Below are 113133 nucleotides of genomic sequence, written 5' to 3'. Positions count from 1 at the left end.
CCACTGCCATATAATACTCCATTGCTCACTGTCACCCCATTCATCGAACTCTGAATCCTAAAATTTACAAAAAATATATGCAAAAGTCAAACCAGCAAATGAATGGATTATAAAATCCCAATTTCTTACCCATTGTGTCCATTTCTGATACACCATAAAACTAACACAACAATTAAGAGATGACAAAGTACTATACACTTGAACCTCTTTAATCTGGCAACTCTGGGAAACAGGATGTGTTGGATTAAAGAATTCTCCAGGCCTGGGAGGATGCTGTGAGTTTTGGGAATGAGTGGGATGGGGGTGGCGTGTTTACCTGGCACCCCAGTCCCAGGAGCATGAGTGACTTTGTGCCTCCCACTGCTCCCAGGCGCCAGCCATTGCTACTATGGGAATGGTGGGGGAAAAACCATGGGAGAAGAGCATCACTGTGCTGCCTTTTCCCCAGACTGGGAGGAGGAGGAAGCAGCAGCATGCAGAGCCCTTTCCTCCTTCCCACAGCCAGGGTTCGTACCAAGGAGACCCAGTGTGTGGTGGTTCAAGTGTATATATATGTTAACCTACTCGGGGGAAAAAAAACTTTCAAGTTGTACCAGCATATACCTCAACCTGCAACAGAACAGAATAAACATAATTCACATCAGGCCTAGCCTTCCATTTCTAGCCACAAAAATATTCTCTTCCTCAACCAGTTTTATCACAGCACAGGAATATTGAATGTTTTAACCTACACCTGCATTTTTGTCAATATCTGCACTCTGCATAACGTGTAAAAATCAGTTGCATACATTTTAAAACATTGTGCAATTACAGAACAAAACAAAGGGGAAAGTTCAGCATGAGTGAATGATGTAAACCAAGTGGGAGGATGTGAAAATATGGAAGATGAAGAACTCACTAGGATCTCCTATCAAATAATTCCTAGGCTTTTAATATCTTGAAATTGCAATATTTTGGTGTTTTTCTTTTTATATTTAGATTTTTTTTTTAAAGTAAAGAATGGATTTTTGGGTGTGGGGAATGTAGTTCAGCTACATACTACTGAAAATGCTCTCAATTTTAAGTCTTTAATGCAGATTTTCTGTTTGAGAATATTTTATTATAAAGTATAAATCCATGAAAATAATGAACATGTGCAGTGTGTTAAGTATAGAAATGTATAGTAAAGATTTTGACAGAGATGTATAACAACACTGGAACATAAAATACTTCTGTACACTACAACTTTCTTTTAATGGAGAGCTATTAAAATTGAAAAGTCTATATTTTCATCGTTGGAAGAGGACGACAAATTGATGTGCAGATGGGAGAATCACAGGCACCTTGAACTATATCTTTTATGATGTAGCTGGTTATAGCTTTAAACTCATCTGGACCCATATGCTGTCTTATTAAACTTGTATTGCGAATCTACACTTTGACCTTTGCTGCCCACTTCATATATTAGTGGTGAGTGAGCAGTTAAATGATAGTGCCAGCTGCTCTGATTGCATTTTAACATTATTGCTCATTGCTGTTTGCTAGAGTTATATATAACAAGAACTCTGTGGGACTTCTCCAGCTGAAGACAAGTCTGCAAAATTCAGTAGCTTCTCTTACATGGTACGGTTTCACTGCCGAAATCCTGAGCTAGCTCTTTTAATTTTCTCTGTAGAAGAGTATCTTTGGATGGAAGTGACAAAGGGTCAAATTCTGCTCACTCTGAAAGCAATAATAAGACTTTCCCATTGTTTTCAGTTGGGTCAGGATTCAAAGTATTATGACTAATAAATATTGTTTTCACAATCATAGTAAGTATTCAGCCCACATGTTCTCTTTTTCAACGATGGCAAACCCCCCCCCCCCGCCCCGTGAACTATGTTTCTAAGCAATGAATGATAATGTGAGAATTCTGCTTCTGATGCCTGTACTGCACATCATAAATCAATGGTCAGGACAGGAGTCTTCATGGCCATCATTGCAATAATTAGACTTGAGGAAACGGTTGATGTCTGTCCCAGATGATAATCAGAAAATGGGTGGAATTTTTCTGAGAGAGTTTGATTATGCAGAAACATCCCATCTTTGTTTCCAGAAAAGAATCAGGAATTGCTCGAACTGCTGCAGCCAATGTTCTTGCCGTTTTCAGGTACATAATTCCAGATCTGGTGATATTGCAAATACTGAAGTTGTTCAATGTTGGAAGTATATGAATAGACACACAGATGACTAGAATCTGAACCTTGGGTGATGATTGAAGTGAAGAACCAAATTCCCTACAAAACACAGGGTCAAAATGGAAGGGAGCTAAAAGAATGAATGGCCAAGGACCTAGAAATCAAGTGGGATTTTGAGTTATAGGGGGGAAAAAAGAAGCAAGATGAGTGTACTACAAAAAATCCACCTGTTCTTTTAAGTTCAGAATACATATGATTTATGTTAATTGCCTTCTGCATTTATTGAAGATTTCAGTAATCGAGCTGACTTTTGGTAGAAGTCTCTGTCTTTCTTAAAGTAATATACTGTGCTCCTTGTCTCAGATTATAACTGGAGGTAGCAGCATTTAAGGATATTCTTTCAAAACTTACTTTTTTGCTTATGTGAAAATTTTTCATTTTTCTCTTTGATGGTTTCTTAATACAAAATAATGTATTCCTCCTCCTTCCTAGCACAAGAGTGCCTGGGTGGGTGGCATTTTTACCTGCCACTGAGAGGAGCTTAAGAGGGCAGAGTTACATTTCTAGTTTGGTGGTACGTCAGCCCTTGCAGGAGGCTAAGTTGAGCAGAAGTTGCCTATGCAACCTTAATTTTGCTCTTTCAGCACTGGCCCAATAAGAATACATACAGTTTGCCATAAATTTAAGCACTGAGACTCACTTAGGTACCTTTCTGTTATTGACTTCATTGCTTGTATCTGCACTGGCATAAATGTCTACACAGTACTGAATACATTTCCAAAGTTCCGTCCCTGCAGGCCTTAGCCTGATTGTAAAATCTGGGACAGATTTTATGGAAGCAGGTTGCTCAAAAGTCTGGTTGCATCAGTTTGCATTATATACTTTTTTGAAAGACATTTGCAGAACCCAGCAAAGGCTTGTTCTTAACTCATGAATAGCTGAACTGACATGGTAGTAGTTGATTTAACTGCAATTAAAACAACTCTTCTTCCCACCCCCAACCCTCCCTACCAAGGTGTTCACGGAGCTGGAAGAATAGTAGAGTTGGTCTCCTGCCTATAGGACATAATAGGTTAAATGGGCCCTAATGTTATATTGGTTACACGTGCACTCTTTCTTTACCATTTTAAGAGGAATCCAGGCATGAGAGGTATTGTGGAAAGTCTGTAGTAAAACAGGAAAGAAGAAATAGCTGCAGGGATTCCTGTTTCCCATCTTCTATTAATACACATGTTCCTTGTTCAGTGATAGAAGTGACATTTTTTGTTATTCCTTACCACTCTTACATGGCACAGTGTCAGAAGCTGACTGAATTGGAATCACATAAATAAAAAGATGATCCAAAAATTCAGCTCTTCACAAGCCTTTCAGTTTGGTGAGCTAGAATTCTGAACTCAACTCATTGTGTAACAGCCGCAAAGTATACATCAAGTCATTAGTTCATGCAACAAGGAATGAAGTTGGAGCCTGGAGATATTGATATTAATCATATTGTCTTCATTGATAAAGGAGAAGAACAGCCATGAAATCATTCTTAAAGCGCATCATCAGCCCTTTGATGCTTAAAAGAACGCAATACTCAGACGGATGCCCTTTTTATTGTGCAAAGGTCCAGAGACTGCATGGAAACCTTAAACAAGCATAAGATCACATCAAGGATTGTCCATTGGTTGGAATTTTAAACAAGGAGACTTCAAAACAATTAGTCATGTCTGATTTCATGCTGGAATAGGCCATAGAATTGACAGTGTGAGTTAGGAAAAGTGCAATTTAGTAACAAGAATACCATTGAAGCATGATGCAGGAAGTAGTAAAGAAAAATGTCCATAAGGAAGAGAAGTACAATAAAAATGCTACTTAGAAACAGTGAATCCCTGAAACAGGGCAGGTGTAATGAAGAGCACATCCACATGAATTATACTTTGTCAGCAGAAGCAAGTGCATGAAAGGTAAGAGAAAAGGACATTGGGATCATGTCAGTTCAAGTAGAAGGATGAGGATGATAGGCCAAACAGGGATGAATAGTGCTTGTTTCCAGGCATCAGTGTCCAAACACACCTTTCCTGTACAGGACTTGAATGTTAAATTTAAAATTGATACAGGTGTTGAGGAATGACACTGGTTCCTAAAGAGACTTTTTAGGTAACGTACTCGAGTCCTAAATTGGAATGGCTCTAGGTACTGCTCAATTGATTCCATGCATAGGAAAGATGGTTGGGTTAATTCAAAGTCCATACTATGTACAAAGGCAAGGAGGAATGTGTCTGACACTTCGGTCATTAATGTGGCCACTGCAAGTAACCTTCTAGACTGAACTACAATCACTGTGGTGGGCCTCATGAAGCACAAAGGAGAAATTGGAACTATGGTGAAAAATACCCTGGTTAAAGGATAACCACTGTGGATTGTACTATAAAGGGGTCTTTCTGTGTGTTGAATGTGATCTGGAGGGTTAATCTGAATTCTTCCTACCGTGCAGGAGGGACTGAGACAAAAATAGTATACTGTAAGCACGGATAGTGATGTGCTTTATGGGGGTCTGTCAGTGTCAAAGAAAAAAAAATGTTGACTCCTGAAGGTGATAGAAGCTATGCAACAAAAATAAATATAGAAAAATATGTGAAATAAAATCCCACTATAGTTCAAACTGCATATGATTGATAAAGAGGGCTGGGGTGCAGATCCAGAGGAAGTTATAGCTATAGTTGAAATAGCATGAGCTAAAAATATATTTGAAATGATGAAATTTCTTCATTCTCTGGTAAATTTTTTGGAGCACATTATACAAAAGCCCAGTCTCCTTCAGAACTATTTCAAGCAGAATCTGTGTGGATACTGGGGGAAAGCACAAGAACATTTTGTGGGACTAAATAATCTATTGACCACATCCCTAGAACAGGCCTTTGATGATGTTTCCAATTCTACAGCCGTTTCAACAGATGCCAGCAGCCAGAGAGTTGGCGTTCTACTCTGGTTTCAGAGAGATGTTTAGAAGTGTATAGCATGTTGTTCCAGGAAGCTTTCTGATGCCAAGATCAAGTACACACGGCTAGAATTATTGACAGGTCTATGAGCATGAGAGAGATTCACCAAATGTTTGCAAGGTTTTGATAGCTTCAGGATCGTGACAGAAAACAAATTACTTGTTCTATTAATAAGCAATAATTTTGATACAAGTGTCCTTAGATGGCTAAGGCTGCTCATGCAATTTATGAATTTGAAGCCTATTTGTGAATATGCACCAGGGATGGCCTGAGGGGTGGCTGAGACCTTAATGAGGTGCCTTATTAATCATCCATATTCTCTGGAAACTTGAGATAATTTAGGGGCATCTACCTGTCTTTCTGTATCTCCTACTAGCCCCAATGTATGAGTTAGGACTGATTAAAATACCCACTAATGTTGATGCACAACCGCAAACAAACTATCAATGACTTTAAGAGAGAGCTGGACCAGCTATTTAATGGGATTCCATGTCCAGCCTGTGATTTTTATGCAGAAATTCTAATTACCTATGGAAATCTCATTACAGTCCTGCATTCCTTGCAGAATAGCATCATTAGAGGCACAAAAACCGCCTTGCAAAAATTGGGTGTGAACCTGATTGTCTGTGCACTAACACAGCGTAGAGCAGGACTTAAAATACAAGGGGGAATCCTTCAAATCTTGCCAGATGACCAGAGAAATAACTCAAAGGTCTTCTCATAACTACCACTTTGCCAGCTAGATCTTGGAAAAAGATAGCACCCAAAGTCACCAGAGAGCAAGTGTGAAAAATTGGGATGGTGGGAGGGATGGGGTGGAATAGGCCCTTGTATAAGACAAAGCCCCAAATATTGGGACTTACCCTAATAAAAGTGGGACAACTGATCCCCCTAATAGCACTAGGCCTGTGGGAAGTAAGAGACATGCTTTTCTGGCACTGACATTTTTCTAGGTGTATAGAAATCATGCTTCTTAGTGCAGCCACAGGTCAACAGGGCATGGAAAAGTTATAAATGGTATCATCTCACATTTTGACATTCTGGAAGAAATAGCCCCTGACTATGGGCCACAATTTGCCAGCTCTGAATACCACACTTCTTGGATGTGGTATGATTTCAGGCATATTTTTTCCAGTGCCCCACTGCCTTGTGGGTTATCCTGGGAAGGAGCAAGGCTAAGGGAGTAAACTCTGACAGAAAATCCAGAGGGGAGTCCTAAGGCGGTTCTGTGCCAACTTCTGGCATTGACCCGGCAACTCCTGCAGCTGAGCTGGTACCAGACGTAGAGGTCATCCTCTCCTTTAGACTATATCAGTAAAGCCAAGAGGGGAACGCTGGTGTCTGGGCAGCTCAGGGTCCCAAAAAATTGCCCAGGCTCATGCCTGGAGAGGTACTCCAGCATCGCTTAACAGCGTTGAACCAACACGGGAGGTAATGGATACCAGTTATAAGCTCTTGCTCGACTGGCATAGAGAACGAGCGCCAGGGGTTGCCTTCAACGGTGGGATTGCCCACAGAAAGCACAGTAAGGACCTGCCGGGCACCCATTACACATGCAACAGATGCAGCAAGGACTGTCACTCTCGTGTGGGCCTTCACAGTCACAGTCGATGCTGTAAATGATGATCCCAAATGGAACTACGAAGGTCGCGATCCATAGTCTATGTAGGCTGAAGGATGCTACTACTACTTTTTCCAGTCGTCACCACCTATAGGGGAAGAGGATGAGCAGCTCAGTTTGCCAAGACAATTCTAAAATATTGTCTTGATTGAACCATAGAGCAACACACCCTTTCCCCAACATGTGTCACAGGAATAGCCCAGCTCATTTGTCTACGGGTTGAAAATTCAGAACAATTATGCTACTTCCAGAGAGAAATCTTCATCATGAGTGGCCCTACATTATAATGTGAGGCTGATAAGGCAACTCCAGCAATTCTGCCCCTTTTTAACCATCTGAACATACCTCGAAGCATAAAACCAGGGGATCCAACCCTGATCCCAATCTGATAAAGAAAAATATGTACACCATCAGCTGTTACTGCCAAATATAAGTTCATACTCGTAACCTAACCAATCACTCAGTACCACTACACAGGTTGAACCTCTCTAGTCTGTCACCCTTGGGCTTTAACTGATATTGAACCAGGGAATATGCCAAACCACAGGAGGTCAATATTATCTAGCAGCTTTACCATCACTTCCACTGTTTACTGGGCTCTTAGAAGACATTTAGTGGTAAATTAGAGCTAAATAACAGCACAGAACACTGAGGCCACATCTATACTAGCAAGTTCTTTAGAAATACTTTTCCAAAGAAGGGGCTCTTTCAAAATATCCAGCAGAGTGTCTACACACACAAAACGTTCTTTCCAAATTAAATCGAAAGAAAGAGGTGCTCCTTTCGAAAGCGCTGTTCCACACCCATTTCAGGATAAGCACCTTTTTTCGAAAGCTTCTTTTGAAAGAAAATGTGTGTAGATGCTCTGCAGCGCCCCCCACCCCTTTTTTTCCCCTGAAAGAGCAATCTTCATGGCACCTGATTTTTTTGATCTCTGGCCTGTTCTTTTGAAAGGGGGGAGGGCGCTGTGTGGATGCTTTCTTTTGAAAGAGCAGCTTCCTCTTTTGAGCTGCTTTTTTGTGTATGGATGTATTCTTTTGAAAGAAGTTCTTTCAGAAGAGATCTTCTGGAAGGACTTCTTTGGAGATATCGCTGTAGTGTAGGCATAATCTGAGAGCCAGGATTGGTGGCTGTAAATCAGCTTTATGAAATTATTGGAAACTTGGCCACACTTATGATTATTGGGCATCTGGGTAACTAAAATCATGATGGAACCTGCATGTTGGCGGATCAGAGAGTGCTGGACTAGAGAGGTTCAAACTGTACTGCTTTCGGGTTTTGATTTTTTTCTTATGTAATTATTCCTCTCCTTTGTTTTATGGAAAGGAGCTGCTAACCATGAGACTATACTTGACCCAAAATAGCACTTGTCAATAAAAGATACTATTTTCACCAGCTCATGTTTCTGGAGTAATCTGCATGTTGAATAACACGTGATTTTAATGGTGGTGGTAGAAGTTTTGACCTCAGTTGCTTGTTGCTGTGGTCCCTGAAGTGTCTCATGCAAATGAAAGCGACATGCAGAAATGGCTACTTATGTCCCAATCCTGACAGTTCAGAGTGGACTAATGTATAAAAAAAATACACCGCAAAAGCAAAACCCCAAAGTCTTTATCTGGTTTTATTCAATCCTTACTCATGCAAAGCATGTTTTGTCTGCAATAGGTGTTTTGACTTCAACATGGAAGAAGAATTTCAGATTTAGGGCAAACACATTTTAAAATACATTAATAAATAATAATAATTGTGAATGAGTTAAAACCCCCCAAGTGCAGAACATAAAACTAAAATAGCCTGTTCTCAAAGGAAGCCTGTTGTCATCCTGACAGATTAACAATACAGTTGAAAAAAATTTACTTTAGTGGAGCAACATTGATTTACACTAGCTGTGAATCTCTTCCATTGCTGTGGATAAGCTTAGTTCTCTGCTGATTGAAATTCATGGGAGTTTTAACATCTGCTTAATTGTGAACAGGATCGGTTCCTATATTTTCTATAGCTGGAGAGGAAGAGCTTTCACGCGGGATCCTTTATCCTAGAATGCGAAGAAGAAGAGGGTGTGCTCCAGCAATAAGAGGAAAGCTCTTGCCTCAGGTACACGTTTGTAGCATCGAGGGATTTTTGAACCCTGAGAATTTGTGCAGGAATCAGTTTGTGACTTTCATGCCAACATGCTTAAAGTAGGTCCTGAGATGTCTGTCTATGGGTATGCAGATATTATTAGAATTTTACTATGTGATCCAGGTATTTTAGGTATTTATTCTTTTTTTTTTAACTACATGTTCTGCATCGCCTGGGAGCCAAGCGCCAAATAAGGCAGGCAAACTCCATACACACAAATGGAAAGGTTTCAATAGCATTGGGAAACACATGCAAACTCTCAGAATAGAATTCCACCGCCCTTCTCCCCTTACTAGAGTTGTGTTTCATTTTGGAAAAGTGGGCACGTAGGGTTAATTTTCAAAGCATTGCCAGAGAGCTACCCCTAACCCGCTTCCCACTTTCCTTGCAGAGTAGGCTTTGGATGTGTAACTAGTTTGAAACCTCATATGGCATGATTATAAGTAGTGTGACATACCACAGAACAGCCCCAAACACTCTTGTTTGCAAAAGTGATACTACAATATTTGGACCACTGTTGAAAATTGTAGCTTACTCTGAGGCTATCCCTGTAAATAAAAGAGTAATTTTTAATAGATATCTCAAATGAAATGATGCAAGAGAACGAGGTAGCTAGCCCAAGACATTGATCACCTAGATGTGTTTCCAGATTATTTTCGGCTACCTTAGTATGTTTCTATAGATGTGCTCTACCAGATTCAGTAAAATCACAGAGGGCTCCTTTGAACGTTGCCCTATCTTGGTGTGCAATTGGACTTTGCATAGTTTATCCTCTTTGCTCAAAGGCTGCTTCTACACATTCTGCTTCCCATCAGAGGTGGCATGGTAATGAGGCAATTTGAAGCAGGCTAATGAGGCACTAAAATGCAGATTCAGCACCTCATTAACATAATGGCAGCTGCATGAATTTCAAAGTGCAGACTTCAAATTGCAGATTGATAGTGTCGATGGGGGCAGCTTTGAAATAAGTGCCCCACTTCAGCATTCCATTACCCCGGTCTAGTTCTGTGGGCATAAGAGAATGTCGAAGTGGGGCGCTTATTTCAAAGCTGCCCACATCTACATTGCCAATCTGCAATTCAAAGTCTGCAGTTTGAAATTCATGCGGCTGCCATTATGCTCAGGAGGTGCTGAATACACACATTAGCGCCTCATTAGCCTGCTTCAAATTGCCTCATTACCATGTCCCCTCTGACCGGAGGTGGCATACATAAAAGCAGCCTTAGCGTCCTGTATACTAATGATTTCAGTATATAGTTAAATTATTTCCATATCTTATATGAAAAATGAATATATTTGACCATATTGTACACACATTCTTGACATCATTTGCTATTAAGGGATGGTAAATATTATTTAATAGTTCTCAATGAATGGCAGAAATTTTATGATAAATCTATATTATATTCATGGTACAATTCAAATACAACATAGTCCTAATTGTATCTTCCCCCCGCCATATCTGTTTTCTCTATTTTGTATCGTTTTAGTATTAATCAATTATAACAAGTGCTTTGCACTTTTGAGTTATACCTTCTGTCTGTGCTCAGTGTGCTTTACAAATGTTCAAGCAGTCTTTTGAGGGAGGAGAGGGATTGTTGCCCCCTTTGGATAGGTAAGAAAACTGAGGTGCAGAGAGCTTGTGACCACCCTGAAAAGGTGGAAAAAGTACCCAAAAAGTTATCTGAGTAAAAGAGCAGCTGCTTTTACTTCTGGATGCTTGAGTCCAATGTAGATATGACATGTGTGCATACTTTTACTCAAGTAGTTTTCCAGATGGACACTGGTGACTTGTACTTAAGTACCCCCCACCCCCTGAAAGCAGCCGTACTTTTACTCAAGTAACTTTTTTGGGTACTGTTTCCACCTCTGCCTGCCCAAGGGCTCACACGAGGTCTGTGGCAGAGATGAAAACAGAGCTCTGGACTCTTTGATGCCCAGCATACATATGGATGCAGCAGGCTGTGGACAACGTTTATTTTTTTCCTGTCCACTTCATCGTATAATTTCAGAGCAGTGCCACCTTTGCCCTCCCAGGGCTGCCAGATACTGGGTTAAAGCCTTGCTTAAGTCAGAGGCTGCTCTAAGTCTCACTGGTTGGATACAACCCCTAAAGGGCTTCTTTGCCAGGTGGGGATTGTCAAAGAACAGCAACACTCAGGTTCTTGCATTGGCTTTCTCCTGACATGCCTCCTACATTGCAGGAAGGGGGACAAGGTGGTACAGATCCAGCTCTGTGTTGTCTGAGTATCATGCCCTTCTCTCCCGACAACTGGGGGAAGGCTAATTTGCACAAAGGGGCCTTTACCTGGGTCAAGAACTGTCTCAATGTGTGTGACAGAACCATGCATACAAGCATAGGCTTTGCAGCTTGTATACATTGCCATGCAACAGAATAGACCATTTGTAGGTATGCGGCTGATTCACTATTCGTACTGCACACGAACAAGATAATCGCTCCCTTGCTGGATTACAGTGAAATGATATAAAAAGTAATATTATAAGTGTAATACACATGTAGTATAAGTAATAAGAACTTGAACCCTGTCTAGAGATTTAAAATAAGCAACCAGTTTATTTGATAAGCCACCAGTGCCCTTTACAACTTAACTCTAAGTAGTGCCTGCAGCCTTTCTTCCTGCCCGGCTCTCCTCTCCTCGTCTTTTCCCCAAGAGGAGAATTGACAGCTGTGTTCTCCAACGGGGTGTGTCTTGGATGCCAAGTTCCGGGATATCGTTCTCACAGTGGCATTTGGGATCCATGTTAGGCTTTTTGGCATTGTCTCTTGGCAGCTGTGAGCCTGCTTGTGAAGTTGTGTCAGGTCAGACTGCTTTGTGTTCAGCTGGGCCGCTTGTTGATGTGATGCTCTTTTCCCTACCAACTGTGATTACTTCCTAATACGGTATAGCCGATCCACAAGACTCTGATCCACACGGAAGGATCCAAATCACCATATGTTTTTCACCTTAGATCTGTGCTATGCCTTTAATCTTACTTCAGACGAATAAATTCCATTGCAGCTGTCTTAGCTCACTTTTTGGTACAAGATTCTGCCTTAAAGAGATACTTCAGGAGATTCTGCAACTCAAACAGGTATTGTTCAGAAATTTTCTGCATCCCAAGATCATTTCACTGTTGACCCAATACACAATTAAAAATAGATAAATGACTCTTGCCAGGAGTTGGCAACACATTTTATTAATCCTGCTGTCTGCCACCCCTCGTTCCCCCACTCCCTCAAAAAAACCAAACAAAAACCAAACAAACAAACCCAAAACTCACCAATCCCTTCTGCTCCAGATACATGCCCAAATAAGGCAAATGCTCAGTTAAATTAAAGGAACTTTCATCTTTCACAGAACCTCATCAACCAAGGCTTTGATTAACTGTAGGAGGAAGAGAGTATCTGAGTCTGACACCCTCTGCTAAAAATGTCCTGCCATCTCCACAAGGGTTTCACCATGGAGGGCTAAGAACATTTCAGCCAGTCACAGCCATGACAATGGAAGGAAGTGCTGTTTATTCGTGACTCTAAAAACTGTTGCAATGATGTCTCCGTTCAGATCTGCTCACTTGTGATCTGCCACACTGTTATGGACAGTATCTCATTTAGCCAAACATAAATTAGGAACCTTTTGTAAATGTGTATATATAAATGGGATATATGTGTCCTCATATGTTTTGAGTCTCCTCTCTCATCAATAACAACACACATTTACCTGTGTCAATTTGTTGTAAGTTAGCTGAGAACTGAGATAGCTAAAGGTATGGAAGCACACAAATGTGTCAGAATAAGGGGAATTCATCAAGCTATATTTGAAATTATACTATTGCAGATTTCTGAGGAAGTGTTTGTAAAGAAAACCTTAGAATAGACTTAGACAATATATTATAGAGGAACATGCCTGCAGATAAATATAGAGAGCGTCATGTGAAGAGGTTATAGTCCATAGACCGAAACCAGCTTTAAGTAATTATGTAGTGATATTAATTACTGTCTCCCCAGCCAGAACTCACGGGGAGAAAAGGCGTACACACAAGGAATCAATGCACCTGATAATTTGCCTACAGAATACAAACATATACCCAGATAGCCTAACATTATAATCACCGCAGCCCTCCTAACTTCAATGGAAGTGTTGAGTGCTCAGCTGCTCTTAAATTTGTTGCTAGATTTCACCTTGAAGGATCTCGGAGCATGTCTGTGTTCAGATACACTGATTAGGAATCATTTTACTACTATGATGACATGTTTTTGATCAAGGAGTTTGAGACAATTTCTAGTAAGAGTGCTGTTAGTCACACAAGCAGTCTTACACTCGACTTTTATATCTCTTCCTAAATAGCCTCACATGATAAATGGCACTGAACTTAAATTTAGGGCAGGGTTTCCCAAACTTTATATAGTTGGAACCTTTTTTTTCAGTACCCCTTTTTGCAGCCCAAAAATATAAATGCATATAAAAAATGAAAAATTAATACATTTTCACTGTTTATTATTTATTCACAATAATAACTGTACATAATAATATAAATCTTGTTATAAAATACTTAAATGCCTAACTTATTGCCTTAATTATGTGGGAAAATATGAAATGTACCAAATTAATATGATTATGAGTGATAATTTGTATATTTTCTAAGGACTAGTAATTTTTTTTCAAAGGACCAGTACTGGGACATGGAACACACTTTGGGAAGTACTGGTTTAGGGTATATCTGCAGAGTGGTGTTACTCTGAAAGAAGGTATTTCAGAAGAGACATTCTGGAATAGTTTATTTTGAAATAACGCTGCTACGCACAAAATGCGTTTTGAAATAGTGCTGAGCTATTCTGAAACACAACATCTAGGCTAGGTCTACACTAGCACACTATGTTGAAGTAGCCTATTTTGACATAAGAACATCGAAATAGGCTACTTCGATGCATATCATCTACACATCCTCCGGGGCTGGTGCCATTGATGTTCAATGTGGAAGTAGCGATGGAGAACATTGAAAGGAGCCTCCCTGGAAGGAAATGTGGAGTGTCCACACACACAAGCACTCCCCTTTGAAATAAGGGGCCAGCAAAGCCCCAAGCCGCTACCTTAAAGGGCCCCTCCCAGACACACTTGCCCTGCACAGCATTAGATCCATAGAGCCAACAACCAGTTGCAGACCCCGTGCAAACAGCATGGACCCCCAGCTGCAGCAGCAGCAGCAGCCAGAAGCCCTGGGCTAAGGGCTGCTGCACACGGTGACCATAGAGCCCCGCAGGGGCTGGACAGAGCGTCTCTCAACCCCTCAGCTGATGGCCGCCACAGAGGACCCTCCTATTTCGAAGTAGCAGGACGCGGATTGTCTACACACACCCTACTTTGATGTTCAACGTCGAAGTAGGGCGCTATTCCCATCTTCGGATGGGAATAGCGATTTCAATGTCTTGCTGCCTAACGTCGATTTCAACGTCAAAATAGCACACGGCGCGTGTAGACGCGACGGGTGCTATTTCAACATTGTGCTGGCTACTTTGAAGTAGCCGGCTAGTGTAGATGCACCCCTACACAAACACAGTCTATTTTGAAATAGAGCCACTGGGCACACTGTGGCTTATTTCAAAATAGGCTCTATTTCCTGTCTACACAGCCCCTATTTCAAAATGGCTGTTTTGAAATAGGCACTATTCCTCACGCAATGTATAGATGCTAGGATAGTTATTTCACAACAGCTTTGCTGTGCAGACATACCCTTACCTACAGTAACTCAGAATAATGAAGGTCTGCTTTAATTTGAGCTGTTTGGTTTCAGAGAATGTCGATTTTGTGAAAGCTGATACTTAACAGACATATTGTAGTCATCTAACTGATAGGTCTAACATATCACCCAACAACGTAACACAGTGGGCTTTTTCAGTATCATAAATAGGCAGATAATGAAACTGTTTCTCTAGAATATTAAGGTGGCATTAAACTAGCTATAATATTACATATTATAAGTCTAGCTATGGTATTACAGTTTGAAAAAAATTATAACGTTCAGAAAATTAATTCCTCTTTGAAGTCCTTGTGAATTCTTTTGAATATATTCTATCCAGAGAAGCAACCATGGGTGATGATTGTTGATAAATCATTCTGAAATTGCTGCTAGTGTAAGAACTTTTTCATATCTTTTTTGCCTTAAAAATCTGAACAGAACATTCTATTATTAAGAGGAAAATTTGTATTTATAATAGAAAAAAATTAAGCTGTGAAAACCAAATCAAGTTAGGTATTCGGCACATGAATTACTGCAAAATAGTGAAGACAGGAAGTAGAGTAATGCTCAGTATTTGTAACACTTTTCATTATTAAAGTCCTTTTATAAACCTCTACAAATGAATCCTCCTGGCACGTCAGTAGTATGACGGTAGGTGCTATCCCCCATTTACAGAAGAGTAAAATTTACAGATGAGCAAAATTACAGAGTTCTGCCTAAGGCTGCTGCAAGGGTCTGTGTCATTGCTAGGCTTAGAACACAGCAATCCACAGCTTTCAGTTGTGTGCCTAGAGAGATGCCTCTCATTCTCTGCCCTCCTGTCTTGCCTATGGAATAGCATGTGGATTTATGTTCCTTGCATCTGTCCCATGTCAAAACTGCCTGATGCGCACTTTCAGATTATTGCCATATGACCAATAAGTGTGAGAAGGATGCGAGCTCGACTCAGTAGTGTCTAGCACTGTCATAGTCACTGGAAGTATTTTCCGCAGGAATGGTAATTCGAGAGAGCCACATCACCTCTTGGTGAGTGGAAGATGGTACATGAACAAACACACCATCCATTTTTCCTAGAGGGTTGCAGAAAAGCTCACTATAGTTAGGTGCACTTCAATCCCTCCATTACCACTGTGAAATTCTTTCCCTGGCACAATTCCACTCGAGAGAATTCAGTGTCAACAGCCATCTTGTTACCTGGAGCTTCTACAATTCAGGGCCACAGGTGAAGAATTAGAACCTGACTTTTCAGCTTTTCTGTCCAAGATTGGTCCTCATTTCCCCAGTGACAGTCACACTATAAACAGTCACTACTTTGAGCACCCTTGCCCACATAGAAGTAATGGTCCTAATTACAACAGCTCTGTTCCCTTTTTGCAGCATTAATCTTCTTAGCACCAAATAATATTATTTCTTCCTGTCTCTTGCACAGTGCTTTTCACATGTGCATTGCAAAGGAGATCAGTATTCTTGTCCCTTTCTTATAGTTAGGAAAATGGAGGCATGGTGTAGCTAAAGTACAGATGTCTAAAGGTATTTAAATATCACTGCGTTCAGTTTTACGATGCCTAATGGATTTAGAAGCCTAAATCTTAATTTCAAAATAGATTTAGCTACTAAAAAAGCCAATTGTTAGATGATGGGATTTAGGTTCCTATGTGTCGCAATCCTCTTGAAAATTAGATTTAGGCTGCTAAATCAGTTGGGCATTGCAATGTTGAGTAAAGTGATGTTTAAATAGCTTTAAACATAAGGGTCAGGGTCAGACTTGCCTAAAGTCACACAGCTGGCCAGTGGCAGAGATAGAAATAGATCTCAGGTCTTCTGAGACCCAGTGCAGTGCAATCCCAGTGTTATGACAGATAATTTAAAAGCAAAATATTATAGCGAACTACCTTTACTGGAGAAAAATGATGCATTTGGAAAGTTCATTTGAATCTTGTGAGACAAGCCAGCATGGTCAATTTTCTCTCTGTCTTGGAATACCAGTATTAGGTATTTGTTTCTGATTTTGTCAGGTCTCATGCAGATCTACCTTTTGGGGATGGAAAATGCCACCACATTGAGAAAGCTTCTCTTCAGTTTTTAGGGAACCCATGGCTGTGTCTACACTAGCAAGTTCTTTTGAAAGATTTTTCGAAAGAAGGGGGCTCTTTCAAAAGATCCCTTGGAGCGTCTACACACAAAAAGTGTTCTTTCAAAAGTAAATGGAAAGAATGCTGTACTCCTTTCAAAATCACTCTTCCTTTCCTGTTTCAGGAAGAGTGCTCCCGTTAGAACGCTTCTTTCAAAAGAAAACATACGTAGATACTCTGCAGGCTCTTATTTAGGAAGAGCAGTCCTCATGGGGCCTGATTTTTCGACCCCATGACCATTATTTTGAAACAGTGGGGGAAGTGTGCATGTTCTCTTTTGAAAGAGCAGCTCACACTTTTGATCTGCTTTTGTGTGTGTGTACGCTCTATTTTGAAAGAAGTGTTTTCAGAAGAGATCTTCCAGAAGGACTTTTTTCGAAATACTGTTGTAGTGCAGATGTAGCCCGTAAAGGAATATCTACACACCAGCCTTATTTTGAAATGAGTTGTTCTGGAATAGCTTATTCCAAATGACATCACTGCACACAGAAATGCATTTTGAAATAGCGCTTAGCACATAGCTATTTCAAACTACAGGATACCAATTTTGAAATAAGTCACCCACTATTTTGAAATTATTTCAAAATAGAAGTTGTGTTGCGTAGACATTAGAATAGTTATTTTGAAATAACAGCTGTTATTTTGAAGTAACTTTAATGTGTAGACCTACACTTACTTTATAAGATAGTCCTGAAATTAATGGGTGACTGGGGGCCTGCTGCTGCCTGACTGCACTGAAAAGGGGTCTGCTACGGTAAAGATTGTTGTGGTGTTAAAACTTTCTCCACCCACTACCTGGGAGCAGAAATGGAGGGAAAAAGAAAAATCTGTAGGCCTCCCTTCTGAACATGTGTTTGACGAAGACAGAGTAAAGACTTAAGATAAAAGATGGAGGAGAGCCATGTGTGGCAAAGGCGAGACTGAGAGAATGAAATATCCCAGGAATAAAACGGGCCCAGATTCTAAGGAAAAAGGAGAGATTATTCACTTCTTTTGTGTGTGCCTGACCTGGAGGAGGTCAGAGCCCTTCAGGGGAAGGCTCGCCTTCCAGTTTGGCAAACACTGCCTGGTGATTACTCACAGATAAGTGATGCATTCCTTTGGTGCTGCTCAGGGATGATCCCCCAACTTGAACTTAGAAGAAAAGTGTGTGTGTGTGTGTGTGTATGTGTGTGTGTTGGGAATGAAGGGTGGTGACGCCATGACCGAAATGCACTGTATTAGTAAAATGCATAATGGGTGCACATCATGATTTATGGCAGATTCTGCAAACCCCAACCCTCAGTGAATACCTCTCATTCACACCAGTAGTTCCACTGAATTCTATAGGGCTTTTTGCATGTGTGAGTGCTAGTTTTGCAGCAATCAGCGTTGCCATTTCTGGCCCCAGAGAACTGACACTGCTTTTGGCATATAGTGCTCACAGCAGCAAATCCGGTTCTGAATGTCTTGCAGGAAAACAAGCCTTGCATTTGTCAGTACAGATTTAATTAGCGGTTTCCCCAGTTCTCGCAGGGAGGGCAGTGGATTAAGCCATTGGAAGATTACTATGCATGGACATAAACATCAAGAAACAGTTTCACACAGTTGCTCTTGGCAGACCGTTACATGGCTTATAATCAATGTTTCATGGTTCTTATTTTCAATCAGTGGAAGTCCACAAGTCTCGTCAATTAAAGCAAATATGGGAAAAAAAAATTCCCAGGGATGGACTAATATACAGCTGTGCAGGATTCTGCGCTGCCAGTGCTCCCAGCTGTTGATCACTGGAGTATTTACTCCACAATAATGCTGTAAGGATAATATAAAAACTAAACATGTCCCAATAGTTCACATAACAGGCAGTAGTTCAGCAAAGCTTTTAAGCAGCTGCTTATATTTTAGTACATTGAAATCCATCCTTATTCAGCAAATCACTTATGGACATGGTTAAGTACTTTACTGAACTGGGTCTATAAAGCTTTTGTGATGGGGATTTCTGGAGCAGCAGGAAGAAAGTGAACCTGATTAAGCACTACTTAGCATCTTGTTGTCATTTATTACTGTGCAAAGTGGATGTAAAAGGATGTATTAGAATGGTAGCCTTTGCGCACAATGTCAGTGATTATAGCAGGTAGAAAATAGGGTATCTGTTGTCGCAATTCATGACTGTAGCTATTTGCTTGCGATTGTGGAAGAATGGTGGGCCAAATTTGGATCAGTGTGAAAGGTTGCCATTTCTGAATTTGACCCAAACATAATCCAGGCAAAAATATACATCAAGGAATCTGGAAGAAAATATTTTTTTTATTTATGCACATATAAGTATTTATGACAAAGTTTGTCGTAATGAAATACGTGATGGTAAAATGAATGACGGATTGTTGATAATCATGACAGTACGTAGCATTGTGTAAGTCCGACAACAGCTTCTGAAAAGCTAAGATACGGTCAGTATTACGCAGGTACTTGCCGAGCACCAGAGACTGCTTCTTTTATAATACTGAGTCTTTATTATGAGCAGTGGGATAGCTGCACTTTGGCTATCTTCCCTGTAGTATAGAACTGACAACATTACCATTTGCAAACACAGGCTTCACTCAAGTGGCACTAAAAAGAGAAGAGGTGGGGCAAGCAGAGCTTTAAAAAGGAATGGGGAGTCATTCCAAGTTTGTATATAAAGAGAAACTATGTTTTAAGAGGCATACTACCTACAGAGATCTACCCACAAACTCATTAACGGTCTGTAGTGGGCAACTTGTCAGCTTTTCTGTTTTTAAGATTTATTCTACAGCTTTGCTTGGTGTACAGAAATTTGCTGTGATCTTCATGAGCTTTGCTTTTAAGCTGAGTTGAATTTGTGGCAAGGGTGTCAGGCATTTCATACTTGGCTTAGAAAAAAAATAAGGAAGAAAGGAGAGTGTGAGAGAGAGAAAAAAGCACTGAGTGTGTGGAAGAAACCTCACCGGAGTTTCCTCAAAGGTTGTAACAGGGACTGGCGTGACAAGGAAAGCAAGATGGGGAATAAACCTGTGGGACTGTGAGAAGATGTCCCATTGCACAGTACAGGCTATGGTAGAAAGACTCTGGGAATACACATGGTTCTCTTGCTCTGGATATGAATGAGTCCAATGAAGTTGCTTTCTACTGACTGTTCAGAAAGCAGAAGATTATGTTTCTCGTACTTGCTGTTTTTTTGTCAGTGGTTTTCAAAATTGGTTTTGTTAGCCTCTCAGCTTTGCAACACTGGGACTGTCCCAGGGGATACCGATTGGGAAATGAAAACTCCACTTGTATAGGTAAGTAACTGATATTTACTTTAGATCATACACATGTTAAGGGAAGTGACATTTTTATCCTTTTGCCTGCACTTCATGTGCTTTTGGCTTTTATATAATGTATATGTGTTACTATGATTGGCTTGGTAAATCAACCTTTACATATGTTTGCTTCCTGCAACTAACAGGACTGCTATTCTTTAATTTTTGTACCAAAGCTAACCAATGACAATACAGCTACCTGAAAGTAATCTGCAAGAGAAAGATTAATATGATAATAGAGATCTGAACTGCCGCCAGTTACCCTGTTCTGTTTCTATGTGTCTCTACATTGTATTTATATATATAAACTCATATATATAAACATATATTTTGTCCATATATGTATTATGCTCAGTGTGTGTGTGTGTGTATGTCTCTTTATCATAACATGATACTAACTAGGTTCTTGAATCATGTAGCATGAGATGTAACATACAGCTAGACGTATGCTAGATAATTTTAAAAACGTTCTGTATATATATATATATATATAATATATATATAAACATTCTGTATACATATATATATATACAGAAAATTTCTAAAATCACCTAACATACGTCTAGCTGTATGTTAAATCTCATGCTACATGATTCAAGAACCTAGTTAGTATCACGCTATGATAAAAAGAGTAAAATGGGTGTCTTAGTAATATTAGTTTCAATTGCAGTGCTTTGGAATTGTTTGTCAAATGCAGATTTATGAGTTGAGAGGCTTTCCCCTTTCAGCCTGAAGTTGAGGACAGAACTTTATGATTGTGGAAAGACAGAGCCAATTGGGCTATGTGGCAAGGGAGGGAGGAAAAATGCAGGACATTTTCTCAGAGAGAGCCTTAATATTAGAAGCTAAGTCTTTTCCGTGGTTTTTCTAGTGCATCAGAAGCTCTGACTCGGTTTTTGACAGGATTCCAGTGATTTAGTAGCAGGTGCCTCTTGGTATATTCTGCCAAGAAATGGCAACTTGTAAGCAGAGAAGAAAAGCATGCATGCTAAATGTCTTACTGTTGAGAAAGAGGGCATAAATGTACAAAGTCTACAAATTATAGCCTTACCTGAAGGGTCTTCAGCGACTCAGGTGTGTCTCATCATTCTTTTGGGAATTCATTATAATGTCTAAATGCATTGTCAGGGCTCTATTGTATCCTCAAAGGAGAACAATCCCATTGAACTGAAAGAGGTTTCTTGGGTATAATTTAGAGCAGACTTTGGCCCAGGAAGGACCACTGAAGTTTAAAAGGCTATGAAGATGATTTTTTTCTTGTAGTTGACTCAGCTACATCTTTATTTTGCACTTCCCATTCTTTGTAAAGGTGAGAAATGCTTTGATATCTCCTCTTTTCTTCAGAGAATGAGAGATATACCTATCTCATAGAGCTGGAAGGGACCTTCAGAGGTCATGTAGTCCACTCCCCTGCCCTCACAGCAGAACCTATCACCATCCCTGACAGTTTTTTTTTTTAAAAAATATTTGCCCCACATTGCAAAATGGTCCCCTTAAGAATCATACTCACAACCCTGGGTTTGGGAAGCCAATGCTCAAACCACTGAGCTATCCCTCCTGCTGTACCAATCTCTTTGTTGTGCTATATTTGGAGAAATTTCTTTTTTGAACACCTTGGTCACCAGAACAGCTGGTCCAGAGCTCAGCAAAACATCGGGGAAATAGTCTGTAATTATAATCTGGTAGAAATATGTATTCTGTGCAGTAACTAGGCCGACTAGTAAATAATGTCATTCAACATCTGTGATTACATGACAGAGAAAGACAAATCTTGCGTGGAATGGCTTTTGATCTTTTAAATCCTCCTTTTTATTTTCTTCTGACCTGAGATTTCAGTTGGATGATTGTGAAACTGTTAATGTTTGAGCCCCTGCAATAATTACATAAAGTCAAGTAGCAAACGTACAGTATCTGCTGTGCAAACACATGCTGGGAACCTGAGGGTTGATGCTGAAGGTGACAGAGGAGACAAGTGCCGAGAGTAGGTCTCATGACTCAGACTGGCAAACTATGAACAATGACAATGCTGGATAGTACTCAGCAACATCCTTGTCATCTGTAGGTCACAACATATATACTGGTTATATAATCAGTGCTCCTGATATTTTCTATTTCTTTTTTAGTGCATTAGCATCATGTCAGCCATTTAGGCTTTGCGAAAATGAGAAGGCAGCATCTCTAGGATTAGTGCTTTCTGCAACTGCTCCCTCTATCAGAAAGAACACAGGATTTTCTAGATTTGTTTTTATGTATTCCTACTGAATTAGGGCTAGTGTGTGATATCCTTAGTCACAAGGAGTAGAACTTTATTCCTTCAAAGATCAAGGTGCTAGTTAGTGTAAAGTTTTCATAATCTGGCACTAAATACTTTCAAATAACTTTGTAAGGCCGTTTATTTGAATTTTGGGTTGGAGGACAAAGCCCACCAAATCAGTGAATGGCCCTCTGCCCTGAAATGAGGGTGAGGTCACAGAGCCCAGAACTCCGCATATTATTGCAAACAAGGAATAAAAAACCAGGGAGGCCAAAACAAGTGCTTATTTGGTCACTGGACCAGGTCTTCTAGATTGTAGGGAAGGAGAAGGATGTTATATATTTTATATGTTATAATGTTATATGATCATTTGTAAAATTGTCATGAGTTTAGGCCTTGAATGCATCTACATAGGGAAGGCCCTAGTCCAGAGGTTCCCAAGCTTTTTGAGATGGCAACCAATTCTGACAATTCAGTATGACTTTGGGACCCAAGACAATTCAAAACCCGGGGTGGAGAATTTTTCTCCGTTGTGAAAAAAAAATTATAAATCTTGATTTGCTCCCCCTCCCATCTTCCCTGATCCCAGGCTTGAACATCTCGCAGCCCCAAAACACCCTGCCCCCATCTCACACAAGTGCCACTGCTATCCCCTGATGCTCCTTTGCCCGGCCACCACCGCCTCCTCTGTGCAGCTCCCTCCAGCTCTCCTATTCCCCCCACCACCACACACCTGTAGTGTGGGCAGTTCCTGGCCCTGCCACGCTGAAGGGGGACTCAATTTAGGTGGTTTAATGTCTGGTTCCCACCTGGGGCCAGATTTTCAGAAAGCGTCGAGCTGTTTCAAAAAAGAGGCAAAAGTGACAATGAGATTCACCGGGGAAAAAGGCAAGTTAATAGCATTAGCAATAACAGAGGAATTGGTAGGTAATGATTAGAGTTGGATGAATTCAAACACAACCTTTTTTTGCAGAAAAACACAAATTCAGCTTGACTGAAACATTTACTGACTTCCAAGTAAATTTGCCAAATTATTTTGATTTATAAAAAAAATCAGTCTTGTTTTTCTTCAATCAGCATGCTTACTTTCAAGTTGCAGTGCTTTGTAAATGTAGCACTGGGATTTAAAACCATTTTTTTTGTTTTGGAAACCTAGTTCAATGTTATTAAGAAAACCCCCTCAAAATGAAAATAAATGTTTTGTTTGACCTTAAGCAATTTGTTGTTTTTTATTTTTTGGGATGCTGAAAATTTTGAAAAAAATTTCATTTCATGTTGCCCTGAAATTAGTTTTTTTAATATTTAAGCTCAGCCAGTGAACCAAAAAATTAGCCATTTGCACATCTCAATTTGCATCAAGTTTGGATATTTGTATAAGAACACATGTAAGGGCTTTGTCTGTGACTGCCTGGTTACTAATGTAAAACTGACAGACCCAGGTTGCTGGCTGCAGGGATGGAACCTGTAAGCATAGGGTTTAAAGCCCTGCGCTCTACCACACAAGCTAAAGACCAACTGCCTCTCAGCAAAGGCTGTAGAGCAGAGACTTCACTCAACCCAGATGAAGTCTCTGTACCTCTGGGTACTGCACTAACTTGCCCTTACATTTTATTTTTCTGACCCATTCCCAACCTGAAAATAGCCTGTTTGCCAATTCTGGCTCAGACTCTGCCAAGCTCCTGAGGTTTGAATTCAAGATTGAAGGAGCCTCCAACCACAGTTTCTCTTTGTGAGACTTCTGCCATTTTCAGTTGATTGCCCTTAAATATGGCTCTAGGATCTTCCAGCCTGGCTCACTTGCCTGTCTGCAGTTGGGGCTGCTGTAGCCTGGTGTGGCTGGCTGCTAGCAGAGTTCACCAGCCAGGGCTATTTGAGTCTCTTGCTTACCAGTATGCTTCCTGATTAACATCCCTACTCCCAGTCTCAAATATATTTATGCTTGCAGGACTCCTGTGATGATGGGCCATATTATTGTATACCCATTTTACAGATGGGAGCCTGAGCCACAGGGAGACTGACTTGCTTCAGTAATATAAGTCTATGGCAGAACAGTATGATATACGCAAGTATTATAAATAAGTTCGACTGTATAACACCATTGTCATGCCAGTCACCATTTATGCTAGCGAAACATGAAAAATAACATCAAGAGTAGCAAGCTCAATGTATTCCACCAGCATTGCTTACAAATTATCCTGACTGTCACCTATCACGATCGTGTTACCAATGAGGAGATACTACAAAGATGCGGGTCACGGGCACTGCAGGATATCATGACAGAGCGCAGAGTGTGGTTTGCTGGACACATTCTGCATCTGCCAGATCAACTGCACCCAAAGACTGCAATGAGACAGATACCTGCAGAGGGAAGAAGGAAGAGAGGCAGGCCACTCAAGAACTGGTGCACCACATTTAAGGAAGACTTATTAAACATTGGTATATCATGGGAGGAGGCAGAATTATTTGCAGCCGACCGAAATCGCTGGCGAGCACTTGTTGCCCAATGTGCCCAGATGCACAGACGTAGCTAAGTCTAAGTAAGTCTGGCTCCTAACCACTGGACCAGCCTTCCCTCTGGTCATGATACACGTCTACCATTGTTATTATAATAAGATCAGGATTCCTATAAGTGCTTTGCTGAGCAAATGAAAAAGACTTGAGCTCCTTGGGCTAAGAATCATGAAGGTATTTTGCTTAGACTGATCACAAGTACTTTACTGCTGTCAGTGCTGTAGTAAAGTTAGCAGAACTACCAAGCTTATCACAGCTTATCGTGTCATTGCAGCTCTGCTGGCAGATTCCAGCATGACTTGGAGAATCTAGTGCTGCCATGACTCCTACCAAAGGTTCCTAATGGGGATTTTGTACTTGAGCAGGATCATCAACATGCCCATTCCGTTCTCCTAATCACATGACATCCTCTGCTTTGGCAGTGCTCTCCCTTTACCACCCTGCTGAACTGAAGGCACCAGATGTGGCTTTATGCCAGTAGGGAGTTTCCTTCCACTGGGAGATTTCTCTGATGATCTGAATGGCACAAAGTAACCCAAACAGAACTGAGAATCTGGCCTGAAGCCTTTTCAAAGGGGCAAGGGGCACACTTGTATGTTTTACTTAATTAACTTTAACTTCCCTTTGGAGCCCCGCCTCATCAAAATGGCTTTTGACACTGTTGCTTAGATTTCCCCTGCCTAAGACTCAAGAGTCCTGGGTTACTTCTCAGATTAGCCCTACTTCACATAGTCTGTTTGTAATTTTCACTTCTTTCTCTTGAGTTTTAAACAGTACAGCTTTAGCATAAAAGTTCACCACTGGCATTTTCTTCATCCTTCAAATGAATTTTATTTTTGTGCTTGTTGATAAAACCGTGGTGTCCAGAAGTAATGGGCTGAATTAATGTCCGGTGTAATGCCACAGGAGCCAAACTTCAGCGGGGCTGCATTTGTAAATAGATGAAGGCAGACTCTGACTCACAGCCTTCACACACACACTGTGTCCCTGACAAGCATGCTAATGCTTCACCTTCTCTCAGCAGAGCATTTCTCAGGACTCTCAATAAACTGGAATATTTGTGTGGAAGGGCATTGAGGACTGCCAGCATCACGATGACATGATTCATCGTTTTCACTGATTCTCAAGGCATTTTCTGCATAAAGAGGCCTTTGAGTACAGAGCAGCACCTCATTCTTCAATTCAGAGCTGCCTGCCAGAGCACTGCAGACGGCCTTTGTGTTCACTAAGCCGATTTCTTTCACAGGGAAAAGTTCTCATTACTTGTTGCTGGGCTACCTCAAGCAGCTCCAGAGGGAAGGCAGCCACACTTCTATTTGGCACAAATAAAGCAGGTGAAAGAGAACACTCATATTGCACCTGGTGGGCAGTTTTATCATCAGTTTCTCCCAGAGTATAAAAAATAGCCGTTTTACTTCTTAAACTTTGCCCAGGGAGGAGCGAGCGTATTCAGTGTTGGCGCATCATGCATTGTTACTGAGGACAATGGAGAACGTGCACAGCGACCCAATGCGTTCAGTAATGCCCCTGTGTACTACTGGCACCTTATCTTCTGCAGTTGCAATAAGCATTCTCTGATAGCAGAAGTGGGTTATCCATATGCCTCTGATTTGGTGTTCAACAGTTATTCTCTAACTATGTCATGCTTTCAGTTAAGGTGCATGTTCACTCATCACGGCATATGTGTGAATTTTCTTTTGCATGTGAACTTTGGTGGCAATGAAAGGTGCCAGGTTGGCAGCCCTAAGTACTGACATTTCTGGTCTGTCCATAAAACAAACACAACAGAGGAAGTGTAAATGCCCTCACCCAGACTAGCCTGTGTGTTCTCGCCTGGGGGAGCTATTCTAGAGATTCATTTAAGGCTGACAGTACCAGTGGATCATCTAATCTGGCCTTTTATATAACACAGGTCGTTTCATATCACTCATTTACCCTGCTTGGAGCCTAATAACTTGCGTTTGATTAAAGTACATCTCCCAGAAAGGTATTCAGTCTTGGTATGAAGACATCAACAGATGGAGAATCCACCACTTCGCATGGTAATTTCTTCCCATAGTTAAGCACACTCTCTTTCAGAAAAAAAATTGTTCCCATTTTCTAATTCTAATTCTAATTAGTCTGGTTTCACCTTCTAGCAGTTGGTTCATATTGTCCTTTCTCTTTTAGAGTTAAATGATCCTGTAGCCCATTAGCAATCCCACAAATGATCCAGGCCTTGCAAATGGGATTTACAGGAATTGCTCTCATTAATATTAATGAGTGACACACCCTCATCCACCCCTCTCTCACATGGCCTTTAGTACTTCTGTGTGAGTGCATCACCAAACGTTGATTTCTTCAAGCCATCAATTATATTGTATTCATGTCAGCTGGTCATATCTGACAGAAACATTGGCTTCTCAGATGGGACATTAGTTACCAGTTTTTTGGTTATTGTCCTACCTATTGCTTATAGGTGCTTATCACTGGTACTTAATATGCTATGTCTGGTATGTAATGCAGTTTGGCACTTGACCCTCTAGACGGAAAGTGACCAGTTAAGTGGTTACCCTGTTTGATAAGACAAATTACTGCATGATTCAGAGAGTTTTGGAATAGATATTTGATTGCTCACCAAGAATTTCAAATCAGTTTTGTATTGTATATTCTCACTCACAGAAAGCTTGTTTTTACATTGGGCCAGTGTGGTGTTTTATTTACTGCCAAACAGCAGTATCTTTAATGACTAAAGGCTTGTGTTTGCTGTGCAGATTTGGGGGGAAGTACTATCGGAATTCACTGTTGCTTACTTTATAAACGTTCCTCTTTGAAACACTTTTTCTCCTTTTATTCTCTCTGCATCAACTCCTTAGTTCATCTCAGGGCTGCAGGCAATGTAAGAACACAGGGCAGGACTCCTCAGTGCCTCATTGTACTTTAGAGTACACGACTTACTCTCTCTTTGCCAAGAAGCAGGCACGCATTTCTCATGGCAGTTAGCGGCTCAACCTCAGGACATTATGAAGGCTGGTGGTCACCTGCAATGTGATTTATTTTGCTTGGGAAGGGAAAGGTTGCAGTAAAACAAATAAGAGCTGTAGCTTGGAGCATCAAACATGAGCTACTAAAACTGTCTTCTGTATGCAGCCTTTATCCATCCCTCTGTTATGGGGGGGCCCAGCTGGGCAGAGGTTAATAATGTTGGACAGTTGTCATAGTCTTGTTCTCAGTATAGCACAGACTCGCAAAATAAACCCATCTGAGCTCCTGTATCCCCACCACCATCTTCCCACTGGCTTCTGTTTTAAATAGCCACGGGCAATTAAATCACCACAACAACTGAAAAGTACTTCACTTAGGAAGCCAAAAACAGAGGCAGCACCACAGCTTTGGGAATAACTAGCTATATGGTAGCTCTGTTGAAAGGGACCTGGTGGTTACGGTGGGGTCAAATGGAATACGAGTCCACAATGCAATGCAGTTGTAAAATACAAGTATTCTGGAGGGTATTAACAGGAGCGTCATGTGTAACACAAGGGAGGTAATTGTCCCATATGGTAAGCAGGGGGTGATGTGAACCCTCTACCACCCTGCACCAGCCCTGTAATCCTCTGGCCTTGTTACTCAGGGGGTGGAGGCTAAGGAGGTGGGAGCAGAGCAGGGGCAGGGCATGTTGAAGGGATGGTGTGTGGCCTGTAGCCTGGGCAGGGAGTTGCCCAGGCCAGCAGTTGGGGCACCGGAGGGAGGTTGCCCCAGGCATGTCTCCCCACGCCCCAGGGGGGCCCTACCTAGAGATTTTAAGAACAGGTTGCACAAACACCTGTAAGTGATGGTGTAGGTATACTCAGCACAAGGGCTGGACTTGGTGACCTCTCTTTCTATGATTCTATAATCTGATCCTCCCAAATGGCAATCCTTCTGGCACTGAAATTTCAGGCCCAAATTCTGCCACCTTTAGTCAGTTGACATTGATGAATGTCATTGATGAATGTTTTGACCGAGAGAGAGTGGCAGGATTCTGTCCCAGACTTCCGACATGAAGCCTCCTAATAGCTATAACCATTGGGTGTTCTGTGCCAGTAGTTGCTGGTACTGAGTACCAGCACCTCAGCAGCCCCAGCCTTGGGGCTGGAGGGGACTGGCTGAGTACTGGCTCCTCTTTTTCACAAAAACCCCCCACTGTCTATAAGTATCCTAAAGAGATGCTTAGCAACATGTTGGAGGGGAAACCTTGGCTGAGGTTGCTCTTTTGTCTCACTCATTTCAATATAAGTACGCCATGAATCTGCTTGAGCTGATCTAACCCTGTGATGTTTAGTAGGCCATTTAGTGCACCACTTCATGGAGTCCAGTGTGGTAAGCTAATACACTTTATATGGAGCTTTAGGAAGAAGGAAAGGCTTTCTTTGAAAGGATGTATGTTGAAGTAAATGATACACAAAGGACAGCATGGTGGGAATCTCAAACAAATAACAGGAAGTTTCAAAAGGTGACTTTCAGAAAAAATGATGAGAGTGGCTTGATATATAATAGTTACTTAGCTTTTTGAGGAAGTTGCTTTCTGGGTAGAGATTTATGAAGTCCCCACTATTGTAACACGTGAGCACTGCCCTATCAGTAGCAAACTTATCTTCACAACAAACTTCAGGATCTAGAACAGTTATTACACCCATTTTGCTGTTGGAAATTAAGGAACCATACAGCAAAACAGGTTGAACCTCTCTCATCCAGCACCCTTGGGATCTGACCAGTGCCAGACGACATAATTTGCTGGACAACAGGAGGTCAATATTTTCTATCACGTTACCAATGCTTCCACTTAGAAGACATTTGGGGTACATTACAGCTAAATAACAACTCAGAACACTGAGAGCCAGGACTGGTGGCTGTAAGGAAACCTTATGGGACCATGGGAGACTTGGTCACACCCATGGTAAGTGGTCGTCCGGCTAACTAAAATCATGCTGGATTATGGAGTTTGCTGGACCAGAGAGGTTCAACCTGTACTATCGTATAACAATTGCACAGAGCCTAAGTAGCTGTTCTGTGACCCTTCCCACTTCGCTCCAGCTGAACAGGTCCTGTCTGAGGGTTGAGTGGCATGGTCATGGTGAATCTTTGCTGCAGCTATCTCCAGTTGCCAGAACAGCATATGTGGACATAAATCAGAGCAGTCTTCATGCTATTCTTACTATACTGTACTAGGGAGTTAGCAGGCCTCAATATCCAGGGAGATTGAAAGATTGGTGTTAAAAAAGCAATCTCTACCTTATGTCTACTAGAGCTGGACCAGGCCCATTCACACACTACTTAGAAGCTGACTCAACATTTACTATTTACTTTCCTTCCATAGTAACAGAGAGGGAGCCGTGCTAGTCTATACACTAGCAAAACAAAAAGCAGTCAAGTAGCACTTTAAAGACTAGCAAAATGGTTTATTAGGTGAACTTTCGTGGGACAGACCCGCTTCTTCAGATCATAGCCAGACCAGAACAGACTCCATATTTAAGGCACAGAGAACCAAAATCAGTAAGCAAGCAGGACAGATTTGGCAGAAAGCTCACCCAGTAAACTATTTTGCTAGTCTTTAAAGTGCTGCTTGACTGCTTTCCTTCCGTGTGTAGCACATTGAGAAAGAAATAAGATGGAGCACAGATGGAGCACTTTGGCTCATGGTCCCTAGAGCTGAACCCCACATCTTACTTATCAGAGTGTCCCTGGCTCTGCAACTCAATCCCCTTATTGGTCTGACAAAGTGAAAGTCCATTCACCTACAGAGCATAGTACATTGATCATCTGTTTTCCTTAAATGCTTATGGTGATTGCTTGACTATCTCTAGGCTTAATGTCATCCAGCATCATGATCTATGAATTCAAAATAAAAGATGCAACTGATTCAATTACTAGATTTTTGCACTAGTAAAAGAGGAGGAGGAAATATGGTTTTATGGTTCTCACTTACTTTATGTTACATGGTTCCTCTGTGTATCCATCTGAACATGGCAAGCCACTTGTCAACTCTGAAAAATCATGTTCAGTTATTAGTTGTCATGTCCATATGGCTGTAAGGATCATCCAGCCTAACTCAGGGAAATACCAGGCACAAATACCAATTTAGAAAACAATGGGTGCCCACCTAGAGGGGGTCTGTATTTGTAAAGTCTGTTGTTTGTGTCCAGATGAGAAAACTGTGCACACACAAATGATTAGAACTCACACGGTAGTAAGTGTCCCAAAGGAAGCCACATTTAAAAATGTAAACCTGATTTTTTTTTTAACCCACAGAGGAGCTGCTTTTCCTTCACAGCCTAGTAGGTAGGAAAAAGATGGGAGTGCCGCCTAGCATAATTAGCTTGTACAGATGGCTCTGTTTGATACGTATCTGAAGCACTGAAAGTTGCTGCCTCTGTTATCTGCTGTTGGTTTCTTTGTGCTTGAAGGCATTGGGACAGAGGTTACGTTCTCTAGTAGCTGAAGTGGAATTATGGAAGGAGGGGAATATAGAAACCAATAAAAGTGGAAGTGAGATTACCTGTATTGGATCACTTCCATGTAATAAGGTGACTGATTTGCCCTCATGCTTGTGCAATTAAAAGTTAGAAGAAGGAAATTTAACATCTAATATAAGTCATTTATTACTGGCTTTTCCCACCTAATTAATTGGAGAATTGTGCAATAACCTTTGTTATGGAGCAAGGAGAGTTTCCTGAGTTATCTGGAGAGGAAGTGCAATAACTGTGTCCCTGATTATCAAAAGCACCATAAATCAAGTCATTAATAACTTTGTACTGAGGGGCATTACTGTGAATTTTCTTGAGGATATTTGAACTATGTGAGTGTTCACATAACATTCAGTGAATTCCCAAAGCCCTCTTTCAGCTTGACTGGGCTAAATGAAAATTGGGGGTTGGTCCTCCTGGCTATCTCTTGCTTGGTTGTATGAAAATCTTGGTCAGAAATGTAGAAACGAAATCTTCAGCAACCTATGCAGCAATTATTTTCTCTGAGCTCTATACCTGACTTTTTAGGAAAATGTGCATTCCTGACTCAGTGGCCTTTTTGTGCTTGCAGTCAAAACCCTTTTTCAAATGCTCTCGCTGCATTTTCTGTTTGTGTACATCATAAGCTTAATGAATTGATACCCACCCCCAGAACCTTTGATGAACTTTTTTTCTCCTTCCACAATGGACAGAAAAAAAGGATTTCATTCAAGGTAAAAAGGTCCTTTATAAGAACACCTTGCATGTCTGTGCCAGGTAGTTTCCACTGATGTATTATAACATATACACAGGAGCCTGATGGCAGAAATATCTTCTGAGTGTGGCCTTTAGCTACATTTGATTTCAGTCTGGATTGAGGGCTCTTGCGTTTCCCTGGCAGTGCTCAGCACCTTGCAGAAGTAGTCCTGTATACCCCCAAATAAAACCTACTTTTCAGGAATGAACTTATCTTCCGAAAGTCCTTCACTCTTTTAGCTGTTGCATCAAGCCCTGATAATAGAGCACACATGCCACAAACATTTTGTTGGGTCCTGAAGACTCTGGGCTAATGTGTCAGTTAAAAGTCAGTGTTTGTAGTGGATTCACTTGTTCACTAGACTGGTGTTTGCTTTGGGCTTGTTGCTTGCAAACTTCAAAGGGTCTAATTTTCTATAAAAGAACCAGCTGAATCCCAAATATAACAGTAGATCCAATTTGAAATGGGAATGCCTTGGCATTCACGTATATTTTTCAATGCCTACTGCAGAAGGAGAGGTTGTGGGGGAAGAATCACAAAAACAGAGTGGCTGCGGACTGATGTAGTGTGTCAAAATTCATTAGCAAATTATCATGTAAATCTCAGAAACAAGCAGAAGCAGGAGACAAATTCATTCATTTTGTTTGTGAATCTAGTGAACATTAGTTTAGAATGGAAAGTTGTTAGTTGCAATGGATCATCTTTAGATAGAAGGGAGATTTCCCTGGCTTACCCCCTATAGATAAATCACTGAAGAAACCCCTTGTAGCTCCAGAAAGCTATATAATATGATTAACAGAATGTCATTCTGTGTGCCATTCTGAAGCCTAAAATGTCAGTTGAGTCAGCATGCAACAATGGAATGAGCTGCTGCTATGGTTAGAGTTTTGTGTTAAGTATATCATGTTTTGTGGTCTGCCACTGTCCAATTCTGAAATTCTCAACCATTTTGACTTTACAAATTATACCTGTATAGCATAGAGTGGGAGCGAGGCATGTATCTATGCTGTGCCAAGAGTCCTCTAGGCCATTGGGATGTCACAGTTAACACAACCAATCACCACGCTTACTCCACAGCTATTTTACATTTCAACAACTTCAGCACAATATAACCCACACACAACTGGCACACACAATAATACCCAAATACACACATGGCTTCTCTGCAGCACCCACCCTTCATTTGCTACCAGCAAAAATCTATACGCCTCTCCCAGCATGACACACTCTGCACACAAATCAGCTCAACCCTCTCCGCATAACATCCACGTTCTCCCACCCTCACTTATACTTACCATAAACTGGACTGGCAGCACAGCCACAGAACTGTTGCTAATGATAACATGTGGTTCCATTCTACTTGTTTAATAATGGGAGGTTAAAAAATCAGTGGCTAATACTTTATAGTCTCAGTTAGCTGAATCATATGCAGGCTTTCTTTCTGTATTTTGGCCTATTTTGCTTGCTGAATTCTCCTGACCTGTAAGTGCTTATATTTCAGATATTGACGAATGCCTTGAAGGTGGTTTAGGTGTCTGTGGCCAAACCTGTGTCAATGTTCCAGGATCCTATCTCTGCTCCTGTTTACCTGGCTACACTCTGGATAATGACAAGTGGTCCTGTTATGCTGATGGTAAGATAATATTTTTAAGTGGCTTAAAGGAGATTTATAGTGTTTTTTTTTTTTTTTTGTCTAGCAGTTAGCTTCAGTTCACAATGCAAAAACATTCTAGGCCAGTCTGCTCCCAGTGCTGACATGACATAACTCAGCTGTGAGACAACTGGGACAATTTCAGGTGCTGATTACACAGCAGCTCCAGCTAACATAAAATTAAAGTGGAAACCGAGCTTACTGCAGTGGGCTGTGCTCTGGGGTAGCGTGGGAGTTCCCACGCAAAACATAAGGTGTAGTTGTGGTAAGAAAAGTGAGCATGTAAAAATGGGCTCTTCTTACTTAACAGACTAGCTCCCTGTCTGTCATACTTCCCTCTCCTAACTAACCCTCCCAATAATCTCCCTCTCCAAAAAATCATGGCCCTAGTATGACGCTTGCTGCCATCACATTGTTCACTCTGTGTTTTACCTCTTTCCTTACACACTGCTGGTCTTGTCTATTTGGAAAATAAGGTTTTTGGGGCAGAACTGTCTACTCCTTTGTTTGTACAGTGCCAGCACAATGGGATCCAAGCCTGGTTTAGTCCCTAGGCACTACCTTAATAAATAAGATTAATAATAGTAACTTCTCTGCTGTAATATCTGAGCACTTCAAATCAAATCAAGATTGAATACATGTTACTTCCGGTGGCTCCATGGTGCCGGTATAGTTAAGGATGAAGTCTGAATTGGATTCAGTCTGGCTCCCAACTCAACAGCAGCATCGTTAGCTCTTTTCCTGCTTTAAAGTCTTCATCACACTGCCGATGAAAAGGATGCTTGACTTTTGGATCCCAGGCTGAGTTTTCAAGGCTACAAGCCGTATGAAGGATATAAAAGTTTTTATCTTATATTTACTTTTAAATTAAGTACATTTGATCTAGGTACCTAAGAGAGGGAAATAACGTAGATTCACAATACTATTTGTGCACAGTCCCCACATTAAATTGGAAATGATACCAGAGGCCATGATCATTTTTAAAGGATTATTCTAGTGGTTAAAACACTGTTCCAGAAAGTCTTCTGGAGCTGTTGCTTGGATAATTTCCTGAGCTGCTTTGTAAGAATATTGGAAGTTTCAAGCCCTAATCCTGCATATTTTATATCTGATGAGAGGGTGGACAGTCAAAGGAGAGGTTGCTTTTCACTTCAGTGGTTTAAGATGGGTCAGAAGCCTTTCAGCTTGTATCTCCATCACTAGATATAAATTTTTCAGCAGGAAGCCTACCAAACAAAATTCCTTCCTGTTTTATAAACTGTAAGCAGTTTAGGGCAGAGGCTCTCTCTTTCTATTGTTTGTGAAACACTTGATACAATGAAGTTCCAAACTTGATTGGTGTCTCTGGATGACATATTAAATAATAATAAAAGAAACACAAACAAAACAAAATTCCTTCATGTATTCAGTTCCCCTTAGAGTCCTCAGTTAAACTGCTGTTGTGAGAAATTCATTGACTGGAGAGTGCAAGAACAAAATATGTATATAGAGTAATTGGCAAAACTGCAAGTAGTACAGCTGTGAGGTTCCCTGAGACAAATCAACCTTGCTGCTGTTCAACATTCATTTACCATTTACGTAAACCAAGTCTGCATAGCTGAAATATTCTCACATGGATTTGCTCAGCGTAAACAGCAGAAAAAGAGAGTCACTAACATCCTGGAAGCAGCTGCTATAATTGGGTAATACCTTGAAAACTCCAAGTACAAAATAGTCTAGGATATAAATCAGTGTTGTGGTCAACTTTCCCTGGTACAACAGTAAACTAAATCTTGGTTTCTGGTTCAAAACTTCTTTTTAGCCTGCTATTTGAAAATGGAATCCAACTCAGAATCTTGAGGGGGGTAAGGAGTCCCATTGTCTTGATGGAAAGTGGATCAGGTGCAGAGTTTTATGTGTCTGCCTTCACCTTGCAAATATTATGCCTCCTGAGGTCATCCAGTTCAAGTTTACAGAAACAATGAAACTGAGTTTAGATCCAAAGCTTAGTGATGTGATGGTGATCACTTGTTGCTGGGTATCATCATCTTGCATAGGGACAGTGGATCCTTAGATGGCTGGTAAGGCCTATCCTGGAAACAATTCTGTTACAGTGAGGACAGATGTTTCCAGGTACAGCAGAAGGCTGTTGACCATGACTGAAAGCCAGTCTGTCCTTCCTCCTGCACCTCCTGTCCTCCTCAGCTTGTTGGTCGGCAAGTTCAAAAATCAGGGGGCCATCATGTATTACTTCTCTCCATTTCAAGTGATGCTGGGCAAGTTTATCCCAAATGCCAATGACAGTGTTGCTCTTCTTTAAGTTTGCTTTCAGCAGTCCTTATAATGCTTCCATTGGCCTCCTATGTTGCAGTACCCTTCTTTCAGCTGAGAGAACAGGAACGGTTTTGGCAGGTGATGGTCTGGAGACCAGTCCAGTGGAGCTGCTGAAGGTTGATCATTGCCTCTGTGCTGGTGGACTTTGCTTCTCCCAGAACACTAATATTGGTGCATCTGTCGTTCCCTTTTTGTTGTTTGCCCAAAACTCTCCTTGCTGGACTTCTTTTAAGGTGGGGAGATTGGTGCACAATAGTCACCACACAGTCCTTGAAATATAGAGGGCTTGAAACCAATGGCATAGATGCCATGATGATTGGAAATTCTCTATCCTCTATCTACTGCAGCCCTTGTCCACCGTTACAGCTGTTATAACATTACAAAACAGTTTCACCTCCATTGTGCAGTTATCTTTTGTCTGCTTTCCACTGCAGACTTCTTGGCTCACACTTTGTCCAGAACCTTGCCCTTGACTGTTCTGCGGTGGGCTGCCCTAAGGGAATACATGACTCCAAGCAGCATTGCTCTCAGAGTCATTGAACCAATCAAGCCCCTCCACCACTACCTGGTGGTGATCCAAAGACGGGATCCATAGCTTATATCTAGTGCTAATAAGACTTTTTTTTTTAAAAAATGAACTAATGCAATTATTCATACACATGAATGTTAAGTTAGTGAAAACTAGTGGTAGAGTGTGGATCTGAGGGATTTTATTATTTCCCCTGTAATATCGAAAGCTAAACTCAAGAGTTGACTGGACAGTTACTCTAGCCGTAATATAATAAACATATTCCCATTTCAAGATAACTTTAATAGTTTTATCATGCATCCTTCACCTCTTCTTGTGCTTGCACCAGTTTCAGGCACCATTTAAAAATATTCATGCAAACTGCCATTTAAATTTTTCTTTCTTTCATTTCCAAATGTGCTATTGGTGGCAAATTATTAGGCAGCAGCCTGATATTCAAGATGTTTTATTAAAAATGAAAGCCTGAACTATGACTGGCAGAGTGAAGGCCCTTTTCTCACCAGTGTACCAGTCAATAAGCAGTTGATTGTATTATCTGAGTGAAAAGAAATGTGTACTTCTGGCAGTGCTGCGTATGCCAAACTGGCCCTGTTTAGGAATAATTAAGGGGATGTCATCTCTCTCTCATCTCTGAATTTGGTTAGTGCTCTGAGGGCAGTGCTGTTGGGAATGCATCATGGTACTTTTCTTTCAGGGTAGAAAGCCTCTTCATTAAATGCCCTCATCTTTGAAAAAAGAAATCCGCAAACATGTTGAGTTATGTAAACGCACAGTTAGGCCCCCAAATTACCTTAACTGTGCCCAATATGGGCCCCATGAGGAGAAAATGACCATTAATCATTTTAATGTAATCTGGAACAAGAGACATTCTAATGTACAAGTCAAAGTCATATGGTTAGCACATGGTATCACTACATGGCAGAATTAAGGTTGGTTGGTTGCCCTAACTGCATTTCCACCCTTTACATTTAACCTCAGGTCTGGATTCCCTGAATCTGGGATGTTTGCCACGCTAAGCTAGTGATGTGCTCTCAACCCTAACTTCATCCTAATGTGGATTGTGTCAGGGAATTAATGGTAATAACTAGAGGCTGCACAAGTTTGTATGTGCAGCTCTTTCCTGGTTCCCATGAGCTACCTATGCCCAGACCTGACCAATCTCTGCTACTGCCCACCAGGACCTTCATTGCTCAGTGTGGAGATCTGAAGAGACATTCTTGTTGTTGGTGTGTTTAGGGCTGGGATGGGAAAGTTCTAACCAAAGAGAGACAGACCAGGAAGGATACTAAGTCTACAGGCACAGTCACTCAAGCTTGTTCTAATCAGCTGCCCTGTGAGGTTTATCAAGAGAGTTGCTGTTGTCAGTGTTATTCAAGAGCTTTATAATTATCAAATATCTACAGTAGAGCATTGAATCATTTCCTTTAATGACATCCTTAGGTTTCTGGGCCCTCATCTCTAATAGGCATGCGATAGTCTCAAAGAGTGCTAGGCTGTAGCTTCACAAATAACGAGCTGCCCTGTGGCACTTTAAAGGCTAACTAATTTATTAGCTCATGACCTAATAAATTTGCTAGTCTTTAAGGTGCTACAGGACTGCTTGTTACAAGTATTTGATAGTAGACAAGTATGTATTCCATACTTGGCACTCTTAGCTTTACTCAGTAATTGCTCTGTTTTGATTTTCCACTTAGTAACATCCTCTCCATCATGTGCTAAGGCTCCAAGTTGGCTTCACATGGTCTTACTATGATCTCCAAATGAAGATCACCAAAAATAGCATTCCTACAGGAAACTTAGAATGCTTCGGGATTTCACGTTTTAGGATAAATAACTCTGTGTTCTCAGTTTTGTGAGTGTCCTTTTTGATTCAACTAACCTTCAACAATAAAAAGTGAGGGGACATCAAATTTGTGTAAAACAAAGATAACTGGGACTAACATGGGTGGTGACCCTGAAAATGCAGAACAGCAAGAGGTATGTGTATTGTATGTCCCTCTCAACTCCATGACTGGCACAGTGCTGAAAAAAATTTAGTGGAATGAAAGAAAAATACCTATGTATGACCACATTTATTTTTCCCCCTCCAGATCCTGCACCATTCCTAATTTTTAGCCATGGAAATGCAATCTTTAGAATTGACGGAGAGGGGACCAATTATGAAAGGCTAGTGGCCAATGTTGGCATATCAGTGCTCATAGATTTTCATTACAAAGAGGAGAAACTTTATTGGGTGGACTCTGAAGAAGGTCTTCTCCAAAGTGTGTATCTGAATGGCACAAAACGAGAGGTAAGTCCCACAGAATTCTCCAAGAAGCTGCACATGATGACAAATCTGATGTGAGGGGCTACTCTTCAGTGTGGTGCGGTTGCTGTTTACAGATTTGCAACTATAGCAGCAATGGGGAGGTTTGTGTTGAGTCGGCTACCTCACCAGTATTCACAATACGCACGATCTCTTCAGTAAGGTCAGGGGATAGTGACACAATGAAGGCTAAGGAGGAGAAATTCAGAGAAGTCTAGGCTTGTTGTTCTCACCGGTAATAATAATTTCTACCAGCTTTAAATATGTCACTGAAATTGTGGGATTGTCTCAAATTGACATTTTCAGAAACCTAAACTGGCATGGCTAGTATGAAGAGAATGTACGTAACTCCCCTGACATTTTTCTTGAAGCTATTAATTGAGACCCAGAGTCACATGACCATTCTTATCAGCGTTCTTGCTCTTTCTCAGAAGCAGCTGTACAGTCCTTTATATCTGCCTAGGCTATGTGGCAAAGAAAAAAGAACTTCAGCACTCCCCAAGATCTGGATGTGTCCAGTTCTGTAATGAAATGTAATTGACTCTTATGTCTGCATACAGCCCTATTGCCTTATCCTGCATGTATGACCTACCAGTTGAATCTCTCTTGCCCAGCAATCTCTGGACCTGACTGGTGCTGAAAGAGAGAATTTGCTGGACCATCAGAGGTCAATGTTGTCTAGCACATTACCAACACTTCCACTGCTTGGTGGGCTCTTAGAAGACATTTAGGGGTAAATTACAGCTAACTAACAGCACAGAACACTGAGAGCCAGGACTGGTGGCTGTAAGAAAACCTTATGGGACCATGGGAAACTTGGCCATACCCATGATAAGTGGCCATCAGGCTAACTAAAATCATGCCGGATTATGGATGTTGCCAGATGACTGAGTTCTGGATTAAAGGGGTTCAACTTGTACAAGGATCATGGCTTTTTCCAGTGTATAAATTGATATTTTATAGCTTCGGAAATACAAAATAAATGTAGGTAAAGGAAAAATCTTGGCAACAGTGGGATGCCCCTGCCCCATCTTATCTATTTTCATTAGAGAGCAACACATCCTTTCTTCGCATGATTTAACTTAGTGGTTTGTGCTTAAAGATGTAGGTGAAGGAGGAGAGAAATGCAGCACAAATCGAGGTGATCAAAGGCAAGGATGGAAATCCAAACTCTAGTTTTATTAAATAGTGGCCAGCCAATGGTTTTAAAAGGAAATGTCAATGTGTTGCAGGTCTCTGTTTTGTTTGGTGATGACGGGAATTTGTTTTTCTTTAATGTTCTTTGTTTTCTGTTTACAGAGACTATGCCAAGTTGAAAAAGGTGTTTCAGGGTTTGCCATCAATTGGCTAAATCAAGATATTCTTTGGGCCAACCACCAGAAAGCAACTATTGAAGCAACTGACATGAATGGAAACAATTCCCGAGTCCTTTTAAAGGACATAGGTCATCCCACAAGTATTGCTGTGGACCCTGGGAAAAGGTAAGTCTGCTTGCATTGATAAATTCTCTAATCCAGTCTCAAAATAAACCAAATACTCTGTTGGCTTCTTGTATGCTAGTGGAACAGTTTGCACAAAGCATGTTGATCAAATGATTGCTACAAGTTCGCCAAGAAAACAATGAAGATAAATAGGGTGGCAGGTGGCAGCAGCATCCTGTAGTCCAACACAGAGACTGACCCTCCTCTGCAGTTTATCACTAAAGTGAGGAGGGAGCACTCTGATTGCTACAGGGGAGGGAGGAGGTGGGCTTAGCTTGGGAAAGAGACGAGGGAGGAGGGTGTTGATTTTCAGGAAAGGCACCAAGGAGGCCTCAGGTGATGGAGGTGGAGGACTTCAGGAGAATGAGCTGGTCTTCATTCGGTGAAGCAGGAATGATGCCCCAACTGCCAAGAAGCCACATTATACAACACAATTCATATTGAGCATATGCAACTTTTAAAGAAGACCCAAAGCCATAGTGGCTCTCTTTGTTCCTCTCTATTACGTTTGCCTCCAATTTTGATCAGCTTGAGTACTAGCTATAAAGCTACTGATTGTTGTTACTGTTTTGCAAATGTTAGCATCTAGACTTGATAAAGGTGTTTTTCTAGGCTCAAGACAATTTACACATTGAGTCATTCATAGATGCAGCCACAGAAGGAGATTTGGCTGTTCTGAACAGAGATTTGTATTCGCATCATCACACTGACTACTCTGTGCTGACTTTTCCTGACTGTGTAAAGCTCTGTTATTGGTAGTTTTTAAAATAACAGCAGAGGAGATATTGAGGTATACCATAATGATATGGCAATAAAATATTTTTGTTGGCACTTTGTGTGTAATGAAGCCCCTCATTACCACTGCCAAGACATTTAAATGCCAAGGCTCATGGGTTCATGTTCTTTTCATGCTAACCAACAATAGCCTCAATATTCCTCACAGGGTTGATATTTGAGTATAATTTAAAAAGCTTGAATACCAGATTTTTTTTTTTTCTGCACTGAATGTCCCATTCATTGATTTGGAAGTTCTCACAAGTCCTTGCAACCTTTCGGCCTCAAGTCTCATAGAAATATTTTATGAATGGAATAATGGAAATACATTTGCTAACCGTTGTGAATTCATCAGGAGAAACTAAGGTGCACACATGTGCCTATGTGTGATCCACTAGGGATTTATTTTAAAGCATTGCTCACAAGCTGCCCTGTCAGACTATTTGCTGTTAATACACTGTTGAGGTCCTCCTAGAAGTCTGCTTTGTTATGTGCCATTTTTATATATTTTAGTACCTTCTGCCTGTCTGAAAGTCCTGATGGTGCTGCTTTAATATTAATATAGCGAAGTCAAGCAGTCAGTGAATTAATTTCCACAGGAACAAACACATGCAATTATCAGAAATTAAAAAAGAGATATATCTTTTTGGAAATGTGTACAGTTCTTAAGTAATGAAGTTTAGCATAACAGCTAAACTAATAATATTTTTCTCACTATAGGCTTTGCTGATTTTGCTAGAGAAGAATAGTAAAGCAACATTTTTCTCTATTTAGTTTACACATGTTCTCGAATCTGTAAGCGGGGAGCTGTTGTCTAGGAACACCACAAAGGGCTGTCAGGCAATCTGATTTCAGTTCCTCACACTAATTTGTTATATGACTGGGCACATGTCACTTGGGCTGCTCCAACTCAGGCTTAAGTTAATGGAGCATTATGTGAATTAGACTGGGCCTTTAATTGCTTAATGTTTTTCCATTTCCCTACCAGTGAAATGGGGACTGTAGAATTTAACCAACCTTTCAAAACATGTTGGTATCCTGACATAAGAATCTAACCAGGTGGGACTCACCACTTTGGTGCATGGAACTAGCTCTGCCAGCCTCCAGAGTACCCCCTTCTGGCCAGTGTCTCACCCACTGTTGCCCATATGTTTGTTCTCCACCTTATATCAGGACTTGTGTCCCTCCCTGGCCTTCTTTAGGGGTACTTCCCTGCTGCAGTGACCCGTACTCTGGGATCGTCCCCTCCCAGGGAACCCCAAGCTCCCTACATCCACCTTGCCTCAGTGACCCTCTGCCAGTCTTCAACTGGCCCCTTACCTCAGGGGCAAACTGCAGTCTGAATTGGCTGCTCATCATTAGCAAGGGGTTAGAACTTCTGCCACCCTGGTTGCTTCTCTGCTGTCCTAGTACCCTCAGGACTTGTCTCAGGCCCTGCAGTCTGGGGCTTCCTGGCCACAGCTTCCCTGTCTCACCCTGCCTTTTCCCAGTGCTTAGCAGGCAGCTAGGTTCTTCTCCCTCCAGGGCCAGATCAAGAGTGGTTTCACCCTGGCCAGCCATCTCCTTTATACAGTCCTCTTGGGTTCTGATTGGCTGCCACAATCCTTACCACTGATTAGTTCCCAGGGCTGTTTTTACCCTTTTGCCACCAGTGCAGGGCAACTGCCCTGTTACAGAGCACTATCAGAGTGAATGGTTTCTATTACTGCCATATTTGAAAATTGCAGTAGTAGCTACCTTATATTGTCCTTACGAGTAACTTTGATCGAGCAAATAGTCTTATTGGTCAGGTGTAGATAGTTGGAGGATTGTGTTCCCAAGTAACTAAGGCTAATTTAGATGAAAAGAAATCACTAAAAGAGCAGAAAGGGTGTTTTTCAGTTAAATGCCTGTAAAATGAATTCTGGATCAGAATTGTTTGGAACTGACCACCTGTACTTATGCACAAAAGAAATACATTGTAGACAGCAGAAGTGCCGGTTTCCCTTCAGTCATGTGCTTTCCTCTGTCTTGGAGGCATCCCTGTAGGATTGCTTGTTTCCCTCACAATACTGTCCTTTTTACTGGTAGAGTCAACAAGGGTGTTGTCAGGTCATGACTGCATTTTTTGGAGCTATGCTTGGTCCCTACTAAAGTGGACCTTCTTTGGGGAGTTACTAGTATGTTGTTACCTAATTCTCTTAGGCATCCATGAAATTTTTTTTAAATGAGAAAAAAATTGATAAAATCTTAGCACTATAATGGTTACCATTGGACAATGATGGCTTCTTAAAAGTTATGATGCAGTAACCAGTTTTTTCCTATCTTAAAGGTGTCCTGCAACGGGAGAAAATAAGGTGTTTGCCCTGTTTACCTTTTTATGTGTAAAGAAGGCTAAATATTTTTCCTTTTATTGTTTAGGGTTTTATTTAGTCTTTTGCATTAAACACCCAGATCTCGTCTATTCTGGAAGTCTCTGTAATGACTGAAGAACTTGAGCAATTATGGTAGTAAGAGGCAGAAAGCTAGGAAATAAATGGGGGGGGCCAGTTTTTAATTAGACTGTATAAAACTCCTTTATCATTTGTGGTTGTTCACATCTATTTAACTCCAAGAGCTAATAGATGTTTTAGAGAAATGATGGCCACCCACTTGATTAAAGTGATAAAAATGAAGAATACTGGAAAAAAAAGAGAGCTAAATAGACAATTCACATCTGCTGCTGCACTGTCTTGCAAATAGTTCTTTGGAAATATGACTCCCTTTTTTGGTCTTTTAGGTTTATGTTTTGGTCCTCAGACAGTGCTTCATCCAGCATTCACAGAGCAGCCCTTGATGGAACTGACATGAGAACTGTTTTGAGGACCACAGAAAAAATAAAGACCATCTCATTGGACTTTAATGACACAAGACTCTTTTGGATCCAGTATGATAATGAAGACGAGGTTTCACATATTGGGTCATGTGACTATAATGGTGGCTCTGTTCGTTTGCCTGTACATTTTGCCCGGTAAGTTTTTCTGTATTGGAATAGAACTAAACTAAATTTTTTCAGGGCGATATCAGATAAAAGCAGCTTCTTCTTCTTTATTGAGTTTGGAAACAATAAAGATTGTCAAGTACTGACAAAATGGCACGTTTTCAGACTAGCAGATCTATAACCAGAAGATGATAGCAAGATAGAATAAACATAACCTCTTTTCACTGCTGTCTGAATAATGCTGCTCCTTGCACATTTTATCTTCAAAGCTGATAGCCAATGACAACTCAGTGATCCTTGGGACTCGCCTGTTGATTGAGTATGCGTTATTATTAGTTCCTTCCTGTAGATGGAGAAACAGACAAAATTGTGAAGTGATTTGTCCCAGGTCACAGCAAATGGGGTCAAAGGAGAGCTCAGGAATATGGGCTCCCAGGCTATGGTCAGACCACTGGACCTGTCTTTCTCTTCTGCCTGATCCTTACGCATCATCTTCCTATTCTCTTCAACTGATGGAGCTGGAGGCTTTCCTGACCTTGGCAGGACTGGATCAGTTTCTCTGCTGATCGTATTGCTTTTGTCACTTTCAGAGAAACAGGCTTAGTCATAATGAATGTCTCCCTTAAGTCATCATGAGCCTGGTCAATACTAGAGAATGTTGACATTACAAATGTTTGTGACACCGATCACATGCAGGTGCTTATTATGGTGCCCACTACTTGCTGGGAGCAAGGCACTTCTTTTTTCCACTCTGCATTAGGCCACTGTTTGCTAATGTACCTAATGTAACATGGACAGAAAGCTGCACTCCTGTAATTGCCAGCACTGTACCAGGATTTTCCTTTTATCCTTCCAATGACTTCTTCCTGAGGTCTGTCTAAGTGAAACTCTGTCCATACACTGTCGGAATTGCTCAGTAATGGTTCCTTTCACCTATAGATTGCAAGGTGTTGGGGGAAAATTCCCTCTTTCAATAGCAATTGTCTGCCCTGAAGCCTGGTACCACCTCCCTTCCGCCACTTCTCCATCCTGTGTTCCAGATAAATTCTATTTCCCTGTCCCCCACCTTCCAGTACACTTCCTGAGAATGAGCTGGTGCCCCCCAGATGATGGACACTTCAGGAGCTGTACAAAACTGAGCTCCTTTTTGCATGCTCTATAACAAGTGTGGAAGAAAGACCAGGACTGTGGAATTTAGGAAGTCTATATCTTCTGGACTAAAGCAGCAGTCCAGGGGATCTTCTAGGAATTGTGGGTTAGTTGCCTGGGGACTAGATTATGGAAGGTGTTTGGTGCCTAATGATGCCGATATGTAGTCAGTGAGAATTCTAAAAAGAACATGGGTATCTAACTCCCTTTGATTTCAATCAATTTTGAGAGTTATGAATTCAGGGTCTTTTGAAAATCTCACCAGGTGCCTGTCTTGCACTGTAAATATCGGGACCATAGTGCTCCTGCAGAGGCACAAGATTATTGCTTAGTGGCATTGCAGTAATACACCTGGAAAAAGGATGCTCAGTATAAATGCCCTGCATCATTGCAACTCATATCTGTAGAATCATACAAGTGGGAACTGCAATGGTGCAAGTTTCTCTTGTAGACAAGAATTTATCATATCCTGTTATACATGTGCTAGTCCTCAGACAAACTTCATTACAAATATGGTGTTTTATATCAACTGCCCCATGTTGGATACATAATATATATTTGTTAAGGCCGTAGGACAGGAAATGAGAAGATTTTATGCAAATCATCTTATGTTTCAGTATATATTATCTCATTTGCATACAATTACTATAAAGGCTGGGTCTACACGAGCACCCCCCTTTCAAAAGGTGGATGCTAATGAGACACTTTGGGATCTGCCAATGAGGCGCTGCATATTCATTTGGTTGTAGGAATAAGGGGATTTTGAAGTGTGCGGGGTCTTTTTGAAAAGGACCCCATGTAGAAGAGCCACACGCATGATCGAAAGCGGCACTTTCGAAGTGCCACGGCCACCATTGTGATAATGAGGTGTAGATCCAGCTTAAATGTAAGTTTCTCTGGACACTATGAAATCTTGAGCAGTTGATCCCATTGAATCTACCTTGTCAACCCAGGCTTTCTACTTCCTCACTTTGTCCTTGAGTTTGCCTGTGCTCCCTGTGGCAATATTATTTTCCCTTGTGCTTGGGACAGGGCAGAGTCTCCTTCCTTGTCCTCCTTCCCCTTTGTGTGTGCTGGAAAATGGACTAGCTGTGAGTAGCCAGCAGAGGAGTTTCCAGCCTCTCTCTTGCTCCTGAGTGGCTCAAGAGCCCAGGTGAGAGTGATAGAAATCAGTATGCTGTCAGAGAAATGGGAATGCTTAACAGACATGTTTGCTCCCCCCAAAGGCACAGGATGTGGTGTGTTGTCCATTTCAAACCATGGGTTCAACAGTGTTCACCAGCACACCAGCACTTTCTCTGTCAAACAGGGCACTTAGCCTGTAGGAGTTATTAGTAATTGTTTGGGTGGCTCCATTATATGTGCGATATGTTATGTGCTATTTTATTTGGAGGTGTTAGTGACATATTAGCTGCCTTACCATATCTCACAAACCACTCAGTCATGTGTTCACAGATTTTAATTTCTGATAAAAGGTGTATCAGGGTATTTGAGGCAAAAACGGTTGATCTAGATGGTCCTTGTTTGCTGGCAACATTAAGCAAATGATTGAGTAGGCATGAAAGCAAAATCATTTACTTTTTATTTCCTTTCCATTCCAGGGGCCATTTATTTGGCATGTCTCTGTTTGCTGAGCACTTGTACTATTCAGAGCTGAAAACTGGCATCATCTGGAGAGCCAATAAATTTACAGGGAAGGTTATAGTCACAATCAGCCTGAAACCATCATTTCTGCCACCTGCTGAAATAAAAGTGGTGCATCCATTTAAGCAGCCTGGTACAAGAACAGATGCTCAAGATTTTGGTAAGTCACCACATGATGACATGCTTATGTGTACAAGAGTATTGTCACAGGTGCCATTTGATTTTTCAGGATACAGTTTTCTTCAGCAAGAGTTCTGGCCGCTTTGAAGTTGACAAAATTCTCATGGACTGCAGCAGGTCCAGGGTTTCGCTCAATATGCATGGCTTTAAGAGCAACTTCAGTTAGGAAGTATACAGAGAGCAACCTAATTCTACTAATTTAAATGAGGAACATCCACACAAATGAATTTTGTGTGTTCATATATGAATGCGTGTGTGTTCATGCGGATGTCTCTATGTATTTCAAACATACACCTTTGTAACCGCATTCTAGGCTAACTTCCTCAGTTTCTGTCCCCTTCTAGATGTTTAATTCTAAGGCATAATTGAATACCTTACTATCAGTCCTATGTTGTTCTGAGAAGTGTATGAAATGTCCAACAGATAGTATGTATTTCTCAATCCCACAGTGAAGAGACTGCATTAAGAATACCCTAGGACTGATATGGATTTTCAAAAGAACTTTTGTATGAGAGGTCTGAATCTGTTTGGTTTACTGTAAATCCCTGCAAAGAGAGATCACAATTTTACTGTGAGATCAAAAGATGAATGTGGGTGAAGGTATAGCACAGCTGGTATAACACACTTCTGGGGTGTCCCACGATAACCAAGTGGCTAAATGCCATATCTGTGGGTATACAATAAATGTCCAGAGATAAGAAAAAAAGGGCGGGGAGGAATGGTGGGGCTGACTCTGCACTCACAGCTTATGTAGTCATTTACATTTAGGCAAAACAAATTTGTATGATTAATATTTAGATGAAGAGACATTTTGCAGTGATTTTATACATGTGTATAAGGAGCTACACAAAGTGCAAAACTGTGACGAATGAGACACTTGCCAGGGTAATGTGGTAATTCCAGAGAGTCCATGGAAAGTGAAGAACATGAGATTCTGAGCAACAGAGCTGGTGAAGAGGAGAAGGAGGAAAATAGGGTATTTCTTTGTGTAAATAGGGTACACTTTGTATACTTGATCCTGCCATTGGGTCAGGGGGCTGGAGTCGATGGCCTCTAGAGGTCCCTTCCAGTCCTAGTGTTCTATGATTCTTAACAAGAATTACAATGTAAAAGAACCCTCTTAAAACATAACTTGGAAGCCACCCCCAACATTTATTAGCTTCATATCTTTTGTCCTCCTTTTAATCCTTCTCTCCCTTCTCTCCCCCTGACATCACCCACTCTCCCTTCTCCTTGTACTGTGTGCTGGTAGGAGCCAGGATCTTCAAGAGGTATTTCCTGTGGAAAAGTCTAATTTTCACCTCAACCATTTGTCCTGCTGCAGCCGGAATGCTAGCAATTAAAATTGAATAGCAAGTTTTGGCATGAAAACAAAACACACACCCATGACCTTAAGGAGCCAGTGCCTGTATTCAGAGATTTTTCACTGCTCTGCACAACGTTACTTTGAATCTCATAGACTGATGCGTTCCCTTTGAAAATACACATGGACTAGGGTAGGTTTGTGGTTCAGAAGGTGAAGCATCAGCATATTGCACAGCCTAATGCAATGTTGATGTAGGTTTGGAAGGTACTGCATAACTTCTGTGTCTTGAGCTGGTGTTGATTAATAGGTTGTGTCTGTACGTGTGGGGAGGAGAATGGGAGAGAAGAAACTGGAAGCAAGAATGCTAGTTCATAATTGCTGACGTGAATGCCAACTCGGTTACAACCATCCTCTTGAGGCAAGATACATAGTGTAAAGTTTATTGATCTGGTATGCTTTGCTTTTACTTTTCTCACAGGAGCCAAAATCTATTTCCCTCCCAGAGCAAGTGCTGCTTTTCAGAATCCATTTCACAACCAAAAAAGGGGTTTCCCCATACTTCTGTTAGCCAAGATGTTGCCAGTGTTTTCAAATGCTCCATGCTGTCTGCAGCTTTACTGCAAGGGCAGCTTGGGTAGACGCATGAAAGTAAATGGTACTTGTAATGTGGGTTTTTTTTCATTTTCCCAATGGTTTCTTAATAATACATGTGAAGAAAAAGAAGCTTATCTTACCCAATCCAGATGAATCTTTTGGACTTTACATGTGTGTTACTTAGCTTATCAGCCCAAGAATCAAGACTGAGAAGGTTAATTAGCCCAGAGCACAAATGAGATTTATCAGGGATCCTACCATAGGCTAACCTGGAGATGAGAGCATGCAGGCTCTTAACTGGATGTGCTGCAGAGGCTAAGTCAATGTTTGTTGCAACACAGCATTAAATGTGAATGATCAAACCCTATTTAGAACAGTAATGCAGATGGCAAGAAAATTCTCCTCAGGTACAAAAGAACCTGACAGGAAATATTTATCTGCTACAATGCCTGCTGAAGATCAGTTTTTAAAAACTTTTAAAACTATATTTAATACCTGGCATGAGAGAGGTTCTCTATCATTCTCTTTTTCTTTCACAGGACAGTCTTGAGTTTGTGGTGAGTGTCTTTTCCATGACTAACTGGGCATTAATTTGGCTTTGGGTTTGAGGCAATGTACTCACACAATGTCAAGATGTAAATACCACAGCCTCGTCATGCACCAACTTTGTTCTATGGGCAAAGTTTCAAAGGTGGAAGCTTTCTTTCCATATGATAAAGGATCTGAGTTTAATAGCTTCAGATTCAGCTGCTGATAAATATATAACCCCTCTGAAATACTTGCCACTTCTACTCATGATTTATAGATTGTCAGTATTGTCCTAACAACTCAGTGGCTGATGTTAGCTTTTCTTCTTTAATTATCTTCTCCGCCTCCTCCCACCCCCCAAGTACTTTTCAGTTTAAAGGGTTACTAGTGTCAGGCAAAGCTTAGCCCCAATGAAAGTCCCATTACCAAAACGTTCAAATATGGGTATCTAAATTTAGATTCCTAAATGCATACATAGACTCCTAAATAAAAGATATTGTGATTTTCAGAGGTTCCCATTGCCCTTAAAGCAGACCTGGTTAAGAAAGTGATCCATATGATTCATTTTTTAAAAAATGAGACCAATAGAAATATTCTGTAATATTTTTAAAACATCCAGTGGAAGCCTTTATAGCGTTGCTAATCTCTTTGAGACAAGCAGCTCGAATTCTGACACCTACAACCCAACCTGAACCAAAAACTTCATTCAAATTTGATTAAATAGTAATTGTTGATGTGCCTTTCCACCAGTTGGCCAGCACTTTCTATATTACCACTAGGTAGAATAAAACATGTGAAATGCAATTGTCTGGCTATTTTCCATGTGGTGGAATTTACAGAGGGAATTGGAAATAGCACAAGAGAGCTTGCTCATAAGCTCTCCTGTGTGGTCACATAAGGGATGCAAACTCTGTGTGTGTGTGTATGTGTCTGGGTGGGGGAAGGGGATGGAGGGTTGTTACATACTCACGTTAAGCAACTACAACAGTGCAGCTATTCTTTGCCTGATAAAGGGGCAGGCAATCCCAGAAGACGATTAGGGAGATTAGACCGAAAATAATAGTTTGGGAGATAAAAATAAGCTTGTGAGCACTCGGTCCTAGCTACGGAATCACTAGTTGCTGAAGACAACCAGCCACAGACAGCTCAAGGAATGTGCAAATTTCTCAGCAGAAAAAGGATATTTGAGTTAATTGGGTTTTGGCTGAGGGAATTTCTGGGTGTTTTTTGGGGGGTGCTGGATGTAGTATAATAAGGAAGGATGTGTAGCACTTTAATTCTAATGATCAAGGAACTAGGATCCATATTAGTGACAATATTTTTTTACCAGCTTCAGGCAATGTTTCTGACTGAATAAAATGTAAGTGGGCTCAGTTAATCTACCCAGCCAGTTTTAAAGAACACATGAGACACAGGCATCCCTTACTGAAGTTTAAACTAGGATCACTACCTGGCCATGGCTAATGTGAAGAAAATGATGTCTCTTTGCAGTGTCATTTAATCTTACCATCTTGTTATTGTTCTTTCTCATTCTTTCCCTCTGTGATTCTATGAGAATGTACTGTTGTGAAAGGTCATGCTTCTGGAGGGAACAGTCATCTCAGGAGCAGGCAATGGGGCCAGTTTCTTGGAAATACGAATATCAGAGACTTTGAACTATACTCTGTATTCCATGTGGAGCCTATACAGGGAGCAAAGCCTTAGGTGATTTGTTCACAACAACCTGTGTTGCCACACAAAAAAGCTGCTGTTCCTTTTTGTTCCGCTGGAGATTTAGTACTCATTTCTTACATAGAACTGTCGTAATCAAGCTTGGAGTTCATAAACACATCAGCCACAGTGTTTGGGACAGGGGTGCTATTTTCTGGTGACTACATATGGAAGTTCCCAAGGCTGTTTGGATTCCCAGTAGTATTATAGTTCAAAAAGACCCAAGGCTCTTAATTAAATTAACTAGCAGTGTGCTGATTTGATAAACCAGATCTCTAACATATGGGTCTTTTGTGGGGTGTAACCACATTTTCTGGACATAGTGTTTCTTTGTCTTCCAAGACAGAACTTGTGATAAATTATTTTGTATTTGCACCTTCCCTCCATTTGCTTTTCATGCCCCAAGATGCCTGATCTAGTCTGTTGTAGAGTGCCCTCTACTTACTCTTTCTTTTATAAATGTTACACTCTGCTAGGTACAGGATTCATTCCTGGCTTTGGTGTCTTATCTTGAGAACATCTCTGAAGATAATGACATCCAGGACACACCCACACCCACACATACATATAAACTTTTGGAATTCTTGCTCACTCCTGAGAGTGGTTTGTTTATGAAACTAATTAGTTCACATTTGTGCTGGGGAGCTGTCTGATTTTTCCTGCTCTTCTTTTTTGGTTTGAAACATAATGATAGATACTTAGGAAGACATTGATGGTGTATACTAAGAGCCTGATCCTCCCTCTGCAGAGCGTAACTCATGTGGATTTGAATGAAAGTTATCTATATCCTGCAGGAGGAGAAATGAGCCCACTTAGTCATTCACTATGCAGCTTCCTCTTATTCCTTACCTGGTTTTCTTTTGGTCTTCCTTGTAAACTCCAGGGATTTGTTAGTTATATGATATCTGATGTAGTTCTTAGGTATGGTACAAATAAGTATAAGTATATATGAACTATCTAACTACTGTATGTGTAAAAAACAGAATTTCCAGAACAGGTTTTTAAAAGTTCTTGCTGCTTTTAATTTCCATTCAATGAGAGTGCTCATTGTCTTCCTCTTTGAGGACTGCCCTTTTGAGGATAAAGCACTTCCCTTCCAATAGAGAAGTAGCATCTCATCTAGTAATGCACCATCTACTACTGTATAGGGTATGCCAGTTTAATGTAGATCCCATCTGTTACACAAACAGAGTCCCCTAATGCTCTGCTAAGTTAACTATGGTAATAGAGTTAAAATAATTGCAGAGAGATCTTTGTCTATTCAATAGAATTCACAGGGAACCAGTAACAATGGTGTACTTGGTGCCATAAAGAAGATTATTTGAAACTGAATCACAATTGACTCTACTTTTGTCTTCCTAAAATTCATCTATTAGCTTAAGTCAGATACTTTTTCCCTTTTGGCTGTATCTACACTACCACTCTCCTTCGAAAGAAGGATGGTAATTAGGAAGTTGGGAGTTTACTAATGAAGTGCTGTGCTGCATACGCAGCATTAAGCAAATTCCTCCCTGCGGCAACTTTGAAGTTTTATACTTCAAAGTACCAGCTCGCATCTATACGCGGCCCACCTGCTTGTACTTCAAAGTGCCAGGGCAACTTCAAAGTCCCTTTAATCCTCAACATTTTGCAATTAATACAGTTTCTAAGGTGATCATACTTAAGAGACCTTATTCTCTGCTCATGAAAGAAGCTTCATGCTATCTATTATTAGAAGATTTACCCAGCTTTGCTCAGGTCCTTCAGAAGCAGGAGATGTGTGTGTGAGTGCTCTGAGTCCCTGAACAAATGGACAAACAGACTTGCTCACTCACAGATAAACCCTCTCAAATATATAGTAAATGATGATTACTGAATACAAAGCAGGCACATAGCACTAAAATCTTGGATGCCTTCACAGTTCCTTCCCCAAAGACTTGGTATGGTCTAAATTGGACAAACCTAGAAACTGGAAGTAGCAAACAAAGGAAGGTTGTAGGGAAAGGAGCAATACCAGGTAAAACCTATAAAAATGTCAGTTTGTACAGCAAGAGTTCTGCTGTTTGAAAGGCCAGACTGAGGAAAAGAAAGCTTTAGATTGTAAATTCTTTGGGGCAGGGACCACCTCTATGTTCTCTGTTTGTACAGTGCCCAGCACATGGGGATCCTGATCAAGAATTAGGTCTGCAGGTGTTATTGCAATACAATTAATTGATGTGTAATTAACAGCATTGGTGGAAAGCTCAGTGAATGTGTTTTGTGGCAGGATTTGGAGGAAGCAATCAAAGACACTTGCATGCTTTCTCAGCTAATATCATGCTGTGGCACCATGTATAAAACTGATTTTGAAGTTGATGTGACTTTTACTTGAGAAGTGACTGTCAAATCGGATTCTGTATGTAAAGGTAAATTTTGTAAGTTACAAGTTAATCTACACCCTAGAATACATTTGTTCTTCCAGAACACAGATCCTGCCATTTAAGCAAAGAAAACTGCAAGAGAAGCATCTGCAGGAACAAGCCCAAGGCCCACCGGTGCACGTGTTCTAATGGATTTGTTTTAAGTCAAAATAGACAATACTGCGAAGGTAGTATATGGATTCAAAGCATGGGACGGATGGGTTCGCTACACACATATTTCTCTTTTCTCAAATCCTGAAACACATTTCTTTTGGAAGTTCTAAAAATTCCAGTTAATTGTCTTTTCCTTGTCATATTTTATTTTCATGTGTCCAGAGTCTGATTGCGTTTAGAAGCCAAAGTACCAAAATGCCTCAAGAAAATCTGTTCCTATGAAATGTTGCAGTCTCAGTTCATATTGGTCAAGTGATGTTCAGATAAGCATGAAGAATTTTGTATGAATTGAAATGAATCAAATTCCAAGGGTAAAGTGTTCAAAACATGCCAAAGTAATATAGACACCTTGGTCACATTTCTAAAAGCTATTCAAGTTCTTAAACCTTCTTTTAAAAAAATGAACCTTACCTGTTTCAATCCAAAATGAAGTAGTCTTGTATTTTTCTTTGCACCTTTTTCTTTAATTTACAAATTTTGTGTAAGGATAAAATTTATAAAACCACAGTGATCACTCAGGAGTCTAACTACAAAGGTATTTAGGGCCTTAAAGATGTAGCGAGGTACCTAGTGGGATTTTCAAAAGTGTCTAAGCAGGTTAGATGTCTAACTCCCATTGAAATAACATGGAATCAGTTTAGATATTGGAACTCATGATCCAAAATCATGCATGAACATGTGAAATTTTTTTGCCTAAGTCATGTAGTAACCTACATATCTTTAAAGCTTTGGCCCTTAGACACTTAAAATATGTACCTTCATAAATGTAATTCAGTACATTAATGAGAAGATTTTTAAATCTTGTTTGACCAAACACTACAAGCTTGTTTTTCTTAGTATATTCAGACCAGCATATTTTACCAAATGAATTAGCCTACCATCATTAGCACAGCTAGATAAGAATTTCTTCTTGAATCTGTTATTTTGCTTTATTAATGCATGACTTTGCATGTATTGTATATATAATAACCCTACTCTGTCATACCATTGTTTCTCTTGTCAGATGTCAATGAATGTGCCTTTTGGAACCATGGCTGTACTCTGGGATGTGTAAATATTCCTGGTTCTTATTACTGTACCTGCCCGCAAGGTTTTATTCTGTTGCCTGATAGGAAAACATGTCATGGTAAGTAGCTGTAATATATAAACATTCGAGGGCTTATCCTGGAGTCCTCACTTACACAAACCTAGTGTTTCCAATGTTACTACATTTCTCTCTTCTAGTGCCTTGATGTGTAAGCTGGATCTACTTAGACTCTTCTGTGAGTCAAATGTAAAGATCATGTTTGAGGAGGTTCAAGCAGACCTCAGTTTGTGCCAGGACTTGCCAGAGCTGAGCGCTGGCACCTTTTGGCATGCTGTAACTGTTACGAGCTCTGGCACCTTTTTCATTACAAATTAAGTACCGAGTGTGAATTGCATATGGATAATCAAACATAAATCTCATGGAGCCTATAAGAGTTAGCTAAGCATCCAGTTCTAGAATGTTTATCTAAAACAGTTCCAAGCTATGAATTTCAGCTTTTGGGGTTCTCCCATGTATTGTGATAAGTATTACAATGAAACAGAGCTGGACTTTTCAACTGCCTTTCCGTTTGTGCTTGATTCAGATAAGTGTACATATGTATTGTGTCCCCTCACTGCAAAACATACGCATCTCATAAAGCTGGAAGGGACCTCAGAGGTCATCAAGTCTGGTCCCCTGCCCCCTTGGCAGGACTAAGCACCCTCTCTTTTTTTGGAATCTATTTGCCCCAGATCTCTAAATGACCACCTCAAGGATTGAACTCACAACCCTGGGTTTAGCAGGCCAGTGCTCAAGCCACTGAGGTATTCCTATGCTGTGTTTATGTTCAGACTGTGGTTGGAAAATACATTTTCTTTTACGTGCTACACTCATGGGAGGGCAATGGGAGAAGAAAATCAGGTTTAAAATCATGTGTCTGTGAGGCAGAGTTTTCTTGTGAAAATGCATTGCTACCTCTGTGTCCGGATGTGTGTGAGAGGGCTTCACTTTCTCACGGTACCTGCCACGGTTATTTTTCACATATTAGTTGTTTGGGTGTGCACTTTATCTCATGAAATTGCACCCTCACAGCATGTTACTATTGGCTGCTAGTCTGCCACTCATCTCCAAACAGTCCTGGGCTGAGTTGCAGCATTTAGGTGAAGTCAGTGAGGCACTGGGCTGTCCCAGGAGCAGCGTATTCAAAAAGGCATAAGACCATTTTGATCCCCAGGGGGATGATGGAGGCCGCACTCGGGTTCTCTAGGATGGTCCAGTCTGCTTCCTTTGGTGCAACTGGCTTGCTGCAGAGTTTGTGCTTCGCTTCTCCACATCTCCATTGGATGAAGCATGGTCCAAGGGGCACACAATGGGGGAGCAGTTCCTGTGCTCTCCTACCCTCAGGGACTGCAGCTGTAACATACCCTTGCACTGAATATGGCATCTTAGGGAGGAGGCCCTATTGGAATCAATTCCTATCTCTGGGTGAGTTATTAATGACGCTATCTAACATGCATCTATGGGAGACTGGGAGTTTTTTCAGCACTGCTCATCAACTATCAGCTGAGTATGTAAGTGCTGAATAGTGATACAAGGTGAGAAGTAGATAGTCTGCTTCTGAGACAGGCAAGGGACTAATTGAACAACTGGATCACTGACATATTTTCTATAATACAAAATGTTAACATAACCACAACACTAGTACATTTTCTGAACTAAGAAGAGAGATGGAATTGTGGTAGCCCCCGCAGTAGCCTGAAACTTGAAAACTCCCTGCTTACTATGTAAATCTCTAAAGCCATGAGTTCCTATTAGGGTATTAATGTAAGGTCAGTTTCTAGACCTCTTTCAAGGTATGTAAGAGATCAGAAAAATTCATAACAGAGCACAGTTGCCTTGGATAAGGAATATTTACAGCAGCTATATACCATTCAACCCAGCATAGGCATAAACATCTGTGGGAAACCTGCATTTGTTCCGGTTTCAGTCCCTCCCAGCAGATGTTGCCATATGGCACTAAGGCAGTGTAGAGAAACAAATATGTTGGTTGGATAGAGGACATCTAGGGCTGTTCTCATGTCTAATTACTTGAAAGGAAAAGGAAATAAATGAAGAAAACTTAAAGATTTAGTTGGCACTGTCAACAGTTGTGATGGAAAATCCTGTCAGTGTGGCTGAAAATCAGGAACAGCTTCAGAAGCCAAGACAAAAGTGGGGCAGGTCGGATCACGCGGAATAACAGAGAGGACAGTAATTCTGTTCATGACAATGTAATTTGGTGGGAGTAGCGTGCCAGCCCATCCCTGAATGCAGAAATGCAATGGGCAGAAAACCCTGATATTTTCAGATTAGCCTTCCTCACAGATTCAGAGCCCCTGCCCCAGTTCCGTTTTCTGGTCAGTTTCACTTGCAACAGGTGAGTGTCTTTAATTGCTGCTGCTTTGCTGACACCTCAGTAGAATTTTGGAAAGTTTAAAATTACACTTTACAGTACATATTAACAGAGCACAGCAACTATGTCAACTTTCTTCTTTATCCTTAATAGAGAGGTTTTGAAAAGCAAATAGAAATATTGTCCTCGCTGTGTCCACATATGAATCTTTGTGCCTTTTTAAAAATGTTGATTGACCATTGTGAAGTTAGTATGGGTTCTTCTTAACCCTTTTCCTTTTCAAATTACTGTAGAGCTAATTTCCTGTGCAAATAATCACTCTGAATGCAGCCATGGTTGTCTTGAAACATCTAGAGGGCCTGTTTGCTTCTGTCCAGAGGGATCAGTGCTCAGAGTAGATGGCAAAACATGCTCAGGTAAGTACATTAACATTTTCTTGCTTTAATGGGTGTTTAAACTCTATATTTCTTACTGGTGCTGAACTCCATAGCTGGGTGATAGTGCTTCACACTAGCTTATCTCAGCTCTTTGATTGGAAGAAAATAAGTCACCTGAACAATAGACCTTTCTTAGCAGCAGCATTTGAATCCCTTCAGGCCACTGTCTGCTGCCACTTTTGTAAATGCTAATCTGGACACTCCACAGACTTTTGTTTCAGAACACACATTCGTGATTTTCCTTTGAGAGACTCACAGCACAGAAGTACAGCTCAAAAGTTGAATAGTTCCAATTTGGGGACAACAAATACCTCCAGATTAGTGGAACTGCTATAGGCACCCCATAGCCCCACAATATGCTAATATATTTATGGCTGACCTGGAACTACGATTCCTCATCGCTCATCTCCTATTACCCCTCCTTTACTTACGCTACATTGATGACATCTTCGTGATTTGGACCCATGGTATGGAAACTCTAGAAGAATTCGACAGAGACTTTAACAATCTGCACCCCCCCATAAACTTATGCCTCGACTACTCCACGCGAGAGATACATTTCCTGGACACTACAGTACAAATCAAGGATGGCCTGATTGGTACTGCACTCCACTGGAAGCCCACTGATCGCTACGCTTAATTACATGCTTCTAGCTTCCATCCTGCACACATAACTAGATCCATTGTTTACAGTCAAGCCCTTAGGTACAATTGCATTTGCTCTGATCCTACTGATAGAGACCAAAAACTAAAAGACCTCTACCAAATATTCATAAACCTGAATTACCCACCAGGAGAATTAAAAATCAAATTGTCAGGGCCAGATGAATACCCAGAGACCAGCTACTGCCAAGAACAGAACACCACTCGTCATTACATACAGCCCTCAACTGCAACTCATTATTAAAGACCTACAACTCATCCTTAATCAGGATGCCACACTCCAGAAGGCCCAAGGTGACAGGCCTGTTCTCTCCTACAGACAACCTCCCAGTCTTATGAGGATTCTCACCAACAATCACAGTCTATACACAGGAACACCAGTTTTTTTTTAATCTAGTAAGTCATTTGTGCTCTTCATCTCTGGATGAAGACAAACGCCATTCTCCTGTATAGATAGCATGGGTTACAAAATGAAGCAAAGAAAATAAAGCAATGGTGTTTTGCCCTGTCAAGTTAGAAGATCAGTACATTTTATTGCTTAATTACTCTAATCCATTTTACTTTTTGTTGAGAGAGTTGAGAGCTTTAGTTTGCTGTGCCTTGGAGTAAAGCACAGATAGATATTCAAATGTCTGGTGGAAGTTGTCATGTTCTGTAGATTTGACTAGAGTTCTGTTGAGTAAAATAAGATGACTTAAATAATCAACACATTCAGACTCTGATCATATGTCCTGCTATCCCTGTTGTAAATCTTCAAGAAGAGATGTAACACAATTAGATGATGATCTTTACCTGTGTTGCTGAATGTTGGCCTTTAACAATACTATTAATACTGAAATCTCTCTCAGGATATTTATTTCCTAACTGAAATCACGATTGTATGGGGGGTTGTTCTGATGCTGATACTTGTGATTTTAGAGGCCATGTCTACACTAGCCCCAAACTTCGAAATGGCCATGCAAATGGCCATTTCCAAGTTTACTAATGAAGTGCTGAAATACATATTCAGCACTTCATTAGCATGTGGGTGGCCGCGGCACTTCGAAATTGACGTGCCTCCTTTTCGAAAGGACCCCGCCTACTTCGAAGTCCCCTTATTCCCATCTGCTCATGGGAATAAGGGGACTTCGAAGTAGGCGGGGTCCTTTCAAAAAGGAGCCCCGTTGGGATGAGCCGTGTGGCGGCGAGGCGCGTCAATTTCGAAGTGTCGCGGCCGCCCGCATGCTAATGAAGTGCTGAATATGTATTTCAGCGCTTCATTAGTAAACTTTGAAATGGCCATTTGCATGGCCATTTCAAAGTTTGGGGCTAGTGTAGACATGGCCAGAGTGTGTTATATTATACCTAAGTTTAATTTTTTAAAAAAATGCTCTGTTTAAGGTTGTACATCTCTGGATAATGGTGGATGTAGCCAGATTTGTACTTCGTTAGGTCCATTTTCTTGGAAGTGTGATTGTTTTCCTGGATATAAGCTGCGGAAGGATAAAAGACACTGCACTGCTATAGGTCAGTATGGACGTATTCCTGGACATTTCTGGCTATATAACAAGAAAGATGTAATGCCTTTTAAAGGAGATTGTGTATTCTGGATCACTTTTTAGAATTTTTTAATTAATTGGAATGAATTTGAGGAATATTGGTAGTTTAGAAAAGTAAAAGTAAAACATGGTGAAATATATCAGGACATACACAACTTCATAGTTCAGTCTCCCTTGCTACCCATTGTTTCTTTTGGTCAACTTCAGTAGTTCATGAAGGGCCCCTTCCTGCCTTGTGTGGCATGTGGCAGGGATTGTTGTATCCTACAAATAAGCAGGGAGCCATGTGCGTGCAATCATCTGTTGACACAGTGCGGGACTGTGGGGACTAGGCAGGGCATGGCCAGCTGAGGGCCCTTTATTCCAGAAGCTATTTTCACCATTGATCCAAAAAGTTCCAAGTTTGTTGACATGTGTCTAAGGCACATCTGTTTGGGGTGAGGACAGTGGTTGTGGGCAGATAGTACATTGTTTTTTGGGGTGAGTTCTCTCATGTTAGAGGTGAAAGTGAGTGAGTGTACCACTTGGAAAGAAGGAGCCAGCCAGCTGGGGGTGCTCCACTACAAAAGGAAGGAGTGTGCATTTCCGGATGGGCTCCTGGGGCTCTCCTGCATGCTGATGTGCTAAGCAGCAGGCAGCCAGGCAGGTGAAAGGGGCTAGGTGGGGGTGTCCTCTGCTGGCCCAGTCTTCCTGAGCCAATGCCCCTCACCTCTCCAAGTACCATTAAGCGAGAGTGGGAGTCCCCTTTCCCCCCATCTCCCGAGGTTCATACACAGATGCTGCATGCTGCTCCCCTTCCCATCGCTATCAGGGAGATGGAGGAAACCACACACCTCGCATGCATTCCTTTGCCAAGGGGAAGGGCCACAGGAGTGAGTGATCCGTGCTGTAAGCTTTCCCCTTGCTCCCTGACAATGATGAAGGGAAACAGCCAGCAGCATTGAAGCATGAATCCTGGGGGGGGGCTTTAGCCCCCCACCATCCCTGAAGAGCACTTTTGCCCCCCGCACTCTCCCCACACATATCCCAACCCTCTGCCCTGAACTCCTCCTCAGACCCCCAAACCTATTCCCCCACCACACTCCACCCTTGCCCCTTGCCTCCACACCCCAAGCTCCTGCCTGGACTTCTGCACCTCACCACATCCCCACACCCTGTCCTGAGCTCCCCACACTCCCCCCACATTTACATTTCTTACAGGTACCATCGTCTGGCAACCTCCTGCTCTGAAGTCCCCTCTCCTCTCCCCAAAGGGGTGTGAAATGACAGCACCTGTAAGAAATTTAAGTTATTCGCACTTCTGTGTTATATGAAATACAACATATGTTATATGCCCAGAGAAATTGCACTTGATGAATAAATTGCACTGTCAAACACCAGGCATGTAACAGCATGCACATGTGTGCTGTGCAGCTTTATTCACTGCATGTCAATACCAACCTGCAGTCTTTGATATTACAGAGCAAAGCTCCTTATGGTCCCACACTGGTCAGTGAACTGAACTGCATGATGGTGTTGAGATACACGGTTTATGAGAAGGATTTGCTTGTGCTTGAGTGGCAGGACTGGACCTGAAGAGATGCAGGTTCACTTTCTGCACCTGCCACAGAGACTGTCTGCCCTTGGACAGACGACAGATCTCTGACCCTGCAAACACCTGTGTTTACCTTCACGTGTAGCAGGGAGCATGTACATGCTTACAGGATCAGAACCCTGAAGTTCTGTGCCTCTGTTCCCCCATCTGATAATGGTCCCTTTCACCCTTTGCCATTCGCTATACCCATTTAGATTATAAATTCTTTGGTTGTACAGTGTCTCGCAGAATGAGGCCCTAATTTCACTTGTAGATTTGGGCAATACTGTAATGCAAATGACAACAACAGCAATAACTAATTTAGGTTTGGGGCTTGATTTGAGACCATCAGACTAACTTCATTAGTGAACTTAATGAGATTTAAGTCCAGGACCCAAGGGTGAAAGGCTAATTCAGTAAACCTCAGCACCACCAAGCTCTTCCCCTTTACACTTTGAATTGCTGATTTAGGGTATGTCTGTGCTGCTGTCAAAGATATGACCACAGCTTTAATTTAGTTAGCGTGGCTAAAAGTAGTCATGAAGATGCAGTAGCACAGATTCCAGTGTGGGCTAGCGGAGCACATACCTACTCGGGTTTCCAGGCAGGGGTATACAGCTGGCATGAAATCCATGCTGCCACATCTCCATGGCTATTTTTATTTGTGCTAGCTAGATTAAAGCTAGCTTGAGTATGCCCACCTTTGACTGCAGTGTGGACATGCCCTTTGTAGTTCCCATGATCTGCACTGGAGGGAAGGAGCGTGGTTTTTAGCCTACTTTCTGTATTTTAATATTTCCTCTTTATTTCTTTGTTAAATAGCTGCTTCCTGGTGCAGCTTGTGCATATCTGGGCCCAGACTTTCAGCCTTTTCTGAGACAAAACTTCTCTTGAGTCTTACAGGACTTTGCTTGAAGAAAGGGCTGAGTGATAGCTAAGTAAGGACTACATGATTTGCTCTGTGTGTGCCCAGCGTATCTATGCAGTCAGCTGTGCAAAAGAGATAAGTGCCAGTTTAAAATTCAGCAATAAAAAGCAAAAGAGGAAACTGCTTTCAGTTACAATTAACTTTTTCCTTTTTTCACTGGTGAGATCTTGGTTTTGATTAAGGTGATGGAAACAAGAGAGCCGAGAGAGAGGAGAAATGTGTCCTCTAATTGCTTTTTCACCCTTAAAGCATCTTATCTACAGATTACTTTGGCCTAGAAGAATTAACGTACATGCAAAATTTCATTAACAGGCCCCAGGCCATTTTTGTTATTTGCAAATGACCAAGACATTCGCCGCATGAGTTTTGATGGAACAGATTATACAATTTTACTTGACTGGCAGATGGGAATAGTCTTAGCGCTGGACTATGACCCCGTTGAAAGTAAGGTAAGGCATTAAAAATGAGAGGATTTTGAAGTGTTGTGAGGACAAATGGATTGTGTTTCTTTATATCCCGACCTTTTTGCTGCCACTGATCCAGATTACATACTGTGCTGCCATCATCCTGTTGAATGTCCAGCAACACCTTTGGGATGGTATTCTGTCATGAGTAGGAAGATAAACCCCAATCTGTAGGTTAAATATGACCCTTCTGTTCTGTATCTGTTAGTTTAATGTGGTCCATATGCCAGAATAGCTGGGTTTCTCACATAGTTTTAAGCATGACTGCAGTCAAGAACAAAGAGATAAGGTCGGTCTCTTCCATTGAAACAATTTCTGTTGGTGAAAGAGATGCTGTCTCAAACAAAAACATCTGTGTAATCAATTGATTTCTCACTTCAAACTTCAAAATAATTTCCTACAAATATATCAGGTGCTTTTCCTGGAGGATCATAGAAAAACAAAGCAGCACAATCTAAACCAAATGTAGAGGCTGTTTTAACAAACTTCCTAACCTAACCTCCTTGCATTGTTAAAACAGCCTGCTGCAAATGCTTGTTGCCTTTATAGAATGTGGTCCTAATTCTGCCTGGTATTCCTTCTGGATCCAGAAGTCATTTCACATGGAGCAGCCTGCTAGATTGGAGCTGGTGAATGTTGCTTCATCTCAGAGGTTTGAGCTTGGTGAATTTGGAAGAGGGATGATTGAATGCTGCTTTGTTAAGCCTTGTGTGGTGGATGGCTTTCGCCTCGTAATGAGACTTTTTGCCCTGTTCTCAAGGTTAACTCTAGTTTATCCGAATATCATGGGGACACGGATTTTATTTGAGTAACTGGAGGCTCAGATAAATGAGAGGGCAGATGCTTGTCCCACTTCCCCAGTGGTCTTCCTCGCTGTCAGAAATGGCTAGACAGGGTATAGCCTTTGCTATTGTCACAGCACATGGACGTAACTACAAAGCACCAGACTCCCTAGCATGTGAGCTCTTGTGGGTTCTTGACTGGGTGCCACATGCCCCAACACTATCTCCTGGGGCTGCATAGGGAGCAGCATGAGGCTGTGCGGAAGAGGGACCTGGGCATCTTGGTGCTGCATCAGCCGGAACCATAGCTACAACACTGGTCCAATAAAGAGTAACTCCACAGAAGAGGAAAGAGGAGCAAGTGGGGGGCAGGGGATGTACGTGTAGGCAGTTGGGCATAGATAGCAGGGATTCTCCTTGGAGGGTTGTGTGCTGGCAACTAGGCAGGGGTTTCACTGGAAGGTTGCATGGGGCAGCTGGGTGGAGTGGCTAACTGAGAGGTTGATTTTCGTGTAGAGACAAAGAATTTGGATAATGAGGAGCTCTGGACAATAGGGTTTCCAATAAAGGGGAGAAAGGTGTAATCACATTATATGCACCTTTTATCCAGAAATATCCCCCACATTTCTAAATGTAATGTTGCTACAAAACTTAGATAAGATATGGACCATGGGACCCACTGTGAGCCTGACCCGAAATTCATTGCATTCAGTGTAGTGGTCTGCTTTTAATTTTAGTGAACTTTGGATCATGCCCCGGGGGCACAAAATTAAACAAATACAAATGTTAACAGAAGGAAAACGTCAGTTAGTGTAGGAATGAAGCTACACCTTCCATGATACCAGAAGCCTTTTAATAGTGCTTTGTAATTATAAGCTATTCTGTTTTGTGAGCAAGTAGTGTTCTACTTGCAGGGAGACTTATTTGCACTTGTGTCACATTTACACAAGACCATTCTTCTGTATGGGCTTAATCCTGCAAAGTGCTGAGCACTCTGGCCCTCAGCTAGCAAAAGCTAGCCAGAAAAAGCTAGCTGGAAGCTCAGCATCCTGCGGAATCAAGTCTTCTAACAGGCACACTCTAATGAAAGGAGATAGTAATGGGAAACACAGAAGTAAGAAGATGGCAACTGTGAATTTCATTCATTGTTGATTTTTCCCAAATAATGAACAAAAGAGGGAGAGGCTTGAAATTGTGACTTTAAAAATACCAAACTTCTCTTTTTCCTTATATATGGGCCCCCATCTTGCAGAGTTACGTAATCACAAATCATCCCTTTGAAAGCAAAAGGGCATCTCAGGTGCTTCAAATTAAGCCCGTGTAAAAGTCTTTGTAAAATTGAGTCATTGTGGGTCTGAGTCTTCACTCCTTTCAAGCAAAACACCCCTTGAAGTTAATGAGAGTTTGCTCAAGTTGAGTTAAAGGCTCGAGAAAAATCTACAGGCAATGCAAAAGACATTTATGAGGTTTTTAGCACTGTCTGGGAGGTTTAATGTTCTCTTCTATGCAGTTTTCCTGTTCAGGATACAATTCTCTGCTGATGCCAGATATGAAATGGCTTTTTTCCTTCCTGTCAACAGTGGTAACCCTAACTCTGGACAGTGGAGAATTTCAAATGATGTCTGACCTCTTACAAGTTTCTCTGTGTAGGCCAGACCCTTGTGCTTGCATGCAACCCTGTTAGAGGTGGGTTCTGGAATTTCTTACATGAACGGGTTCTGTTATTTAAGAAAAAAACAAATGTGAAAACAGGTGGAACCGGAGCAAATTATATCCACCTTCCTCCACACACATGCTTTCATTTATTTAGATGGTTTGGCAGCTAAATATTGACACATTTCTTGCTGCCTCTTCCTTCTCTTGTTTCATAGGCTGCGTTTCACATGAGGAGGTTGCTGTCTGAAAGAGAACCTGAGGTTATTCAGGAGGTGGTATGTAGGGCAGCTAGGATTTATGGCTAAGCAGGCTCAGCCTGCAGAAGTCATTCTGGTTGAAGGTTAAGTGCCTGTTTGTCTGATCAATAATCACTGGTTATCATTTGGGAAATAAGTGAATAGAGATGTTTCCAAAAAGAAAATTGTAGGTGAGGATGAAACAGTAAGATCAGGGAAGCTGGACAGATATTATATGTGAAATAGCTGGAAATAACTCTGGTGTTTTCTCCAAACAGATTTATTTTGCACATACAGCCTTGAAGTGGATAGAACGAGCTAATCTGGATGGCTCAAATCGTGAAAAAATTATTTGTGAAGCTGTAGATATACCTGAAGGTCTTGCTGTGGACTGGATTAACCGTAAATTGTATTGGACAGACAGAGGGTATGCTCTTTTCTCGGGACTGATGCAACAGCTCATAGAACATTGTTAAAAGATATATGGAAAAACTGAACTGTAATATGGGAATAATTGAAATGTTACTCTAAATACAGTAATCTTTTATATAGTGACTGCAAATCATTACTGACTGAAAGCTTCTGACAATCAACGTAAATGGTAAAGAAGTGTGTAAAAAAGGACAATTCTCTGCAAGTTTGATATTATATTTCTCTCAACAGGCAAAATTCCCTCCAACTTCAGTGGGAGATTTGTCTTTATGTGGACCAGGTGATCAGGATCCATCCCATTGGATGTAGAAAATGTGGTGCACATGAGCATCACAAACATGGTGTTATGTACACGACACATCTTGGATAAAGAACAGAATCTTTGTCTCCTGAATCACAGGCCTTCTTGAGTTTCAGGAGACATTTTGTTAACCCACTGTCATAGAAAGGATTATGTCCTCTTTGTGGCTTAGTCATCAGTGAATAATATGATCACAAAAAAGAAGGCCCAGCTTTGGCAAAAATGCAGTGCTGGATTAGGGCAACACCAGATTGGTTATATGATATGAAAAATGAAGGATGGCTACGTACAATGACCAACATTTACAAGTCCATCTAAAGTGATTCTGAATAAGTAGCCCATCTTACTACTGAATGTTCTGTGCCCCAAATTGCATCTGCCTCCCTTTTTGACCTATATGCCCAGGCTATTTTTGTTCATGAACTGTCTGGCAAATATGTGGATCAATTTCCAGTATAAAAATAAGTGAAGTTCCTATGCCCTTCCTTCAGAAGGTATAGTTCATGGATGGAGTCTGAATCGGTACCTGCCAGGTTTTCTGTGTTTGCGCAGGCACATCTCTGACTCAACTTCCCTGTTGACAGAGTGAGGATAATGGTGCGTACTTGTCTTTGTAAAGCACTTTGAGTTCTATGGATAAAAAGTGCCATACACAAGAAAAGTATTTATTTTTTACATTGTCACAGAGTACCTCCATTATTTTCCCCTTGATTCCAGTGAATGTTCTTAATGAACAGTGATCAAATTTGCTACTTAGCCAAAAAAAAAAAAAAAGAGAGAGTTTATGATTTACCACAGATAATATTCTGTCATCATTTCATTGGGCCAGATAATGGAATTCTGACATAAATAATTCAAAGAACAGGCCAGTCAGTCCAGGCTAGACTAGCTTCTGTATTGAGATGTCATTCCTTAAGCACTATGGTCAACTAAAGCAAACAACAGTTTAAAAACATAGTATATTTTGCTAAAGAGAGCAATGGAGATGAAATCAGAAATGACTCAAATTGCATCATGTATATTACAGGAAGTCCTATATTGGGAGGAGTGAGCTGAATGGAGTACACAGAGAAATGATCATCAAGGAAGACATCTTCCGGCCCCGAGGGATTGTTGTTCACCCCCTAGCGAAGTAAGATGTAATATATACTATTGATCTAAAAGTTGATGGTGAGGAATGTAAAAATTACAGCTCTTTCCCCCGTCCTGCCCCGCCCCGCCTATTAGGAAGCCAGAGTTCAGGTCTTGCATTTGTCCGACATAAATTGAGTTTATTGATCTCATCCTAGGATACTTGTCCACTTCACATCATTGGAAGTGAGCTGCCCAGTGAAGCTGTAACTGGGATGTTTGAGGGTAAAGAGTGATGGTGTTGAGTGGGAGAAGTTTGCAAAGTACCTGCAAACTTGGCTCTACCCTGTTTTATCAGTTCTTCATCGTCAGTCAATACCCAATTCACTTTGGGACAGGACTTTTTTCCCTCAAGAAACTGCCTCACTATGACTTTTCTAATAAAGAAAACACATTTGCCTTTGGGACATATTAGCTGTGTCTACACGTGCACGCTACTTCGAAGTAGCGGCACTAACTTCGAAATAGCGCCCGTCACGGCTACATGCGTCGGGTGCTATTTCGAAGTTAACTTCGACTTTAGGCGGCGAGACGTCGAAGTCGCTAACCTCATGAGGGGATTGGAATAGCGCCCTACTTCGACGTTCAACGTCGAAGTAGGGACCGTGTAGACGATCCGCGTCCCACAACATCGAAGTTGCCGGGTCCTCCATGGCGGCCATCAGCTGGGGGGTTGAGAGATGCTCTCTCTCCAGCCCCTGCGGGGCTCTATGGTCACCGTGGGCAGCAGCCCTTAGCCCAGGGCTTCTGGCTGCTGCTGCGGCAGCTGGGGATCCATGCTGCAGGCACAGGGTCTGCAACCAGTAGTCGGCTCTGTGTATCTTGTGTCGTTTAGTGCAACTGTGTCTGGGAGGGGCCCTTTAAGGGAGCGGCTTGCTGTTGAGTCCGCCCTGTGACCCTGTCTGCAGCTGTGCCTGGCACCCTTATTTCGATGTGTGCTACTTTGGCGTGTAGACGTACCCTCGCAGCGCCTATTTCGATGTGGTGCCGCGCAACGTCGAAGTTGAACATCGACGTTGCCAGCCCTGGAGGACGTGTAGACGTTACTCATCGAAATAGCCTATTTCGATGTTGCTACATCGAAATAAGCGATTTCGATATAGTGTGCATGTGTAGACGTAGCCATTCTGACCACACATCCCATCTCCTTAGTTTTGTGGGTGAGCAGCAAGGAATCTAGAAACAGGTTTTTAAAATATTTATGGCTTCTTTTTCTCTTCTGCACTATTGTTAGTTGAGGGGTAATTACAGGAATTATTACTGGAAATAAATTGTATATAAATAAAACTAAGCAAGTCAATCCATACATATATATATATTTACCCTGACTGGTAAATTCTGCCTTAACATAAGGCTGACACACCCAGTTACCAGCCCTAGGGATAGAACCTGCACGCATAGGGGCTAAAGCCATGTGAGATGAAGGCCACCTGGCTCTCAGCTGAGGCTGTACAGCAGAGACTTCACTCACCCCAGATGAGGGCTCAGTGCCTCTGGGCACTACATTAACATCTATTTTGATCTTAACTGCATATTGTGTGGCTTATACATGGTATGCTGATAGGGACCTTAGAACCACCAAGAGATAGTTTAGGATTATTGGTGAAGTCCTGGCTTTATTGAAGTAAATAGCAAAACTGCCATGGACTTCATCTAGGCCAGGATTTCACCCTGTCTGCAACAAAAGAGTTTTTAAAACCTGAGTTACCGATGCAGCTTTCTCCTGAGTCATTTTGACATCAAGTGCATTTACCTTGCAATAAATACACTATAATGATTGCTCAGTGCAAAGAATAGGTGGACCTTGTTAACTCCATCCAGGAAATGAAAGGTTTGTCAGTATTTGAAAGTGGAAATGGAAGAAGCATATGGGACACAGAGGCTCTGTAGGGAAAATATTAAGGAATCCCTGAGGTTGAGGAGCTAGGTACAAGTTACTGACAAAGTCATATTTCAAACTGAAAGTAAGATTGACCTGTGTTTGGTGTGTCACGGGACGTTAGTTTTATGGTTTGGTTCCTGAAAAAGCAGGGAAAAGTCCAGGCAAGTTTTGATTACTGTTGACAAGATGATTATTTTGGAACAGTAAATGATGAATCACCATTGAAAGTTGAAGCAAAGGTTGAATAGGGGAGGGGAAGGTATGGTGTGGAATTATTACCTTGTGAAAATTTCCCTGATGAGAAGTTAAAGAAACAACAAAGAACTATGACAGTTTCTGTGATAGCAAAGCTCAGTACTAAAGGTTAAATTCAAAATCAAACAAGAGTATTAAGAACAGTGGGACAGATGATACTCTGCATTGGCACACCTTTGATGTCAGAGGAACTGCTTGTGTAAGACTAGTAGGCTTTGGAGCTTATAAACAAAGGCAGATATGTAGGCCAAATTCATCCTTGATGCAAGTCCACTCAAGTCCTTGCAAAACCACAATGTTCACAACAACGCATCTATTAACATTATGATCTTAAACAATTTTAAAAGATCAGTATTTAAAATATTTGCTTGCAGGATAGGTGCCTGATTCATTGTCTGCCATGAAATGATCCTCCAAAACAAGATAAATGTGAAGGGGAAATATATTTGCTCCCTGACTCCTTTGTATGTTTTGTTCACTAAAGGAGGTTATTCTGGACTGACTTGGGGGTTAACCCACGGATTGAAAGTGCTTCCCTACAGGGCATGGATCGTCTGGTTATAGCTAACACTGACCTGGTTTGGCCCAGTGGAATAACTGTCGACCACGTTGCTGACAAGTTGTACTGGTGTGATGCTAAACAGTCTATTATTGAAACTGCAAATCTGGATGGTTCTAAACGTCGAATACTTGCACAGAATGATGTAGGTGAGGTTTTGTGATCAATGATTGCTTATATGTCTTGTTGTGTCTCTGTGTGTCTGTTAATCTGAATTGTCAGCCAGGTTCTGCACTGATTTACATCCACTGTAGCTCTGCTGAGGTTAATGGGAATTGTAGTAAGTAAGAATTTAGAATATTCTGCAACATCTGTATAAAAGACATCCATTATTAATCACTCTCTCTTTATAAGACACCAGCTCAAATCTATTGCACACCTTTCTGTTCTGCCTTTCCTTGAAGATCACCTGTCCCATTAAGAAAAATACATTGATTTCTTGTGTCATTGGTTCACTGCATATAAGCCTACTGACAGGGTCGGGCAAAGGGGGCAACTGCACAGGGGCACTGAATTTCAAAGGGGCCCAGAATTCTGGCTGCTACCTTGGCAGGCGAAGCAGCTGGAGCTGCAGGCCCCTTTAAAGTGCCATGGAAGCTGCTCTGATGATCCACCTGGCTGTAAGAAGAGGGTGTGGGCAGCATTGCAGTCCTTGGCCCCGCCCCTTCCACGGCACCGGGTTCCTCTCCCACCTTACCCCAGGCCCTGCAGTGGCTGTACACACATTAATGGAGTTACATCTATGTAAGTGAGAGGAAAAATCAGGCCTTCAGATTTTAAGCTCCTTGTACAAAGGACTATACCAATAAAGTCTTCAACATGCAGATGTCTCTAAATACACAGCACACACGCTACAGGCAATGGAAAGATGATCTCTGGAAGATGCTGGTGGCTATGACTGCTCAGCTTTGCTGTGATTTGAGACAACATAGAGCTAGCCCTGTGAGCCACAACAAAAGCCTCTGCAGAAGGTAACAGTAGTATAAGACATTTGGAATAAGCCACTGCTGCCCGTACCACCCCATGTGTTCCCTGTTGACCTTGATGGGAATTTTGCCCTTGACTTCAACTGGGCAATTGTTTTGCTCTTGGTGTTTTATGGCTTAAAAATAGAAGCAGGAGAACATTTTGTAAAAATTATCTTTCTGCATCTGTCTATTTGATTTGTTTAGGGCAGGTCCCCGATGGGGGGCAACGGGAGTAATTGCCTAGGATCCTAGATGATTTGAGTGTCCCCAGCTCCTTGTGTGCCACAGGGCTCCTAGGAACATGTGGGGTGGTACTGGTAGCAGTGGCCATCCATTTCTAGGGTGCACATTGACTGTTCTGCACTAGGCCTGGAATTGCAGTGTGCAGGCCTGAATTAGGGAAGCTATTAATGGCTGTTTTTTTTTTTTCTTTTCTTTTCTCTTTTAAGTCTTTCTCTTAAAGTGTCTGGTCTCAGATAAAAGCAGTCAAGCAGCATTTTAAAGACTAGCAAAATAGTTTATTGGTATGCAGTATGCAGACGAGCCCCTATATGCAGACGAGACCCAAGTATGCAGACGAGCCCCTATAGTGACTCAGAAAGTTCCCATCCCGGTTTAAACCATGTGTTAATGTGCCGAATTTGAATATAAAAGCCATCTTGGCTTAATCTAATACTTGGCTTAATCTAATTCTTGACCTACCCCCCCACCCCTCCACTCACTGATTTGCTCACCTTGATTATCTTTTTCTGATTTGTCCTCCTTGCTTACTGTTTTTGGTTCTCTGTGCCTTAAATATTGAGTCTGTTCTGGTCTGGCTCTGGTCTGAAGAAGTGGGTCTGTCCCACGAAAGCTCACCTAATAAACTATTTTGCTAGTCTTTAAAGTGCTACTTGACTGCTTTTTGTTTTGATAGTGTATAGACTAGCACGCCTTCCTCTCTGTTACTGGTCTCAGATAGTCTGTGTGTAGTATTGTATGTCTACATAATTGTATGTTGCTTTCAAATGACATACCTTGATAAACACTGAGCTGGACCCATGAGCCATTTTAAGATTAATACACTGTGCCCTGGATAAATGTAACTTCAAACTTTCCCAATGATATTTGAATACCTTATAGATACTTTGTTGTAAGTATGAATTCTTATTGCATGGGGTGCCATCTAGTGTCACTGTAATTACAGATCATACTGAAAAATGAGTAGAATGTATGGGCAACCAGTGACAGCTGAATGCAAGGCAGATCAGGTTTTCTTAGATTTGTTCTACGACAGGCTGAACTTCTTTAATCTGGAATGCTTTCATCCGGCAACATATGTAATCCAGCATGATTTTAGTTAGATGGACAACCACTTATTATGGGTGTGGCCACGTTTCTGGGAATCCCATAAAGTTTGTTTACAATCACCAGTCCTGCCTTTCAGTGTTCTGTGCTATTATTGAGGTGTAGTTTACCCCTATGTCTTCTAAGAGCCAGTGAGCAGTGGAGGTGTTTGTAATGTGCTAGGTAATATTAACCTCTCTGAGGGTGCTGGCCTAGCAAGGTTCAACCTGTGTGATGACCAGGGAGCTCAAAATCAAGTTACCTTAGGGGCAATGCCAGTCCTCAAATCCTCCTACTGAACCAGTGGGCATCTCCTTTTGGCAGGATTCTGGGGAGGGAGGGGGTTCTCCATGCGCTTCCCCCTACCTGCATCTCTCAGCTTCACCTGCCATTCCTGGGTGATTTAAAACCCCTTTGGGTCCCCACCACCACTGGCAGTGCCCCAGGGCTACAGCAGCTTCCGGTGCTTGCTCTGTGTCACTGCTGGCACATCCCTGTGACTCGGGGAGGTGTGTGCAGACCTGTCCAATACATTGGAAGGTTTAGGGTGGCCATCCCTGTCCTCAAGCTTTGGGGTGGCCTGCAGCAGCCACTCCAACTGTCCTATGGATTGGCCAATCCCCCATGCTCATGTTAGCCTGCAAGATCCTGGGCAGGCTGGGGCCACCAGCCGAGGTTGGACCCCTGCACTCAGTGCAGTGGGAGTCACAGGGAAGTGGAACAATGGAGCTGGCCTGGGAGATGGCAGCAGAAGGAGCAGAGGCTGTCGCATCACTCTGATTCCTGACTGTGATGCATGCGGGGGTGGCGGGGGGGGAGACTGAGCCTTCTTGTTGCTCTGCATCGTACCTCCCACTCCCCACACCTCGTATAATCACCAAGGCCTCTTCCCTCAGGAGCGAGGATTTTGGTGAAGGGGTTCAGTGAGGGGGCAGGGTGAAGCAGGGGCTGGAAGAGGTAGGGTGAGGGGGAGCAGGAGCTGGGCTTGGGGGGAAGAGTATGGACCCTCCCCTCAGGGCAGCAGAGGCTCATGTGCTGGCAACCACACACGGGCCAGATTGTGGAACTCCTCAGGGAATCGATAGCCCAAGGGCTGTGAGTTTGAGATCCCCGACTGTGACTGTTCTGTAGAACAGTGCTTCTTAAACTATGTTCCACGGAACACTGGTGTTCTATGAACGACTTCCAGGCGTGCCACCAGCATTTGGAAAAATAGTTGTACAAGAAATAACCGTTTTACGATGACAACAGTAATGGGAAACACAATATTATTTCTACATCTCATGAGTGCGACAGTATTAAGGATGACTAACATTGTGCTAGTCTCCCCTCTCCTCTGATGGTCTATTGTTACAGCAGTACAGCTACTCACAACTGCATGCATTGTGCTGGGGTGGCGGCCACGCTGTCAGGTGTTTGGTGTAGAAGCTATTATTGTTGGTGTTCTGTGGTCTCAAAAAGGTTAAGGAAACATTGCTGAAGAGTGAGTAAAAACAAAGCTGCAAGCAACTGTTCTAGGAGACCTACTGTAAAGGCCTCAGTTTGTTTATACAGTCCTTGTTATGTTTGGAGATGCATATTCGTCATACATAGCCCTGTGTCTATTGTAGGGTGGGGCTTTTCTTTTTCTTAACTTTGTTTTTATTTTTCCACTTTTATTATCGATTTCTAAGTTGTGGTTATATATATGTGAAATTGTGAAGAGTAAATTACTGATGTCATCATTCAGGTGGGAGGGTTTCTGGGGAAGGAGTTTAATGTATAATAAAATAATGATTCAATATTTGGATGAGGACATACAGGGGTGTTTTCTAGTTACTAAAGGATCAAGGAATGAAGGAAGAAGAGGCTAAAATCAAGTGAGTAAACCTGATGTGGATAACTTGAGGATAAATGTTCATGGGATAGATAGAAATTCCTAATCCCCATACATTATTTAAGCAAAATTAAATGATTGTGTCCATATATGACCTTTTCGTCTATATATGTTGAAGTGTGAATTGAAACCAATACACTTATACTGGTAAAATCCCCTGTGTGCTAAGGTATAAAAGTGGCTTTTTTAGTTTAGCTGAAGTCACTTGGGAAGGAGGATTAAACTAAACTTGAAAAAGACTATCCTGAAATAAGCATCCAATGGGGATGGTACACTGGTAATACTTTTCTCATATTTTTCCAGGTGGGTAAAGGGTTATGTGTAAATTGAATTCCTACAGGAAATACCTGTCACTCTACACGTGTAAATATCCAAACTCTGGCAACAGTTGAGAGTTCCCTCCAAGAACAGCTACAATATATATGCAGGTCAATTAAGGGTGATCTGGCTGTGGGGGCATTGAGAAGAGGACAGCTTGTCTAAATGCTGAGGCCCATAGCAAGCCAACAGCAATCTCTAACTCTGCCGTTGATACTGAAATAGCAGAACTGAACATGAATGCTTTCTTTTAAAAATCGATGCAACTTTACTTGACACCTTTAATTCTGAATTTCCATCCTTGTATTTTCAAACCATCCCCTTCGTATTTCAAATTGGAAAATGTTTAGTTACCCTGAGAGTCATGCATGGATTCAAAATTTATAGCCGTAAGTGTGACTTGGTATCTATAAAGCTGCAGGGCTCTGCTGGGAACTGCAACATTGAAGACAGTAGCTTGTTGGGCCGCCACTCTCAGAAGCCAATGCCCTGTGCAAGCAGCTTCTCTGCCATGGCTGTCCTGCCTTTGTCCCCTCCCATGACCTGCCCACCGGGGTGGGCCCAGGTTCACTGCCAGCTGTCCCAGGTTGTCCTAATGCAGTGGGCGGGGGTGCAGGCAGGGTTTGGGGGTGATACAGATATGCTAGAGGAGCAGTGGGTGTGGGGCACTGGTTCCTGGGAGTGGTGGCACAACAGGATGCTGCTTTGGTTGCTGTGGTTGCCAGTAGAGCCCTGATTTGTATCAGCAGATATCTGCAGGCATGGATGTAAATTTGGCACAAATGAATGAATGAATCCATGCAAGGCTAGAGTTACCTAGGGAAAAACTGATACTCTGCACAATTTCCAAATTGTGAGGGTTAATTCTAAGCTTTGTAGATGACTGGTATGGTATCCTGCCTTGGGTGTGTACACATGTGCTGATCACTGTTTCTTATAGGAGGTGATCAAAATGGAATCAGTTGTATCACAGACTTTGCATTTGTAACAGAAAAAAGAGTATCTTGAGAGGCAAGGGTCTTTGTTCTGGTAACATAGAAGAGCTGGATGCCACTTCTCATCAGCATAGTGACAACCATTCACGGGCAATGATTTATTCCATCATATAGTTAGAGATACACAGGTTGAACCTGTCTAGTCCTGCATGCTCTTGTCCAGTAACATCCATAATCTGCATGATTTTAGTTGGCCAGATGACCACTTATCATGGGTGTAGCCATGTTTCCATCGGTCCCATAAAGTTCATTTGCAGTCATCAGTCCTGGCTGTCAGTGTTCTGTGCTGTTATTTAGCTCTAATTTACGCCTAAATATCCCCTAAGAGCCAAATGAGCAAAGGAAGTGTTAGTAAGACTAGACAATATTGACCTTCTGTGGTCCAGCAAATTCTCTCATTCAACATGTCAGGTCCCTAGGGTGCTGGACTAAAAAGGTTCAGCTTGTATAACAGTGCAGTGATGGGTATTTCTGCAATATTGCTGTGCTTCTAGGAAAATGCATGGGGGCACATTTTAATCGTGTTGAAAAGTGCAACTTGAACATGAACTGGAATTGAAGAGTATAATTACTTTCTAGGCCATCCATTTGATGTAGCAGTATTTGAGGATCACATATGGTTCTCTGATTGGGCTACACCTTCATTAATGAGAGTGGACAAGAAGACTGGCCAAAACAGGGTACGTCTTCGAGGCAGCATGCTGAGACCCTCATCAGTGGTTGTAGTTCATCCTTTGGCGAAACCAGGTATACTGCAAAAGTTAAGCAGTCATTCCCTCACTGGTTCCTTTTTATGTTTGCGGCTATTGGTAAAATAGACATTTAGAGGAGAAAATGTTTCAAAAGGCCCCAAGTGCACAGACAGACTGGTTTTTATTAGAATCCAGACTGGTTTTATTGCTGTTGTGTCCTACCTGTTAAACTCATGGACATTAGTGACTTTCTCCTCGACTGGGTGAGTAGACTTTGGACGTGCATCTCCCCCATTAATCCAAATGGATCTTGCCTATCTAAAGCTATCTATTTCAAACTAATAATATAACATTTTCTGTAGCATTAACCTGCCCAATTGCCATAAGGGCACACTGGATATCCATAGCTTTTGTGTAGCATCCTTCTCTTTATACAAATAATAGTGGTGAGTGAAACCAAAAAGCCTGCTGTGGAACTGCTAAGATTCTTTGGTTTGAGGTCCAAGTCACTTGATTTTTCTGCAAGGGACAAACTCCAACCCATTGGAAGATCTTGCAGGAAACTTGTGTTGCATTGATCCTACTATAGTGAGTTGCTCTATTGGTTTTAGTAAGACTACTTGTGCACTAAGGTGCAGTTTGAGCCAGAGTTTACTATTCCTTGCACAAAGTAAACCTTATAGAAGATTATAGGAATCAATAATAATACCAAACATGCATGATATCTACAAGTTTATCTGTGTTTGATGGAAAACATGCAGTTCTGTTCCATTGTCATATGATAATACATATCCTTTATTATACAGGTCCTTTCATAACAAACAAAAAGTTCATTCACTTCTCTGCCCATTTTTAACTGATGCATATCTGCACTGCCAACAAGATAGGATACTTGTTGAGGATTCTCTGCATCCTGCTAAGGTGCACGCATCATGTCTTTCCGCTAGGGGTGGATCCCTGCCTTTGTGAGAAGGGAGACTGTGATCAGATCTGGGATCCTCATTGCTGGTGTCACAAAGGCTTTAGGAAAATCACAAATAAAAAAACCTGTCAGGCTCTGAACCTTCCCAAGACAACAGCTGGTATTATATTATTTTAGTCTTGAAAACAAACAAATGTCTTCAAATGATACTGTCAAATAATAGTGTAATGTAATATATTTTTCTCATTCTTCACAGTTCGCGTTCACCTTGTGGAAATTTGAACACAGCATTCATTTTGTTTTATAGGCAGTTTCTTATTGTGTCACTCCTTCTCCCTCTCTCTCTTCCCCTTCTGGGTTTTGAATGGCGGTCAAATCAGCATATCTTGTGATTCACTCACTCTACGGATTTGGATGTCATTTAACTCTGTGTGCTTCCCCATCTGTAGTAGATGGATAATAATACTTGCCCACCTTTGTACAACACACAGAGGTCCACTCATGGAGAACTCCAGAGAGTGCAGACAAGCGCTGTCTGCGCTATTGATTCTCGCTGAGTTTGTAGTCTGTTTGACTTTGCATAGAGCTCATGCCAAACGATTCATATACAGTTTCATATCACATTTGCACTTCATTTATCAGCAGGACTGTTTCATGGTCAGATACTTCAGAGCATCTTGAAAACTTGCCAAAGCACGTTTCAGCAGGTAGAAAAAAACATATTTTAAAACATCCTTTTGTATTAAAAAATGATCATGCTTTGCCCTGGCATCAACAGCTAAGGCACTTGGGAAAATGGCTTATATTTTCCAGGAAGGAATTCAAACACACTGATCATATATCGTGCTAGATGTGGACAAGCCAACATGTGGATAAGGCAACACAGCTGAGCTGGAAAAGAGTGCTGCTGTGTGGCTGCCCTGAATCATATTAGCTCTGAATGAAACTAAGGACTTTCCTTGGTGACTTTAAATCTGCAGCTCCACTAACTCACTAACTAAAAATATATTCTATCCCATAGGGGAACAATAATCCACTTTCATCTAAGTAACTATATTACAGAAGAGAGCAATTTAGCTAGGCATCCGATAAAAGCCTGGTCAATATACTGTAGGCTACAGTTCTTCATTATCCCCCTCCAGGATGGATCTAAAGTTCTTTGTACCTCTGATTCTGTTTTCTGACAGGGTGAACACCTGCCTTCTTCCCCTGTTGCTTATCACACACAGGCTTTTACAATCATGCTCACCTGATTTTGCCAGTATTTTATGAAGGCATTAAAGCCTTTAAGGGGAATTATGATTCCTTCATTAGCATTTTTCAGAGTTTTAAAACACCTCTGTCTTACATCTCAGTGAATGACTTGTTGGGGCAATAATGAATGTATCTGGCCTCTGTGGTATTACACCTGGACATACTGATATTGATGTATATGCTTCCAACGTTGTCAAGTGCAAGCAGGATATTTAATTTAATTCCTTCCCATCATATTTGAGAAAACCAAACAGTGACTGGATTTTAGGCCTGGGGGAGCCAGAACTGGAACAATCTGATTTTTGCTTTAAACAGAAAGCCACAGATTCTTGTGATTTATGTACAGCTAAAAATCAAGACTTTTTTTAGTAGACTTCAACCATATGTTGTACATGTCTTCAACATTTTCAGGCGATGTCTCTATACTCAAGAAGTCAGCAACACAGAATGAAACAACAACAAATAGTGGTGCCTATGGGGACACTAACAATGGGGAGGAGCAGCAGAACAAACCCTTGCTGATGGCTGAAATCATGGTGTCTGGTAAGAGCTGTAGTTGACATGCATCACTTCAGTTGTACTGAAGGTGAAAATCTGATGTGGATACAAGTTAATTCATTCAACTTGCTCAGAGAGGAATAGTAGAGCTTAGAGGAAGAAGGGATCAATCTGTAATGGTCATACCATACATAAATGCCACCAGGAAGAAGAAATTAGGAAGTGCAGCCAGTATCACTTTATGAATTGTCATTATGAAAGTCAAATCCTTTGTCTCCATCAGGCAGAAGTGGGAACTGAGCTCTCGCCTCCAACAAGTGCACTAACCATTGGGCTGAGTTATACAAGGGACCTTGTCTCCTGCCTGGAAAAAAATAAGTTTGGATAAAAAAAAAAGTTAGCTCAACCTGAAATGGATTTTTGATTGACCCAATTTTATGCAATTTTGGGTTCAGTTTGAATGGATTCTTTGGAATGGCTAACTAACTAAAAACAGTTATTCACCCAGCCCTGATGCATTGGTAGGTTTTGCATAGACTAGGAAAATGAGTGGTTAAACTCTGTTTATACCTAGTGTGAACAGAGAGTTATGTTGAAAATTGTGGTAGCTGGTCATAGCTAACCCGACAGTACCATATTTTAAAACACACCTTTGTATTAAAAATCATACAACTTGAAGGAATCTTGAGAGCTCATTGAGTCCAGTCTCTTGCACTCATGGTAGAGCCAGGCATCATCTAGACCATCCCTGAATGGTGGTTTGTCGAACTGGCTCTTAAAAATCTTCAACAATGGAGATTCCACACCTTCCATAGGCAATTTATTTCAGTGCTTAACTCCCTGACAATAAGTTTTTCCTACCCAGCCAAAACACCCCTTGCTACAGTTAAGTACAATACTACTTATCTCACAATCAGAAGTTAAGGAGAATAAGTTTTCTCCCTCCCCCTTGTAAAAGCCTTTTAGGTACTTGAAAGGTGTTATCATGTCCCCACTCCATCTTCTCTTTTCCAAATTAAATAAACCCAATTTTCCAGTCTTCCTTCATCAGTCATATTTTCTAGACCTTTAATCATATTTGTTGCTTTTCTCTGTACCTTCTCCAATTTGTCCACATCTTTCCTGAAATGTGGTGGCCAGAACTGGACACAACACTCCAGCTGAGGCCTAATCAGTACAAAGTAGAGCAGAAGAATTACTTCTTGTGTCTTGCTCACAATAAACCTGTTAATACATTCATTTGCTCCTTTGAGTAAGGGAGCTAATTAATGTGGTGGACTTTGATTTTTTGTTTGTTTTACAGATCAAGATGACTGTGCTGTGTTACAATGTAATGTGAATGCCCAGTGTGTTCTCCTGGAAGGTGGTGTTACATGCCAGTGTTTGAAAGGATTTGCCAGGGAGGGTAAATCATGCTATGGTAAGAACAAGGATTAAATATTCTAGAAAACTATAGAATTACAAAAAAGTCACCTGTCTTTTGTTGCACTGACATATCCACAGCATGAGTCATCGGGGGAAGATTAACAGGGCTGCTGCATTTAGACACATAATTTCCATTGAAAAAGATAAAGAACAAAGACAAAGAAATGGAATGGTTAATTATTACATTCATTATTTCCCCTTGAATCCTGAGTGTGAATACTATTAGTGTCAATGGCTATGACAAATTTGCCTTAGGTGTAACTCCACTGACTTGAGTTCTCTAAATTCAGAAAAATTATAAATGGGATGAATTTAGTCTGTTATGGGAATGGGGAGATAAACTGTACCACAACGCCCTTAAGAATGGAGGATGTAGCAGAACATGAAGATGCTCTTTTCATATATGTGGTAGCCTGGTCCTGCGACTCTCCGGGAACACGGAGAAAAAGACAGCTAACATAGGTAAGGGGTGGCTTTTTCAGATGAGAAGAGAGTTGCCCTGCACTCAGTGTGTCACGTGAATGGAAATAGAACCCACTGAATATTTATGCTGATATGGCAGCATTTGCATTTATAGTTTCTGCAGGCTGCAACCATTAAATACACACACTTCAACAGGTGTGAGAGATGAGCAGAGTGCCAGATTAAGACTATGTAATTAGAGATGAGACAAGTAAGATTGGACATAGCAGAGGCTTATAAAATAATGAATGCTACAGAGAATGTAAATGGGACAATCCTATTTGCCTTTCCCCACATTGCTACAACACAGAGACATCCAATGACATTGGAAGACAACTAAACTGGTAAAAAGAAGTATTTTGTTCTACAACCCAGCATGTTGTTGAGGCCAGGGCTTGGTGGTAATCAAAACCACGTTATGTATTTACATAGAGAACATCCACAGCAAAATCAGTAGAGTGAAGAAAATAATTATCAGATGTAAATCCTTACGTATCCCAGCATCAGCCAACCGCTGCCTGAGGTTGGGATGACATTTCCCCTCTAGGTGTGTCCATGGTTCAGTGTGATTTTGTTTGTATCTTCTTCTGAAGTGACTGGAACTGGCCACTGTTGCTGACAGAAAAACTCTAGATTATTTTCCTCTAATACTGCCATTCTGTGTTGCTATGACAAGTCAGATGGGCTACTCAGAAGAGAGCAGAGATATCCAATAGAAACAATAGGGGGCAACAGAAACACAGAACTAATATTTATAACATTCTAATTACAAAAAGCTCAAGGCACAGTAGATATTGTACTTGATGTATAATTTAGCATTGTAAATTGTGAATTCTCTTAAGTTTAATGGTTCTAATGTAATGTTTATATTGCAGTTATGTGAGCGCCTCTGCCTTTCTCCTCCTCGTATAGATTGTCCTCTTGGGTACTGTTGTGATGAGACCAACTACAGCACAGTGCAGTTAGCCCATGACTTTGTCTAGACTTGAGAGTTTTGTTGGCAAAACCGGTGTTTTGTCAACAAAACCTGGGGAACATCCAGATTCCAAAGGCGTTCTGTTGACAGTAAGTCAACAGAACACAGCACTTATATTGATAGCCATGTGCCACTTCCCATGAGGAATAACACCTCTGTCGACAGAGATCTGTTGACAGAAAGCCAGTCTACATGTTCTGGGGGACATTCTGTCAACAGATAGGGATTCTGGGAGACTGGGCAGCCCTGTCTGCTCTGCTTCCAGTTGGCCATTTTGTTGACAGAGCAGCTGGGCATCCTGGCTGCTCTCTGTCAACTAAGCAGATCACTTGGCAATTTGGCCACAATCTGTCAACAGAAGATGTCTTCTGACAAAACTTCTATCAACAAATCCTTCTAGTCTAGACATAGCCGAATTTTGCACTTGTATAAATAAAAGCACTTTGCCTGACCACAACAGTATAGATAAGGTTGACCTTGGAAATAAAACACAGGCAATCTTTTGACTGTTAGGCTCCATCGACACTTGCAGCAGATTTAACTTGTCATAATAATTTGGGGAGAAGGGACTATAGATATCACTTGTTTCATTGGTCTAGTGTATCTTTTATCCATTTTCAAAGTGTGGATTCCTCTTCATGAGGTGATTCAGGAATGCAAGGAAGGAGACCGTCTTGAGTTTGGGTTATGCACTCATGACTCAGGGAATTTAAGTTTGTCACTTAAATGGAAAGCTGGGTAATGCAGATTAGAGGGGAGGCCAGGTGTGAAGTGAGTAAGTGTGAGTTGGTGGGCAGTGCACATTAATGGGAAAGTAGAACTGTAGCTGAACATTGCATTATTATGCCTGGTACCTTCTAGAGACCATTTTTGGCTCCAACAGAAATTTACTTATTCAAGCATGTTTCCCCAATAAGTTTGTACCAGTATAAAATAGCCTTCCTGCAAAGTCCATCTCTATCAGTGGGGGATGGCTGGTGTATTTGATGGAGCTTGGTGGGAACATGTGGCAGTGGGATTTAAATCACATGGCATGGGCATCCAGCGCTTTAGGTGGGCATGCCCGTAGGAGTGAAGTTTCTTTTTTTTTCCTTTTAGCTCATTGCCAATAAATAAGGCTGGTATTTTCAAGGAAGCCTAAGGGGAGCTAGGAATCCAGCTGAGTGTGGGGGCTAGGTGGCTCTTGAAAATCTCATCCTCAGTTTATGGACAGAACTAAGGACACGCTCCACTCCCTGCTCACTCTCCTCAGGATTTTAGAATCAGAAGTCTTGGTCTACACGACAGAGTTACGTTGATGTAAAGCACTTTATGTCTACCTACTAATAGCAGTGTATACACTCCAGCCTTGCTTCTGCCAGTGAAAATGGCTTATTATACTGACATAACACCACTCCATAACAGGTGCAGGCTTATGTTGGCGTAATTAGTGAAGCAGAGTGAGTGTTGACACTGCATTACTTATGCTGGCTGTTGGTCATTGTTCTTGTCGACTTTACAGCTCTGAAGTTCACAATAAAGCCATGAGACAGGCTGGGGGCACCTGCTTGTAGCTATTCCACACCTACTGTCTATCTGCTCCCTGCGGGGTGCCCTAGTGCTGCACAGAGGCTTATCTTTCTAGTGCAAACATGCCCAAAGTAAAGGTAACAGGGTAGTTTGAGCATGGATCTCATATAATCATTTCTTGTCTGTTATTTCAGCATGTTACTAGTTTGCTCCATAAATAACGTGTCTCTTGGCATCTAAACTTGTTTTCCTCTCAGATATTGATGAGTGTGCTCTTAACATGGACCGCTGTAATCGACACCTATCCGACTGCATCAATACTGATGGTGGCTATGTGTGCAAGTGTCGGTTGGGCTACAGTGGAGATGGGCTTCATTGTCATGGTGAGGAGGAGTGTGAGGGTGACATAGTGAATGAGAAGCAGGGACAGAATGAATGAGGACATCAGAGAGATGTCTCTCATGATTTGGCTCAGCTATGTTCCAAGATGGGAGACTTCTGTGTCAAGTGTCCATAATGACCTGTTCCACCTCTTTGGTGAAAAATGGCATAGGAGCCTGCATACTAATATTGGACTAGTAAGCTCCCAGGACAGATGACATTTATCATCCCTACTTTTTTGGCTCTTTTCCTACCTTTTGTTGTATGGCAACATCTGCAGCTAATCAATATGCATAGCCTCTAGTTGTCAATGGATACTTTTCCCTGGTGTTTGCACTGTGGTGGCTAAGCTGGGGGAGAGAATGGGTGAACCCATAGAGATTTATTGGAAATCATTACCATGCATATAAACTAAAGCAGAGATGGAGTGTGCCATAATACTCCTCAAGTAATGATAGGTTAGTTTAATAGGCATGAACCTCAGGGGGCTGACATTTACAACCTGAGTACATTTAAAGATGTGTTAATGGTCAGAGCCTACTTGCCAGAATGTGGGTTCTCAGGTCTTTAGTTCATTTCCTTTAACATTTATTTTTTTTTTCAAATCATTTTTATCATTAAAGTAGGAGCAAAGAATGAGCTTGTTATCAATTAAAGAATAATAAAAAGCTTGAGTAGGGCTTTACAAGAGTCCTTATTTCCCTTTTACCTTTTCAAAATTACTCTTTCTTGGTCTTCTTTTCCCTACAGCCTGATCAACTGCTCATTAAAATCAGTGGAACTTTTTTCCATTGAATGCGCTGTGCTTTAGCTCAGGCCAGTATGTTGCAAGATTGTTATTAAAAATGCCTGGGGAAATTTGGACTGAATGCAGATGTAAATGATCAACTTTACCTTATTGTTCAGGTCCCTTTTGATATGTGAATTATTAGGCAGTTCAGAACTGCTGCACCTACCTATTGCAGTTGTACCCACTAAAATGATTTGGAAAAATCAATTCTTTGCATAGCAGCCAGTTTTTAAAACCACGGTATCTCAGCTATTCCTTTCAAAGTTTGGTAAGTAATGAGATTCTAACATGGACAAACAAAACTGAAGATGATTTTGAATTGTACAACCTTATATAAAGACAGAAATAAGTGCTGTTTAATGGACACTGTATTCTGGTTTTAATGATGCATAAATTTCCATGTAATAACCATCAGAAATCTGTCAATATGTCGAGGAGGGGGGCCTACAGAACACATTTGTGTTGGTTGTTTGCATTCACTATGCAGACTATTTTATTTTTGTTTTGAAACACCTCCCTGAGTTCTCCAGCATACTTGGGTCTCATCCTGTATACCTTTCTCAGGAAAAACTCACGACAACTTTACATGAATCAGAACTATAGGATTCAGTTCTTTGACCTAATTTAAGTTCAAAAAATCTAACCAAACCTTTAGACTGAAACCTTTTATTGTAAAATTCTCATTGTTTTTAGCACTGCTAGAAGTGCTAGCTGACAGCATCTTAACCACCTTCTGGTCTAATCTGTGTGGTCTGATTTATTGATCGTGTGTTAATTGTATTGATTATTTAAGAATTCCTAGTTAACACTCTGAAATCTGGGAGATTCTCATCCCAAAATTAGGCCTAGCATTACTCAAATTACTATTCAGCTGGAACCCTTGACATGCATGGTTGCAACACTCACACTTAGGAAAAAAGGTCTTTTTTTGTAAGAGTTGTATTACCACTATTAGCAAAACTACAAACACAACAACAAAAGTAAATGAGTATATGGAGATACACATCTCATAGAGCTGGAAGGGACCTTAGGAGGTTGTAATGTCTAGGTCCCTGCCCTCTTGGCAGGAACAAGCAATACCACTCACAGAGGTTTTTAATTTATTTGCTGCAGACCCCTAAATGACCTCCTTGAGGACTGAGCTTACAACCCTGGGTTTAATAGGCTAATGCTTAAACCACTGAGTTATCCCCCACCATAGCCAGGTAGGTAGGGTGAACACAGAATGACAATCTTTGCATCCATTTACTCACATCATCCTGTTTCACATTGTCTTGTTTAGCTTAGGAATCATCTTACAGGCCTGAGGCTTATAGGCTGATTGCTTTGCTGTCTGAACCTAGCTCTAGGATACACCGGTTCTGAGGAAGTGAACTCCCACTGCTACCCCACTTCCCCCCCACCCCCTGCCACCAGTGGAACTGGACTGGTGTTAGCAGTGATGGGAAATCGTGGGAAAAAATACCTGGTGTTGGTCTTAGGCCTCCTCATGCATGTCTTGTGAATTCGCTGGCCAGCGCAGGATGCTACTGCCTTGCTCCCAACACTGTAGTCTTCTAAGGTGCAGGACTGCATAGGCCTAGCTGTCCTCCTCCCACTTTCTTGCTGATAAGACCATTCTGCAAAGGGAAGCTCTGCAGCATTCCTTCCACTGCCAGCAAGCAGGAGTGCTCAGGATGTGGTTGCCTGCTTTGGATGGCACTCTGAAGGATCCATTCTTCTAACTGCAGACTGTTTGGGTGACAGATACTGATGAATGTGCACTGGGGACACACACATGTGGAGAAAACACTGTCTGCACCAATACCGAAGGAAACTACACCTGCACTTGCATCAATGGTCTGTCTGGAACCGGGGTCAATTGTACTGGTGAGTAGTTAGAGCATAAGCCAAATGGCTTGGTCCCTCATTAACGAAGGTTGAGGGCTCAGCTAGGTAAGGCATTCTGGCAAATTGAGAAACTGCTGAGTAATGATGTGCCAGGCAGCCCAACTAAATTGCTTCTGGATGCTGCTGTTTTGCAGATTGCACAACTGTATTCTGTATGTTCTCTGCAGGGCTAAAAGCAGGCCCTTCTTATGAGATGACCAAAGACTCACTATGTCAAGTCATTGTTCATGTTCTCAGCTTCTATGCAGAGGTTTAGCACAAGGACTTTATAACACTTCCCTAAGGTGTTGTGGGCTAGGGGATACAGCATTAGCCTTGGACTCAAGTGGCTTGATCCCTAGTCCAGGCTCTGCTGCTGGCCTGCTGTGTGACTTTAGGCAAGTCACTTCACCTCCCTGTACCTTTGTTTCCTCAGGGTAAAATGAGGATGATAATAATACTGACCTTCTTTATAAAATGCTTTGAGATCTACTGAAGAAAAGCCCTCTATAAGAGCTAAGTATTACTATTGTTTGAATTCCTATTTAAGCTCTCCAAATAGAATTAATAGGGCAGCTTTTCAAGAATGTTCTGCTCAGTCACCAAAATAAGTGACCAGGTTTTCAGCAAGGATAGTTATGTCGGCTGCTAAGCTCTTTTGAAACTCAGGCTCTGAGCTGTGTTGATGTGCCTAAATGGGAGATGATCTCTTTTGAAAATGTGGCCGTTAGTGAAGCACAGTCTTTGTGTTGGTCATCTTGCAAGGGGGGTGAATCTTCATCCTGCTGGTTCACCATCTGATCACGGAAAACATTCTGCAAAATTCTCCAATATTTATCTGGGCAGAAAACTGAAGAAAATTGTGATGTTAATGGAAGGTGCTCAGCAGCTTCTCCTTTCGTCTTTGCAAGAGTCTGATTTTTTAGCTGTTTCTGAGAGATTGTGACATTAAATAATAGATAATTTCATGCCTGATTTGGGTAGGGTAATAGGGTTTTAAAGATCCAAAGCTTAGTTTGCCCTGGTTGTTTGTGTGGTGGTAATACAAGAACATCAGAAACTGTAGAGAAAAAGAAAGTATATATTTAATTCCACCTTAACCATGTGCAGAGGGGTGAACCACATGGGTGAAACTGTGTATTAGCGTTAAAGATTCTTACTTATTTTCTTGCCCTAGAAATTCAAAAGCTCTATATCAAGCAATTTTGATGAGTTAGACTACAACTAAGACATACATGCATGTGATATACTGTATTTCAGAATCTACTCTGCCTTCTACCACTAGTGCCAGTGGTAACAACATTTCCTCTGAGCAAGATGGTTTTATGGAGTGTCCATCTTCATATGAATCCTACTGTCTCCATGGTGGAGTTTGTATTTATGTCTCAGTTCTCCAAGACTATGCATGCACGTGAGTATAGCTCTTTGTGTCACCTGTGTTGATGCATGCCACTCTCATGATACTGTTGTAGCCCCTCCTGTTCATTAGCCCAGTGTGAGGTTATTCAGCATAGGGGAAGCCTTGTGATTTCTAACACAGCTGGGGGAGACTAGGCCTGAGGCTCCTTGTTGTGTTCTGTGTTGTATTTTAATGTGTGTATACCTCAGACCAGACCCACTCACAGAAACCACCAGGAACAGGCTTTATTCTGTAAAAAAAACACAAAACAGGATCACAGTTCAGCAGCTCTTCTTCGCCGCCTGCGGCCTGCATGCTACCTCCAGCTAGGTCTCTGCTGAGACCCTGCCAGGGCAGAGTGCAAATGCTGGCAGGAACTAGGAATTTCTCCCAGCATGCTGTAGTTTGTAGTTCACAACTTGTAGTTCCCAGGGCTGCTGCTGAAATGCACTGGTCCTTGGGCTACACCGTGATGGGCATTTCCCCTTTAGACCAACAGTGAAGTATTTTGCCATTGCAGTTAACAGTAGCATTTAATTTCTTGTTTGAATGCTTGATTTGTTTGCATATAGTTGCATCAGAATCTATAGGTACTACATGCTCATGTTGCTGGGCTACAAAGTACAGTAAGGTCTCAGAGTACGTGAGGGTTCTGTTCTGCACACCCTTGTGTTAACCCAGATTTGCATAAGTGAGGGTCTGGCTCTTTCCCCAGCGGAACACACGTTCTGCAACCGGGAAAGCAGCAGAAAGGTAAATCCTGGGGGGGGGGGGGGCACTTGGGGCAGGCTAGGGCTGCAGAGGAACAAGGGGTGGAGTTGAGCCAGAGCTATGTGCAAGAGTGGCAAGCTGGGTCACCGGGGGGCGGGGGGTTGAACTGAAGCACGGGGGGTGTTGAGCCACAGCTGCATGTGAGGGGTGGTGAGCTGGAGCCAGAGCCGGGCATGGGAGTGGAGGGTGAGCTGTCGGGGAGCGTTGAACCAGAGCTGCAGAGGTTAGCCAGAGTCGCACCTGAGGGGTGATGAACTAGAATCAGAAGCACGGGTGGGGAGTGAGCAGGAGCTATACATGGGTGGTGAGTGGAGCTGGGCGGGGGGGCAGGCTGAGCCAGGTCTGTGCAGAGCCAGGGCCAAAGGGGAGCAAGTTAAGTGCAACTGGAAATCACATATTTCCAGGGTTTACTGTAGGCGTAATTGGGGTCACGTACTCTGGGTTCGCATACTCTGAGACCTTACTGCACGTATGCTACCTGATCCTTATAGCATGGGTATACAAGGCAGTGAAGATAGAGAGTTGAATAGAATAAGGACACACCTGACCCCCTGTAGGTCTGTACCCTCTGCACTTGTGCATTGCCTCCCCCAGCTGCACTGTTGTTTTTAGCAGAGTAGTGTCCTGTTGCTTCTCCACTGCAGGAATCTTTTCTTGGCGTTAGGAAAGACAACAGCACTGCAAAACAAAGCAAGCAGTCCTATAGCACCTGCAAAACTAATGATATTGTTTACTAGGCTTTCCTCTCAGTTCTGCTCCAGAATCTGAAGAAGTGAGTGTTCCCTACGAAGCTCCTTACCTCATAAATAATATTGTTAGTCTTTAAGCTGCTACAGAACTGCTCGCTTTATTTTCCGAAGATACAGACTAATGCAGCTACTTCTCCAACACTATCCAATAGCAGTGCAGAAGGACTCCATCAGCTGCTCACTTCCAAACCTTTCCCTTCCTTCTGCCAGTGCCTTTTACTGACATAGGTAGCTACATGCCACAGTGTGAATGCAGCCTGCTTTTTGCTGCAGCACACAGCTACACATTCCCTACACAGCACCACTAGAAGTGTGCAGTATACACAATGACTCTGTAGGGTAGCTGACTTACCCAGACTACCCACAGCTTTAAGGGATACCAGATGCCTAGCAGCTGTTTTTTGTTTCTCCTCCATATATTTGTGTATGTGTTTTTCAGTAATAATATTTAATCATGTACAACCCTGCCAACTCACATCTCTTTGGTCTTCCAGCTTCTCCATGCCTTGGTTTTCTGCAGCCATTTGTGGTGCTCTGTGGTAGGAGAGGACACCTCCGTTCATGCCTCTTAAGACCAATACTTCAATGCCAATATTTTAGCACCACTACTTAGAAATTGAAGAATTTTGTCTCTTTGGGGGCAGTTTGTGTGAAATGATCAAATACAACAGTGCTCTCAAAAACAAGGTTCATTAAAAAGAGAGTAAGGTTGATAAAGGAACAGAAATGGTTTGCCTCTCAGACCTTCTGGCTGTATCTACATTACAAAAATAACTTAGAAGTTGCTTACTTGAAAGTACAACTTCAAAATAAGCAACTTCAAAGTAGAGCGTCTACACACACCCTACTTGGAAGTTAAACTTTGAAGTAGGACACTACTGCATTCTCGGGAATGGAGTTAGGGCTTTGAAGTTGGGCTTCCTACTTCCAAGTTAACTTCAAAGTAAGGGAAAATATGTGTAGACTCTCTGCTGGCTACTTCGATGTAGTGCCCAACTTCAAAGTTAACTGTGACGTTAATTCCTAGTGTAGACACACCCTGTCTGAATACTTTCCAATGCTGAAAAAAGCAGGGGTCACTCTAGGAGGTGTCTAGGAAACACTTATTTTGTGGCACGCTAAGGGGGCGTATCTCTTTTGCATTAGCCTGATGGGTATTACATCTTCATGTGAGCCTGGTTTCAGAGTTATGTTAGTCTGTTTCAGCAAAAATGACAAGGAGGCCTGTGGCACCTTTAAGGCTAACACATTTATTTGGGCATAAGCTTTCATGGGTTGGAGCCCACTTCATCAGCCGTGCTGCTACACGATAAGATTATTTGTGTTTAAAACTATATACCTCTATTAGAATATTTACTTGGAGTTGCTCAGGTCTTTAACTTAAGTAATTTTTTTTTGAAAATTAAATGAAAATGTAGATGCTTCATTTAAATCATTGCTCTGGGGTGGGGCTGGGAATAAGGGGTTCAGTATGCACGCTGCTCCATGGAGACAGGACTACCGCAGCCCTCTGTCACCACAGCAGTTTGGGACAAGGAGAGGAAGTCTGGATTTGTCTGCCCCCTGTGTGCTGCAGCCAGAATGAGGAATGCAGCAACCCGTGCGCTTTCCCTTCACTCCCTGTCCAGCAATGTTGCTGTGTGTTTTGGAGGGTAGGGGGTAGAGGGTGGGGCTGAGGAGCTTCAGCCTCCCCATGCCTTCCCTAAAGGGAACCTGGCAGGTGAAAGGCTTGGGAATGAGGTAGTCCTGGATGGGGGGAGGGATGGCGCACCCCCATCCAGTCCCTTTGGCCTACCTGGTGATTATCTTTTTCTGTACAGTTTATGAGAAGTAATCTCATTCCAGGCACATCCTGTTTTCCTGGCACAACCAAACCCTTACATTGCTTTAAGCTATGATAGGGAGAAGCTGTGTATTGCATTTGTTAGTCTCAGCTCTGACTGTTTAGGAGGAGTTCTTGAACAAACAGATGGACAGACTCAAATATGGAGTAAATTGCAGAAGGCTTACTTTTTAATGTTTAGTTTTATATTTATACACTAGATGGCAGTATGTCCTTTTAGACTGGAACGTTGTTTCTAAATACAAGAGTGTAGTTAATGGGGTGGAGGTGGGGAACGATGTGTTTAGCAATAAATTGCACATATCAACCATAATTTATTTTAATTTGATTTAAACGTTCACGTTAGAGAGTGATCCATTTGACTTGTATGGAATTTATTGTGGTTTTACATCAAAAAGGTGTTATTGTTCTCGTTCCAATGTATATTTGTCATATCTTGGGACAGGAACAAGGTGTGTGGTCTTAAATGAGTAATTAATGTTTGCATAGCATTTGAGATCATTAGCAAAGGGTTACACCCTACTTGCTTTACTCATGGGTGATTCTTTTAACTTCAGTAAGACCAGTTTGGTGAGTAGGATTTGGGTCTATATTACTAATCCTGAAAGAACTTTAAGAATCTAGTTTACTTTTCGCTATTTATGCTGAATTATTCCCTTTGTGTACGCTTCATTATTCCCTCATCTTAGACAGTAAAACTAGATTGGGGAGACTCTCTTTTATTTTTCAGTTGTTAATGAACTTTTCCTTCTTGTCTGGGATCACAAGGAAAGATGACTTTTAAAAAAAGACAAAGAATCAACTGTTCCTTTAAAATTTAAAAGATCTGAAAGATATTTCTCGCCATAGCTTTTATTATCCCCATTTTTCCTCTTTTCCTATTGCTTTTAACAACAAAAAAAGTTTGAAAATAAAACCAAATTATTCAGCAAAATCTCATATCTTGCCTTGTCTAATTTTTTTAAACTCTCTTTTGTAGGAAAAAAAGTCAAAACTTACCTGTTGGAAGATGCTATTTTGAAAACCTCAGAGGGACATTCCCTTATGGAAAATGCCTAAAGAATTTAATAGAAAATATTTTAACCATCTCATAGAATTGATTGAGGAATTTAAATACCTTTTATAAAATTCTTTAGACTTTTACAATAGATAACATCTTGCTATTAAATTCTATAGGTGGTTACAGAAATTTCTAAAAAAACCCCACATTTGATTGTATAATTCAGGAGTCTGCGACCTGCGGCTCCAGAGCCACGTGTGACTCTTTAAGGACTTCTTTGTGACTCCAGACATCATAATTGAAAGAAAAGAAATAAACCCAACCCCTGATCATTTTCGATAAACAGTGAGCATTCAAAAGCCCAACAATGAACAACTCGTATCTAAATAGTGACAATAAGTGATCTTGAAATGTTGGATGACTTCCCCTTTAACATGTGCAGTGCATTGTGGGATTATGATACTATATCTGTATTTTGATCATGTTGCTAATAAAGTCTTGATTTTGAAAAGGGAAAGGACGTTTGCCGCATTCCTGCTGTGAAGGGCAACATGCATTTTAAGAAAGAGAACTAAAGTTAAACATGAAGTAAAAGTGGCATAGTTGAAGTGGGTTCAGCAGTGAAAGTGAGGAGTACTTTGGTGAAAACACATACATATAAAGTGTGTGGAAATGGAACTTGTAAAAAGTTTGTGAACGTCTTGCAGTAAACATGTATTGCATTACAAATCATTGTGTGCGCGCTGTTCTTAAAATGGGTTACACAAAGCGTAGTTTGACGTTATTTATTAAGGATTGTCTCCTATTCACTTGCATCGTGACTCTTGAATTACTTAGTTTTTTCCTGAATTGAAAAAAAAAATGGCTCTTCTTGCTCTTTTGGTTGTCCACCCCTGGTTTAATCCCCGTTAAGTTTTCCAAGACTCTTCCATATAGGTTGCACTTGATGAAACAACAGCGCAGGAGATGAAAGGGGTGACAGTTGTCTTTTCCAGCATTGGTTACCATGTGTACTCCTTTCCTCTTTTGGCAGCTGTGTGACAGGTTACGTGGGGGAGCGCTGTCAGTTCAGCGACTTGGAATGGTGGGAACAGCAGCGTGTGGAGCAAATAAAGAAGCGGAATGTCACAATTGCAGTTTGCATTGTTGTTCTGATCCTGCTGCTCCTCCTGGGATCTCTTGCTGCTTACTGCTGCAGGTAAAACTTTCAGTCACAAATTTATAACACATCCTAGATATCAAGAAGCTTTCACATATGACTAATGGTGAAGTACAGGTGCCAATTTCTTAGTGGTTGGAATTTGGCATAGCTCCATTGTGGTCAATGGAGCTATGTCAGCTGACAGCAACTGAGCATCTGACCCTACATATATTTTGTTGTTTTTTCTCTTAAGTAATTTATCCTATGAATTATTCACACTCATTAGGAATCTGAGCTCTTCTCTCTCATTTGCAGCACACACATTGACATTATTGAATGTTACATGTGTCAAGGGAGAAGGAGAATAGACCCTATTACGTTTGAAGAGGATTCATAATTTGTACTGAGTGTTTTCAGATGCATGCCTTATAGTGCATATCTTTTCCATAAGGTTTCTCTTTGGTACTCCACACTTGCAAAGCAATAGGTAGGGCTTTGCCCTGTCGTGATAGCAACCCTATTTTTTTTTGTTTTTGTTTTTTCCTGGTGTGGGGAGGGAAGAGTGCCGTGCTTGAGAAGTTTTTTGATATTGGAAGATGAGTTGCTCTTCTGTCACCAAGGCTGAACAAAGACAAATATAGCAACGAATGTGAAAATAGCAGCTTGCCAGGTATTAGAAGCAGTAGTGACAGCAGGGTGAGTCTATAGTGTTTCTGTTGGGAAAACTCTCCCATCAATCTCTTACCACTCTTAGGCTGTTTCTACACAGGCCACTTTTTCGAAAGTGGTAATACACGGCCCGAAATATGCTAATGAGGTGCAGATGCAAATTCCCCACGCCTCATTAGCATACAGTCACATCATTTGGAGTCTGGAAGACCGTTATTCCAGACTCCAAAATGCCATGTAGAAGCACGGCTCCCAGGGGGTCTTCGAAGAAAGTGGCCTGTGTAGAAACAGCCTTAGGGATTGCTCAGAGATTGGCTGCTTTCTGGTGGAAAATTGCACTATAAGCAATATGTCATTTATCAATACACTGTTCTTATTTCTTATAGATGACAGTAGGTTTAATCTTGCAATATAGCACAGCCTCCAACTTGTCTGATTTCACTGGAAGCTGAGAATGCAGGATGAAACTCTAGGGGTATGCCTAAATGCTTCCTCTAGGTTGTAATGCAAGATATTAGCCTGCTTACAGTAACACAGATTGATATGGAATTGCTCATTGAACGTGTGCAGAAGGCTGTCAGTATGCTGCACTGCTCTGTGGTATAATGATGCCAGATTACTTACTGCTGGCTTGGCGTGGAAAGGGTCCCATCCTGGACATTGGAACAAGGCAGGCTACCCCAGAAATCTGCTGAAAAGAATTAGAGTACCTGTTTGAGAGTTTTATGGACATGCTCAGGGAGGATTGGTGCTCTGCCCTAAGACATGTTAACGGTTGTTTTGGGGGGCCCTAGATTGTGTAGGTACAGCACCTGCCACGGATTGCACTGAGTGGCCTCAACCCACATGTAGCATGATGAAAAATGAGATCTCACCAGAAGTGCCCACCCTGCTATCAGGCTCTGGCAGTGAAACATCCTTGGAGGAGAGGATGAACTCCAAAGTTAAAAGAAATTCCTGGCTGTCTGTGAGATCAGCTGCTCAATTCACCTGCTGCCCATTGTTGTCCTCCTCCTCCACCATGTCCTCCTTGCAATTGTCAGAAGATTCCCAAGGAATCTCTTCAGAAGTATCCAGAGGTTGCTTGAGGACAGTGGTTGGAGCCCCCTCTAGAATCCCAAACAGCTGCTCATAGAAGTGGCATATTTGTGAAGATGACCTTGAACATCTGTTTGGTTCTTTTGTCTTCTGGTACACCTGCCTGAATGCCTTTATTTTCACACAGCATTGCTGGGTGTCCTGGGTATATCCTTTTTCCACCATGCCCTGTGAGATCTTTGCAGAGCTATCTGCATTTTTTTTTTCTTTTGCTGCTTCATAGTTTGGCCAAAACAGCTTCATACTCCCGCCTCCACAGCCATAAACTCCTAGATCTCCTGCATACTTCATCCTGCAGCTCATCTGTGACTCTGTGAACTCATAGCCAGATGTGCGATGAGGTATGCTGCCTGCTCTGCTCACCATGCTGGCCAAACAGGAAATGAAATTAAAACTTCCCCAGGCCATTTCCTGCACACTTGGAGAGCGGTGGAGCTGTAAGTGGTGGACATAGTGGTCACGTTGGGGCCTTGTGGGACACCTCCAGGAGGCCAAGAATGCCGAATTTCACAAAACTCCACCTGCACTACCCTGAAGTAGACCATGCAAGGTTGATTTTGGCATCACTCCTCATGAAAAGGAAGAATGCCAAAATCGACCTTAGGAGTCCTTAAAGTCGGTGGAGCAGACTCTGTAGTATGGTCTCATTTCTTAGAAAATTGACCTAAGTCAGCTAAGTTCGACCTAATTTCCTTGTGTAGCCTAGGCCTAGGAAAGGGAATTCTCATGCAAGTACCTCTAGCTGTGTTCAAGGACTTCATCACCCTACTGTTCTTAGAAGCTATAGTACATTCTTATAGGATGTTTGCATTTCGAGAAAAATACCAAGTGGCTAACTCAAGACACCATTCTCCTGCATAGATCAGAAGGAAGGAAATAAACCTGCCTACGTGTGTGTGTGTGTGAGAGAGAGAGAGAGAGATCTTTATGTCCATTAGACACAAATAGCTGTTGAAGTTCATGTAATTATTTTCTTACTTATCTAATTATAATATATTAGACCACGGAACTGAAAGTGTTGCCATATTTCTTATGTTCTATTCACTGATTTTTAGAGCCCTGGATTTAAAGCTACTTGTGGGTTGGTCTGTTTTCATAATTTGGGGTTCAAAACCAAGTCAGCTGAGCTATGTATATAGAATAAATATATAGATTTAGGGTTTCTTAGATTCTTTGCATGTTTAATTGAAGCTGTTAATTTTAATAAAACCTGAAATACAGCTGGCTTTAGGGTGCAAGGATAGTTATTGCTACCCTACATTTTTTTCCTTCTTTTTATTTTCTTTCAAAGCAGCATACTGTTTAAAAACAAAATCTTTGTCATTTTGCCCTGACTCACTTTCTCCTTTACCAGATGGTTCTGATCAATACAACTGTTTACCTCAACAGCAAGTTTTCAGTTACATGCTTGACTGACTTTGTACTACAGCTATTACTAGCTCAACCAGATCAAAATGAAACTACTGAGATAAAATCCCTATTTAACTGGCACCTAGAAACCAATCTTTAGACTGAGATTGCTTTTTCATCCTTTCTCATAGCTGAGCATATTTTGAGACATATTGATTACATTCCATAAACAAATTGCTAATATTCCCACGCTTCCCCCATAACACACACCCTTGTATCTCTTTATAGCCGTGTCTACACGTGCACGCTACTTCGAAGTAGCGGCACTAACTTCGAAATAGCGCCCGTCACGGCTACACGTGTTGGGCGCTATTTTGATGTTAACATCGACGTTAGGCGGCGAGATGTCGAAGCCGCTAACCCCATGAGGGGATGGGAATAGCTCCCTACTTCGACGTTCAACGTCGAAGTAGGGACTGTGTAGTCGTTGAGCGTCTCGCAACATCGAAATTGTGGGGTCCTCCATGGCGGCCATCAGCTGGGGGGTTGAGAGACGCTGTCTCTCCAGCCCATGCGGGGCCCTATGGTCACCATGTGCAGCAGCCCTTAGCCCAGGGCTTCTGGCTGCTGCTGCTGCAGCGGGGGATTCATGCTGCATGCACAGGGTCTGCAACTCGTTGTCGGCTCTGTGTATCTTGTGCTGTTTAGTGCAAGTGTGTCTGGGAGGGGCCCTTTAAGGGAGCGGCTTGCTGTTGAGTCTGCCCTGTGACCCTGTCTGCAGCTGTGCCTGGCACCCTTATTTCGATGTGTGCTACTGTGGCGTGTAGACATTCCCTCGCAGCGCCTATTTCGATGTGGTGCTGCCCAACGTCGATGTTGAACATCGACGTTGCCAGCCCTGGAGGACGTGTAGACGTTATTCATCGAAATAGCCTATTTCGATGTCGCTACATCGAAATAGGCTACTTCGAAGTAGGCTTCACGTGTAGACATAGCCTGTAACTGCAAACTAAGGCAAAAGAACTGCTGTGCAGTGTCAGTATGTTTAGTGGTTATAGTCCAGTACAACAGAGTTATTATTAATATTTACCATTTTACATTTTTATTGTGCTGTCATTGGCTAAGCCTCTTGTCATTTACGCGAAGGAGGGAGGATATGAATGTCCCTATTTTACATATGAGAAAAAGTGACTTGCTCAAGGTCACAGGGCAAGTCAGTGGAACAAGTTGGGATTGGAACTGGACCATATTGAGTCAACTGCTGACACTACCTCTTCAAATTGCTCTCACGTGGAGACCTCCAAACTTGCCATGCTGTTGTAACGTGTGTTTTTAAGCATATAGAACAGTAGACTTCAAATGTTCCTTTAAAGTGGGATGGTTTGTTATTAACAAGTAGTTCTTAATGTGTGAGTTTTGCAGTGGGTAAATCACTTCTGGAACTGTCGGGCACTGGCTGACTGTTGACAGTTGTCTGTAGAGTGCCAGTTGGTTCACATGTGGCCAAATGAGATAACGTCTCTCCTCCACCCTGTCCCCTGTCAGGGGAATTTTTCTACATTTGAACTTCTCAGGGTATGTCATAAACACTCTAGTGGGGAGGGCCTTTGGCTTTGCAGTTAAAATTCTCCTGTGATGTAGCAGAGCCTCGGATTAGGGTGCAGTGCAGGGCACACCTAAGTCTCACTTTCTGTTTCTAGATCAGTAGCTATAGTCAGGGAGGTTCTTACAATCTATGGTGGGGGTGGAGGTTTTTTTAATCTCTTTTTAAGAGAGATTAAAAATTATTTTTAATTATTTTAAGATAATTTTTGCTTTGTACTTTTTATAAATATTATGACAAAATATTACAGTTACAGACGTGATACAAATAGCTAACTAACATGTAAACGCAGGGTGAACTTAAAAGGGAAATTTTACTTTACTCTAATAAAAAGCAATTAGTAATTGGCATTAAAAGTAGAGTTTATGAGACGCAGTAATTTTATTTTTGCTAAAGTTAATGTGGAGACCTCTCCTAAGTTAAATTTATGATAGTATGTGTATGATAGCTAAAGTATTAATTATTCTTAAAATGAAGCATGTACTTAAACGTTATTTCTCAGTAGGAATGCTTTTCTGAAATGGGAGCTACAGTCCTTTTCAGTCTCACATTATAGTGATCATTGTTCAACTGAGAAAATAATAGCTTTGAATTGTGCAATTGACCACTTAGATCTGTTTGCATGTACCTTTTTTTTTCCTCGTGGTAACATTGTTGCCTTTTTTTTCTCAAGAACTCAACAGATCTCCTCTTATAGAGCTATCTGTGTTAGATCTACTCGAAGAAATATTTTAGTTCTTAGAGGTTTGAGTTTATTAGTATATGATCTTCTGAAGTTTTGCTGATGTCCTTCAGGAAAAACAATGAGTAAAAAGTAGGGCTTGATTTTCAGAAATATACACGGTTGTATAAGTGTGCACGAATGCATGCATATGTATTTCTCTGACTTGCACACACAACTAGTGAGTGGACATGGTCACAACATTTGTGTTCGTCTAATGCTGAATATCTTGCCTTTAATAAAAAAGGAAAAAAAAGCCAAATTTGTAAATAAATATTACAATAATAAACAATAATGCATTTGTTTATTGTTCTCTCCCAAATTTTTATCACCATTTGTATATTTACAAACATGATACTGAAGGCACATTGTTGCAAACATTTTACTACTATACTTATGACTGTCTGAAACCTGCTTTTGGCCAGATTTTTTTTACTACACATCTGTAATTAGTAGCAATATATTAATTGCTCTGTATGAAAGAAAACAAAGCACATCCATTCATTTGTTAGTATAAGCAAAATTTTATCCTTTGCTAATAAAATAAAACATAAAAGTAAAGTGGCACCTGTTTCTCCCAATGACAGTTAATTTGTCTGGGCTTTTGTTCTGTTGCAGAAGTCAGAACTTTTATAAGAAGAATCCATATGCAGAAGCGATAAGGAATTCCAGCAGCAGCAGCGCCGACAGTGAGAACGTGACACCTACTTGCAATAAGCCTCGGGTAACTATATTAATATGAAAGTAGGAAGGATCAAAGGGTATTAGGGGTCCACTTGCGATTATCCATCAAATATTTTTCATCTTAACTATATTAAATAACTGCTAGAGTCATCAAATACTTTGCTGTGAACTGTAGTTCATCTTACCTCATTGTTATCCTTCAAAGTTCACAGCTGCCTGAAATATATTGCAACCATTAGCCAGTGTTATTGTTAGCTTTGAACACAACAGTTGGAACTGTGTTCTAAATTAAGGAAAGGGCAATGTGATGACATGGCATATCACAGAGTTATTTTCACAGAAAAGTATGCCCTCCCTGCAAAGGTTTTCTTGGAAGCCAAGTATTTTTCACGCTTGGCAAGATGATGAACTTTATATTAGCGTTTGATGCAGTGAAATGCCTTTGTATCAGAAACAGCCTTGGCAAGACAAACATCCATTCTATTACGACAGCTTGGTGGTGAGAGAATATAAAATATCCTTCTAATAATTTTTTCTTGATGTAGGGGGTGTCAAATTCTCCTCGTGGTCAGACTCGTCCAAGTTGGTAGAGGTCGCTGGGGTTGCACCAGTTGAACAGAGATAAATTAGCCCCATAAGATCTACATTATGGGCTTGCTTTTCATTTACACCAGGGCTATTTTATACTGCTCTGACACAGTAACTGAGCCTTATATTCACACTTTGCAAACATGGATACACTGGCATTTGCTTTAAGGCGCCTTTTCACTGCCAGAGTAGTGTAAAGTGACTCAAAGACTTATCTGTACACACAGGCTTTACAGTACAGTTAAATCAGTACATCCCTCCTACCCCTGCCCCCCTTGCAATATGGATTCAGCACTTATATAGTGGAATACAGTAAATTATTTCATATCCGGTAGCCCTCGGCTTGAGAGGTTCCTGGATATTCAAATATTCTGGAGGTATACCTAGCAATGCATAACACTAAAGAAAAACAGGATCAGCTGTTAAGAAACAAAAAAAATTGTAAGCAGAGTACTTTATTTACCAACAGCAGTAGTACTGTAAACTGTAAACTTATACTGTATTTATTTGTATTTACTTTCATTGTACTGTATGTATGGAATATATCACTAAAATTTACTTATGGTTAAAATGCTGGTTATTTGAGAGTTCCAGAAGATAGAATGCTAGGTATGAAAGAGTTTACTGTAATTCATTCTTGTGTGGGAAAGGCAATAAGCTATACTAATATAAGGTAGCTAGCAGTATTGCAGTAGGCCTGTCTATAGTATGAGTCCTACCAGTTTACCTAGTTTGGTTTAAAACAATAATATCCGTTACCTACACAGTTATACCAGTATAAAAACTGGGTATAGTCTTAGTATAAAGGAGGCTCTAGCCCTAAGCATTTACTTTTCCGAATAACTGAAATATTAGGTGTAATTATAGACTTTATCTGGAATGAAAAAATGCTGTCTTGAAACTATTCCACCAGCTCTTCAGGTCCAGAGGGATTCTGTTTTCAGGCCTTGCCAGGTTTGTTTCTAAATTAATGCACGTGAGGACCTGGAAAATTTCAAATAGCGTATAATGTGTATCTGCTCTGAAGATTTTAAAGCAACACTAAAAAGATATTTTGCAAATTGTCTGGAATAAATGTCTGGCTGAGCTTGCAAGTAGTTGGCCACTGAAATGAGTGGTTAAACTTATGCAAGGCATGTAGAACTGACAAAATTATGCTTGTAGCATGAACTAATTCTTTAGCTGGTGAAGCCTTGTGCTCCTGTGGCCCTTTTATTACCAGCATTTCAGTAGCTGAGCCAGTCGGCACTTTATTCCTGCAGGTATTGAATAGCAAAGGTGATGAATCTGAGCCATGCTGGCATTTATTCCTAGGCTCAGAAGAACATCACTGTTTGCTAAGTAGTAGCAGAGAGAGCCATATTAGTCTGTATTCTAACAAAAGCAAACAGCAGTCATGTGGCACTTTAAAGACTAAAGTGGGTCTGTCCCATGAAAGCTCATCACCTAATAAATCGTTTTGTTAGTCTTTAAAGTGCTACATGGCTGCTGGTTTGTTTTGTTATGGTTTGCTAGGTAGCTGATTGGGAAATCAGAAACATTTGTTGAAACGGAGAAAAGCCTGTTGGCTTGGTCCATTTATTAGGTGGCCTTCAGTTGATATGATGGCCTGGACCCGCATTTATCCCTGTGGCTGAAGACATTTGCATTGAACATGGGGGTAATTAAACAGCTAACCAATGAACTAAGTCAACAGCAAATCCAGCCTACCTCATGCAAGTTCTAAAGATCAGTTTTATCACCTACATTCTTCTACTGGAGGTAGTAAGATACATTTAATTGCGTAATTCATTTCAAATGACTCAGCAAGTAGTCTCTGTTGCACTGCTAGAAGTAGTAGATTAGTTTTGCATCATGTATGTGATTTTGCTCAGTGATGATGACATACGATGGCATCTTCAAAGATACTTGGGATGGAAACGGCATTATCACAAAGAAAGGCATTGAACAGTAATAAACTCTTACTGTTCCTTGGGAGGGATAAGCTGTGCGGGTTTTATTTAAAAAGAAATGTGTTACTTTCTCGGGCAGATACTCTCTCTCTTCCTCTGTGCCTGTCTTGCTCCCATTGGGCACCAATCTTGGTTAGGGTCATTGGGTGATACCAACATACAAATGGTTAGTAATATTCTTTAATAAGTGCTTACATAGTGGGTTGATCATCTGCTGTGATAACACATGCAATAGTAATACAACCTGTAACTGTAAACTGTTAATGAAATTCACCCCTTTCCTGGCACATAGTCCAAGTAAGTAATGTTTGCGTAGCTAAAAGAAGACTTTGGGAGAATGGAATCTCCTCTCTGATCTTCAGGCCAGGTGCAAACCAGTCTCCATGCCTTGTCCCTATTTGGGCCCACACACACACACTCCCAGCTGTGAAATATGTGGTGCTGATACAGAGCCCACATGCATGCAAGAGGTGTAATGTTTCCGACCAGCTGCAATCAGTTGCCATGATGTCAGTTACTGCCTAGGTGAAATGGTTCAGTTACTCCTGCTCCTTACGCCAATATCCTCAGTCACGCTGCCTCCACCCTTCCAGCTGAGGAAGACTGATTTCAGGTAGAATTGTGGCAAACACACCAGTGCGCTGTATGTGAGGTTTCTGCTTTCATGTTAAGGGGTTTCACATCTCATCTCTGACACTATTAGAGGTCACAGCCTTGATTTCATGTTGACTTTTAGATTCAGATAAACCAAAACACAAAGAAAAACTTCAGTCGAAACAGTTTTCACCCCATAGTTTAGTGCAGCCTACCTAAAGCTGTGTATTTTGCAGAATTTTTTGTAGGCAATCATAAACCAGCCCAAATTCACTCAGGAGTTGTGGCATTCTTAGCAATCTGTTGGAGGAGCTTATTCTGGGTTTAGTTTGTTCTGAGACTTGTAACTCAGCAAGTTTAGCTCTACTTTGCATTACATTGCAGATATTTGAAAGGCTGATTAAGAATCCACCATATGTCTGTTATCGTTGGAGGTCTCAAGATTTTTGTTTTGGATGTGAACCAATACCTCAATATGCATATTAGATAAATATGCATTGTCTCATTTGCAAAAATCCATCAAATCCCCACTCCATCTCTGCTAACATCAAATCTCTCTCTATTCCCCTGTTCGTCCTTTCCCTCAGGGTCCCATCTCTTAGCATCCCTCTTCCAGTCCCTTCCCAACTCTTTAACTATCCATCACCATCAGTTTCCCCATTCCTCTTTTTCTGTTTTTGTCTTTCACCCCTTTTGATAGGATCATAGAATACGAAAACTGGAAGGAACCTCAAGAGGCCATTTAGTCCAGTCTTCTGCACTGATGGCAGGACCAAGCACCATCTAGATCATCCCTGTCAGATGTTCATCTAACCTGCTCTTAAACAGCTCCAGTGATGGAGATTCCACAACCTCCTTAGGCAATTTATTTAAGTCCTTAACAACTCTGACAGGAAATTTTTCCTAATGTCCAACCTAAACCTCCCTTGTTGCAATTTAAGCCCATTGCTTCTTGTCTTGTCATCAGAGGTTAAAAAGAATATTTTTTTCTCAATCCGGATCGTAATAACCTCTTTGATACTTGAAAGTTATCATGTTCCCCTTTCAGGCTGTGTCTACACTCGCCCAAATCTTTGAAATGGACATGCAAATGAACATTTTGATGACTACTAATGAAGAGCTGAAATGCATATTCAACGCCTCATTAGCATGGCAGCAGCCACGGCTCTTTGAAATTGCCAATTTTTGCTGCAGTGCAACTAGTCCAGATGGGGGTCCTTTTCGAAAGGACCCCACCAAATTTGAAATCCCCTTATTCCTACCTGCTGACAGGAATAAGGAGATTTCGAAGTTCCCAGGGTCCTTTCAAAAAGGACCTCAGTCTGGACGAGCTGCACGGCAGCCAAAGAAGGTAGTTTCGAAGAGCTGTGGCCGGTGGCATGCCAATGAGGTGCTGAATATGCATTTCAGCGCCTCATTAGTAATCTTCAAAATGTTCATTTGCATGGCCATTTCAAAGATTTGGGCTAGTGTAGACGTAGCCTTAGTTGTCTCTTGTCCAAAGTAAACAAACTTAATTCTTTCAGTCTCCTCTGATAGGTCGTGTTTTCTAGATGTTTTAACTGTCTGCTTTTACACTTGCCCCCTCCTGTCAGAGGTGGCTTGGTAATGAGGCAATTTGAAGCAGGCTAATGAGACTCTAATATGTATATTCAGCATCTAATTAGCATAATGGTGGCTGCATGAATTTCTAAGTGCAGACTTCAAATTGCAGATTGACAGTGTCTAATAGGGGCAGCTTTGTAATAAGTGCCCCACTTTGACATTCCTTTACTCCCGCAAAACTAGGTGGGAATAAGGGAATGTGGAAGTGGAGCGCTTTTTTCGAAGCTGTCCTCATCTGCACTGTCTATCTGCAGTTCACAGTCTGAACTTTGAAATTTGTGCAGCGGCCATTATGCTAATGAGTCACTGAATATGCACTTTAGCACCTCATTAGCCTGTTTCAAATTGCCTCATTACCATGCCACCTCTGACGGGAGGGGGCGACTGTAGAAGCAGCCCCAGAGACTCTCAACTAGTCTTTCTCCCCTCTGTTCCTTTTGGTTCTTCCTCCACACTGGCCTGCTGAGTTTCCCCATCACCCTTGGGGCAGAATTTATCTTTCCTCTTAACCACCAGTGGGATCATGGTCTCTTTCTCCCTCAGACCCAGAGAGTACATGGTGGGAGCCGGTCACAACCATGCTTTCTTCTTAGCCTGCTGTGGAGGATTTCCTCTCCTGTTTTGAGCTGCTGCCTACTGTTCACTGCTGGCAGAACTGGCTCTCTGTGCTGCTGAACAGGTCCTGACTCACTTCCCAAAGGAAAGGGGAAAATAGGGGGCTGATTTTTACAGATATGTTGGTGCCTCAAGGTGCAGATAGGCAGCCAGCTGGTAAGATTTACAAAAGTGCCCAGGTGCCTAGCCCTGAAATCTATGGGAGTTAGACCCCAAAGTCCCTGGGAGAGGACAGAGCTTTGGGGCTGATTTGCAGATGCTTTCTCCTGGGCTCCCAAGAAGCTGACTGGAAGACTGCTCAGGGGCCTTAGAGCAGGCACTTCAGGGGGAAACTGGGGACTTACCAGGTGTCATTTTAGTTCAGCAACTTAATTGGCTAGACAGAAGGGAATCATGCTGAAGGACATCAGGCCCTTTTCTCTACCATAGGGGCTGAACATGCTGCCTGTGCAGCATAGTGGCTGTTCTTAGTGAGTGTGGCTCACTCTACATTACATGGAGAAAACCAGTGGGCTTGTCTACTCTGTTGGTGTATATTTTCCAGTTCGTCGTGGTGCTGGCACATAACGCTCAGAGGGAAGGCAGAGCTGTCGATCTCATGGACTGTGAGGCAGCAGATGATGTCCGCTCCTGCCCTTCAGAGCCTGGTGAGGAGGATTTTCTTTAATCTTTGCCAGCACTTTGCTTGGAAACACTTACTGGTTATTGCAGCAGAGCACGTCCTTGCAGGCAGCAATCATTCTGAGTTTCAGTACAGCAATATGCACAAGCAAAGGGGGTCATTCCTGGCCCCTCCAAGAGGAGGCAGCATTATAGTCTGACAACTTCACAGTCTGCTCAAGGCTTTGATGTAAATAGCCTGGTTGGCAATAAAGTTCTTTACCTCACCAGGAATCTCATTTGTGGATGTTGAAGAAGGATCTTCTTTCTTGACAGAGGTAAATTACTGTTTATAGTTTAAATGGTTCCTGTCCATCAAGGCTATTCAAACAAGAGACATAATTGAGTCACATCCTGCAATATGGTAATTATATCTCAGAATAATCAGGATGTAAGGAACTTCTTAAGCCAAACTACTGCTTCTGTAGTGGGCGCACCTCCTTTGAAATCCCCTAGTTTTTGCCTGAGCAGATGCAAATGTTCGATGCATAAACACACTGGGGACTTTTTTCTTTTCTAGAAAAAGCTGTGCATTTTTATTGGTTATATCACTGAGTTTCTCCCAATGACTTTGTGTTATTCAGTTGGGATTAATGACATTTAGATAAGGAAGTGCAAAGCTGCACTGATCATTGAACTCTTAATGTTTATTTACATTCCGTGGCCTTGATTCTTCATCCTATTGGAGGGCAGCAGGAACCAGGGCGCTGGTGGAAGTTTCTTGATCTCAGGCCCAGCCTTGGCGCTTTACACCAATAGAGTGTCAACTTAGCACTGCCATACCCCCATCACCTTAGCCCATCCTTGGCATGCTTCCTTGTGCCAGGGGCAGGAGAGGTGGTGGGGGGTATATGGTATAGGAGGCAGCTGGGAGTCTGAGTCCAGTTTAAGGCAACTTGGCACAGTGTAAGCCATACATCACTGCATAATGCTCACTCAGTCCTTGACCCTTACTGACACACACCATGTGGTCTGTTTAGTGCCAGTGCTGGTGATTTTGTGATGTGCGCACACATGAACCATTAGCAGCAGAGCCTGGTCCTTTTGTGCAGACATCCAAATAATCATCCACCAGATTCTGAGAATAATAGCACTTTATATGTATATGTTTAGCTCTTTCATGTTAAGAGCACAGTACAAACATTAACTATTGAAGCCTCCTCTCTTCAGCGTTCCTGTGATGCAAACAAGCAGGCATTATCTACATTGTACAGATGGAGGGGTGGGGTTCAGACCTTGGAAATCAGCAGCCAGTAGTTGCTGATGGCTGTGCTTTTTCATTTAGAGAATGCTGCCTTTCAACTGTGAGCTGGATTTAAACTGGCAACTGACAGAAGAAAGGCTCCGTGTACTGCATCAGTTCTCTCAGTGCTCATATGTCTAGAACAATTATCAGGGAGCCAAATTCTCTCTGCAACTATTTATAAACACACAAGGCCTGATGTCAAAGGTATTTATATAGCAAAAAATGCAGATACAGGCCTAGAGAGATTTGCCAAGGAATCTGACTTGCTTAAGTGCTTCTGAAAATCTCAGTAGGTGCCCATTTACATTTTTAGATGCCTAAGTCCCTGTGAAATCTGGACAGGTGCCAGATTACCAAATTTTCCGGACTGTTGGATGCCACAATAATGATGCCCTAAGACGTTCTAATTTCACTACTGTATGTGTGATACACTATTTTGATACTGTATTATTTACTACACTAACCCACATTTATTACACTATAAATACTACTGTACTGTACTCACCCCTACGAGTTCCCAGCTTCTTCTCTACACTGCACTCCTGCTGCTTCACCACTGTCGTGCTTTGCAGCTTCTTCACTCCCACACTCCTGCAGCTTCTTCACTCCTTTGCTTCTCTGCTTCTTCACACTGCACTTCACAGCTTCACTGCCCTGTGCTCCTCCCACTTCTTCACTCCCATGCGTCTCCAGGTTCGCCACCCTCGTGCCACCTCCACCCTATATGCCCCAGTTCAAACCCCATGCCCTACTTCAAACCTTCCCCCACCCCCATGTCGTGGCTCACCACCCGTGTGCATCCCTAGCTTCTTCTCTACCCTGTGCTCCTGCAGCTTCTTCACTCCCACGCTTCTCAGCATCACCACCCCCGCATGCCTGGACTCCAACTCCCTCATGCCCAACCTCAACTCCATCCCCTGTACCCCTGTGGCCCTAACCCCCCCACAGGTTTAGCACTCTTGTTCCCCTCCCATGGCTCCAACCCATCACCCAAGTCCCTGACTTACACAAATTTGGAGGTATGTGTATCTTGGGGGACTTCTGTATGCTGGACCATCAAATTTTGCTGGATTATCTTCATAAATGGAACTATTTGTGCAAGATGCCTGACCATCAGGATTTCCAGACCATTACAGGATAGATTAAAAGAATTTTACTGTAACAGAACAGAACACTGAGACCCAGGACTGGTTGCTGTAAACAAACTTTATGTGATCATTCAAGTGCTCATACTTCCATGCTATGTTGCAGGGACTTCAACTGTGGTGAAGTCTTTGAAAAATTGTTTCTTGAACTCTCAAGCTTTTTCCTGACTTCTGAATGCTTCACTCTGTGATCTTTAATGTCCTTTTATGTAGATTTTTGTTCATAATGATACATTTCCAGTTTTATTCATTTCCCTCTTAGGGCTCATTCAAAGCAAACTGTGAAGAGTTAGAAAGGGATCGCACAAAAACAAGTGACTAGGCAACACCATAGCAGATGAAATTCAACATTGATAAGGGCAAAGTAATGCACACTGGAAAATACAGTCTCAGCTACACATATATAATGATAGTTCTAAGTAAGCTGCTAGCACTCAAGAAGGAGCTCTTGGAATCAAAGTGGACAGTTCTTGAAAAATTCAGCTCAGTGTGCACCATCCATCAAAAAGGCTAACAGGATGTTAGGAATAGGAACAGAATATAACAAGGAACAGAACAGGGACAGATAATAAGACAGAAAGGATCACAATGCCACTATATAAATCCATGGTGTGCCCCCACCTTGAATACCAAGTGCAGCTTTGCTCACCCAATTTCAAAAAGGATATCATGGAACTGGAGAAAGGTTCAGAGAGGGGCAACAAAGATGGTCAAGGGACTTATATGGCTTCCATAATAGGAAAAACTAAAGAGATTATGGCTGTTCAGCCCAGAGAAGAGATGATTAAGCGGGGTGCGGAAGAGGTCTATAAACTCATGAATGGTATGGAAGAAAGTGAATAAAAATTATCATTTCCTAAAGTACACAAATGCAGCAGTCACCCAATGAAATTAATAAGCAGGAGGTTTAATATAAACAAGAAGAAATACCTGTCCACACAACACTTAATGTGTGGAATTCATTGCCACAGGACGTGAACACCAAAAGTACAACTGCGTTCAAAAAAGAGCTATAGGAGTTCATGGAGGATAGGCCCATCAATGGCTATTGTCTAAGATGATCAGGGATGTAAGTAACCCTATGTTTCAGGTAACCTTAAACCTTTAACTAGCAGAACTTAGGAAAGTATGACAGGGATGGATCACTCAACAATTGCCTTCTTCTGTATATTCCCTCCGAAGTTCAGCTACTGGCTCCTGTTGGAGACAGGAAACTGCATAGATGGACCAGTGGTCTGACTCAGTATGGCTGCAGTTCTAATCTGTTATGAATTTTCTTTCCAATTGCTATCATTGGTCTCAGAGGGCTTAGAGTAATATTTATCCATTTCATCTAGCATATGCACAGTCTCAGCCTGCAACAAACTGCAAAGCGGCACAGATGCTAGAAGAAGAGGTGCGAGAGCAGGGCTGCTGGCAACATCTTGTCAATGGTAGGAAGCCTCAGCTTGATGAAGCAGAGAGGAACCCACACCAGCTTCAGTGGAACATCAGCCCCAGTCCCATGTTGGAAAGTGACCTTCACTCCCAAGCACCATCCAGCCTTTTAATGCAGCCAGATTAAAGTGGTTCTAGACCTGATCTGAAGTGGGAGTAACATGGATTCAGCACAGAACTTAAATTTACAAGCTTTTGAAACAATATTTTTTCTTTAAACTGTACATTAAAAATATTTTGCCAGTCCTCCTTATCTCTGCTTGGAAGCATTACTGTGATAAATATACCAATGCTAAACAGTCTATTACATTTTTAATATCACCAGAAAGAGCCTACTAATTTCTACTACTAACCTTGCAGCTAACAGGACACTGGAAGAGAGCTCGCCCCAAGGGGTGACCATTAGAAACTGGCATCTTCTGATTGATTTTATTGTTATTTTTGAGTGTTTGCTTTCCTTATTCACATTCAGAAGTCATGAAATCAGACTAGGTAACAGGTAACCAGGATGACCATATGGGAGAAATGGCTGTTTTATGAACTAAGATGATGCAGTAGAATCAGATAAACTGTTTCCTTTGTTAAAATACTACCGGGGGACATAAGGTCTGATGATCCTCTCCCCAGCACTAGTTTTATACCTGTGTATCTCCTTTGACTTCAGTGGAGTTACTCTTGAGGGGTATTTGTATAAGTGAGAGCAAATTGAGCTCCTATACTTTTAAGATTTAGCTGGACCATAAGAATTTCTGTGTAAATGAGCATCAGTTACACGCAACAAGGGAGATGAAGCCTCTGAGAAAGCTATATTGTAAATCTTCCTCTCTAAAATCTTCCAAGACCTTAAGATCATGAAATGTTTTGTTTCTGGTGTGAGACAATGGGCCAGATTCTTCTCTGGTTTACCAGTGTAAATGCATTGGAGTTACTCTCTCTTTGTCACGGTGTGACTGAGAGTGGAGTCTGGCTCCTTATGGATGGGTCTGGCATATGGAAAGAGTTCCAACCATCTGCCACAGGAAATGCGCACACTTCATACAAAAACGTAGGGAAAAAAATCCAGTTTGGATTGATTTACGCAAAACCGGCTTGTTTGTGCTGTCACATTAAATCCAGGGGATTGACTATAAACACACAAGAGGATTTATTTTTATTGTTGACATCCAAGCAGCTACAAGTTACGTCCAATTGCTTAATACCTATGTAAAACTAACACAGTTATATGGAAAGAGCTCAATTATTGGCATTCAGCTCATTTGAATTGCTGAGATTGTTTTTAAAATATTTGCAAATCCCCTCTATTACTTTTAACATGAATATTCGTGGGCACTTTTCCCACTCTCTGATACAGGTATCTGGTTGCTCTTCATAATCCAACCACCAATGTTTCTAAAGTTTGTTCTGCACAAATTAATTCTAATATCCACTGAGTTGCCCATCGCTATTAATAGTGGTCTTAATTTCTTAATCTGGATGGCTGAAAATGTTATTCTTATTCACATATATTCACAATCCTTTTTTTAGAATTCTGCTAAAAAGTCAGGCTATACTTTTCCTTCCATTTATTAAGTCTCCAGGGTAGTGATTGGAGCAGCAGGTGGTAGTCACAGGGCCAGAATCTCCACTTGCTTACAGTTTTATAGTTTGGTAGCTCCACTAGTTTGAGCAATACAAAAATTTCACTTGTGATATCTGAATTCACAAGTATCCAGTCATCACATCATTTCTGATTTCAATGCAAAGGTTTGAAACACATCTTTTACAACAGGTTCATAAACATTAGATTTGTTTTTTTTCTACTCTGCAATATTCAAATGTGTTTGTAACTGCCATTAGCATTAATTGCAATTATACACACCCTCACGAACAGATGGATGACTCCATTTAGGCTGAAGCTGTTTGAAGAGCATTAGAACACTAAGGGCTTGTATACCTTACCTCCTACTTCAAAGGGAGGATTGTAAGTAGGGAGTCGGGAGATTATTAATGAAGTGCTGCGCTGCATATGCAGCACTTCATTGAGCTAATTCTCCCCCACGGCAAATCCAAAGTGTTAAACTTCGAAGTCCAGCTTGCATGTAGCCACAGCTAACCCACCGGTACTTCAAAGTGCCTGGGCAAAATTTTGAGGAGTAAAGGGGCTTCTAAGTAGCCCAGGCACTTCAAAGTACCGGCAGGTTAGCCGCGGCTACACGCAAGCCGGCACTTCAAAGTTTAATGCTTTGGCATTGCCGTGGGGGAGAATTAGCTTAATGTAGTGCTGCATATGCAGCGCAGGACTTCATTAATAATCTCCTGATGCCCTGCCTGCCATCCTCCCTTCGAAGTAGGGAGGTAGTGTAGACACAGCCTAAGAGAGGACAATCCTTGTGTTGAACCATAAGTACTCCATATGTGGATTAGACTGTAAGGTAAATAGCTACACTTGGACTGTAGTAGGGACGGATCATTGTCTCCAAGTGCAGATTTGTTTCTGAACCTATACATCCGAAGACTTTGGAGGGGTATTTGTTCATGACAGTAGTATTGGTTGTCTCAGTGTAAGCACAGAGGCCAAACAGACAAAAAGGTCTTGATTCAGTGAAGCACTTATTCACAGGCTTAGATTCCGTTGACCTCAGTGAGACTTAAGTATGTGCTAGAAGTCAGATATGTGCATCTTTGAATCAGAGTTGAATGTTGGATCTATACTTCCTCTGTCTTCAGCTGTTCAGGTTTTGGGTTTGGACCATCCCTAAAACAAAAGTGTTTCCAATGCCTTAATAATTGTTCAGTTTCAAATCCATGCTTCACAGTCTTTTTGCCTTAGTTTTGTAGAAAGTATTTAGTTTCTAATTTGCTCGCTTGCACTGGAGAGTTTTGAAAGTCTAAAATAGATGTTTTTACAGTGTGGGATACTGATGACAATGACATTAACTTATTTGTTTCATCCACTCACATAGCACTAAACAGAAAATGCTTTTTAGTGCTAAAACCACAAGGAAAAGAAAAAAATTATCTATATAAGATATAATATATTTGGTTTATTTGTACATTTATAAAGTTTATGATTTCTAAAATAAAAAAATCCTAGAATGTTGATTGTTTAATAGACCAGAGTGCAAAAAGTTTACTGATAATCCAGATGGGTACTGCATAGCTGCAAAAATTAATGCTTATGTTCAAAATGCACACAGCTCTGTTTAAATGATAATCCTTTTTAATGTAAATCCTCCATACCTCAAAACTCAATCGCAGCCTTAGCAGAGTATAAAGAAAGTATTCAATGGGTAATGTGGGACTTTAGCTAGACAACTCTCGTAAGCAGTTAGAAGCTGCATGACTAATTCACCATGTACTGTGCTGAAAATTTACTCCTTTCTGTGCATGTGGGAATGTTTCTAAAATGATTTTTGCAATTTTATGTTTAGAAACATGACTGATGGTCTTAGGCTACATTTTCAAAGCAGTTCACAAAGTATTAGCCTAGAATTTAAGTTGAGGTCCATGGGAGCTGGTGAATGGGTCATAGAAAACCCCACACTGGCAGGAAAAGAATTAAAAAGAGCTGGAGAAGACGGATCAGCCAATTCTGTGGCACTTGGAGAGGAGAAAGGCAATTGAAGACTAGACTCAGCAATGGAGAACCAGACTGGATGGTTTCTATAAAGGAATGACTGTATGGCTAACAGGTGAGAACTGAGAGGGGAGAGCTGCAGTAGGTAGCTTATGCTTTGGAGCTGACCCTGAAGGGAAGGGACAGCAGGAGTGCAGGAGGTCCAAGTGGCTGCCACAGAGGCTGAGGAGCCTCTTAAATAAAAAATAAAATAAATAAATATGGAGAAAAACATCTCATAGAACTGGAAGGGACCTTAGGAGGTCATTGATTCCAGTCCCTTGCCCTCTTGGCAGGACCAAGCACCATCCCTGGCAGATTTTTTTTTTACATCTATTTGCCCCAGAAACACCCTCCTCAGTGATTGAGCTCACAACCTGGGGTTTAACAGGCCAATGCTCAAACCACTGAGATATCCCTCCCCACTTAATGCAGCTGAGGACCCACCCAAGGAATCTCAACCTC

General features: G+C 41.5%; 1 protein-coding gene and 1 long non-coding RNA gene across 10 annotated transcripts; one reads left to right on the top strand and one right to left on the bottom strand.

Annotated features, from left to right (window-relative positions):
* Window positions 1–19423: 19423 nt before the first annotated feature.
* EGF (epidermal growth factor) lies at window positions 19424–111044 on the top strand. Of its 4 annotated transcripts, XM_074993430.1 has the most exons (24): window positions 19424–20028; window positions 33534–33665; window positions 38616–38815; window positions 40130–40311; window positions 43844–44074; window positions 46795–46997; window positions 53596–53721; window positions 54711–54833; window positions 57399–57521; window positions 59586–59711; window positions 62557–62693; window positions 65661–65809; window positions 67143–67247; window positions 69868–70091; window positions 76005–76172; window positions 78705–78836; window positions 80095–80211; window positions 83421–83546; window positions 86081–86203; window positions 87464–87614; window positions 92999–93163; window positions 99166–99271; window positions 105130–105232; window positions 108974–111044. In XM_074993430.1, exons 1-24 carry the CDS (start codon window positions 19902–19904, stop codon window positions 109198–109200), a joined length of 3606 nt encoding a protein of 1201 aa, XP_074849531.1. In that variant the 5' UTR covers window positions 19424–19901; the 3' UTR covers window positions 109201–111044. The 4 variants fall into 4 exon arrangements, with proteins under 4 accessions (XP_074849531.1, XP_074849534.1, XP_074849533.1 ...); XM_074993433.1 differs by lacking the exon at window positions 59586–59711; XM_074993432.1 differs by lacking the exon at window positions 83421–83546.
* LOC142012723 (uncharacterized) lies at window positions 78860–103314 on the bottom strand. 6 transcript variants are annotated; one of them, XR_012645439.1, is made up of 7 exons: window positions 99417–103314; window positions 94400–94466; window positions 91965–92020; window positions 85800–86065; window positions 81171–81293; window positions 80265–80326; window positions 78860–79155 (listed from the first exon to the last, which is right to left on the bottom strand). It is a non-coding gene; the product is annotated as an uncharacterized LOC142012723 (long non-coding RNA). The 6 variants fall into 6 exon arrangements; XR_012645444.1 differs by having other exon boundaries at window positions 81171–81287; XR_012645440.1 differs by having other exon boundaries at window positions 94400–94463.
* Window positions 111045–113133: the final 2089 nt, after the last annotated feature.

Source organism: Carettochelys insculpta, chromosome 4 (genome assembly GCF_033958435.1).
Source record: "Carettochelys insculpta isolate YL-2023 chromosome 4, ASM3395843v1, whole genome shotgun sequence".
NCBI classification, from domain to species: domain Eukaryota; kingdom Metazoa; phylum Chordata; order Testudines; family Carettochelyidae; genus Carettochelys; species Carettochelys insculpta.
This window is presented reverse-complemented; position numbering and strand designations above follow the sequence as displayed.

Coding starts and splice junctions, on each gene's coding strand:
- EGF (XM_074993430.1), top strand. CDS start 19,902: ATGTTTCTCGTACTTGCTGTTTTTTTGTCAGTGGTTTTCAAAATTGGT. Junction 38,816..40,129: donor TGAATGGCACAAAACGAGAG/GTAAGTCCCACA, acceptor TTCTGTTTACAG/AGACTATGCCAAGTTGAAAA. Junction 40,312..43,843: donor GCTGTGGACCCTGGGAAAAG/GTAAGTCTGCTT, acceptor TTGGTCTTTTAG/GTTTATGTTTTGGTCCTCAG.